Source organism: Gouania willdenowi, chromosome 7 (genome assembly GCF_900634775.1).
Source record: "Gouania willdenowi chromosome 7, fGouWil2.1, whole genome shotgun sequence".
NCBI lineage: Eukaryota > Metazoa > Chordata > Actinopteri > Blenniiformes > Gobiesocidae > Gouania > Gouania willdenowi.
Window position 1 is genome coordinate 28375133 of NC_041050.1, and position 144179 is coordinate 28519311.

Consider the following 144179-nt stretch of genomic DNA (forward strand, 5'->3'; position numbering starts at 1 on the left):
GATTTTTGATTTTATTTTTCTTCAAGCGATGTAAAGTAAACAGATTGACATCTTTAACCTTGAGTAGGCAGCTTAAAATAAGTAATAGACGATATTAAAAGATTAATGACATATTATTTATGGGGTAGATGTGAGGTGAACATTACTGTTTAGTTAAATGTCACACTTTTTGCACCATGCTTCTTTCAAACTTGATGTTTGCACTTTGGGTTTCTTAAGGCTTAAAACACAAATTGATTATATAAGTGCTATATATTACTTCATCACAGCCGATTAAATAATTACAGAAAAATAACGCACAAAAAAAGCATTTATTTGCTTTTTCTCTTCACTGCAAACAGCGCAGAACCTTTCTCACTGCACAAGTTCCTGGTATACCCATAATACTGATGCACAGACTACAAAACAAGAAATGAGAAGCAGCTTGAAATAAGTAAGAAACAATATTAAAGGCTTTTAAAACACAAATGGATTATATTAGTGCTCGGACTTTATCGCGTTAATTGCGATTAATTCATTACAAAAAAATTACGCACTAAAAAACTTACACAGTTAATTTATATACTCCAAACAGCGCGGAACCTATCTCATGGCGCGAGTTCCTGCTATACCCATAATACTGATGCACGGACCACAAAACAAAAAACGGGTGAACCCGAGGAGAAGTCGTTGGTGTTAATTTTAGTTTAAAATAATTACAAAACGCAAAACAAACGCCCAGTTGTGTGCAAAATGTGCACGAAATAGTTTGCCGATCACTAGAGCTCTTCTCACCTCTGCTACCACCTTAATGCTAAACACGAAGCAGCTAGCACGGACTCTCGGACAGTGCTAGCTGTATCATGCTCAGAGCAGTGTCGCAAACCCAAACCTGACAAGATGACAGGGTTCAGAGCCAAAATTAATAAGTCCATGACTGACAAATGAACCAACTCACTGGACAAATGATTGCAGTGGACAGTCGACCACTGTTGGTGGTAGAGGATGTGGTCGGAGCAAGAAGCGGTGCTACAGATAGCATCCAACTTATGAACAGCTATGTATAAAGACAATTTATTTCACACCATGGATATTCTGACTACTGTTTCCACTTCTCCGGAATGTTCTGTACTATGCGCTGATTTCTATTTCAATACACAAAAATAAATATTTTTTAGAAAGTATACAAAAAACAGAAAAGCAAAGTTTGTGCTTTGTGAAGAATCGCAATCATGATATTCTTTATTCATATTACATTATGTTAGCACTTAGTGATGGAAATAATCAGCAAAATGTGTTGTTTAAGCTCAATTACTGTTTTCATTGATTCAGTCATATATTCAAATCCATTGAAATTGAAAAACGTTGCTTCGCGTGTCAAATAGGGGAGCCCATAATTCCTCTAGCCCTCAGCTGTGAGGACGTTATGACATTTTTTAATGATAAAATTCATCAGATTAGAGATAAAATTAGCCACTCCCTGCCTTCACCTGGGCCTGCTGTGCCATTAAATGTAAATAGGCCTAACCTAAACTGTTTCACACATATAGGACTTCAGGAACTTAACTCTATTATTTCATCCTCCAAACCATTGACCTGCCTTTCAGATCCGATCCCAACTAAGCTGTTTAAAGAAGTTGTTCCCCTGGTCTGCCCATCTTTGTTGGAGACAATAAATATATCCCTATCAATAGGCTACGTGCCACAGTCCTTTAAAGTAGCTGTAATCAAACCCCTTCTCAAAAAACCTACTCTTGATTCCAGCACTTTAGCAAACTACAGGCCTATATCTAATCTTCCTTTTATTTCAAAGATTCTTCAGAAAGTTGTGGCGGCTCAGCTCTGTGACTTCCTTCAAAACAACAGCCTGTTCGAGGACTTCCAGTCAGGTTTTAGAGCTCAACACAGCACAGAGACTGCTTTAGTTAAAGTAACTAATGATCTACTCTGGGCTTCAGATGAAGGATGACTCTCAGTGCTGGTTTTATTAGATCTTAGTGCAGCTTTTGACATTATAGATCACTATATTCTACTAGAGAGATTAGAGGAATTACTTGGGATCACAGGGACTGCCCTAAACTGGTTTAAGTCCTACCTGTCTGATAGGTACCAGTTTGTACACATGAATAATAGGTCTTCTGTGTACACTAAAGTAAGCTACGGGGTTCCTCAGGGCTCTGTGCTAGGTCCAATCCTCTTCTGTATCTATATGATCCCCCTTGGTAATGTTATGAGAAAATACTCTGTTAACTTTCACTGCTATGCTGATGATACCCAACTGTATGTATCAATGAAGCCAGGTGAGACAAATCAGCTATCTAAACTTGAGGCCTGTCTAAAGGACATTAGGGCCTGGATGGACCAAAATTTTCTTCTTCTCAACTCAGACAAGACTGACGTCATTGTACTGGGCCCACGACACCTTAGAGAAACCTATGCTAGCCTAACTGCCCTAGATGGCATTACTCTGGCACAAAGCACAACTGTTAGAAACCTTGGGGTTCTATTTGATCAGGACTTATCCTTCAACTCTCACATAAAACAAACTTCAAGAACTGCCTTCTTTCATCTCCGTAACATTGCTAAAATCAGATCTATCCTGTCTCAGGGCGACGCCGAAAAGCTAGTCCATGCTTTTGTTACCTCTAGACTGGATTATCGTAATTCTCTTTTAGCAGGCTGCCCGAGCAAGTCGCTTAAGACACTTCAGCTGGTTCAAAATGCTGCAGCACGTGTACTGACTAAAACTAGGAGAAGAGATCACATTACTCCTGTATTAGCCTCTCTGCATTGGCTTCCCATAAAATATAGAATAGAATTCAAGATTCTTCTTCTCACTTATAAAGCCCTAAATGGACAGGCACCAGTCTATCTCAAGGAGCTTGTAGTGCCATACAATCCCCCCAGAACACTACGCTCTCAAAATGCTGGACTACTCGTTGTTCCATTTGTCTCTAAAAGTAGTATAGGAGGAAGAGCTTTCAGTTATCAGGCCCCTCTTCTCTGGAACCATCTACCAACCACGGTTCGGGGGGCAGACATCCTCTCTACCTTTAAGGTTAGGCTCAAAACATTCCTCTTTGGTAAAGCTTTTAGTTAGGAACCAGCTCATAGCTCATAATTAAGATGCAATAGGCATAGACTGCCGGTGGGGGGGTCTGGCATGCTCGGTTGGAGAGAGGTTGGAGAGGGCGTTAAGAGAGAGGTCATTTAGGTTAGAGAGGGACCGGAGAGGGTCCCATTCCTCTCTCAAACACTCCCTCTATGTCTGCTTCTTCCCTTGTGTGTTTGCTCCTGTACTCCTTCTGGCTTTTGTCTTGCAGGTCCGTGGGATCCTCAGCATAACATGGATGGCTGTTCATCATAGGAATGGGATCCACACAAGGTTCCTGCTGCTTAACAGAAGGTTTTCCTTGCCGCCATGATGAATTCATGTTGGGTGTGGGATACATATGTATGTGTATTTACGTATATATGCATATGTGTGTATCCATAAAATGAAGAGTCCATCCTTAAGACTGCTCTACTGTAAAGTGTCTTCAGATACCATTGGTTATGATTTGGCGCTATACAAATAAAAGATTGATTGATTGATTGAAATATTGTTTGAGTATTGCTTCCTTCTGTCCGCAAAGGAATGTTGGATATCTGACCACAATATAAACCCATTAAAATCTATTTACAGTGTTACTTGTTTTTTTGGTGTTTTTAGATTTTTTATAGACTTTCAAGTACACAAGCCACTTACACATGTACATTTGTCATTTGTTTCAATCAGGTCTGTAAATTTTAGGACTGTGAAACAATTTTCAGCGAGGAGCCTTTGTGCATAATTTAACTCCACTTTATTTATAGACCACTTTAAAACCAACCACAGCTGTAAACAAAGGGCTGCATAAACATTAAAGCAAACGACGGAAAAGAATAACAGACTAAAATGGTTCAAATGCACGCATATGAGACAAACCATAAAGCATTAAAAACAATAAAACAGTGACACAATTACAGCAACAATAAAAGAAAACATGTCTCATGCAGTGCCAAAACCCAACAAATATTAAAAAAAAGGGTTTTAAAACACACACACACACACACACACACACACACACACACACACACACACACACACACACACACACGCACACACACACACACACACACACACACACACACACTGTATTTGAAATCATACAACTAAGAAGTGCTGAAGTGCAATTGTTAAACTTCAATTTGAAATTAGATAGAGATTAAATTAACCCTAAAAGGACGTTCACATATTACATTAAATGCCTTCACTTTTGGTCACCTTTGCTGTGGTAGCGTCTTCTCTTCCTTATTTCACACCCATAGAGCAAATTAAAGCTCATGTAGGAAACTACGGATGCCACCACAGATTTACAAAAAGCCATAGAAATGTCAATAGATGAGCCTCTTCTATCTTATTGGTAAACTAATTATAAAAGTGTAGAAACTGTAGACTACCTCACCACTATATCCACTTGTAATAGTGATAAGGTACAGGTGGTACAGCTGCTAATGTTATTATGTTAAAATATGTTTCTGTATTTAGTCCCTCTTCTTTAAAATGAATGGAGGGTAGGGCCAAAAATTAAAAAAAAAAAACCTCAATTAAAAATCATAAACTTGGGACATTCATGATAGAGAGTTTAGTGCGAGACAGTTTTATTGGGCAATGGGTTGTGTTAACAAGGGTTATCTAATAAACTTTCCACCTATACTGCAGTTATTTTTCCAAAAGTGCTAAAAAAAAAACTGAGGCAAATGGATTTCTTTGTAGCTTTTAAACCCGTTTTAAACTTCGTAGTGTGTGTGTCTAATGACAATCAGTGATGAAGAAGATATATAAAAAGTGCATGTAGCGCATGTTGAGTCTCTAGCTGGGTTTCCATTACCCTTGGAAATACGCAAAATCTAAATAGCGCAATAAAAACTGGTGATGGAAACACCTGAATTTCGAGAAAAACTCTCAAATATCGCAAAAAGGTTTTGACTCTTTCATGAGGAGGATTTTCAGACGTTTCGATATTCAAATGTGTCGCAAAAGCGCCATGGAAGTCCTTTTTCGAAAATGCACGTCACAGAACGTGACGCACCTGGTCACATGACCACTTCTCTTTGAGAAAATATGACACGGTACGTGTAAACAGAAGGGGATACCGGGACATTTCTTAGCATTATACTTTAAAATTAGAAAGTGTCTACTTGTACGGTTGCCGTACAAACAACCCCCGGTTAACGAAGTACACGTACGTAGCGTTTAGGGTTCGGTTTAGTCAAAGTCAGGTGACCTAAACTGACCAATGACTGACTTATCACGTGACCTAAATTGGCCAAATAGGGGCGCTGCGTATGGATAGAATGTCGGTATATTGATACAGCAACCGTACGGATAGCCATTGCCTTTAAATTATTACTGCCACATTAGACATGAAACAACAAAGGAATGCAGAGTGTTAGAAGGAGGTTTGGAGCATCCATCTTTCTGCAGCGAAGTCTCACGAGATGGTATTTCATGGGAGTTACAAGGCTCCTGCCAAAAGCAATGTTCAATGGAAACACGTTCAAAGCGCAATTATACTTTGTCGACATTTAGAAATATTGCTTTTACTTTGCAAAAATTTGTAATGGAAACCGAGCTTCTGGCAAACTGGAAACATGTTAACAGCTAAAAAATGATAATGTGTATATCTTAAGGGATTGGTTTGAATTTGTGGTTCTAGGGTTAAAGGTTCAATTCTTCTCCATTGACTTTTTTAAATAAACAACAAAGACAGACCAGAGGGAGATAACAAACCCTTACACTGTGATGTAGCATTCCTACTCTCTGTCCCACTAAGTGACTGGAAATTAAACATCTCAGATTAATTTCTGCAAATGTTTCTCATACAATAATCAATAATTGCAGAATGCTGTTTTCACTGAGACTTCTGCACTCTTGAGATTCACAGAAATGACATTGATTTGATGTTGTGTGATAAAGTCGGTGGGTGTTGAATAGTGCTTGTGCGATCGATAACAATCAACATGTGACATTTAGCAGGAGACTTGTTGTGATTACATGTTCATTCATTAACCCGATTTCCTCAGAGAGAAGTGAGCGTGTGAGTGTGACTCCCTCGCCGTGCATCGCTCTGCTCGCCACCGCCCAGATCTCCAACTTACCTTTTTATTGTCACAGATCATCCTTAACTGGGAAGCATTTAAAACGTCATTGATCTTGATAATGACGTGCTGTAATATGACACTAACAGTCATATGAGATTCAGGAAGTCAAATTCCCAGGATGAATGAGTCGTAGCAGTTGAGTTATAATCCATCTAGCCGAGCGATGCTCCGGCACTGTTCCACACCAAGGAGCAGACAAATAAATAAAACCCATAAAGGTGACAAAGAAAATTGATACTTAACAATCATAGAGAGAAACAATCACCAGGAGACATTGGTGGGCAGCAGTTACCGGTGTGAAGGAAAAGGGATGAGAAGGTTAATAGGTCATTAAAAGAACACAGCCTTCTAAAGACGAGGTATAAAAGTTCAGAGTTTGACTTTAATCTGGACCAAAGCTTTGCATGTGGCTGAGATTAAACCTCCACGATCTTTATAATGTTGATCATTCAAAAGATGTCTGATTTTGTCATAATTGTGAATTTTATGTTTGTTCAAAATGCTCATGAGAGAGTAGATGTCAGACAATGATTAATTTTGCTGGTAAAAGTGACTTTTCTATACCCGCTTATCATAACCGTGACACCCTGGTCAGATGGTTCAAAAACACTAACAAAGACACTTACACCAGAGGACAACCTACATTTGTTTGTTTTCTTTGATTTGCGTCTTACTAACGTCTACTACGCATTTGCAGTTTTGCCAAAAGTGAAACAATATACAAATGAATTGTAAAATATTTCAATTGATTAAATTAATGAAAAAAAGCATTAAATTGTGACATTTTGAATTGGGCTAGTGCATGGTGGATTAGTGGTTAGCATGTCTGCTTCACAGAATGAACGTCCTGGGTTCAAGTCCTGCGGTGGACACTAGGGTCCTTTCTGTGTGGAGTTTGCATGTTTTCCCAAAGCTACATAGATTTTCTCCCTTTCCTCTTACAATCAAAAAACTAGGACTGTGAGATTTAGTCCCACACTTATTATTTCAGTAATATTGTATTCTTGTATATCTTAAGTTACGAATTATTAGTTAGTCAGTTTTTTTCAATTCTGTTTAGTACTTTTTGTGTATTTCTAGAAGTCCAAACAGAGAAAAGCAATAGTGAAAACTGTCTAATCAAGAAATGGGGGGTGGTATTTGCAGTCTTTCTTCTTCTCACTCCTTTTTGAGCAAACATATTATTGCAATTATAAGTGTACGTGTATCATATATATTATTTTAAACATTTCTGATTGTTTTTCTCCGTTGAATTTTCCTTGTACAAAAAAATTATTTTGTTGTTGTTCCTTTCGGGAACAACAAATAATTGAAAAATGAAAGTGATTGGAGTCTTAAAATTGAAAACTGTGAAATTCAGTCCCACGCTCTCATTATTTCAGTAATCGGCTTCTACTTCTGTAAAACTGTCCTTCAATTAAATCTTTCCGTGAAGCTACATTCCTGTTGAGATGACGTTTCCTTCTTCCATATATTAACTGCCGTCTGTCTGTTTTCATATCATCAGTTAAACTGAAGATATCAATGTTTGACTATTAATGTTGTTTAGTTAGTTAAGGTTGTTTGTCTGTGTGTTGCCCTACGATGGACTGGCGCTCTATACCCCTCCATTACGCGTTATATGAAAGCTGGAGATAGACACCAGCAGACCCCCCACGACCCTGAAATGGATGGATGGATAAATTGTGCTATTTTTGTTTTATCAGAATTGGATTTTAAAACACAAGTTGACACAGAACTTAAGAGATACTTGATTAAATATTGATTGAAGCAATTGTTTTAATATAATAATAAATAAAGACACAAATCTACCTCCATATTTTTTTTTCCAATAACACTTAATTAAAATTTGCTAAGAGCTAATGGATTCTTAGTGCATTTCAAATTCATTGGTCTGCATTTACTACAATGTGTGTAAAGCATTTTGAAATTTGAATCAGATAATTGTTGTTCACTCCTATATTTTTAATGAGAACGTGCGGATTCCGTGTCTGCCACTGGTATCTCACAGGTGAAGCCCATCTTCCTGATTACCCTCATTATTAAGGAGTTTTTAAATATCAGAATGTCTCATACTTCTGTGTTCATTGTTTGCTTTCAGTAAATCTGGTTCTTTTGAGTTCTTTTGAGTATCCCAGTCCTGTTGGCCTTTTCTTTCTTTCTTTCTTTCTTTCTTTCTTTCTTTCTTTCTTTACTTTGGATCTTACTCCTGCTTGCCTGCCTCCACACCTCATCCTTTACAAACCTGACATACAGTACATTTTGTAAAGGTATCTTAAGTTAAGTATAGTGTTTTTTTTTTTCTTTTTGTAAAACAATAATCTATTGAATATTACAGATGAAATCAGTCAATTTGCATCATTGTCATATCAAACCAACATGCTAACTATAGCAGAATAAATGTAGCTTCAGTGTATGTGTTACAGATTGCACTGTAAAAAAAAAAAAAAAAAAATTTTACCATTCTACTACCATCCACAGGTGCCAGCATTTTCCCATTAAAGCCACAAAAAGAATTTAGAGAGCAATTTTTATATGATTTGGATCTAAAAAGACATTTTGAGATGAAAAGAGATTATATTTCATGAATGAAAATAAAGACCCAAAGACCAATCACAGACAAAGTTAGATGCAGCGCTACAAAATGCGACTGGGATAATTTTAAGGAATTTAGGATGCACTCATTTCCTGTGATAGTGGATGCTAAAATAAGAAGTCAGAGTTGAATAAAAGGGGGGTTTGCTGCTTTTCTAGAAGAACAGCAGCATGACGTCTGTCTTCATCATTAAGCAGTTTTTTTTTTTTTTCACTCAACTTAAGCCACCTCTTGATGCATGAGACATTTTTCAAGTCTTGCACCAAAATCAGTTTGACAACAGCTGCAAAAGGGACGGTCAAACATCTGTCACTGTAAAGCACACAATGCTAAAATTCTAAAATTAATGATAGACCGTAACCAAAGCCTGTTTCATGGCAGATAGGCTGGTGTCATTTATCACATCAAAGATCTCCTAAATGCAATGTCTAGAATTTTAAATACCCGTGTAAGGATTTTCAGCTCTACCTTCCCTTCTGGAAACAGATGCCATCAGACAGGGCAAAGGAGTCAAGTGAGTAAACAGGAAATAATGACTTTAGCTGCTAACTAGCAGGAAGCCAGCTCGACAACAACCGGCTAACTCAATGTTGACTTGCAAGTAGACTTGTCCCTCTTGTGGAGGGGCCCATGGGGGAGGCTTTTCGTGACCCCTGGGGATCCCCCTTGACCCCATCAACAGAATTACTGCACTCCAGTGTGTGATTTCTCCTGCCTTTTAGTATCTGTGCTTGTGGAACCAGAGGTAAAGGTCCCATTGAGCCTTGGCACCATTACAACCATAAATCACAAGGGCATAAGCAAGAATCTGAGGAATTTAACACTGTGGGCTTCTTCGTCTTCTTCACAATCCCCCTTCTCTTTCTAGCTCTTTGTAAGTGAACACATTTTTTTCCCTCTTCTCTCTTCTTTTTGCCTTTTATTACTCCCCTCCTAAATAACCAAGCTGTCCTCGCCTCTTCTGCAGATGTGGTGTAAACTATATTTGATTCAAAATCTTCTCAGAGTTATAGCTGCTATACTGCTCCCCTGATGCTAAAAAAGACCAGTTGCAAATACTGTCAAATATTTACTGAACGACAGTTGATCCACAGACTGATTAAATGATGAATTAGGAGCGGGAAGTCATTCTATCCAGCATCACTGGGGGATCAGCTTCCTTTTTACATTCCCTGTTGCATATCCTGTCAGTAGTCGTCAGTGACAGCTCATTTACAGTAAGGTACCAGATATAAAACTGTCAGCATGCGCCAAATTTGTGGGCAGTTTTGTTTGGAATACGGATATGAATTCTAACATTATCAAGTGCAAGGGAAGACTTGCTCCTTCGTCTTGTCAAACTGTTGTTAATCTCAGATGGGCACAAGTGTCGAGACCCAGCAGAACATGTCAGAAAAGTGGGTCATCACTCTTTCATTGGTTGAGAATCCTGATTTGTGAAACCACATGTTTAAGGCAGTAAGAAACAGAATCCTTGAACATTGGCTCCAGAGGGGAAAGTCATGAATTACAAGTACTCACGTTACTGTAATTCAGTTGCTTTCATGGGTACTTGTACTTTTTTCAGTATATTTCTTAAGCAGTAATTTTATTGTACTTAAGTACGTTTTAAAAGACATGAAGTAATGTGTTGCATTTCTACACCCAAACGTTACTGAGTATATTCTTTCTTTAGTGATTTTTTTTTTCCGTTTCATGGCACATTGAACATAATCCATATGTTCTTAGTCGTGCCATTTCTGATCAACGCAGGCACTTTCCTCGGTTCAGGTTGGGGTTTATTACGCTGTTACCTACATTGCACTGTTTTAGAGTTCATAGCATGATCTTTTTTTTTTATTTTGAATTGAATTCATTGGTATTTTTTTTTATTTTTAATAAGAATTTGCTTCATTTGGTTTTAAATCATGTTTATTTTATGTTCATGTCCATGTGTTTACTATGTCCATGTCTGTATCTTTTATTGTAATTTTCTTAAATGTTTGAGGACTACGGACATAAAGTAGCTCATGGCTATTAGTATTGTATTGTACAGGCATTCATTAATGTCCACTGTCCTCTCCAAATAAACGAATAAAGTAAAGTAAAGTAATTGTACGTTTTGACAAACCTTTTATTTTATACAGATGCCTTTGAGGAAAACAAATAAAGTTCCAATTGTTCAAGATTGGTCTATTCCTTTTTAAGTTTATACATGAGATGTTTACTGTATACAAGGGAACCATGGCAAGATTTATTACCAAAAATAAATGTGCGGGGTGAAAGTAGTCATTTTTACTTTGAGTACAATTTGATTGAGCTACTTTTTACGTGTACTTAAGTATTTTATGTTTGACTTAATAGTAAAATTTCATTCAAGTTGAGTACTTCTACTTGAGTATAGGATGTATCAGTACTCTTTAAACCTCTGACTGGCTCTTAGGGTGATGTGAAATGAGGGTTGATGGTATGTTGGAAGGACTTCTGTGCCACACAAGAAATGTGAGAGGGAAGGCGAAGACAGGAGATCTTGTCATGGTGCCCATTGGGTTTAGACCTTGTGGTTGGAAAGCTGGAAAAGCTGTCTTGTCTCAGTGATTAATGGTGGGGAACTCAGAGGCAGAAGCCAGGGAGAGGCTTGTGTGCAACTTAAACGCACAACAGCTTTTAATGAATCTAAAGCAGCTCTTGATTGGATTACAAATTCTTTAGAGTTTTCCTATTTGTAATCCAATCCTGGAATCTTTAATCATAAAACAAGGCTTAAAAAAAGTACTTTTAATCAGTGACGGGGTAAACATTGCACAAGATCCACATTTTTTTTCCCAAATGTATTTATTGTGTTCGTACAGTATGTGATGCTTCACATAACCAACAGATAACAAAGACTTTTTATTGGATTTACCAAACTATAAGACCTTCAGATTCAACATTACAATGTCTTTTTCCCCAATTCAAATTTTCATCAACCAACTGTTTAACAAATATTAATTTTTGATTCATTATTAGTATTATTTTTTATTTTTTTGTGGCTTGATGTAATACTATTTTAATCAAGTATTTAGCCACAATCAGACAAACCAGGGGAAGTAAAAAGTCATACCCTTATGCATCAAACATGCAGCAATGTAAATGTTACACACATATACAAATTTACAGCTGAAAGCAACATGTAATTAAAAAGTGTTGTTGAGTCCATGCTTTGTATGTCCAATATGTTTAATTAAAACACTCCTATGAATGATGACAGGGGTTTCAGCCGTGCAATGCTAATCAGACATCCTCCAGTCATAAGTGACTCTAGATTTATCATTGAGTTTTTGATGAGCACAGAAGGGATGGCAAATATGGGACTCTAGGGCCAGTTTGAAATGCCAGCATGATGATGATTATCTACGCCCATGCAGGAGGGCGATGGACCGTTTTCAAGAGATGGAAGTATGCAATTTAGATGGGGCAGGTCTGCAGGGTGAACACTACTGTCACTAAAGGAGCCAAGTAAAGAGGACAGGGAGAAATCATTCATCATATACAAGTCTGAGGAGGACGCCGGGGAAAAACACGAGGCTGTTCTGGTAATACTGGGGTGCAAACTGGACTGGCTGCTGCAGGGAGGCAACTGGGACCACCGTACTCCCATCCCAAGCTTGTGTTCTTTCTTGTACCTCATTCGGCGGTTCTGAAACCAGATCTTGACCTGATTATCTGTGAGCTTCAGCCAGGCTGCCATCTCCATCCTGCGAGTACGACCCAGGTAAGGGTTAAAGTGAAACTCCTTCTCGAGCTCCAGCAGCTGGTTCTTGGTAAAAGCTGTCCTCTCCTTTCTTTGCCTTCCTCTGTCTGACGGAGCAGCGCTGACTGATGACAGAGGAGGGACATAAAGAAGAGAGAGCATTAAAAGAAGTACCACACTTCTAACTCTCCCGTCCTGTCCTGCAACCATCACAGAGAAACCTCCAAATGCCACTAAGGCCTGTGTCAGAGATCAGCCAATCAACCTGAGACCAAGCAGAACCCCTCAGCTCTTCCCTCCCATTCAGTCATGCTTGAGACGCTGAACAAGACTGGCTGTCTACTTGGTCATGTGTTTGGGGAAAGTTACCTCTGGAAAAAGCAGTTTGGGGCAAAACATCCGACGCCACTACTGCTGCCTGACAGGCCGCATTAATCAGAGCTACACACAGAAGCAGGCCTGTCAAGTCCCTGTCCCAGTCACTTAAAAGGTATCCTGGGACCACCGCTGGAAATAACTACCTACAGGGATTCACTCTGACACGTATATGAGCAATACTTAGACCCCCATGATAACAATGTGACACACATGGGTTAATGGGTATTTAATAAGACCTACAGTGACCTTTGAAAGCTATGCCTTTGAAAAGACTGAGACTTGCTGTGTTTGATGCAACTATACTGTGACTTTCAAAACAGGGTTGTGTTTACCTCTCTATGTATAATAAAAAATAATGAGAGTTTATGCACTCATGAAATCTGATATAGGGGAAAGCCAGTATGAAAGTAACACTTTCATGTCAAGCTGTCCCACCACCCCAACCAAGCTCCAGTATCCCTTATATTTTAAAACATGTGTACAAGAAATCTAAAATATCCACTTGTCAACCACTTACTGAACACAATTGAGTAATTAGAACCTGGTATGCTGACCTTTATTAATATTGAAATGCTGTGAATGTTCCTACTAGGGCTGGACCAAAACTCATATCTCAATATTTTTTCTCAAAATGCCAATACACGAGATAAATCTTGATAATTTTATTTCAAATGAAGTTTCTCGGTTAAATTTGCTGATGAAAAATGCCACGCAGAGACATTTATTAACAAACAGCTGCACAATATGTGCCACTTTTGGCTTTTTCACCTGTGTGAGTGAGTTCCATCTCTCTTCTTGGTTGTTTCCAGGTTTGGTCCCACTGTCGGCACTAATCTTGCGAGAACTGCCACCAAGGCCACTTCAGGTGGCATTTCTCACGAGGGTAGTGCCAGCTTTCAGTTTAGAGAGGCAGAGGAATGTTTTAATTTATTTCTCTTTTAATTATTACTACATTATAATACGGGATAAAACTAATAGGGGAGGACGGCGGGAAAGAGGGATAAAATACAGGAGTTTCCCGGCCAAAATGGAATTACTTTAGTGAACTACTTGATATTGGCAGTACATGCCATTACAGGGATACTTGACAATGCTTTACTTGAAGTTTTATACATAAGGCTGACATTACGCTGTCATTATCTGTTGTTTGCATGAAAAACGTGTCATAAAGGCTGTCATTAAGTGTTGTTCGCTAAATTATAACACCTTTGGAGCTATGTTGGCATTTTTGGGGTTTGCTGGTGCTCTAGTGGGGTTAGGGTTACTGTTAGGGTTAGGGTAACAAACAACACTTAATGACAGCCTTCATGACACCTTATTCATGCTAATGACGGGTGTCATGTCATGATAATGACAGCGTAATGTCAGCCTTTATGTATAAAACTTCAAGCGTTACCAGTTTTAGACAAGCATTATTTTAAAAGATAACATCACACATAATTACATGTGAAGTCCCAGTCAATACTAGGTGCTAATAAGCCAAATCTTATTTAAATTGTTCATTGCTTAAATTGTGAAAAAAGCAACAATAAAATAACATTGACTGTTTTCTTTTTTTTTTTTTTTTAATTATTTTTGTTTTATTTGTTTATGTATTTATTTATTAATTAATTTCAACATGCTTCTCAAAAGAAAATTATTTTCAACATTTCAAATAAATGAAAAATGCAGCCTCATTACTCATGACAATAACAAGAGGATTGTTTCCTTGTGAAAGACTATTTTCCACTGAATTTTATTCACCAGCAGCAAAAAAGTTTTTTTTTTTTCTTGCCGGGTCAGGAGAGCTTTGCATGTTTGAGTTTAGTTCAATGTTCCTCAATTATGTTCCCCTTGCATCTGCCCCACGATGCAACCCATAAATGTATTGTGTCTTTGTAATAAAAATATTAAAAATGAAGTGCTTGCGTGCTTTACGTGTTGATGTCATGAAAGACATAACAATTTGGTTGGGTCTGATATAATTTCCTAGGATACTTTTGTCCTGGGTTACTTTCATACCGGCTCGTCCTGTCAGATATAAAGTAAACATTAAGTTAATAATTAGTAAAAGAGAAATACTGTCTAAAAAATTTGAGTTTTAAACATGTGATGCATCCTTACACAGCAGCGTCCCTGCATTCACTGCTGCTTTGACTAAGTTGCTGTTGTGCTATACTGAAATTAAATATTAGTGATATTAATAGTGCAGTAACACATACTCTCATTCATACACTAAGAAGAAGGAGCTCTTACATCTGATTCATAATGCATTAGACATGTTATCTCAGGTGACTTTTTAGAGCTGTCTAATATATGAGCTATGCAAGAGTTTAATGAAATGAAGTATTTTCCTTCCTATGCAAAACATTGTTCTGGCCCTGGTTAATGATGTTTACAGTTTATGATATACCAATTTTTTTTAATGAATTATTGAAATATATAAGTGCTTGACATACAAATTGTTTAAAAAAAAAAAACACACAAAGTGAAAATTTTGAAGAAAAAAATTTGAAGCTTCCTATTCATGTTTGTTTAGAATACATTTTTGTCAGTCACAGGCCAATCTGACTGTTAGCATTGGCTGTACACAAAAATGCTTGGGAGCGAATACTTGGTTCAACACAAAATGCAAAAACCTTTCAGATGAAAAACAATAACAATAAAACAGTCTGTTTCTCATGTTAAAATTACAACTTTTTGGAATCTATGTTTTGGTTTTTATGTTCATGTATTTAACTTTTATTTTGACATTGTATAGTTTGACGATGTTCGATCAACTTTGGGATAATTTGACTGCATTAAAATACATTTCGAAGGATGAGGGTTTTTTCCATTCTCCAAAAAAATATGTTTGATTTAGTTTTTTTGGGTTTTTTTACATTTATAACTAGACATTATGGGCAAATAACTTTTGTCCCAGCACTAATCCTTGGGGTACCCCACACTCTCAATAAAATGAAGCTTTCTCCAAAATAACTCACCCTGGCAAAACAGTGCATCTCAACATTTTTTTTTTTTTTAGTTTTTCTTTGCTAATCTTTATGTTTAAATGCCTTATTTAAGGATTCATTAAAACACTAATATATTCCCTAGTATATGTTGCAGTTTAAATTATACATTATTTACCAATTACTGAGCAAATGTGCCTAATAATGAATGTAGCCCACAAATATATAGCACACGTGTTAAAGCTTTATAAATAGGCTACTTTAAAAATAACAAGGAGGAGATATAAAAGCCAGTTACCAGAGTGCTGTGAGACAGTTGTCCGGGATTTCATCCAGGGAAAGATGACTCCTGAGCGGCAGATGGTGAGGAGGCTGCAACTCCTGCTCTGGATGTCCAGCTCGTCCTTGGCATGGCAGTGAACCACAGGCCCAAGTGGGCACTCAACCTCTTCATCTGGGCTCAACCTGAAATTCACACCAGCAAAGAAGGTCATAGCTTCTTCTTGGCCCCCACCTTCTTTTCCCTCATTGTATAGGTCTGGCATTTGTCCAGCACTCTTTGCAAAACTGTTGCCATGCAGCTGCAAAGGCAGGGTGATGGTCGACTGTCGGGTGTCCATGGATTCAGCTCATCAAATAAAAACATGCACAAGTCCCTTTGCAGTGTAAAAAAAAGATTAGGGGGGGGGGGGGGGGGGGCGTTTATCTTTGATAATAAGCGTTCACAATTAATCTGGGAGGATATAGTGACGAAGGAAGTAACACTTGGAGTAACCATGTGGAAACATATGAATAATATTTACCATAGGGGTGTCGTAGTCACGTGGAACCGTCCTCCAATGAGCTCTGAGCTTCTTGTAAAGTATTCCGCCGGAAACTTGGTGCGCCTGAAGAAGCGTCTGCCATATTTCCTCAGACATTTCCATGAGCAGCCTGCCTTTCTTTACCTAGAGAAGAAGGGGAAAAAACACACACACAGCGGAATATGAATTATCGCCAGGAGCGGAGAGATCCACGTTAGAGAGAGAATAGTTGTGGGTTGTGCAGAGAAAGAGGGAAAAGGGAAAAGGTCCAGATGAACGTTTATGGCGAGGAGCGTCTCTTTTAAACATTGAGCGCAGGTTTGGGATCAAATTAAAACTGTATTTAAAGGACGCATTTATTTGGAGAAAAACGAGACTCTCTGTTGCAAATATCAATTTTTTGAAGGATTTGGGATTGTTTTGATGCGTGTTACAGTTTCGATGTTTATTTTTATTAGGCATGTAGAAGTAATTGTGTACATGCATTAAGGTGACACTTTTTGCTATTGTAAGATTCAATATTTCCTATGATTATTTATTTATTCTTAATATATCATATATTGCATTATTTTAAAAAAAATAATTGAACAAATATAGCATTTATTTTATCTAGCATATTAAAAGTTCGTCTTTTTTTTTTTTTTTTTTTACATATATACATTATATAATTCGGTTGTACAGTATAACGAAATCAAAAGGGAAATCGAAAAAATCCCAGCATCTGTTTCCTACTGTCCTCACCAGCAGGATTCACTGGGAGTGGTCAAACAAAGCATGACAGTCATTGCCACACAAAGACAAAGGAGGAACTCATTAGTCTTTCTTTCCTATACGGGATGATCCAAATCATTTGCATTAATCCGCCATCACCAACAGCATCCAGTGCTCAGATTGCAGAGAAAGATAATAATAAATAAAATATGAACCATGCAACTTATTTTAAGATTTTGTATCAAAAGTATAAATTTTCCCTTCTTAAAAATCAAGCAGCTGGGTTTTAAATGAGGAAAATATCAACAGCACATATTAGAATATTTTAAAAGAAAAAGAAGACCTAAATGTTCCCCCCATAACAACACAAATGTTTGCACGTTTTTGGATCGGAATCCATCTTGTTTGAGCCAGGCTTTAGGTTCTTCTCTGGTGTTTCGCGACAACAAAGCTGTCGAGAGAAACCTCTGTAGATGTCTCAGAGGTGATGGATTATGCACTCAGGGTTGCATAGCTCGGGAAAGAGAGAATCCCCCACCCCCCACTCCTCGATTCACTCCTCCTGCCTCTAGCCGAGGCTTTACCTGAACCCCCACAGTGGAGACAGTATCCTTAGATTTATTCATTTTATTGATACAAGAGGTATTTTATGACTGGGCGAGGACATAAGTCAACTACTTTAACCTGCCATTTAATAACCCATCGGCTTCACCTTTAAACATGAAATGACCTTAATTTGGCAGTGGTTTCACTTTCAAATAATACAGAGAAAAGAGCAAATTAATTATTTTTGAAAAAAATGGTTGCAGGTCTTTTTTTTAATTATTATTTATTCATTTGGGTAAAGCTTTACTTTAAAGCACCTACTTTTTCTGCATGTTAGCTAGAAATTATTATTATTATTATTATTATTATTATTATTATTATTATTATTATTATTATTATTATTATTATTATTATTGATGCTTTCAATTAACAAGCTATACAGTAATAATAAGTAATATTTGCTTTTTATTACTTAATATTTTTTTGAGGATTTGGTCCTTTCTGTATGGAGTTTGCATGTTCTCCCCATTATTATTATTATTATTATTATTATTATTATTATTATTATTATTATTATTATTATTATTATTATTATTATTATTATCATCATTAGTGCATCATTAATCAATTCCTATACTCAAGTTGTATTATTGTTAATTTTTTATTTATTTATTTATTTGTGGACACTTTTATCCTTTCTGTATGGAGTTTGCATGTTCTCCCCATACTTGCCTGGTTTTCTCTGTGTACTTTCTAGTCTCCTCCCACCATCAGAAACATCTAAGTGAATAGTGTATTTGTCTTTTGGTCTGTCCATGTTTGCTCTGTGATGGACTGGCGCCCTGTCCAGGGTGTACACCCGCCTATAGTGCTGCAGAGGACAAGGGACAGGATGCGCTCTCCATTACATTATATTCATTAATGACTGACTGAAATAATGAATAATATTAAAATTATAATTGCTATATTTTATTATTTGAATAGTGGATATTTGAGTGGGAGGCTGACACGGGCAGAAAGTAATTAAATTTCGTTTGTTTTCCCTAACTTACACCCTTGAACACACTCTGAATTGGAGATAGGATCTGTGATATACTGGCTCAGCAAGACCATAATTTAGCTCCTCCGTGAACTCTGTTTGAACCGCCTCTGCGGTAATAAATCATTTTTTCTCTCACACACAAAAGCGCGCCGGTCGCTCTGGGTGTCAACCCTTTTACAATTCCTCCTTACCTTCTGCGCTCTCTCGCCCGCTGACACAAACAACAAAGAAAATTGTCGATATGCTTGTATTTATTTCTTTTTTCCTATAGCAAAACAAACGCGCGGTTTTCATCACAGACACCGCTGCAGCTCTGCGCAAAGACGCTCCCGCCTCACAATTGCATGTTTTATCCACTTTTTAAAATGTGTGTGTATATATCCTATTAGATACATGTATTTTACATCTAATAGTGGGTGTTGGAGAGGCTAACGAAGAGTTTGGAGAATTCCATGTGTTTGCAGGGGACAGTGGCTCTGCAGATAAGAGGAGGCAGAGCTTTAATGGGCAGAGGATGCTGTCGGTTAAAACGGTGCATACAAATGGAGCTGTCTTGGCAGAGCAAGCACAAGATTTATGGGCCCGGTGCCCTATATCGCTGTAAACAACGTAGAGTGAAATGAAAGGACTAGAGTTTGCAGGCTGCGCTTCATAAGTGAGGAAAAGACACATATTGTCAATTTCCACATCATGTCCACGCTTTTGTTTTAGTGCGTGGATCAAGGCGGAATAAGAATTTCAGCCATGTGCTGTAAATCCTGAACTGGCTAAGAGAGGAGGAAAAATGAGCCAATGAAGTATTACCCATTGTTAAGGTCAAAATGCTTTTATTTTAAAAAGGACGCAATGATGTTTTTACTTTCAAAATGACCTCTTATTTCAACTATTTATTATTTACTACTGAAAGTTTGTTGTTTCGTTTCCTCATATGTTGAAGTCAGATGTTCACTTTTAGTTCTCCAAAATAACAACTAAAAACAGATAATTATTTCTATGAAAACCTAGCAACAAAAAATTTGCATTATGAAAATATTGGATGTTTGCAGAAGAAGGATTTTTAATAAAGCAAACTGATAAAGAACAAGAAAAAAAAACTTAGTGAAAACGACTTTAATAATGTATCATTGCTAAGGATATTATTACATGTGGCAACATCTTAAAACTGTCATAAAAATTTAAAAATTAATAAAGAAAAAAGAAAAAGTATCACATTCTTTTAGGATATTTTTTAATTTTTTTAATTTATTTTATTTTATTTTTAGTTTGTATTACTTTTGTTTAAATTAAGTTATTTTTCCAAATAGGAAAAATACTAACGATTGGCCAAAGCTGGGTAAATCTTGAACAGAGAGTTATAGTCTCAATAAATCGTTGTCTTGATTAAATGCATGCAGTCTAAATCTGTTTACTATGTTCATTTTGTTGTTGTTTCTGTTTTAGTTTATTCCCCCATTTGATTATTATTATTATTATTATTATTATTATTATTATTATTATTATTATTATTATTATTATTATTATTATTATTATTATTGTCTCTTGTGTCAAATTGGGCAGAGGGGTGCAGGTTCTGATCCCCCTGTTCATTGTTTCAAAAAAAATTCAAAAATGTTTCCATTTAATCCTGAGAAAGCATCTGGTCTTTAATGTGTGACTTCGGAACACATTGACTTTTGTTACAGACTCAAAACACTTAAAAAATAAATAAATAAATAAATAAATAAATAAATAAATAAATAAATAAATAAATACGTACACGTTCAACTGGTGAATGAGAATCATTCAGAGACCAAAACAAATGAAACAATGCATTTCACTTAACCTATATACATAACTGTATAGATCTATAGTCTGATGATCGCATAAGATCACGTGCACCAATGAAAAGTGAATAACATATAATCATAAGTCAATCCACTGATGTCTGGGCCCCTGGTGACACCTTGAAGAAGCAAATGACTGTCATTTCTAAGGTCCTCAACGATGCAGTAAATATGCTCATTAAATAATTCTCAGAAGGCGTTATCACGTTATTATGACATAAAGTGTACTTCTAAGTTTACCCTGACCATGATGTGGTGGAGTCTACAGTCTGATCCGAGCCGCTTTGTGCCACTACATCATTGGCACCTTTCTGATGGGAATTTAAAATCCACTGCATGTGCCTCTCCAATAACACACGCTCGCACACGCAGAGTCTGCTGCGTTTTCTCCCTTGGGTGAGCGGATGGGAGAGAGAGATTTACGGGTTTATGACACACCCACTGCTGGTCAATGTGAGACAGCCTCTGCGTCCCTGGAAAATAGCAGCGTGACCCCTGTTTCAACTCTCAGCCTTTACACACCAAGCAGCTGCCGTTTATGTGCCACAACAATACACACCGGCCTACAGAAGTGTAAAGAGTACTGATATATACTACTCAAGTAGAAGTACTGTTTCTCAATTCATTTTTTACAACAAGTAAGTCATACATAAAATACTCAAATAAAAGTAAAAAAGTAGCTCAATTAAATAGTACTCAAAGTAAAAGTTACTATACTTACCCCCAAGTTTATTTTTGGTAATATATTGAACCTATTTCCCCCCCACAAAGGCTGCATAAAATAAAGGTTTATCAAAACGTACAATTATTTTATTAAATCAAATAACACCAAAAAAAAAAAAAAAATCAACTCAAAATAAATACAAAAAATTCTCATGCTCGAAGTACAGCTAAATTTATGAAATCTAATATTGATAAAATTGCATTAGTCACAGGTATGTTAACTCACGAGTAAAGAATTAGGTTAAGTTAAGAATTATTTTTTTAAATAAAAATAAAAAAAGGTTAAACTGGCACGGTGCATGTTTACGTTTTGATTGTTGTCTGGTCATTTATTTTATTTTTTGTAGTTTCCCAATTGCTGTTGATCATTATAAAATGAAAAAAATGATAATTTACTCAGTAATGGTTTGGTGTAGAAATGTAACAAATTACTTTACTTCTTTTAAAATGCATACTTAAGTACAACTAAAATGACTGATTTACAAATATACCCAAAAAAGTACAAGTACCCATAAAAGCAAGTCAATTACAGTGAGTACTTGTAATCTATTACTTTCACCTCTGCTGGCTTATACTGCACCTTTCCCTGGGAACCAAAGTGCATGACTGAACACGCCTAAAAATCTTTTATAGGCTACTAAACATGCACGGTGACAACACTGCACCTCCAGCTTTACATTGAGGCTATACTCTATTACTCTACTCTACTCTACTCTACTCTACTCTACTCTACTCTACTCTACTCTACTCTACTCTACTCTACTCTACTCTACTCTACTCTGTGTAAAGTTTTCATAGCGCCTTCTCCTGAGGTGAAGTACATAAATCACAGCAACTCTCAGCGGTGCAATGTGAGCTGAAAATCATATATGAGGGCCTCATGTCAGACAAGGAACCGTCAACACTGAGGAATTCAAACCATGAGATTGAAAACGTGTTAAAATACATGCATATATAGGTGTTCCTGTAAGGAGCTGAGCATCACAAAAACCACTGCACTGAACTCAGAGCTGCCATGAACTGTACCTGCTGAGTGTAAATGTAATCTACTTTAAATATGGTACTATCAGCAGATGGATGTATAGGTCTATTATTTCAAATAAGGTTGATCTTCTGAAAGGTAAGACTCATACTTGAAAGGTTTATAATGATAAAGCTTTCAATGTTTTTTTTTTTTAAAGTCATATGTAACGAGTAGTGTCTGATTTAAAAAAAAATAAATTAAAAATTAAAAAAGGCTTTTTACAATGTTTTAAAATGTGCAGTTTTATGAAAAATACAAATGAATGTCACATATTGTTTTATTTTTTGATCCTCATAATAAATATAACTAAAATACCATTATACTTAAATCTTAAGTCAATCAATTATTTTCAAATCTTCCGCTACCACAACTTAAACAAGGGGAGCATCTTCCCCTCAGGAGTGTAACTTGATCCCTACCTGCAGCTTCTTTGCACTAAGATGATTTATAGAAGCACTGACACACACTGAGATTAGTTTGGCTTTGTGGTGCATATACTGTTTGTTTTAGAAGCCCTATCGTTACTTTCATCCACGCTAAATATGAAAGATATCACTGAGAAGTGCTGCAGTGCACGCTAAAGAATTTAAAACTTTAATTCATTTTAAGAAATTTGTGAATATCGGTATGTTCAGGATTGTTTAAACTGCTGTTATAGGGCTGGGCGATATAGACCAAAACTCATATCTCAATATTTTCTCAAAATAGCAAAAATACGATATAAATCTTGATAATTTTATTTCAAATGAAATCTGACCAGAAAGACAATTCTGTGTTGAATGTGATTATCCAAATGCCACACAGGCATATTTACTAACAAACAGCTGCACAATATGTGCCACACAGTCTTTTTCTCCTCTAAGGGACAGCACGTGTGAGTGAGTTTTGTAGTGTGGCTTGTTTAGGGGGGAAGTCTGGGTTAGGATAAACAGCACACTGAAATCCATCAAAGCGACTCCTATAACAAGTATTTTAAAACAAAACTTTAAAAATATCAATGTCAGCAAAATTCTAATTTTGAATGACACCAAAATAGAAAACTTGATATATCTTGAATCTCGATATATCACCCAGCTCTAACTGGAATACGTTTTACAGCTTTGGGAACTTTTAAAGTCACAATATAAAGGTTAGAAAATTGCCCATTTGTGTTAAATATGTTCAAAGATTTAAAAACTAAATAATAATGACAGTGTGAAATAATAAGTTTTAGAGAAGTGCACACCGTTTGTGCAAAGCCTGAATCACAATGACAAGGTGACCACAGGAAAGTCCAGTCAATGTGAGGAAATTTCAGAAAGACTGTTTGTGTTAGAGAAAAACTCAAGTTTCAACGTGTTTCTATCAGAGCACCATAAAGTTACAAGTGTTTCATTTGAAGCTGCAAGAAATATAAGTACAGTACAGTACAGTAGCTGAAAGCATATTTAAAATTAAATTAGCCACTTCACAATATTTAAACATAAGGGTGTTTTGTTTGCTCAAGGAAAATGTCTGATGCATTAGTGTTTCTGGGTATATCACAATATTTCTACCATCTAATTTGAATGTTGTCATACTTCTCACTCTGGTTTGGTGTAGTTTCCGCTGCCTGTTATTTTCTGCAGGTTAATGCTTATGCCTGAGGCTATAATGATCACATATAGTTTTGGTATTTAGAAGCTTCTTGACATGGACTCTTTTTTCTCAAATATCATTGATATTAGGACATTTTTTAGTATTTATTTCAACTTTATATTGGTTGTTGTATGGTTCAATAAAGGGATTTATGAAAAATGCGTTAATTGCAAGTTCTACATTTACTTCTTTATACATTGTTCAAAGGAAACATACATCTATATTCTTAGTAAAAATAAAAATATATGTAATGTATAGCTTATAATAATAATAATAATAATAATAATAATAATAATAATAATAATAATAATAATAATAATAATAATAATAATAATAATCAACAATGCAGTATTCATTCAGTAAATGCTCTCCAAGCAAAACAAGAAACATGGTATATTATAACATTGTGTACCATATTAAATAATATGAACTGAGTTCATATAAACCCAAAGCAAAAGTTTAATATTTGGCTTTAAATTGGTGTTTTACAGACGCAATTTACTTAGTATACAATCTTTATATTCTAACTTTTGATTTTAGAATATTTTTTCAAGTATCCCTAACCTTACGCATATGGTCTCCCAGGGGGCCCTGGACCCCAGTTTGAAAAAAGACCAAAGGACTGTCCACGAGTTCAACACTGCCCAGTGTGACTTTGTCCAAACAAAGAGATAAACACATTTAGAGATGCCCCGCCGCAGAAAAACCCACAAAGAAAGCCCAGGCCATGGGGGACCAGCGAGATACACGCACAGAGCCCGGGTCCGGGTCACAGGGTTGGAGAGGTCGGCCATCCAGACTGAAATAAGCCTAATGGGACAGAAAATGTGTCCTCGGTGTGAACTCGGCCTTCTCAAACCTCTCCTCCAAACTTCAATAAAGTACCTTTTCAGCTCCACGACATGGAGGCGACAGGGCCGGGGTTGGAGGGATGCTGCGACCATGGTGAGCACATTAATTTTTCTGATCTGTCCAACAACATAAAGGATCCAGGATTCATTTCTCAGCGCCGTCGCGGCTCCATTCTGTTGCCTCTCCAAAAGCAGCGTCCAGAAAAGCAGACCCTCACCTCTTTGTTTCGGCTCCAAACCCTCAGCTTTTAAAGCTCATTTTAAAACGTCAGTGAACTGAAGACTTGGAGGAACTTGGTTCATAATATTTGATGGCATCAAAACTTTGCTTGTTGCCAGAGTGGTTTTTCCAGAGCATACACACACAAAGCAGTGCAGTGGAAGATTGATGATGGAGAATACGTCTCCTCTTTGTGCTCTTTCGCCTCCCACAACGCAAGGTATTTCATAAGGCCTTTTCATGTCACAATTTTTATAATCTATCAAATCCTTTCGTGTCTAAAAAGGTCTACGTCTCTGAAAGAGATCTTTCTTCTAAGAATAAAAAAAAACATCATTGAGAAAACAAGGTTTGAGTTTAATTTATATCGTTTAAAAGGAAAAAAAAAAACGCTTGAAAAATTGATGGAAAAGTTGCAATTCTGCTTATTCTTTTTTTCTAGTTTGAGTCGAGTTGGTCCATAATGTTAATGGTTTTTTTGGCCTTCCTGCCAGACTAAAACCACACGATGACGTCGCACCGAGACGCACCAAGCGCTGTTTTTTGAAACGCGCTCCTCCTGCTACATGCTGCTGCTGCTACACGCCATGGATGCAAACTGGTCACCAGGGGTGAATGAGGGAATAAACAAGAGCCAGGAGTAAAAATGCAAAGTGCTTACAAAATCAAAAAAAGTCAACCAATGGTCAATAATGATAAATCCTAACGATGAGGCCATGCAGCCATAGCGCCATTAAGTCTGTAAAGGTCAAATCTCCCCATAATAATGAACCAACAGCAAACAAAGCATCGTAAATTATGTGCATATATAGCGGCTTTATTTTACGCGTTTGTTTCACATTGGAAGTATGTCGCTGGTGCGGTTCACTGAAAAAAAAAACCCATGGTATTTATTTCCTGTTATTAAAATAAATAAAACCACTATTAATAAATATTTGTTTACACGCAGATATGCTATAGGTTTTGTTTATAACAGATGCGTTTTGGGGTGGACTGAGGCCTAGGCTTTTCTGTAGATGGCTAATATGCTAGTAACACACGCACACACACACTCACACACACACACACACACACACACACACACACACACACACACACACACACACACACACACACACACACACACACACACACACACACACACACACACACAGTGCACATAGCAATTTCTAGCTACAGGATGGCTAAACCATCGATGCTTCCTCTGGTTTTTTTACGCACAAATCTACAACACATAACGATATCCTCCAATTTCCAAAAAAAATAAACCTGACCTTATACGAATAAATAAAAAATAAAAGTTGGACCAAGCGTATGTAAAACTAGTAGACACGCACTGTTTTTATTGACCAATATGAGAAGCACAAGAATACACTAAACTCCGTTTATTGCATTTCACAATAATCTGCTTGTAACGGTCTAAACACAACATCAACACCACAAAACTAAAAATACGGCTTAAAAATCCTGTATCTGAAATACACGAGGTAATTTCCACACGTTTTTATCCTTAAACACACAAGTTCAAGCTCATTGGTGTGTTCCAGTTTTTTTCTTCTTCTTCTTCTCCATAACAAAAATAACTATTATAGTGATTTATTTCCAGTGTGGTTTTGAAATAAATAGATTGTGCATTTCACCCTGGGCAACAAAGCAAATAACATTTTGATAAAATGTATATTTTTTTTCTACTTTTTTTTTTCCTTCATTCAAAACATTTCAATAAAAAAACATTTCAGTCGAAATTCAAATAAATTAAACCCTGTGTCACGTAGAAATAATTAACCGGTATTCGCAGTAATCCATGCTATATAACATGCATTTTATATAACTTTGGACTTAAAGGAAACCGCACAAGATAGCTACCAAAACCAAATATATAATTGTTCTATAAATAATCAGTCTTTTTTTCTACCCAATCCTGGTTGGTGGTGGTTTTATAACCTGGTAATATCCTCTCCGTGTTGTGCTCCGGTGAGTTCGTCTGCGGCCCCTGCAGTGTTAGTGGCCGAGGCAGCGGCTACAGCGCCGGCCGCAGAAACTGTGTTGGCCCCGGAGGACGAGGAAGAGGAGGATGACCTCACTTTGGTATTCGGGAGCCTGTGATCCTTTTTCCATTTCATTCTGCGGTTCTGAAACCAGATCTTAATCTGTCGCTCGGAGAGGACCAGGGTGTGCGCGATCTCGATGCGCCTCCGCCGAGTTAAATAGCGGTTATAGTGGAACTCCTTCTCCAATTCTAAGACCTGCTGCCGGGTGTAAGCTGTCCGAGACCGCTTGGGCTCCGTCCCGTTGTAAGCAGAGTTCACTGGAAAAGAGGCACAAGTGTGGGGAAAGGATGACAGAGAAAGGGAGGAAAAAAGGAGGGGTAAACAAGAATGGCCTCAGCTGAGATATGGCTGCAGAGATTTATTGCATATGAATGTTTGGCTGTTTAAGAAATTGAAATGGGAAGTTAAGAACTTCCCTGCATAACGAGAGGACACCCACATCTAACTATGGACTTAAATTATTAATGCAAGATTACAAAGCTCACTTTTCCCCCCTTTTTCACTTCTCCCCCTCTCTCTATGGCGCAATACATAACAGCAGAAGCCACATGGTGATACGGCTGCCCTGAGTATACCTCGGCTATAAAATTTATGGTGGGTGTAATTACCAATGCCGAGTCGTAAATCCGCCTCAATTGTGCCATTTCAAAGGCTTCCCTGCTATCGGAGCAGGGGCTGGCAACGAGATGGGAGTCAGAGGGACTGATAAAAAGGGGGAGAGCAGGGGAACATAAACACACAAGTTGCCTACCAGTGCTGACGTGAATTTTCTTCATCCACGGGTACACCACGGGCTGTTTGGAGGAGGCTGTGCTGTTGGGATGCTCCGGGGTGGCTTGGTTGCAGGCAGACGTGGCGGTCGGTGGGGTCGCGGGGGACATGGACAACTGTGGGGTTTCACAGGAGGCAGGCTGTCCCTTCCCTGGCAGTAGGTGCGCAGAGTGGGCTATTCCATGTCCCCGTGCAGGCGTGTCAGGATCAGGGATGCTTGCACAGTTATACTGGGCGCGCTCTTGGTAGGTCGCCCGCGGTGGAGGATATAACTCCTGGTGGTGATGCTGGTAGCCAGTGTCCCTTGCGCGGCTGTAATATTCTGGACTATGTTCAGGGATGTAGCTATTTTGCGAATATTCCTCGCATGGAGGAAATTTCGGATCAATGTAGTTAGACTCCATCAAATACGAGCTCATGATCATTAATTTCTGGAGTGGAAAATAATTTTTCTAGCTTTGTCGTTTTTCTGCTCCATAAAGCCCTCCTACTTGCGAGCAGCCCTGTAAAGTTACTTTTACCACGTGACCCAGTGGCCCAATAGCAGGGTGAGAGGAAGTTCCCGGATAAGGAACCAGAGGTATTTAGCATACCTACAGTCGCCATTGTGGGCACAACATCTCCCTTTCTCTGCTTTCTTTCTCATTCTCTCTCTACCTCCCTCTCTTTCTCTCTCCCACTCTCTCTCCCTCTCTCTCATCCTCCCCCTCTCTCTGGTCCTGTTACCAAGGTAATTGATCTTGGGGACAAAACTAGTAGCTATAGTTGCTGACCAAGGAAAAAATAAAACAGGCAAAAACACACAGTCTCAATTATTCAAAAAGGACAATGGGCTGGTTCGCTGACGATAAGATGCAACAACAGCAAACAATCATTTTGTTCGTTTGCACGCCTTATGTAAAGGTTATCAGCTAATTAATGATGGCACATTCTTTACCGAGAGCCTCTCAGCTGTGAAACACATTACAGCCACTTAAGAATCAGTGCTGCATCTCCTATTTAAAAAAAAAAAAAAAAAGAGGGATACACTTACAGCAGTTTTATATCAGAGTTAATCTCATCCTGCTTTCACCTCACATTGCAAAACCCATCATCTCAAGTTTAACAATGTGATTTAAAAGAAATGCGTTTGACATATTTACTCCATATCAGAATCAGTTTTATTGTCAAGTAGAGTTTTTAGACAATACAAGTCATTTTACTTGGTGGATGGTGGAAAAATAATAGTAATAAGAATAAGAATATTGATGAAGGATGAATATAAATATGAAGATATATACAAGTATAGTGCATATTCCACATGTTTTGTTTTTGTATTGTATTATATCAAAATATCACATTTGAGAATGGTATCATATAGCACATCATAAATGTAGTATTTAGACAATACAAGGAACAAAAATAAACAAAAATAAACCAGAAACAATATAATAATAATAATAATAATAATAATAATAATAATAATAATAATAATAATAATAATAATAATAATAATAATAATAATAATGAAGGAGGAATACAAATATGAAGGATTCATATAAATATAAACATATATACAAGTAGTGCATATTCCTGCATGTTTTGTTTAGCTGTTTGATTGAATTATATCAAACTGTCAAATTTGACTTAATGGTATGATATAGCACATCACAAATGTTGCTATTTTCAATATTTAGTCTTTTTTTTATTGTACATCTTTCCATGTTACACTTGTTTCTCATGCCAATAAAGCAGTTTTGAATTGAATGTAGGTATATGTATATGTAAAGTCAAAGTATACACTTTATGAATGAATGAGATATGATTTGCATCAAACTGTGGGAATCACTGCTGGTGGAGGAGGAGTGGCTGCAGGGTTTGAACACAAGCCTGATCATTTATAATGTGAGTGAAAAGTGGACAGAGACACTGGATGTCTGGACAAAAGCCTTCACAGAAGGCTGGTCTAGTTAATGATTTTATGTCCTGTGTCATTTATTGTAAACATCAATAGAAGTATCATTTTAATTAGAAAAAAAGAATAGAAAAAAAAGTAGATTTTGGGGATTAAAAATATGTAAATACAAAGCTGTTAAGGTTGTAGCATGATTTTGGAAATATGAATACAACAACTAAATAAAATATTGTATTAATGTTGTCGTACATAAACAAAAAAAAAATGTTATATCCTTTTCTTAAGGACATAATAACCTACTTTCTATAGGTTTGAGCTGAAAAACAGATCCTGCAGGATATCAACAAGGAGCAGCGTGGTGTGAAAGACCTGACAGCCCTTTGGAGCAGCACAAAACCACAGGAATATGATGCCACAGGCTAAAAGGAGTACAAGCCCTGATGGTCTGCTGACTCAACTACAGAAGTTTTTACAATATATGTTAGGCAATGTATCAAGCTCAAAGGCTTGTGCTAGGGGGGAAAAAGACCATAACAGCATGTCATCAACATCTGAAAAGAACTGACTCCTCCACACAAAATGGACTGAATTAGAATGCATTATGAATGGAAACAGAGTAGTAATCAAATTCTTCAAAAATTGCCCATTATTGCCAGAAATGCTGCCCTAGCTGTAAAAAGTCTCTCTGTTTTGTGTCTTTGGTGCATGTGTCAGCTCTGAAAATCTCCCATCAATGTCTTTCTGAACCTGCTGTTGTTGTGACCAAAATAAAAGCACTCGGATGATGACAAGACGTTTTCTGTCAGGTGACAGACAGTCTAGAAAGGCTGAGTAAGAACATAAGGTTTTAAAGAGATCCGATGTGAATCAATGCAGCTGATTTGTATGCCAGCAATAACTCAAATATCTTATATATCTGTGTGTGAATTCACAGTGGGACTTATAACTTATAACTATGAATGTTGTAGAGCTGCCTCTGTGTGTCACATCAAGGCTGAAGAAGAGATCAAGTGCCTTATTACTTGGTGGTCTGTGTTGTAGCGTAAACTGACACTGCTTTGCTGTGTAAACTTGTCATGTCCTTTGGGATCTCCTTACTTTTCATCAGTTAGCAGACAGTTGCTCTCCAACTACATACATTTGATTTTTATTCAACTTTTGCTGCAATGAAATGAGTAAGATAATAATAATAATAATAATAATAATAATAATAATAATAATAATAATAATGAAAATGAAAATTGCATGGTTGCATGATTATTGCATGATTATTGCATTCACTTTAGAAGTATAGCATCTATACAGTTACTGTATACCTTGTTCAAAGGAGTCTTGGGAAAATATATGAATATTCTTAGTAAAACCCATTAAAACAATGTTAAGGGATAGCTTAAGGAATAATAAAACTAATAATAATAATGACAATTTCATTAATTGCATGATTATTGCATTCACTTTAGAAGTTTAGCATCTACAGTTACTGTATACACTGTTCAAATGAGTCTTGGGAAAATATATATCTGAATATTCTTAGTAAACACAACAATATTTAAGGGATAACTTAACGGATATAGCAAAACCGTATATCATATGATAATAACAATAATAATATTATTAATAATAATAATAGACAGGTCAACAACACTGAGTTTAGATATTCTTTTCGATTAAAATATTACATTACATGGTTGAAAATGGTGTGAAATTGAATATTAATATTTGTGGCTGTACTGTTTGTAAAGAACGCTGCACGACATTTCTATTACTCCTCGCGAGGATGTTAGAGGCGTTTTATAGAGCAATAAAAGCTGTAAATCAGTCACTTTTAAACGACCCCTGTTTCCAAACGTGTTTTACAGGGTCTGACACAGGAGTGGCTGCATGCATGCGCACTGGCTGCACGCATGCATGCATGCGCACTGGCTGCACATGCGTGCATGTATGCTCTCACTCTCTGTGGCCGACACCGACACAATCTGTGTCTGTCTGGACTATGAACACACTCAGTGACAGTGTTGTTTGTGGCTGCATGTGTGTGTGTGTGTGTGTGTGTGTGTGTGTGTGTGTGTGTGTGTGTGTGTGTGTGTGTGTGTGTGTGTGTGTGTGTGTGTGTGTGTGTGTGTGTGTGTGTGTGTACCATCATGGAGACAGAGCCAAAAAAAGGGGAGATATAGAACAATCCAAGGCTTCTGACGTTTTTCAGTTGCCCATGTATTCCTGTAGAGACGTATTTGCGATTTTTTTTTTACTTCACACAAATTCGGTTCTACAGGGTACATATAGACAACTAATGCTATAAAAACTGGATCTTCCCTGCTGGTGGTGGTGTCTGGATTGGTCATGGCCGAAGAGCAAACAGAAGAAGAGTCTGTAAAATATCTGCTTTTCTTTTTCTTTTCTTTTTTTTTTTTTTTCTTATTTGTTTCTTATCAAAATGTGGTCTAATCCCATTTCCAGCCCCTGGTACATCTGGAAACAAGGACAACCTTGCTTTCACATATTTTCCTTGCACATGAAGGACACAGAGAGGCTCTGTGCAGCTCCACACTGAGCTTCTTGCCTTTGAGGTACCTCTCATATGAATATTCAGTCACAAACACAGCGCATATACAAAGGGACGGCGTGACAGCACACATGAAAAATAAGTTTCTTTTGTTCCCAAGCATTTCTTTTTGCCTGCCATTACCATACTGACCGCTCGGTAACCTTTCGTCCTGCCACTATGGGGAAGCTAATGAGAAAAGCCTCGGATGAAAAATGCAATATATCAGAATCAGACATGTGACCCGTTTCAGGGGGTTATTAAAAACAGCAAACATGCTCAGATTGTGAATCAATGGAATTGATTACAGTGAAGATGCATCGGGGACCTCAAGCACTGTAAAAAAAAAATAAAATAAAACAAATAATAATAATAAATAAAAAAATTCAGCTCTATCTGCATACGTCTCCATTCGCATTGTTTGCATCAATAGTATTAGATTTTTATGGAATGATGGAGCACACAGAAGGGGAAACTTCACCCTTTTGAAAATAGACCCCAAAGAAAACTCATATTTGCTTTGGTATTTTTATTTTTTTTAACATGCTCATCTAAATACAAGGTTGTACCCATAGTGCAGAGCCCATATCCCCCCCTCGACCCCATACATGCGCTCTGGCGCACGTATTTTAATATTAGTTAGACAGCCTGACCCGCGTTTCACCCCTCGCGTTTGACTGGCTCCAATAGTTCACTGCCAAGGATTATTGATAGAGAGACAGCAATGAATTCTTTCTCCCTACAAATGGCTTTCAGATCGTGCACCTCAGTTCAATAACTAGTTATAATGTAGAAGCACAAAAAATGAGAGCCTCGGGCGGACTAATTTGATGTTTCATTTGTTCATTTGAGAAATTGATATGCTATTCATTTCTCCGCCACCCTGTAAAATAACATCTGTACACGCGTGATCAAACATGTAAACAAAGTCCGGTGCAAAACTGTGTGGGACTTGTCCTGCACGCGCGTGTTTTTAATGCGGGGGCCAAACTGCTGGACCTCGGTGCAGCACTATATTTCTGCTCCCTGATGAAAACGGTTACGATACGCTTTTAATCAAACCCTTAACCTAATAGCCTTCATGTGTTTACTCTCCCCAAGTGTAATAACGTTAAGCTGAAACGTCCAGTTAAAATAAAAAGTTTTTAATGAAGTGCGGACAGACTAGAGACCAGTTGGATGTGAATACTCTTAAAAAAAACTGCAGCCAGGGGAGCACGAACTGAAATCCTCATACAACCCATGTGGTGGGTGCAGATCTGTGGTCCATTATACGCAGTTACTGTAATATTTAATCAAACAAACATTCTCAACAATGCTGCTGCCGTTTGCAAGTAAAATACATCTATAACTTAGAACAGAGTGACGTCAGAATGTTTGCTTTTGGGGATTAAAAACACAAAGACGTACTTGAAGTCCTGAATAAAGGAGTGATGCATGGGCACTTACTAATAATTCCACGATCCCAGTCATTGTGACCCGAGGAAGTGTCTGCAAAATAGAGAAAAGAACGAAAAGCAGATTAGAGGTCGTTTTAAAAAATATCTATGTGGATGAATTACAATTTCCGACTAGCAAACGAATATTAGGGAACAATGATAGCCAATAGATGCACAGACATGTGACGCATTGCGAATAATTGCTATAAAATAAAATGTATCTTTTTACAATCATTTTTATTTAAAAATCACACAGTCAACATTAAAAAAGCAATTTATGAAAGTAAAATATAAAAAGCCATTTAATAATTAGCTTTTTCCTTTTTAATCTTTATTTTATAACTTTGAAACGAGTTAATGCTTCTTCAATGAATGATTTCGTTTTCATGCAGTGATCATTAATTCATTTTGTATTTGATTTGAACTCCATTACTCGTTAACACATCAATTATTACACTACATAGGCCTTTATATAATACAACAGAATTACAAAAAATATCTTTATCAAATTCACCTAAAAAAACGCAATTTTGAACAAAAAAAAAGGTGTAGATGTTTTCTACACTGGTACTCTATATTTTTGTTTATTGTGCTGACCTTATAGCCTACAATAAAACCTTAATATTGTAATTCAATATCTTGTCAAGAATCCACTTGTCTGATAAATTCTCAAATATATTTCTCGCTAATAATCTCTGTTATCTGTTGAAGGGAAAGCTCATGTCACGTTATTTTTTTCCAAGCGTTTAAATTTAGGAAAGGTCTTTCTCAGACTGTAAAAGAAAATTTACCAGCGAGCAAATGGTCTATGAATAGATCTCCCACGGTTTTAGCTCGACTCAAATATGATGGAGTGATTTTTTTTATTTTATTTTTTTAAAAATCACGACTTCTGTTCTGAGATTGTAATTATCCAACATTTTTTTGACTTTATGTTTTTATATATATATATATGTGTGTGTGTGTGTACATTTGGGCTCATGCAGACAAAGGGAAGCCTGTGCTCACCCGGAAATGACCTCTGTGGATTGAGTGATGGCGGTGTCAGCTCCACAGGTCAGAGAAAGGAATACAAGAGCACAGAATATGCGGATGTTTACCCTGTCTCACTTTTACTGTAGTGATCGTGCACGGGCCTAAATCACACCCACTTAACTTGAGATCATTTACAGACTATCTTTCAAACCTATAATATCTGATGGAAAAATATTTAAAGCTATTTTTTTTCATATTCGGCCTACAGAAACACAAACTTCAGTTAATGAGACATATTAGGCCACTTAAGTGACAGGAATTGTTTTAAATACATATATTTACGTCCACAAAAATGAAAGGGAATCTATGAAAAGACATCATGCCCTGAAATGGTTACCTAGCCTTTTATCTTGAACCAGTTAGTTGCACAGTGCCCCCTATTGAAAGTGCGCACAATCGACCACCTTTGCTTATATCTAAATGAAAATATACAACCTCGTTTGCTCTTTAACAGGACAGTTTTTATTAAAAACTCCATCCAAAAGCTAACTGTTCTGTAAAAATGTGACTCATCCCCCAGCTGCAGAAGCAAAAATAAGCCCCTGATCTCATGTCAGAATCACATTTTACAGACAAACACATCCAATTAAGAACGATGTCATCAAATGATGCACCTCAAACATTAAATAACCGAGCCTTTTAAAAACATGTTTTCATCATTCAACACCAAAATCAATCAAAAAAGAAAATACATTAGCTCTTTAAAAAAAAATTAAAATAAAAAGAAGAAATAAGTAGTGAAGAATTTGTGTCAAGCTATAGCGCACGATCCAGCAGTAAAACATCCCCAGGAGTGTTTAGTAAATGGGTTTGACTTTGGATCGTGCAATAATCCGCACTTTGAATCTAACGTGTCCCTTGGCCCAGACATGACCCTGAAACAGCAGCGTCTGCCTCGTGAGCAGCAACCTTGTGTCAAGGTGAAACAGTGATGGAGAGTTTTAATTAAATGTTGCCACATCATACACACACACACACACACACACACAAACAAACAAACAAAGAAACAAACAAAGCTTATTTAATATAAAAATCACACAAAACCACTGCACATTTGGCGCACATTGAAGCTTGGTAACGACATTTTAAAGATTTTGTGCAGCTTAACTATCTTTAAGTGCAAATGGCAGTGTACGTATTCAACAGTGAACCATAAATACAAATATAATATCTGGCCAAATGTATAGATTAGCAAAAATAAACTTATTGCCTGAAATCAGCATTTGAACGAAAAGATAACTATTAAAAACCAACATCATCATTTGTGTGTGTGTGTGTGTGTGTGTGTGTGTGTGTGTGTGTGTGTGTGTGTGTGTGTGTGTGTGTGTGTGTGTGCGCGTGCGCGTGCGCATGTGGAATAATCGTAACAAATACATTTGTACCTCTACTTTTATTCACTGTGGGGGGCAAAATAAATTAAATGACTTAAGGTCTGAGTTCAAACTATTTTCTGTAGAGATGATGAGGATAACTACGAGAAGCATTTATCTATACACAGCTGCCGCAAACGGAAATTTGTAGTATAGCCTTGTGTCCAAATACACGCGTTAAATGGGTTTTAGACATTTCCAAAACGCATTATCTCTGAATGATCTCAGTTAACAGCGTTTATATTTTTTCTTTAATTTTTAATTATATAATTCTAACGCCCGTGTGCATTTTAAGACACACAAACGTGACATTTCTCCCAGCATAACCCGCAGCATATAGGCCTGGAGGAGTCAAAGTTGAAATCAACTTACTGCAGCAGCAGCAGCATCAGCAGCAGCAGCTCCACAGTCGTCCACAGTCCAGAGGAAGGTGGTGCATCCTCACTGCCACAAAGCCCTTTCTCCCCTCCGATAAGGGGAAGCCGGCAGCTGCGATCTCGGACAGTTAAGATTATATATGATGTGTATATATCGAAGGTTTGTCAGCTCTTCCAGGCCATAAAACCCACTTAAATGACACCACGTGCTCCCTGTGCACCATTCACAGACCCTGCTTGTGGCAATTGGCATAAGTAACCTTGTAAACTTTAAAACACCCGAAAAGAAAGACATAGGAAAAGGGGGATTGAATATATTGTGAATGTATTGGTTAGGCCCAACAGAGCGCACAGATAGTGGACCGTGCGCTGACCGGTTCCCAAAGGGAGGTTCAATAGGGAGCTGTTAGTTTGGGAGGTGAGTTGATTTTTATTTTCTTTATATAGTGCAAGATTTAAAAAATAAAAAAAATACATTAAAATAACTATCCTAACCTTGAAGCTATAATCTGCGTCATAATCAAACGTCTTACACAGTTACTAAATGACGTGGTTTTTACGTCCAGTAGCTACAGACAGTGTGATTTTAACTACTGTGGTAATGATGCCAGGATTAAAGAACAGTGCGTTATCCCATTAAGTGGTCCATATGGCTTCTGTCAGTGATGACGTGCCAGACCACGACAAAAGCAAAGCTTAGCATATACCGTGTTTAGTAGGCGAGTGTTATCACAAGCTTGTGTGCCCCTGCCTTCATGACTAAACAGGAAACGGAGTGTGCCTGCCTGCATGCGCTGAAGGGCTGCAGAAAAGGGGGCCATAAAGTTTTACGAGGGCCTTAAACTTCAGAGCGCGTTTGTCATTCAGGGGGAATTCTGTGGATTCAAGCTAAACAAACGAGGAAAGACGGAGGATGGAGGAAAAATATACTCCAATATTCAGAAAACTGTTGGATCTCATTGTTTATCATTAACGCACAATCCGCAAACTGTAAAACATATATACTGAAGCTCGGACACGTCTTTATTTATTTATTTTTTTAGTGAGACTTTATTGGTTACAGTCAAACAAAACCGGCAATCAAGGCCTTGGGTGAGCCTGCAGGCACCTTTGTTTACAACGTATATAACAGACATGGTTTCATTGCACGTTACAATACTGTCACACACTGCCACTGAAGTGTAATGCTTTAGGGTTCACAAAAATATGACAAACAAAAATGGAAATCCCAATGTCTTCTATTTTTTTTTTTTTTTTTACTCAACATATCACACTTTAAACCATAACAGCAACAAGTGAGAGAGGGAAATTATTACATTAATAGAAAGATGAAGAAATGTGACATTAAATTGCATGATGGACATGTTAATTGTTTATAGGTTGAGCAAATAAATTGGAATGGAATGACATATTGCGCTAATCCCAATACAGAATGTGCATTTTAGGAGTTGTGCATGCTTGTGTCGGAGCACTGCAGCTCCCTCTAAGCCCGCGATGCCCTGTACGTGCACCAAAGTGAAGCTTATCATCGCATGGGCAGCAAATTAATTTAGAAATGTAAACCGATTGATCAAACTGAGTGATATTCAATACATTAGTTCCCAAACTGCAGCAAGTGACACATAATTGGTGATGAAGCACAGAGTATAGCAGTGTCGTGATGTCATTGCTCCACGCAGTTCATCTGAAGGTCACTCCGGGCAATGTGCACCGTGCATGGGGTTGGAAAACAACACATCATGGCCGGTTTTTACTCCTTCACTTTGATCTTTGAGTCTTTCTTCCACTTCATTCGTCTGTTCTGGAACCAGATTTTGATCTGCCTCTCGTTTAGGCACAGAGTGTGGGCGATCTCTATGCGCCTGCGGCGGCTCAGGTACCGGTTGAAGTGAAACTCTTTCTCCAGCTCCAGAGTCTGGTAGCGGGTGTAGCTCGTCCTGGAGCGCTTTCCCTCCGATTCTGGAGTGGTATTAGAATAAGTTAGCGTTCTACAGAGCCGCAAAAATTATTTAAATACAAAAATGCAATTAGCATAGTGTGATAAAGTTGCATTAAATACAAATACAAATAAAAAGCCACTATTACAAATAGCTTCACCTGAAGTGTGTACTCCTGTCACAATAAATATAAATAAATATTTTTTTTTCTTCTTTTTTTATATATACGACATTAAAAGCTCAACATATAAGATCACCCCACTGACATTGGCCTCCTTTACAGGCGAAACGGGGCTGTAAAATCATAGTTTAATAAAAAAAAATAATAATAAAATAATAATAATAATCCAAGAAGTGTTGTTTTTTATCTCTCTTCTCTCAGATTTCCAAAGTAAAGCAACAGGCCTGCGTTGTTCAGCTAATTTCCACGTACCCGCAGGGTGCTGGTGCAGGCTATTTACATACTTTGCAGGGGTTATCTGCCTTCTGCACCAAAATGTATCTTTCAGCCTCAAAAGTCCAGCAGTGGTTTGAAGGCTTGGAGGAAAAAAAAAAAAAAAAAAACAAGAGGACATGCCTTTTCAAATCTTTTAAAGGTGAAAAGTTCACGATTGGGTCAGGGCATTGGTGTTTCCCAGAGTTCAATTTAGGGCTAAAGCTCTTCTGACAGACAGTCCGATGATGTAAAACATAGCCTGAGTGAGGCTACAGCATTCACAAGGGGGGAAACTAATACTTGGAGACGCATTTGTAATATTATTTCATAGTTTTATCACAGTTTGGTTCTCTTATCCAATTATACCTCCATAAATCACCCCACAGATCACCTCTTCACCATAACAGAGCAGGTTTACGAGCAATGGATGCCTTTGTCATAAAATTTATGACTGCCAGTTTTTATTATTTCCTGCGTTTGGCCTATAAAACTCAAGAGGGACACTGCAAGGAGCGAAAAAGAAGAAGTGAAGCGGCGTTAAAGAGTGAATCAGGGAAAGCATCTCAGTCGCAATTGAAAAAGAAATAGGCAAACTTTACCGTGGCTCATGTGTAGTTTTGTCATCCATGGATATATCTGTGGTGTCTGCTCGTTTTCCTGCCGTTGGCTCGCATTTGTGTTTCTTTTCACCGGTGCTTGCGTGTTTTCCGCGTTTCTGTCGCTCTCTTGGTTCTTGTTGACGCAGGATTTGGCGCTCCCCTCCGGGTCTCTGTCCGCCCTGCGTCCCAGCAGCGGGCTGCTGCCGTAGTTGAAGCCACTGGTGTCCACGGAGGAGCTACTGGAAACCATTGTGAGCTGTGCTCCAGGCGATAGAGGAGTATCCGTGTTGCCACGCAGGCTTCTTTGCATCTCCTCTCGTTGAACAGAGGTCGTGGGGACGGGAGCACAGAAAAGCCCGTTCACAGTAACACCCTCATACCGGATGGATCTGCGTCCGGATAGATCGAAACTAAACATAGTGTTGGGACAAGTTGCCTTGCTTGTTTGCCTGTCAACATAAGAGCTCATTTTCCCCACTTCCTGCGATGCTTTTTAGAATTTTTTTTTTTTTTAAACTAAACTGGTTGGCAGGTGACAACTTACGACTGTTTCCTCGTTTTTGCTGAACATAGCTTTTCTTTCTTGTAAAAAACAAAAAAAATCGGAGTTGTCTTGCCCCTACAAAAAAAAAATAATCCAGGATTTATAGGTGGAGTAGGCTTTGGTATCTTTTTTTAATTCTTGATCCGACGTGCTCATGCCCAAATATGGGGTATTTGTGTGAGATCACGTGCGCATGTTGGCCAGTCATAAATTGGCGTTGATACTCAATGGGGATATTGATGAATGGCTGAAACGTGTCCGGTAAACTTTGAGCTGCTGCTTGTGTTGAGGACCAAGCAGGGGCTGTTAGGCGTGAAAAGGGCAGGACAGTAAGGCAAGAGCGTCATCTGGTGTCTGGTATGGGGCAGGACGGTCAAAAGGCTCTCACAGCTCCATGCCCCCGAAGGGCAACGTGTGCCTCAGTCTGTCATAATAATAATAATAATAATAATAATAATAATAATAATAATAATAATAATAATAATAATAATAATAATAATAATAATAATAATAATAATAATGACTTTGTCCCTGTGTGCTTTTACGCATATAGCGCACTTATATTAAAAATTCCCTATGATAATTTGCATTAGTAAAACAACCACAGAGGTCTTATAGTGTTGAACAGGACAATGAGTTTGTGCTTCCAAAGCACAAACTTGAAATCATACAAAATGTGATTATAGCCTCACCCAGTCCTTTTTTGGATTCAACGTGATTCAAATAGCAAATATCGAGATGAAATTCAAAGGTGTTGAATTATCTATCCAACTTGGATTTACCTATTAAATGATGTCACAAAAACACAAGACAAAAAGTGGAATTTTTTACACATTTTATTTCATGATACACAATATGACAAAAACATGAGTTTTTAACTCTTAAAAAAAAAGTTGATACTTATTGGTGTACAAATATATCTCACAAGAAAAGCCTATTGTGTGTGAAATTATGAAAAGTTAGGCTATAAAGCGCAGTTTATGAAGCGTCTATCAAAGCGGTTGAATGCACACGTTTTTTTTTTCACGCGGTTACATGATATACTTCTACTTTCATTTTTTAAGTTTTATTTTTCAAAGGACAATTCATTTGAGTTTGTGTTGGAAGGGATGGATATCCGTGCAACTTTCAACACAACGCAGGTCACTTCATTTTTTTTTTGTTTTTTTTTTTTTTGTTTTCAGCACACACCATTCAAGTACTTTGATTATACTGCTTTTAAAAGTCCACTCCGTCGTTTTTCCTTCCGTGGAATGTACATGTACAATAATGAGTTAAGACCGACACTGTATTTAGTGGGGTGATCAAAGAGTTCACAGTGATGAATGGGGTGTTTGGAGGTGAGTACGTACATATAGATGCCCTGGCATACGATACAAGGTAGAACTTATAATACATCGTTTTTATTTTCACAAGACAAGTGGAACATTGCAATATAAAAAATAATAATAATAACAAAAATAATAATAATGCGTAAAATATCACAGAGCCATTTGCTGTGAATGAAATATTTTGGATTTTTGAGGCTCAACACTCCTGTGGTCAAAATAAAATACAATAAAATAAAATAGTGGTGGTGGGGAGCAGCGGGGAAGCCATCATGCAGTGAAGCCGCTCTCAAGTCCGTATAGATTTTTAGGTAGTTATGTTGGGTTTTAATGGTCTTCACGTGGCTTTTTTTTTTTTTTTTTTTAACTATTCTTTCTTCTTGTCCTCGTCCTTCCCTTCTTCCACTGCGCCATTGCGCTCTCCCCCCTCACTGGTTCCAGTCTGTTCAGTCCCAGTCACAGTAGAGGTCAGGTTGCTCTCTTTCTTCCACTTCATGCGTCGGTTCTGAAACCAGATTTTGATCTGTCGCTCTGTCAAACAAAGCGCGTTGGCGATCTCGATGCGTCTGCGCCTCGTCAGGTAGCGGTTGAAATGAAACTCCTTTTCCAGCTCCAATGTTTGGTAACGAGAGTATATCTGACGTCCTCTGCGCCTGTCTGTCCCGTAGCCCACTCCTGCTGAAATATCAAAGTATGTCACTTATTTCATTCTTTTACAAAGCGACATAAACCCTAAACATGCACTCTGCAATAAAGTCTGACAACACATTTAAAGAATTGGGGCATTTATACTGTCTCGATGTTTGAGTTATTACTGGAATATAAATCTGAAAAAGAAAATTGAACACATTCGAGTTGTAAAGCAGATCTGATCTCAAAGGGCATCTTATCTTTATTATCTAAAATTATAAAAGTATTTAAAATATATCTACCCGTCCTCTCGTTAGATATTATGGCCATAATATATCATTCTTAAAATGAAAGCTGTTTGTTTGCACATGTAAAGGCCCATCTACAAGTGGAGGGGATACAGTAATGTTTTATGGGGCCATAAAAAGTAACTTGCTCTCTTGGTAAGACAAATCGTAAAAGTGGCCCGTTTCCTTAATTTATTTGTCGTAGTAAAACTCACCGCTGTGTGAGTTCATGCGCTGCATCCACGGGTAGATCGGGATGTTAGTTTTCTGGTCCTGGGCTCCTGCTCTTCCTTGATCCAGACTGTACTCTTGAGCAATGTGGCTTTGTGTGTTGAGTCCCATATTTGTTTGTCTGCAGCTGGGCAGCACGTCCTTGTCTTGGAGAAACATGTTTGATCCATACTCGTACTGTGCTCTGCCAGACCCAAACACCACGTTATCTTGAGGAGAGTAGAAAGGTGCATATATCCGATTCTGGGTCACAGCGGCACCGTAAGACGAAAAATGTCTGACAGTGTCATAGGTGGTGGAGTTCAGGGGTACGTTGGGCAAAACGTCTTGACCACCGGATAAATGGCAGGAGAGCGACGGGTTTGCGAAGTAAGAATTCATACCTTGCTTGTAACCCTCTCTCCAACTCTCCCCACTTCTCTATCGGTCTCCTTTCAATCTCCTTCCCGTCTGTGTCAACCAACCACACCTTTCTCCAAGCTTCCTCTTTTTTTCCGTGACTTTCTGCCTTTCTAACTGGACGTCAGCTACTTTCAGGATTCAATATTATTAATTTCCAATCTCCGGTTAAGACGCACAAACCCGAGTGTTATAGCCGAGGCTTGGCTCGGTGAGAGACAATATGACAATGTCAGCTGACCATTCTCCACCAATTGAGAGGCAGGAGTTAAGGAGAAACTGTAGCTTTTAGCTCCGAGCTTGAACATTAGTGCTAAATGCCGATAAACACAACGTGGACTTGGAGTGGCACATTGTGCATGATCCTGTGCTGGTTGAGAAGTTTTTTTTTTTTTTGTTGTTGTTTTTTTGGCGTGAAGTTTAAAGAGCTGGTGGTGTTTAAGTACAAAGCACGAAGGCTAATGCATCTGATGTCACTCAGCGCAATGATCAGAGTCATGGGAGGAAATAGAGTGGGATACAAATAAGTGAAATTGTGGCCAAATGCGTCTCAAAGGACGCTGTTAAGGAAAAAGTGACCAAATAGGTCTATTTACTGAGCAATTATACAGCCCCCCCCCCCCCCCCCCCCCCCCCCCAACTGTGTATTTATTGTGAGGTGATTGTCTGCCTGTGTGTGTGTGGTGTGTGTGTGTGTGTGTGTGTGTGTGTGTGTGTGTGTGTGTGTGTGTGTGTGTGTGTGTGTGTGTGTGTGTGTGTTAGGGACAGTTTGGATCCACAAAACCACTGCAGACACACGCGCGCGCTTTAAAAAAAAAAAAAGCCACCACACATATATACACATCCCATTCGTACAGGAAGACTTTTGTATTTATTTACTGTTTATCGACAAATTTTCCCCTGCATACACACATAATGTTTCCTTTGGGTATTTCATTTTAAGGCATGTGAACAATTTCCCAGCTTTTGCAGTGAACTGGGGGATGGTGAAGGTGGTTAGAATGCGTTTATGGTCTCTTTTCTATGGGGGCAATAAAACAAGTGACGTTCTCCAGCACACAAACTACTATCTCTGCAGCAAAAGCAGCCTTTGCACACACCAAAAAAAAAAAAAAAACAGCATACAGCCGTATCCTGCAGGTTCAGGAAAAAGAAAGGCAGTGCAGAGAATTATTATAGGAGGAAGACTCCAAATAATGCAGCTCAGGTAAAATCGTCTGGGCAGATATTATAGCAACACTAAAAAAACATATAATTAATTATGTGGGACTATGTCCAGTAAACTTTCAAACAAAATGATCCACAGGCCAACAGTGACCGGTGTTGCACAGAAATCTCAGGTCAAGCATTTCCCCACATGAAAAATCACGCATACTTCACATCATATTTACAAAGAAAAACACAACGGGTTCAAATGTTTATGCAGATGTTTCAGTTTTTTTTTTTTTTTTTTTTTTTTCCTTTTTTCTCTTGTCCTTAATCCTATAGTCGAAATTCCTCTGACACACACACACACACACACACACACACACACACACACACACACACACACACACACACACACACACACACACGCACGTACGTACGCGCACAGAGAGAGGAAGCAGGAACCGATAATTATCTCAGCAGCAAATGATGGGTTTGGATATTACTTTGGAGGTGTTTTTACTCAAATCTCAAAGAACGTCCCGTCTGAACAAAAAAATATGGTGCCACAAAATGGATAGATTGATAGAAGTTGCATTCACCACACACTCTAAAATGTTGTTTGTACCATAATTGTATTACAGAAGATTGGCTGCATGTGCCGCGTTTTGTCTTAACATAATTTTATTCAGAAATCAGATGCTTTTAAACCCCCTTCCCCCCCCAAAAAAAAAAAAAAACACAAAAAAAAACATTGCTTAGATGCATTTGAGAGTATAATTCCCATTATCTCAACGTTTAGCAACAAGCCATAATAGATACCAATACAGTGATCAATAAAGCTATTGAAAACGTCTCTTCAGTCGCTTTAGCAACATCAGTTCCATTGGTTCACCGCATTGATTTTTACAATAAAGAGAATGCGTGCAGCCTAAATGTGCAACACTGTTTGGTCTGTTGTTTGGGGTCCTGAATAGCCCATAAAAGAGACAAGAACAAAGAGGAGGAAGTAGCTGGTGCAATAAAAGTTTCCCTGTTTCCCTTCACCTATATCCGCGCCATATGTGCCATCCGCGTGGAATCCGTAACGTTGTAATATTATGTAATTTTTTGGGTTTTATTTATTTATTTATTTATTTACATTTATAGTAGGCTACGTTTCTTTATTTTGGGTTAATCAGATTTTTTGGAGGAAACAGAAACTTATCTTCAAACCTCAGCAGCTGTCAATTTATTTTATTTTATTTTTAAATGTTTTATATCCCCTTAGTATACAATACAATAAATCATTGGATGTGTTGAGAATATTAGAGATTTACTTGAAACGTGCGTTTGTAATCTGAGTCCAAACTTAAGCAGCTGTCAATTTATTTTCATTTTATTTTATTTTCAAATGTTTTATATCCCCTTAGTTTAAATTACAATGAATCATTTGGAAGATTTACTTGAAACGTGCATTTGTAAACTGAACCCAAACAATGTAAACAGAGGAGAAATTATTGTGAATTGCTACCCGGTAAATTTTAGTCTGTAATTTTTTTTTTTTTTTTTTTTTTTTCATTTTCCACAACAAAGAAGTCACACTGTTAGCTTTATTTGTCAGATAAAAAATAAATCAATTTGTTTTATTTTGACAAACCCTTAAATATTTCACCTATTATTGCACAGTGGTTTACATTAACCACATTTAGTTATTTATGTTTAGTTGTTGGTCAAATGTATTTTAATCTTATTAAAATAAGACTCTCTCTCACACAAACACAGATAGAGAGAGAGAAACACACACATACACACACGCAGACACGCACGGTTCTTAAAGTACAGGTTGTAAATAAGAGGCTGAACAGTAAAACCAATGTGTGGACTGGGAAGCCTGCAGGAATGCAGCAGCGGCTGTGTCGGTGTGCAGATTTAGAAAGGTCACTCTTTCCCCTCGTGTTTTACTGCTTTATTGCGGCCCGTGAGGCAAATCACATGCACGGCTTTTGATGCACAAAGGGGAGTAAAAGCCGTTTGGTCCACATTTGCACCAATTTTAGGAGACACAGTGACCCAAGATAAACTGAACTAAAGTCTGACACGGAGGGAAAAAAACAAAACAAAAAAGTGAATTATACGAAAAAGAGTTTTAAAATATTAAAAAGTGGGTTTGTTATTATTTCCTTAAGGCGGAGTGAAATATAATATATTGTTTCCATTTTAATCTATTTATTTTATGTGTTTATTTATTCAAGTGTTTATTTATTTATTTATTGTATTTTTGCATCAAACTTATTACGAAAAAAGTTTGGCATTCCTGGTACACAGTTAAGTCCTTTTTTCAATATTCTTTAAATGCCATGGAGTTGATGCCTAGACAATATTCTGTCTCTAAAATATACTTTTCGGACCTATTGAAAGATTTAATGGAAACATAATACTTCAGAGTCCTATATTTATTGCGCACAATTTACCACGCATTAATATGGGTTAAGGACCTGCATTATCATCATTACTATTTTAGAGAAGTTTGAACTCGCAGATTTGATTTATGGAAGCAAAATGTATATCATGGAGCTGTTCACAAGTTAGATAATGCACCAAGATGAATAGCTTCGCAAAAAGACGTTGCAGTGAAATTAAAGGTTCCATCACGTGTATTATTATTATTATTATTATTATTATTATTATTATTATTATTATTATTATTATTATTATACGGCAATAGCCCACTGCTGCAGTGCACAACAAGGCCCATCCACGGTCTCGAACCTTATTTTTAGCATGTCTGCCTTACTGTTTAAGTATCAAACACCGCCACAACATTACTCAGTTGTGTGGGACCTTTAAAATTCCTACATCATCAGCCATGATTAAAAACACAGCGAGGCAGACCAAGCCATGGTCGCCCTCTGATGCTTTTTCCTCTCCCCTCGTTTCTAACCTTACTAATAAGGAGTAATTCACATACTAACAATGTAAAGCCCTCTATAAGCACTTTACCATCGCTGGCTAGCCCAATTAATGTCCGGAAGTGTTCGGCTTTATGCTCGTTAAGCACTCAGGAAGCTGTTGCCCAATGAGCGCATGTTGATCCACACATCATAAATTATGACCATTAGAGGGCATTTTTTTTTTTTTTCTTTCTTTTTTTTTTCCTGTCGGGATTAGTAAGTGAAGTTTTAAATGCGGTGATGCAGACAGATTCATGACTTCTTGGAGCTAAATGCGAGTCTATCCTTAGTTTTGAGCAATCTGCGAGGCAAAACAATGAACTCTGGTTTTCACCCCTTCTTGTGTTGAATCAAGATTTAGAAAACAGCCCAAATGGAAGGCCTATATAACCAATAGAACCATACATAATTTATCTCTCCCTTTTCTTTATCTGTGCAGGTCCAGCTTCAAACGACGTGAGCGTGCAGCAATCCACAGCAACGGCATTGTTTCACAAAAGAAAAATCCAACAACGTGCAGCAGTGTAACAGTAGGTTTGTAGACTTTAGAGGATCCACCCACGACTTTCTCTCTGATTCAGTTGTGCACGAGACACATGAGACACCCAATACTACACAATACTACACAATGGAACAATATTAGCATGCACACAATTACAAAAATCAAAGGGACACACACACACACACACACACACACACACACACACACACACACACACACACACACACATTGCGTCGTAATGCGACAGCAGTGTCTAGAGAACGTGTCAAGCAAGTTGTGCAACATGATATAATCAATTAAAACACATTATTGGGTTATATTGGGACCTGCAGTTTATATATATATATGGTTTACATACGTGCATATATAAGTTTACGTGAACAATGTAATGTATTAGTATTGTTGTTTAATTCGAATTCATTTTGTAACTGTATCTATTCATCTTGATTCATTTCCTGTGTCCCTTTGGTTCCATAATGTTAATAAAATGACATGATTACTTCCCACACTGTGGTCTGTGGTTATGTTACAGAGGATGTACATGTAAAATTACCCATTTCCATCGTTATATGAAACAAACAGGGGGGGGGGGGGGAAATGCTTAGGATGAAAAGAGTTCTCGTTCCCGGAAAAGAAAACAATAAATAAGGCACTCAGAAATGCTCCTCAATGTCAGCTCGTGCAGCTACTCGTTGGTGTATCAGCCTGATCAGCTGACATCCGCAGTGAAACCAGCAGCCATAAACAAGCCTTAGCACCCGCCCACTTCCACATGCGACACTTTCCAGTCGCTAGGGGGCACTGCCCCCAGCTACCAGTGAGGAGTCCAATGTGGAAACTGTATGCGATAGAAAAAAAGAGACACACACACACACACACTGGTGTGTGAAATTGCTTATAAATGTGACTAAAGCTCTTGGCACAAAGTGCATTTAACAAGTGACAACAAGTATGGAAAGACACCATTAAAGCCCATCAGCCAGTTCTGAATGCAATTTGTCACCGCCTGGATCAGAGGGGCCTATATGAGCGATGAGAAAGTTTACTATCACAGGGCAATTTATTACGACAGATTAGCAGAGCATCTCTAAAAACGCACGTCCAATGAATGCCAACGCGTCTGAGTACACACACACACACACACACACACACACACACACACACACACACACACACACACACAGGTGCAGCAGCTACATCAGTGAGTCAGGAGTAATGACAAAGCGCTCCGGGCATCAGCAGCCTCCTAGGCTACAGGTCAGGTCACAGCACAGAACACACAACCCTCAACTTCTTATGATCTCACGCTCACGCGCTTCATTCATCATCTCAGCTCATGGAGACGCCTGCACTGATCCACATGCACAACATAGAGAAAGAAACCACAGAGAGTGATAGGGAAGGTGCGGATCTTACCCCGGTAGGTTCTCCACACTGTGGTCCAGCAGCAGCAGCAGGGTCACCATGGGCGATATCAACAGTGTGCACATCTCACGCGCACTCACTGGCTGCTCACATGTGGAGCTTTTTGTTGACTGGGTGGTTGTTCGCAGAGTAAAAGCCTTTTCTAGCTGCATTGCATGGCTCCTTTTGCTCCTTCCACTGGCGGGTTTATTGCCTCCGGTGGGGGATGAACGCAGGCAGCGGCTGGCAGAGGCAGAGGCGGCGACTGTCCCGAAGATCCCCTCTGTCAGGAAGTCGCAAATCCACCAACTCACACACTAGCAGCACAACGCACCGAGCTGCCTTTTAAATACAGACTAAAAAACAAAAAAAGAGCTTTCTACGCCCAAGCTTTAGTCTGCTGCTGATACAAAGGAAGGACCAGAGAATAGACAACAGCATAAAGTTCATGTTCATAGAGCGTGTGCCACGTGGCTTGCCGCGGCCAATCACAGACGGGATTCAGTCGTAAACTTTTATTACTCAGCTGTAAATTTCTCCCTTTAACAACCAGGAATGTTTGCACCCATCTTTTTTATATGGCTTTTTCGATATCACTTCAGCTAAAAACAGGCAGGCTGTAGAGACTACTGTCTGAAATCCTGATACTATACATCACACATCATGCACGTGTCTAAATAATGACAGTGTTGTCTACATGGTGGACAAGCATGCCAAGATGTGTCCATAAGTGTGTGAAAAGGAAATAAATACAAGTGGGGGAGAGAGCAAGTATAACGCATTGAGGCTCGTGTAGAAATAGAGATGTCAAATTAGACTTCAATGAGGCAAAACTACTACTATAAGAAGCCTATGTCCCATATAATGATAAGCAGATGTCATTTTTATTTTCATCAAAACCCTCATCAAAATTAATTACGCAATATTCACCTGATTGGCAACTCATATTCCTCCTAAAACTGGCAAACCTCACAGATTTGAACTTTCAGATCAATAACATGTAGGTTGCGGTTTTCCAACATATTTTCAATGAATTACAAAAAAATAAAATCTGAAAAACTATTATTAAAAAGCTAATAAATGTTTATTTTATTTTTTTATTATTAAAAGCAGATAAATACATAATATAGATGTATAATTTATTAAATTACAAAATTTGTCATATAAAGACCTCCATCTCTCTTGAAATCAATATAGGATCATTCCTCGCCTCCAACAACAATGCCTCAAATCTTAAAAACGAAAAATACAAATTAAATTCTATTCTATTTTCTTAATGGACAGGTGACCAAACTGTGCACACACACACACACACGTACAAGCGGAGCATCCTGCTTGTATAGGCCGTGAACCAAGTCGCGCTGCTGCAGACACAAAGGACGCAGGCCCTCTGAGCTACAGTCTTTACACCGCCAATAAACTTTACTGCAGGTACACTAAACTTTATTGGTAATGTCAACCCTCTGGTGAAAATACACACACACACACACACACACACACACACACACACACACATAATACGGTGAACAAGAGAGTTGTGACCTGGGGGTATATCCGGAGTTTTCTACACACTATGCGGAAAAAATACAGTGAAATAGACGGCGTCAAAAAGACAGACATGCGTCTTAACACAAAATAAGGCTTCTAATAAAATAATACACAAGATAGGGTTAAAGTGAGGTAAATATTAATGGCCTAGTCAAACAGTTTTGGACTGTTTTAGTTGTGGAAGGGATTGAAATTTCAATATTGTGGTTTTTTTTGTTTGTTTGTTTTAGTTTTTTTTGTTTTTTGTCTTTTTTTTTTTTAAACACATTTTATCTGGAATTTAGAATTGTTTAGCTTTTAGACCTCAAATATTATATATTTAAATATTTGAATTTTCGTTTTGATATCATTTTTAATGTTTCAGTTATTTAAATGATCAGTTTCAATTTTATGTTATGTGTGCTTGAAAAGCACGTGGAAGTCGTACAACAAAAAATATGTAGTATAGTGTAAAATTAACCTGAATAAAAATTAGCTTGGGTTATCTAGTGATTCCAGAAAAATAAAATATATGTTTAAAAAGTTTGTCTGAAAAGTTTAAAACTGAGCTATAAATGTATTGTTATTTTTTTTAATTCACAGAGGGAATAACGGTTTTCCCAATAGAAAATCCCATAGCTTCCACACAACGTCTGGATAGCGTATTCAGTTTATAACTGAGCGGATGAAATGTAGACAGGTTGGGTGCCCCACGACGCAATGAATAATTTAGACTAAAATTACACACTAATGCAGACTCGTGTTACTCTTAAATATTTTGGTAGTAGTAATATAATTCCTGTTTATGTTTTTTATGAATACAGAGATGCTGCTTGTGTATAAGCTTTGAAGAAAATTATATGTAGCTATCTTCTAATTGGAAATATGTTATATTTGTACCCAAAGCCTTAAGGTGACCTTCTCTGCGACAAAAGTGGAATGTTTACACAGTTGTTCTTCTAATTTCAGGCCGTCTGTTGAAAGCCAAGCTAAGTTCAGACCTTGCACAGTGAAAAGCAGGGCTTTGGTGTTTCCTATACTTGGCCTCCCGACACGGCCTGCGTGATGCTGTAGGTCCGCCATGCACTGCGTCTCATATCACATCGTTTGGACAGATAAAGTATCCCTCATGCTTTGCCATTACTACTCTGATTATTAACATAAAGTGTCAGATGTTTATTTGTCTCATCTCAAACATAGCCATTATTCTTCCCAAGATTCATTAAGGAAAAGCCTCGCGTCCTCCCCGAAGAGAGGAAGTTTCTTATTAAGAGGATGAATCAAATACGACTGTGGCTTTAGAGAGTATGCATGCTGTGAATGGGCACTCACGGCTTCTCCTTAAAAGGTAAAAGTTATACATCTGCAAATGCATATCTTGCGTTTTGCTATTTTATGATTATGTTTTAATCGAACAAGTTGCACAGTTTAAATTAGGCAAACTTTAGTGAAGAGGCTATCCAATGCTTGCAAAACAGCAACCCTCCCTCCCGTTTGGTGTTTGGTACGCATGAGGGTTGAAAATAAAGGCATCATCAAATTATCAACAATGCCACGTGACATTTAGTTATTATTTTATATAACTTTTTTTTTTTTTTTTTTTAATGGTAGAATATATGCAAAATTGCAGTGGAAGTAAAATAGTTTTTCCTTGAAGAATAATAAACGCATGTGTTGTAAAAATGAGAATACAGATTTTTATTTGTCAATACAGTGTCAATAAAAGAACAGGAAAACAAATCATTGTGAGCCATCTCTTTTATTTGTGTTTTTACATCAACAACGGAGGGGAGGACACACAATTCTGTCTTTCACAGGAGAAACACCATAGGAGACGAGCATATTGTTAACATCAATATATAACAAGACGTACATAAAGATTATATTCAGTGCAAAACAACTACGCTATAATCACCAGCACATTAAAATAAAAATTCCTGTAGTTGAAAATTGTTGTAATTGTAGCAGGTATTATCATACAAGGTAAAATGTGCGTTAAAGGCAGTTTTAGTTGTTGGGGAAAATAGCTTGCAATCAAATCAGAGCGATGCCACAAGTGTGTGGAATATAGATCCTGCAAAGGCAAAGCTCTGAGTTTAGGTAGTGCCGTGGTACAATCTCAAACTTGTTTGCTTGGCTTTGAGCTAATCGTCTTCCCAAGACTCACAAATTGTCTTCAACAAGTATGTGTATTGTAATATCGGGTAAATGCATACATACATAACTTAATAATATAAGGTTGCTATAACACTTTTCAAAATTAAAACCATATGAAATCTCTATATTCAGAAATCTCTATTGCAATTTCCCCAGGTTTTAGGTAGCATCAAAGGATTTCAAACGATTGCATTTCCCTGGTCATCCTAGAAAAAAAAAGATGTCTGAGGAGCTAATGGTATCTTTGTTTCGGCCATTCACATGAAAACGAGTAAAACAGTAACAATTAGAATAATGAAACATGGGCTGCTTGCTGCAACGATGTCCAAACACTCAATACTAAAAGTCATAGGCCTACACTTGGTGTACAGTTGAGGAAAGGGCTACTTTGAAATGATTTTAAATGTAGGCTATAATCTATTTACAACACGTCGGCGTTGGTCATGTTTTGATCTTATTGGGCTACATGTTCAAAGCAAATTTGTAAAGAAATAATAATAATAATTAAAATTAAAAATTATAAAAGAAAGCTAAGTCATTTTCTATCTAACATGCTTTTTAATTCCCCCTTCTTCTTCTTTTTTTTTTTTTTTTTTTTTTTTTTTTTTTGTTTGTTATTGTTGCAAAGGAGAGTGTTTCATTGAAAAATGCTGCAGGCGTGTGTAGCCCCTAATCCAAATGAAATAGGTTATCTTGTGGAGGGAAATGGTAGAATTTTGTCTATTAATGATAGCAATATTGGTGGGAATCCGTTTCGTTCTTGACAAAATGGAAGGGTGGCCATAAAGTTGACTCTTTCTGCCTCCTTGTGACTCTTCTTCTGTTTATGGGGTCTCTTCTCTCTTTTTTTTTTCTTTCCTTTTTCAACCATACAACCATAAAAAGACCATAAAATCACTCCTTGGTCTCCTCTTTCTCTTCCGCTTCTTTCTCCTCTGCTTCCTCCCCTTCACCGTCCTCGTTGGCCTCTTCCTCGGCCTCGGCTTCAGCTTCCCCTCTCTGACCCGGAAACTTGTCTTTGTTGTTCTCCTTTTTCCACTTCATCCTCCTGTTCTGAAACCATATTTTCACCTGGCGCTCGGTGAGGCTCAGTGCGTGGGACACCTCGATCCTTCGCTTGCGAGTCAGGTAAGGATTGAAGAGGAACTCCTTCTCCAGTTCCAGAGTCTGGTAGCGACTGTAGGTCTGCCTTCCATTTCGTCTTCCTGGGGCTTTGGAATGAAATAATGAAATAAAGCCAAAAGGTTAGCTGGACTGACCACGAATTAAAAAAATATTGACAGGAGTGGTAATTTATTTTTTTTTGGCGTTCACTTTCCCCCTCATTGCAGCCCTTCAGCATCTAAGTCAACCTCCACACACACACACACACACACACACACACACACGCACACACACACACGCCACATCACGTTTATCAATAAAGAGCGGAGGAATCCACACTGTTAAAGGCGTAAACTGCAAAACAGATATCCATGGGCAGCAGTAAACATCAATCAGGACTCATATATGTCCTTAATCCACGTTTCACCAAAACTGTAAATAATTGTCCATTAACTAATAATAACTGACAGTTATATGCACCATGCACAATAGTGCAAAAGTTTAGTGGTGCACCTATATATTCTACATGGCTATATTGTATTTTTAAAACATTTCCAAAGGCACCACTCACTTTACATAAATAAATCAAGTTTTTTTATATAGTAAATAAAGACAGAGCATGATGTAAACAATAGAGTTTTGGGGGTAAAGAAATCAGATATTCCTCTCTAGCATCGTGGGTTCTATACTCAAATTGACTAATAGTTCGATTTATGAACATATAAATACGTATAAAAGAGTAAAATGCATGCAGGGGACGAACCAATGACCTCTGCAAGGGGGAAAAACACGAAGCCTATACTGCGCGTATGTGTGCACTTTAATGCAGCCTGATGTATAGGGTTATTATAGCCTCAAATATATATATATATATATATATAAGATTAATGTTGCTGTATGTAAGCCTGTATTATACCTCCAGGTCTGGGCATTCGGGCATAAGTTGCTGTCACTGTGCATGTTGGTGCTGCTGATGATGGTGTGTGTGGAACCAGCATTCTAAACTACTGATGTACTCATACGTGCCTTTAGAGTTTGTGAAATATCTTATGTGAACGATAATTGACTTGAAGGAGCGGGTGTCATGAGCTATGATAAGCCATTCAGGGTGTTTAAAGGCACTTCTGAAAGCAGCCATTCAGCCATGTATGAACATGTGCTGCAATGTTAACAGCAGCCCTGCAGTTCAGGTTCTATGTGCCCCATCATGTCCCCCTGTCTTTATTCATATATTCACAATTCTGAAATTGTCTAGTGTAATAAACACTCATGTACAAAAGGAATACACACAGATACACACACACGTTGACGCACACACATGCGCGCCACAGACAAAAAAAATAATAGGAAATAATAGTATGATTCTGACCGTGGGGTCTCATCCAAGGAAACATAAGACTGGGAGAGGAGTTTTGATTTAAGTGGCCTTGTCCGTCTCCGGGGTTAGAGCTGCTCGACGATTTACAGTCTGGATATTGCGCTAGGCTTGCGTCTTGCTGGGCACCATAAAGCGTTTGCCTCGGAAGGGCTTCATATCCATAAAATTTCGTTGCGTCTCCGTGGCATGCCAAAGCGCAGGGATTTTGCTGGTATCCGGGGTTGGAGATCCCAGTGGTGCCGTGGAAAAAGTCCTGCACATGATGGGACGGGTGCTGAAAGCCCGGCGCGGCTGCTCCAGGTCCGTAAACCAGCGTGTGGCTGCGGGCAACGCTTTGTGGAAACCTGCAATCGTAGTAAGTTGGCTCCAGTGACTCGCTGCCTTTGTATTTAGAAAAAAGAGGGTTAACAAAATATGAGCTCATGTTTAGTCAGCATGAAGCAGATGGACTCTCTCGCAGCAGAATATCTCCTTTAGGATGATGGCAGCCTTTTGTTTGGGGTCCCAACTCTCGCGCAGCGCGCACAGGCAGACAAACCGGAACTAAGAGAAACGCTGCCCCTTTGGACAATCTACGGCAGCTCACTCTCTCTGAGCCGTTCCTCTCACCGAATTTCTCTCGCAGCCGCGGGTGGTTTTTTTTTTTTTTTTTTTTTTTTTTCCTCTTCTCTCTTCTCCCCTAGAGTTTTTTAGTCTCAATCCAGTCTCATGCCATGTGCTTTGTATGTGCACATACGTCTTAAAGCAGGCTTGCTAGACCGGCACAGTCACAGACGCTGCTCTTTCTTTCTTTTTCCTTTTTTTTTTTTTTTTTTTTTTTAAGCTTCCCACCCAACCGCCCCACCGCAAGCGCCACCACCCTCCTACCCCCCCCCCCCCCCCCCCCCCCCCCCCCCCACCCCCACCCCCCACCCCTTCATCTTTCCATGACCGGTCAGACGTGGGCCCTGCATGCGTATATATAATATCCACCTTGAGAGAGGATTCACTAATCATAACCAACAATCTAACAGACTGTAAATATGATCGATGTCGTGTTTATCTTAAAAACATCTGATCAACTGAGCTGTGGGATAATAATATAAAACATTATTACTGGAGTTTGGATTTAGGAGTGAATAAAATGTTATGAGTATGAATGGTTCTCTTTTATCCACCAGTAAGTGTTCTTTTCCACGTTGATCACGATTTTGGACTACACTGTACACAGTTGATCTTTCATGAGAAAATGATGTCACCAGTCAGCGAGACACATGGAAAACTGTTAAAAAGCATTACACAGTGAAGGTATGTGGAAATGCAAGTATAAAATACTCAGTGTAATCAAACGCACGGAGGCCACGTATAGACTCCGCTGCTGTAAAACACCGACACTGGCAAATGTATACCCACGACCCTACGAAACACCGCGTGCCACTTTACTGACCCCCGTAAAAAGCGACTATAGGATAAGCAGTAAATCTCAACACGGAGAAGTTCATAAAATTTTACATTGGATGTTTAGCTGCAATCAACGCGCGTCCAATCTTCAGCTCAATGCTTCTAATGGCTTCCCCCCTTTTCTCTCTCTCCAAATATGCCACTGTGGTTTTTGTGGGGGTTACTGGCGTTTTATACACATCATCGTAAAATATGAAAGGCGCACTGGGCGAATTTATAGACCTTTCACACTCTATAAATATGCAGATTGCCAATCACTGTTGCACACGTGTTAGAGACTTTGAACTGCTGCTACAAACACTAAAATCGAGCAATAAAACTATTAATATGAATGAGCTGGCAGCACTGTTCTGAACTCTATTGTAATAATAGAATTATTATTATTATTATTATTATTATTATTATTATTATTATTATTATTATTTATTTGTTTATTTATTCTATTAATATTATTGTTGTCATTATCATCATTATAATAACTATTAATATCATTATTGTTGTTGTTGTTATTCTGTTATAAATACTTGGGTATATATGAGTTTTATTGTGTGTTGTTATTATAATAGCTATTAATATCATTATTGTTGTTAATATTCTATTATAATTACTTGGGTGTATAAGTGTTTTATTGTGTGTTGTTCACTTTTCTTGCAGAGCAGTAGATAAAATAAGTGATGATGATGATGATGATGATGATGATGATGATGATGATGATGATGATGATGAAATAGCCATGTTTGAAATTAGTTATTGTTTCAAAAGTACATTGTCTTTGATGTAGTCCCTTTTTTCTATCTTTTTTAAAAAAAAAATAAAAAAAAAAACCAAAAAAAACAAATACTCACCGTTTGTTGTTGTATTTTTATCTTTTTAAAAAAGCGGTTTATCCTATTTAGTGAGGACACCTATTGGGAAAAACACTGTTCTAAATTACTGAAAATATTTTTTTGCATAAAAAGTTTAAAAATAATCTATACATTTACATCATGTCATGTGTGTATTTTGTATAAGGACAGGTCATTTTTGTTCTTTGGGGGGGAAAATTAAGTAGACATGGATAAGGTTGTTTTTTTACAACATGAAGTATTGAAATCACACCCAGTTACTGATTTTTTTAAATGGTAAAAATGAATAACAAGATAAATAAAAGCATTCGCACATGTGTGCCTGTGGCCTGTTACATAAAATGTGGTGCGGTGACCATATTATCTGTCATTTTGTCATCGATAGGCTGCTCTCCATTCTGCAGCCAAGCCACAGAGCTGTAAAACAAAAAAAAAAAAAGCTTTAAAGGAGGACACCCAGCTCTACTCATGGACCAACAGCGTCATCTAGCGTCGAGGAATATTCCTAACCATGGAGGGATCCACCAATCAGAAACCGCTGCAGTGTGGCCAGTCAAACCGTGTCCATTTGTCCTTGTGGGACTGTGTGTCCTGTGTCATATTATTGTCTTTGAATAAAACCATTTTTGCATCTGTAAACTACTCTCACATCTGGCCTCTATTTGCACCCCTGGTCCCTTATTGTGGCTGTATCTCATTCGCTGCATTGCTTCATGTTCTAATAACGGGACCTATTCACAATAATATGAGAGACAACCGAGCACCAAGGCACTCATTTTTATGCACAATAACTATTGACTTTTTTCCCATCTAATTGTAGGCTAATAGCCCCACTCTTGTGATGAAGTGCAGGGGGGTTGCGTTGCGGCTGGTCCATCAGGCAGAAAGTTCCCCCTGAACAGTGCGCATGTCTCTCCTTTGAACGAGTCCATGCACCAACACCATTAAATCCATAAAGTAATTTAGCCCAGACGTCTAGCCAGTAAGTCGAGTTAGCTTTGTTCGTCTGCATTTCAGACAAACAGCCAAGCTCCAACAGGGGCTGTAAAACAGGCATTTTTGTCCGAGCTGAGCGGAAATGCGCTGGATTGTGCTTTGAAATCGCAGCATCCTGTCCGTATTGTTTGCTGCCACAAAAAGGCAATTTAGGCCTTGCTCAGGAAACAAATGTGAGACCAGGGAAATCTGGCTGCTTTAAAACTCTGACCCTCAATTCTGCCTTTAGGCTCAATTTTATAAAAGTGTTTTTTTTTTTTGTTTTTTTTTTAATACCACAAATTTACCTAATTAAAGGCTCAAAGTTATAAATTGTTAAAATTTAAGTCAAATGTAAAAGTGTGAGAAAAAAAACAGTAAGTATTAATTTGTATTTAATTTGCTCTTCGGGAAAAAAAAACAGTTACTTAGTTCTAATGTGTTTTTTTAAATTTAAAAAATAGTTATTGAGGTGGCTGTCCTTTTAGTACTTATTTGTTTAATTAAAATGAACATGTCCATGTTTAAAATGTTTCAGTTCAGAGAAGTGAGGTGTTGTAGTTCGTTTCATTTCAATTGAAAAGCAAAAGAAATGTTATTGGTGGAGCCCTGGGAGTGCAGCAAACCCCAAAGCTTTCCAAACGCGGTCTAGGCCTGAGTTGTACTCAGAAGAATGCATGGTTTGCCAGAGCACACTAAGGAAATCAAGCATTGCTTATTGACAATATGAAAAACATCCATCTGTTTGCAACATGCAGCTCCTCCAATAACGAGGCAATCATTCATTTTTCCTGGATTTTTTTTTTTCTTTTTTCTTTTCTTTTCCTTTTCCTTTTAAAATTGAAGACTAGTGTATGGGCTGGATGTGTGCAACCTGCACGCAAAGCGCACGGACATGCATATCAACAATTCCAAAATGACCACAGAACACCAGCACGTGTGATTAAGGTTATATTTGCTGAGGTTCAACACTCTACATTTAAACTACAATGGGGGAAAAAGGGAAGATGCACAATTACAGGAAATACTATCACAAAAGGTACAGCAGACGTGTACTATCGCAAATGTGCTGTTGATTTCTGTACAAAAAAAAAAAAGCGACAACCTGCACAACAACTTTACAAAGGAAACAAACATGAAAGATTCGTGGAAATCAATCAAAACAATTCAAGTATACTCTTCTTCTTCTTCTTCTTCTTTTTCTTCGGACAGTATCCAAACTGCGCATCTTTAATATTTTCCTTACAAAACACACAAAAGTATATCGTAGTGAATTATAAAGATATAAACAGAGCAGAATGTAATTTTCTTTTTTTTATATAACACTGAACACATACTTGTGCTCTTAAAAAAATTTCAAATTCAGCATCAGTAAGTCTCAAACATAAAGTTAATCTTAACAAATCCAACAAAGGGAATAATACGAAGAAGGTGTGTTTGGTGCGTCTGTGCTGTCCGTGTGAATTAGTGGTTATTATTATGCTTGTTTTTTTCCCCCGTCTCTCAGGAGTCCACATTATTGTTCTTTATTCCCTTCGCTTTTTTCTTTGTTCATTTTCTTCATCTTCATTCGCCGGTTCTGAAACCAGATTTTGACCTGTCTCTCTGTCAGATTCAGCACTCTGGCGACCTCGTATCGGCGGTCTCTTGTGAGGTACATATTGAACAAAAACTCCTTTTCCAGTTCGAGAGTTTGGTACTTTGTGTAAGGACAGCGTTTCTTCCTCGTGGAGCGGGCATGTATCCAATTAGCCACAGGGTTATCTGCAAATAAATAAATAAAAATAAAAAACACAAGCATGATGACTGTTATTTAAAAATAAATACACACATAATAACAACAACATGGCAACATGTTGGCATTTTTAAACATTAATGACAAATCAACTTACATTACATCAAGAAAAATGAACTTATAAGTTTAGGGGGTGATAAATAATTAAATAAAACCACATGAAATAAATGTACCATAAAAATTAACCTGAGAGCAAAGCATAAGATTCTAGTTCTGCACATTTTAAGCCTCTGATTCACTTCTCTTGTGAGTAACACCATCGTAAAATACTCAATGCGCTTATTCACTTTATTGGACCATAAAATGGCCCTTGGTTTCAAGCCTTTACAGGTCCGTGGTGAAAGTCCTCCATGGCTCTGCATTCCTTAAACTGGCTTAGAAAGTCAAACGAATTTGTTTTGGACATAGAAATAAGAGCTGGGAGAGAAAAAAAAAAAGTCAAACTGTAAAATTCCCTCATGTGTTGATAATTCAAATATTTCACTAGTTTTCAAAAACAAAACCCAAAAAATGTGGCTGTTCCTCAAATGATGGGCCTTCATCACAGAAATAGGTCTTAAAGTGGGTTTACAGAGTTTGATGTGCCGATTTTTATGGCTCAGGGTCAGAATGTGGTCGTAAAGTGAGGCGTGAGGCATTTAAGCTACTCGTGAACGGGGATTCAAATGGGGTTTTGCACACATTAAAGAATACTGCACGTTTAAACATTGTGCATCCTACTTCCAAATTCAACGTCTACGGGTGGGTTTGAGTCCATGTTTACAACCCTGTCTGGTTTTATAGCCCCCCAATATCAGCCTGGTAGCATTTGTCTTTTATAGTGCCTAAAGCGTCCCCCCCTCCTAACACAGGCGATTCAGAGGCGAAATGAAAAGGAAGATGAACCAACCTTATAATTCATGCAGGATGGTAAAATGCCTTTCAGCAAAAAGCAGATTTGTATACTTCCAAAACAAAACTCCCACGCGGCTGTAAAAGACGGCGGGGAGCTTGAACTTACTGGGATCCAACTCTGGCTTCTCGTCTTTATGTTTCCCTGAAGCCAGAAGCTCCGTTTCAGGGGATGGAATAATCTGCTGCGTCTTGTCTCGTATATCAGTGGGTGAGCAGTACAGATAATCCGTGTAGGTCCGTCCGCTGGAGCCCAGGCACTCCCCGGCTCTGTGCTCCTGAAAGGCGTCGGGCTTCAGCCCGTAGTGCCTGCTGTTCCCCGGGTATCCATGGAAAGGCACTGCGCCTGATATCGGCTCCAGCCATGAGCGCATATACCTCGAGTCTGTGCCTAAGTGAGGTTGGTGACTGTATGGGTGATAAACCACCGAAGACTGGGAATGTACGGGGGCCCATGATGTGGAAAAGACGGGGGGCTTGGGTGCGAAGCTGCAGGAAGGATAGTCGCCACAATCCGGTACTAAAGACGTCGGACGAGGGGCGGCTGGGTGCGAACCGGGCGCTGCGAACCGAGTGGCAGCAGCAGCAGCAGCAGCAAGGACATCCTCATTCTCATGGCTGATCAAAGAGTCCACATAGTAATTACTAATGGGACCCGTGGTCGACATGTCGAAGCTTCCCCGACTCTTTTACATGCATCCGATTATTATATGGAGTGTAAGTGTACTTTTTTATCTTGCCATAGAACAATCAAGGCAGGTAATTATTTCTCAAAGCTACCCCGCCTGCTATTGGCTGCCTCGCTGACACGTGATTATATTTACCCCCCAAAAAAAATTGTACAGTGGATCAATGCGCCGCCTATAACCGGGGATAACCATGCACTTACATTGGATTAGAGCCTGTGCTCTTTAACTATTTCATCTTTAGGATGCTGAAATGTAACTTTAACAACTAAAACGTGTCTTTGTGAAGAAGAAAAAAAACAACCTTTTTTTTTTTTTTTTTTTTTTTTGCACAGCCAGTGGATCTTTCTCCAGACGCAGTGCAGACCTGCGCACACTAGAGCAAGGCACTATTTGATGGTGTAATCAATCTCTGTCTGGCAAAATCAACCGTGGCCCCATGCTATTGCAATGGATAGCATTACAGAACTATTTACCGAATCAACGCCTCGTTTGATCATGATTAACATTGGATAAAAATAATGTTTTAATACATCATGTGACATAGTATTTATATTTTTATCACAGATATGCAAGGACTAAGGAGGGGAGAAACAGGGGATCATCGTCATCATCCAGAAAGGGGGGATACATCATCATTAAAATTTGCAATGTGTTAACGAGGTTGGAGCAAATATTTCCTAAATGGTATTTAAGAGATAGCAACGGGGTGTGGGTGTGGGTGAGGGGGTGGAGTGGGTGGGGTGGGGTGGGTTTCAGATTCTTGACAAGCAGCCCATGCACTACAGCAGCTTATATAGTGAATGTTCATGTTTTTTATGCCCATCAATAAATTTTAACGAGGGCCATTTGATTGTTCATAAACGTGTCGTTAATAACACTGCGACCAACATATAAAAACACAACCACGCACCGGCAATAGTCCATAAGACACCATATAAGGCCGTGGACTACACACATGGAGGTAAAACGGTTCGTTAAAATGAGGCCAACCTGATGAAAGCTCCAATAACGAAGATAATGTTACGCCAACCGAAGTGAGTTTTGCAGTTTTGTCTTGCAGCAACACATGCGACGGGATTGTGTGTCAGCTTTAGTGGGCTGTGAGTGAAACAACCCTGAACTTTTATGTGGAGATGCAACAACAACTCAGCAGAAAACACAATATACGGTGTAACCAAAGAGGACACAGCACACAATTAGACTGCCGTGACACGGAGTCACATACCGAAAAGTGTATTTGTGGGATAACATTGCACATGGATCTCCTATTTAGATTCCCAAAAAAAAAAAAAAAAAAAATCAGTGTCTGCACGCAAGCACAACAGCATTGTATTTGTGCTAAATTATAATAATAAATAAATAAAGACAATATGATTCGATTTGAGATTGTCCAAATGATTTCACGCTAAATATCAAACTCCTATATAGTTAATCTAAGAAGTTTAAACTATTTCCAAAGAGCTAAATACGGAATCATTTGAAATTTAATCAAACCTTCACGCCTTTTTTCCCCCAACAGCCGTTCGTTGTGTTTTAATTCATTCTAATTAGTCTCAATCACAATTCCATCAGGTGTGAAACAATTAATTAAGACTTTATCCACAAGGCACAATAGTACTTCAAATTAAAAATAAAAAAACAAGTATTCAAAGAGTCACAATCCATGTGCCAACTTTAAATAAAAACCAACCAGCCTTATTATTCGGCCCTAAAACAATGTTGTGTGAAATAAAAGATTATTCCTGCACCTCATCTTCATATCAGAGTATATAAATATAGTCTGTTTGTTGTTTAATATGCATATATACTGTATTAGGAAGTGTCGTGTTTGTCCATGGCTGCTGAGTTCAGATTCAACCATGAAATTTAAAAGGCCAGACGCCAGACCTTCACCCGAATAACACCAAACGGTGTCCTGCAGTGTGTTGATGAATGTGCAGAAGTCTGAGCCGAGCTAAACACTTTAGCACATGTTTTACAGGAATAAAGCAGTTAACTGAATTTACCTGCTGGTTGATCTCTGCCTTTTTAAACACTGACTTTGTGATGGTTGGAAGTTCATTTTAGCACCAGTGCATGTCGTCTCACACGCGCATTACGACCTCCACAATACACTCAGTTTAGATCATTTACACTGTTTTCATTGGACTTTTGCAAACGTGGGAATCTTTAGTGTGTGTGTGTGTGTGTGTGTGTGTGTGTGTGTGTGTGTGTGTGTGTGTGTGCGTGTGTGTGTGTGTGTGTGTGTGTGTGTGTGTGTGTGTGCGTGCGTGCGTGTGCGCGCGTGTGTGTGTGTGCGTGTGTGTGTGTGCGTGTGTGTGTGTGTGTGTGCTGCCTCACGGAGTGGGGTGCACTTTAAATTTGTTTTAATCTATTTTACAGTTTAAATTAAATAACAATACATTTATCACGACACGACATCCCTCTTTTTATTGTTTTATACAAGAAAAGTTGAGGGGGGGGGAGCGCTTTATTGCGGGGAAAAGCACTTTATTGCACCGTAAAAAAAAAAAACGTTACCTTGCTTTTAAAGGTCCAGTATTATGCTATTTTTTATGCTATTGTAGATGTTAGGGCTTTTTTATTTTATTTTTTATTTTATTTTTTGCAGGTAAACTAATCTGTTAAAAACTGCAAACTTCACGAATACAGCTATACTACAATTGTGTATCACTTCTTTTCCAGATGCTTTTCAAATCCTCAGCAAAATCTACTTAATTTCTATGGCCCTAAAACCCTATCATATATTTGTCTGCAAAGGATTTACAGTCCGTGCCACATATCAAACCATTTACGCCCAAATTCTGTATACGTTCTGTCTCTTGCATTGTAGGTTATAATGTGCAGATTTCTCCTCGATCGTCTCAAATGACACATAATCATGATTTTTGCTTAATGGATCAGTGATGGTGACAACAATGCCAAAGAGACCAATGCTATCATTCTGCCATGGGTGACACTTCTCATTTATATACATTTTCGGGCTGCTAATAGTAAGGGGGGTGAGGAGGGGGGGGATGAAGAATGTGGACATCATATTCCGACACTTGTGCCACGGGACACAAAATTAGAACCACGTCGCTGTAGTTAAAGTTTCCTCTCAGGATGTAGAGGTGTTCTGCGTGTAGGCATAATTTAAATTACGTGTTTAAAATCAATTTAAATAAGAGTGAGATACGTTTTGTGTCTTCTGCACCTTTAGCAACAACTTATTATAACCTGAAAATAAGACTTTTGGCTCGTAATTGTGCGTATACGAGGCCTTGGCTCGGAGGCTTCTCTTTAACACAATTTAGGTTTTACTTTAATACCCAAAGGTGTTTTTTTTAATTTATTTATTTTTTAAAGAATTTAAAACAGAGAAAATAAATATGTAAAAAGCCTAACACATTGAGAGACAAAAATGAGGGTTTCTTTGTTTTTCTTAATAAATAAATGTGCAGAGATCTAAAACAACGACAGTTCTCACTTCATTGACTTCTATTTCCACTGTACAATCACTTTGCTTTATAGGGGATGAATGATGAACTGTCTATTGATGATTATAGATCTATGCAGCACTATACAGTCTTTATTCCCCGTCTGCGGTCACTGGCGACATCCTTTAACACACCCAGCTGTGTTTACATCAGTCAGGTTATAAGTAATTATGAGTTATAGAAATAGTCCCAAATATATTTTTTCCCCTTCAAAATATCAAACAAAAAACAGTTTTTGTCATACGCAAGCACATACAACGTTCTCCCGATATTTGGCTGAATTCAATGACAAAAATTGTCATCATTTATTCATATTTATATAATAGAAATTTGGAGAAACACATAAAAAGTACAGCATCAAACCAAAAAGGTAACTTAAAAGGTGGCTTTAAAAAAACAATATACCAAATAATTATAGAATTAAAATGTAAGAATTAGAGGTAAAATTTTAAATAATAATAATAATACAATCATAAAAATCTCTATTTTTGTCCCATAAATATTTTCATTATAAGCTTTTTCCAAGTGATAAAAATTTTCAATTATACTTATACTTACAAAGCAATTCAGTATCACTCGTATTAAACAAATATAGAAAACAAATTAAAATAACCCGAAAATACCCCGAACAGAGAAAAATATTTCTATTAATTGAAAAAAATACGTTCAGAAAATGTTTTATAAAAAAACAAAATATAATGAAATATTTTATATTTGAAAAAATGAATAAAAATCGCAAACCCTGTTAGAGCTGGGTCCCAAATCCAGTCAAAAGAAATCCAGTTGTCAACGAATTTACATTCTGCAGGATTAATACAAGCAGCTTACTACAAAAAAAAAAAAAAATGTTATGCATAGAATATTTTCTGCAAAAATAGTTTGTAATGTCCAAGTTACATCAAAGAGGGGAAAAGCAGAGAAGATAATCATTGCCCTCGATCTAAAAGCCCTCTGGCGGTAAATATGATTTTAAACGGATACAGAAATAGATTTGCACAAAAGAAACCATTTACAGTCACTAACATGAATATTAGATGCAGACGTTATTATTTGCAAGAAAAATCGACAAACTTCCATTTGAACTAAGCTTGTGTCCCTGTCTGCGTTCAAATATTTACATTTCACTTGCTTTAATTGTGTCAAACGGTGGAAGAAAAGTAAAACCGAGGCATGTTTGGATCAAGTCTGATCATGCATCCGCAGTAGCAATAACACATCCTGACCTTTCCTGAGGAAGTGGCAGACTAAAGGCTTCAGTTCCTGTGCATCGCACTACAAAGTGAAATAAATGACTTTATGTGTATATGGTTTTAGGGTGAATCTGTGCAGCTCTCGGGGCCGTTTCCACCGCTGTAAAGTCTTTGTGCGGGATGCATTCCTTTCACAGACTCTCATTCACTGAGTTGAATGAAAGTGACTTTGGATTCCAGACTGTCTCTTCCACCGGTGCTGCCGCCAAAAGGAGGGGGCTCCAGATGCATGGCAGATAGATAGTGACCCATGCTAAAACTGCACTGCCAGGCGGAAAAGACGCTGACTGCACAATAACAAAAAAATAAATAAAAATAAAAAATGATGTGCGTCTTACCTATGCAAATAAAATCTAAAATCTTATTAGCAAGGCTGTCTGCATTGTTTACTGCATGACAAACAACTCAAGTAGCTATAAGGCATAGGCATGTTTTACTGGTAACCTTTAAATTAAAATGTATTTTTATTTTCCGGGAACTAAAAAAAATAAAGAAAAAAAAAATCAAATGAATTTTCTAATAATAGACCAAAGTACATGATAATAGATGAAAGAAAATGTAATAAATTGGCAACTTCCACAAAAAAAATAGGACAATCAGTTTAAATACACAAAAGCGTGTGTCTACAAATCATGACAATGTCAATAAAAAAAACTGAAAATGAGATTCCTAATGGAACAAAAGTCTGTAAGCGTGATTATAACAGAGATTGATGTAGAGTCTCGTGGTAAAGGAAGCAATTTTCTACATTGTACTTTGACATGTATATAATTATCAGACTCCTCCATCAACAGCAATCAGTCAGCAAAACGCAGTGCATGTATAAATGGGGGGGAAAATGTAGTCAGTCCACATTTAAGGTGTGTTTGTGTTTGGAAAAAAATATATGAGTTTATTTTAAGGCATATTTGTTTTAAAATGTCATAAATTAGTTTGCTTTTCAATAAAACAACATGTGAAAATGACTCTTTTTTTTAATGCAGTCATGGATAAAACATTTACACAATAAGTCTTGCCTTAGAAAGCAACAGAACTGAGCACATCATAGGAATATCAATACAACTCAATTAGCTGTTATAGATTCTGATTTATTTGACAATAAAAATGCATAAATAACATCCAGAAATCAGTGCATGTTTCCATCTCTCCATCATAAAGCAGCAGAAAACAAGGAGAGCCGAATCGACAGCCAGTGATGACAGATGCCATACAACGTTTAAAACTTTACCCCATGTTGTTTACAACCCATTCTCCCTCAGAGAGCTTTAGAGGGGTTTTACAGCCCCTCCACAAAACAACAGCAAAGGAAGAAGAAGAAGAAAAAAACAGTTTCTGTCCAAAGGTATAGCAGCCCAGTTCATTTACAATGCCATTTGCAGAGACCTGCGTGACTATAGGGGGTAATTCAGCGGAAATTGTGCCCTTGATGAAGACGAACTGACGTAATCAAGGCAGTTTCTTGTTGCCGAGCCAGGAAGCCAACCCCAACAACATGAAACTACCTAAACCACGCTTCAGCTTCCCGCAAAATGGGTAACAAAAAAAAAAAAAAAAAGAAATCCACAGAAAAAAGGATAATGCATGCAAAAAAGGAATAACACTGCTCGGGACAAAGAGAGAGAGAGGGAGAGAGAGAAAAGGCAAGTACCACTGTTGGGGAGACACAATAGTCTGCGAGACTGCAGCAGAGCACTTTAGTATCATTGCCTGTCTGTGATAGTCCCGCATGTCTGTACTTGTTTACTCATAAAAAAAACCAGCCAGACAGTCAATTATTTTCATGCCACGGATGTCTTTGCAGGATCAAAGACTCACAAATGTAAAGCACTTTGGAAGACCTCGCAAAAAAAAATAAAAAAAATTGTCATAGTAAATTCCCACAAACGCGATGCAAACAATGAGCAGCAGCAACAACAAAGGGAAATGCATTCATTCAACAGAAATCATTGCAACAACAACAACAAAAAACAGCAGCAACGAGACGCAGCCGGGCGTGCAACACCGTGCGTGCACACATCAGCTGTCAGCTAAGTTTCCCCTGACAGATGTGGCACGCTCTCCAAAACAGGAAGCCAAAGTATTAGGTACACTCGTGTCCTACCTTCGCGTGCTCTCTGCAGACGCCTTCCAGGTGCGCTTTGTTATCCACGTGTTTGCGTGTTATTATTGTTCCTGCGTCGCCGTCCCTCCATATGTGCACTACTCCACCATCTTTCTTTCTTTCTTATCTCCCACTCCAGCCCAGCTCCATAGTCCCCGGCTGGAGGCGGCTCGTCCCTTCCAGCCCATGCAGCGCGTCGGCTCGATCCGGCACATTGCAGTGTGTGCTGTGTGGATTAGCCCTCCTCCACACACACCTTTAAACGCATCTTTTACTGCTGCAGCACATTATATTTGCAGATCATAAAATCCACCCCCAACGCTTTCCAGGGCGAACCTGACATTAGAATTTTATGACCTTGACTTACTGTGGTCACCTGGATAATATTTAAATCAACGTTATGGTCTCTCACTCCTATTAAAACTGTCATGATCCCTTTCTCTCATCCGCAGTGTCTCTCCCTCCCTCTCATTTTTTTTAACCACTATGCCAAGGGAAGGACAAAGTTGGGTAATACATTTCTCTCCTTGTTTTAGTGTTTTGTTTTTTGGGACTTTTTTTTTTTTTTGTAATTTCATTTCCTGCATGTACATTACAAGCCACAGCTATACACACCAAATAATTGCACATGTGGCAAAAAAAAAACAGCAATTATAATGTGAAAAGGCAGCCATACATGTTATGGGTTTATTTATAGACTGCTGCAGATCACATCCTCCTTCCCTTAATTTGGACCATGTTATTTTATGATTATTATATTTATCACTATGAGACAATAGCAATAGCAACTCCCTCTACTTCAAGTCTATATCTGTGCGTATACTGTACTCAATGTTCGAATGTAATGTGAAGGCACGTGTGTGTGTGTGTGTGTGTGTGTGTGTGTGTGTGTGTGTGTGTGTGTGTGTGTGTGTGTGTGTGTGTGTGTGTGTGTGTGTGTGTGTGTGTGTGTGTCTTTATGAATAGCTATAAACTCTCTCCCTATCCCGGGTTTCTCTGCTGATCTTTTTCAGCTTCATGCGTCTGTTCTGGAACCAGATCTTGACCTGTCTGTCGGTCAGGTTGATACTCCGGCTGATCTCCAGGCGGCGCTCCCGAGACAGATACATGTTGAACAAGAACTCCTTTTCCAGCTCCAGCGTCTGATGCTTTGTGTAAGGGCAACGCTTCTTCCTTCCACTTTTGGCTTTTAACCAGCTTCCCGTTTTCTTTTCCGCAGATAAATCTTCTGTAGAGGCCAGAAAAACAACAATAAGATCCCATAGGAAAAAAAAACAAAAAACAAAAAAACCCAGAATAGATGGCAACAGTATAGATCTATAATCCTGGTCCACGTGCACGCCCATATTTCCCGTTTAATCCGACATATATGGATTAAAATGGAGTCTTTTGGTGCACATCCATACCTGAGATGTGCACTCTTTCCTCTCACATGAACAAATGAAGAAACATCGCACCTTTTTTTTTTTTTTTTTTTTTTAGCTGCGACTCCCACTGCCTGTAAATTGCTTTTGTGATGCTCAGCTATAATTAGATCAAATCAAAGTGGGGTGTGTAAGCACTTCTTTTGTCTATGTTGGGCCTCAGACTCCCATAAAATTTTATTAGCTTTGCACACCAGAGCCAAATGAATTTTGGGAAGTTCGACGGGAAACAAAGGGTATATCTCTGCAGCATCGCACAGCGAGCGAAGCACTTTAAAGACAATAGATGAGAGAGAAACATCTCTGTCTGTGATGTGATGGTGGAGTGAGAGAGAGAAGAGACACTCAATGGTTTCATTTCTTGATTGGCTCACACCCGAGGGAATAGTGTCGCTGTCACACACACACACACACGCACACACACACACACACACACACACACACACACACACACACACACACACACACACACACACACACACACACACACACATGTTACTGTAATAATTCAATATGAACCGCAGTGAATCATTGAATTCACTAAAATTAGTATCCTAACACATACTCACTCACTCACACACTGAAGGAACAACCCACAATTTAATTTATAGAAAGTCAGATTATTTCAACCTTTGGGTGGGGACCCTATGTGGGGTCGCCTGGGGTTTGGGGTCGCCCGAAATGTAACTGATACTGATGAAAAAAAACAAAAAAAAACATTATTTACTGATTTTACAATTTATACTTTTTCAAATTAAAACAAATAATATTAAACAACCGTGTTCTATACTTTCACTGCAAGTAAAAATCTAATTCAAATAAAATGCAATTAAAAAAAATGTATCTGAGCTCAACTGTTTACTCTGTATTTGTAGTACAGTATAACAAACATCTATCTATCTATCTATCTATTTATCTATCTATCTATCTATCTATCTATCTATAAGTTAATTAACATAAAAAGTTAAAGCTCATTGGTACAAAATATATATAGGAACAAAATGTATGTAGAAAATAAAACAAATATCTACATTATATATATATATATATATATATATATATATATATATATATATATATATATATATAAATACACACACACATATACACATATGTGTATATATATATATATATATACTTGTTATACCTTCAAATTTTGAATATATGCTTTTGCATTTTCTTACAGTAACTATCAAGACTTTGGCACAAGCATTGTCCTTTTTTTACATTTAGTACTCATTTTAGTTTATTACACTATTACGCAGTTTTGTTCAGTTACTTAGTTATTATTTACAGACTGTTAAAAATACAAGAACATGAACTAGAAAACCAAAAGCAAAAATTGATAGCTTTCTGTGGTAATGGTAATTGCAGGATTTGCAATTTCTTTGACGCAGGCTTGTGAAGTGCTGTTTACAAAAAGGTTTCGAGAAATAGTAGCATGTTTGAAATAGAAATAGCCGTGAAGAATGTTCTTTTTTTTTTGACAATGCAAAATCTAAAATTGGCTCACAACTTAAGTCCAATATGTGTGTGTGTGTGAGTGTGTGTGTGTGTGTGTGTGTGTGTGTGTGTGTGTGTGTGTGTGTGTGTGTGTGTGTGTGTGTGTGTGTGTGTGTGTGTGTGTGTGTGTGTGTGTGTGTGTGTGTGTGTGTGTGTGTGTGTGTGTGTATATGTGTGTGTATTACTAGCACAATAGCCAACTACAGAAAAGCCTAGGCCTCAGTCCACTCTAAAACGCTTGTTCCATTGTGTGTTATTGGGTGTTTCATGTATTTTATATGCAACCTTTGTCTCGTGTAAAGCAGATTTGAAGAGAAGTCTTGGGTGGATCCATTAAAGTATGTGTGTGTTTATTTATTTATTTTTGTGTCTCACATTCTTACATATATACTGAAAGGCGATAAATGCCACGATCGCTGTGACCTTTGCAGCCCAATGTCCATATAAGGCCTCATGCTGTATATTACTGTAGTATACATTACATTACGTGGATGGACTTATTTCACAGAACATGCGCGCATGCATTTAAATTTTTTTTTAGCTGCATTTCTTCACAGTGTGCAAACACACGTGTCTGAGAAATAAAGTGAATTAAGGGGGGCTCAGTGCATGTTCTACCTTTGATTTCTCCGTCCGAGTTATCTGAACAGCTGTCACTCATGGCTGTGTCCTCCTTCCTGTCCTGACTCTGTGCATGTGTGCACGCTTTGCTGCTGTTTGCTGTTGGTGATTCTGCTGCTGGTGATTCAACAGATGCCGCCAAGTGTGTGAGAGCGAGGCCGATGGGAAGCTGCTGCTGCCCGGCTCTCTGCGCGCTGCACAACACCTGAAAGCAGCCTCTGGAGGAAGCGGCGCCTGGTTCAGGTCTGCAGCTATTGTCCCCCAGCCGGATGTAAGTCGGCTCTGTTGTCTCGTGCTTTTCCTTATTGCTGTCATCATCCTGATAGAGGCAACAAAACGCCTCCTCTTTGACGTCGCCCGCTGGAAACGAGGGCTGTAAACACTGGGCAACAGGTTGTTGTTGTTGTTGGTGGTGGTGTTGGTCCCTGCTGCTGGTTTTGGAGCCTGGGGTCCAGCTGGTGAGCTGGTGGGACAGATAGTATGAGGGCTCATCCTGGAAAGTGCTGAGCGGCAAAGCTGCAGAGGATCGTTCATCGTCTGTTTTGGAGAGTGGGACTGATCCAAGCTTCACTGCTGGATATCCTCCGTAGTCTGCAGCTGAAAACATGCACATCCCTGCAGGGTTGTTGGAGATAGAAGATGATCCTCCCATCAAAGTATCCATCAGGAAGCTTCCAGGCGCTATGTTACTCGGACATGACATTTTTTAAAAAATATTATTATTATATTATTTGTATTTTTTATTTATTTTTTAATTCTCACCGAATGCTCTATACGGCTCTGCTCTGGACTAAAGGATTTCTGTGAGAGAATACGGACAGTAGGATTCTGACATCTTTTTTTGGAGGGGAGGGGGGGGGGGGTTCAAACATATCAGCAACATAATTATGGATGCTTGCAGACATGTCATGTGAGTTTCAGACCAATCGCAGGGTGGAAGTGGCCTTGATTCTCCAGACTGGCGTGACGTCAGCGCGGTCAAGTTGGGGAATTTGTCAGTGTTTAGATGGAGCAAGACTGCCACCTAGTGGTTAAATGATAGAAAGTCAAGCTGCAAAACATTGGAAAGAACAAAGAAGGGCTGCAGACAAGGCAGGGATTTGCACTTTGTGTACACCATTGGTGGAATTTACATCAATTCAGAAGATTCAGAGTGTAAATATGAAAGTTAATTCATTCTTCATGTGAAATTAATATTTTCCAGACTGGAAGCTGTAAAAACAGGAGGTCAGTGTGTGTTATACTTCGTTTTCCACATATTTTTTTTGTGATAAAACGTAAATCAGTGCTTTAATAATTAGGATTAAAACGTCAAAACAATATATATTAGTATATAAATAGGTGAAAAGATTCTTTAACATTTCTTCTTCGATATCTTCATCTTGATGAATATTCAAATGCTTTGGTTACTGCTACTACATGTGATTTGTTTTTGACTCTGAGGTTGGCTTTCACCTGCACCGTTTTTGTGGAAAGAAATGGGCAACACACACACACACACACACACACACACACACACACACACACACACCGATTAGGCCAGTTAGTTAACTTTAACAAGACTGGAGTAATTTGTGAAGGAACATTTGGCTCTTTAATTGGTTGTCGGCTCAAATTGGGCAACAAAGTAAAAACCAGTTGTACGAATTTACATGGCCTACAAAGATGCTTGTTACTGTGTCCTAAAAGGCATTTAAATATAAATCTACACCAAGCTTCAATTATTCTCTTTTATTTATGGTGTCTATAAACATCTTCCAGGCTAATAAACATTTTTCAAATAACTGAGCTATTGTTCTTCGCAATGTTGTATTATGTCATGGTATGTCCAATGATGATCAGCGTGTTGTTGGAGTATTTGTAAAGTAGATTTTGCGCATTTAAAAAAAAGTGTTTGCATGTAGTAAAGGTGTGGAACGGTAGGAACGGGATTTTACGTACAGCCTATTGTAAAAGCAAACAAATTTAGTATCGAGTTTAGTATCGATATGCATAATCTAATATTAGCAGAAGAAACGCACAGAGCTAAAACTATTAGCCTAGTCTACCTAATGAACACAACTTTACGGATTTTATTTTTTGCATCAAAATAATTTCAATGTGTAGACTGTAAAAATCAGACGAAAAAAATAATAATAAAACGAATAACGCAGTGTTAATGTCTGTATGTATGTATTTATTTTATTAAGCCTAAATAGGCCAAGTCAAGCAACAAAATTAAGCAAAAAGCAGTTTAATTTTTAAAGAATAAATAAAGCTCGAATAAAATAAAAATATTCAGTATAGAAGAAGCCAATTTAAAAACGTTTTCATATATATATATATATATATATATTGCTAACTGTTTTCTGTTGTTTTTAAAATGAAGAACACCAAAACATATAGAACAAGGTTTTTATTTCTTAGACCAAATTGACCTTCATTTGCTTTTCATCAGTTACTTGTCTGTTTTTGGCTGTCAATAAAGTGTGTGTGTATTTTAGTGTTAATAAATTTCAGTTTAAAACGAACAGAAAAATGTTATTCGCTGTTTTATATTTGCCTTTTGGAATTATGGAAACGTTGGCAAATTCCATTCACAGCCGTGTGGGTTTGTGTTTGTTTTATGCAAAGCTGTCTGTCTGTCTGTCTGTCTGTCTGTCTGTCTGTCTGTGTTGTTCAGGACCTTTTTTTCTTTTTCTTTCTCCACTCATCATTTTATAATGTTGTTTGTATGTTATTATTATTATTATTATAGGTAACTGCCAACATTTGTTTTACCCTGTTAGAGATTTTAATTAAAAAGGAACTTTTATTTTAACCTTAAATTAAAGCAGGTTTTTGTAACTGAATCCCTATACAACACCTTCAAACTCAATTAAACTTGTTAAACACGAGTGTTTGTCGAACGACAAAGAAAACTCAGAAAGCCTATCCAAAACGTTTCTGGCAAACAAATCTAAATGTACACAGCAGTAAAAATCGCTGGTGTTTAATTCATGCTCAGAAATGTATCTTTTCAAAGTTGGCATTCTGTACAGGCTTTTGGCCGCAGACGGCTGTGACGTCACGCACCTGAGACGACCGTCAACTTGTAGCCATGTCACACTCCCCCTGGCACCACAACAAGAGGTGTGTGTGTGTGTGTGTGTGTGTGTGTGTGTGTGTGTGTGTGTGTGTGTGTGTGTGTGTGTGTGTGTGTGTGTGTGTGTGTGTGTGTGTGTGTGTGTGTGTGTGTGTGTGTGTGTGTGTGTGTGTTAGATGAGGCCGTGATGTGCAGCTGCAGAGCCGCCATGGATAAGAGAATAAAGAGCGTGTGTGGTTCGGTTCTCCCAGAACGGAGTTGGAATACCATTAAAACCAGTTGCAGACAGACGGATAATTGACTTTTTTTCATGGACCTAAAAAAAATCTTACATATGTATATATACTTTTATGTATTTGTATTCATTATTATTGTTTTGTTTTTTTTGTTTTTTTAAATATATTTTTGCACCTTGTCTTTCATTTGCGCATTTTCTTTGTCTTGATCTTTTTTTCTGCGTGTGTGTATAATTATTATTATTAGGATTATTTGTTTGTCATTCTGACTCTAATTCTATTTGTTTATCCAGATTTCCTCAGAAAGAATACCTTCGTTATATATTCTTATGCGTAATTTCCAATTTACGCATAAATATTATATACAGTGTGTGTGTGTGTGTGTGTGTGTGTGTGTGTGTTTGAGGGGAGGGGTCTTGGGGGGTCGAGTTGACCGTGTGTGCATTTTACCACAGCCTTTTCACTTGTCCAAACTACAGCCAACTAACCACTAAATTATCGTCCAATTGATTGCAAACTGTGAGGCTGTTATAATAAGGCTAACGGGTATGCGGGTGTTGAACGCTGCATGATCGCAGGGTTTCTTTATTGGTGCCAATCAGCAGCCACTGAGTCGACAGCACTCATTTACTACTTTGAAATATCTTTGCAGACTCGAGGAGGTTCTGCTTTTTGTCCCCTTCCAGGCTTCTGCTGCTGCTGCTGCTGCTGCTGTGCAATTGCAAATTTATGGTGATCATGTAAAAGCCTAAATGATAAGAGCATTTATCTAATACCTTTATAATATAGACATTGTGGTGAATAATTCACACTGAAAGGTGAAACTTTCGTTAAAACGGTTTTAAAGCAAATTTTTGTGGCTACAATAAATAGACAAATGCACTAATGCGATGGAGGCAGCGATATAGAAGGAATGGGTTTAAAGCTATATGAACTGTTTTATTGGCCAATAGAGCCGGTTAGGTGTGAGCAGAAGTGTGCATTATAAAACCTGCACCCTTCTTTACTTTCTCAATTTTCGTAGTTGCAATAAGAAATCCAAACGTTGTAAATAATTTTAAATGTGGCTCATGCTAAAAAAATTGAAAATAGAGATGGAGTCAAAAATGTACATGTTTTTTTTTTTTTTTTTTGTTGCTGTTTTCATAATTTTATCAAGACGCACAGCAATGTCTGCATCGAAGATGGATTGACAATGTGTCCATCACAAACACTATAACATAATTTTGTTTGTTTATTGTGTTTTTCTTGTAAAATGTTTTGATTTACAATTTATTATTTTATTCATAATTATACAATTTATTATTTTATTCATATTATACAATTTATTATTTTATTCATAATTATACAATTTATTATTTTATTCATAATTATACAATTTATTATTTTATTCATAATTATACAATTTATTATTTTATTCATAATTATACATTTTATTATATAATTTATGAATACATATTGAATTATTTTATTTACAAGTATACATGTTATTATTGTTTTTCTTTTTAGATTATTTGAAGTTATTTTTTAGCCCCTCCTGTTGACACGCACAGTTCACTTAAAGAAAATCCGTTCCTGCAACAATTTCTCCATTAGACGCAGTCTTAGACTTTTCGTGTGATTGTGCAAGACTGTGCATCAATACTCATGCATGAAAAGATATCCACGACATCCTCTCGCAGAGCACACCGCCATTTTCTTTCCACCATGAAGCGCAAACATAGAGCTATAGCCATAGAGCTAGACATGTTAGAAGCTGCACCAGTCAGTGTCACAGAGGAAGAAGTGTAGACCTCTAAGGCTTCCATCTCAGGAAACACATTCAACATCTAGATTATGGAACAAAAACAAACCCGTGTGGGCTGATGGATAACACTTACAGGCGTTTCTGCAGCAGCCTTTTCTGTTAGTGACGTTGTGTGTTGTACAAACTGCAAATTACCCACGTCATCATTCCAGTCCAGGGCCAAGGTTGGTGGGTGTGGCCAGGGAGAGAGGATGAAGAGGAGGAGGAGGAGGAGAAGGAGGAGGATCTCTGTATAGCCTTGATCTCTGAATTTCTTTGGTCACATCCATCGTCTGCACTTCTAGATTATTCACTGACATATGCAGATTATAGATCACCATCTTTGGATAATCCCTTTACTGCTATAATCATCTGAAATCCAAACATAAGCCCTAACCATGAGTTTAAATTAAATACACAAAGCTAAACTTATAGCTGAGGAGTCAAATAAAACAAGAACCAGACACATGCAGAGCTGTCATGTGAGCTTCTATAGAAGCCACCCATCACGTTGCTGCTGCAGATACACACACACACACACAAGTTTTCCTGTTTTGTGGAATACAAATCCAGACCTATACAGTCTAAACCGACGCGGCTTAAAGCGTCTCATGCGTGAAAACGTCCATATTTTACAGGCACAATAAAGCGCATTTAGAGGGTGTGCTAAAGCAGGCAAAGTTACCTGCTGTAGTTTAATGCGTGGGGTCAAAGGTACTCTGTACACATTCCTGTTTCTGTTCCCACTCCTCCTCATTGGTCCATTCAGACCCAGCGCACATTTCCGGCCTAAAGGGGCTCCTTGATTCCTCTTTATTGCAGCGGGTTAAAGGTGAAGGCCTTGACATTATTGAAGTTCAAAGACTACATTTAATTAGAAAGTGTACTTAGCGCACACGTGTAATCACCATGCGCTTATGACAGGGTGAACACAAACGGATTACACGTGCACGAGGGAGAAGCACACACACGCACGCACACACAGGACACACACGTGGCTATCACCACAAATGGTGAATTGTTTCCTCTCAGAAAGTTAAATCCATCAAAGAAATGACACAACTTGTCAACATGAATAAAATTGTTTGTTTTAACAGCTTTCGTCAAAAAATATTTCATAATTTGATGTGTTATATGGATATATTGTGGTTTAAGATATCTTTTTAAGGACATGGACCCGTGCGTTTGCAATATTGTATTTTATGTCATCTGACAAAACGCAGACCATGTTTCTTTTCTTTGAGTTTTTTTTTTTTGAATAAAATTAAAACAATTTTGTGCAAAATTTGCTTAACAATATATTATTGACGAGTTTTTATTCCTTTGTCATCCTGGAAAGGCTTCAAACATCTCGACGTGATGAGTTGTTAAGTCAAAGATTCTGCAGACATTGACTTGGAGGTCATGTCGAAATCTATTGGCAAGTTTAGTCTTTGGACATCCAGACTTGCTTGTTTGCTATTAACTGCGGAAGTGAACGCCATTCCCCACTGAACAGACGGTGCAATTAAGAGAAAAAAATAGCCATTTAGTGCCTCTGTCTTTATGGCGGTGTCTAGACTAAGAGTGGCGATTCCATTTAGTGGGCACTAAAAGAGGTTATCATTCCCCTTTCCTTCCTTGCATTTTTAAGATCTGGCCTCTATCTTCTCTCAACCACGATTCCTAACTGTGGCGTAACCTTATAACACCTCAAATCAAACAAGTGCAACGTGCACGCATTATTTCTTTGGTTTATAATCCTTACAAAATCTAAATAAACAAGCCTTCATACGTTTAGTACCAGTGTTGATACTTATTATTATTATTATTATTATTATTATTATTATTATTATTATTATTATTATTATTATTATTATTATTATTATTATTATTATTTAAATAATAATTCATTGAAATGAAAATATCAATAGTGGGTCTATTATGAATAAGTTCACCAGTAACAGCAATTCCGTTGGCACAAAAGCACAAAGTCGTTGATACGTTTGCCTATATGCTTCTGTTTATTTTATATGTATTATGTTCAAGATACACAGGCCTCCTCTGGAATCAAAAAAAGCACCAAAAGTGAAGCAAATAATTTAACCAATGTTGGTGTTAAAGCTGATAAAAGTTGCATATAAGCTGTGTGTTGGAAAAATAGCAGCAGGAGAGAGAGAAAAAAAAAAAAAAAATGAAAAGGAAACTGAGACTATTTACAATCACGGATGCACATTGCATAGGCTACCCTGAAATGGGGAGGTGGGGGTGTGTGGGGGTGGGGGGTGTCTTCTTTCAGAGATTGGACGTCACAGTTCTTATTAGTAAAAATGCACCCCAGAAATTAGTTTTTAGTTTTTTTTTTTTTTTTTTTTTTCATAACTTGTTCTTACTCTGGTCCAGAAATAATTACATATTGATATATACAAAGACCAATGGTCGGGATAAGAGCTAAAAGTTGTCTGCACAATAAAGATTTGTTACATACGTTTTCAAACAAATATATATATAAACAGTTGAATAAAGACAATGGAGAATTGTGATAAATAGACGAACATACTCAAGAACAGCATATAAAGGGTTTTTCTTAACATAGGCCTTTATGAAGACCAGGAAGGGATTTCTTTTTCTTTTTTTTTTTTTCTTTTTTTGCTGACTGGGGAGATTTAAGCCTTATTTAGGCCTATTGCCTCCACTGTCCACGTTAGCATTGCACTGTTGGTGATATGGGCTTCTTTTTTGGAAAAAAAAAACAAAAAAAAAAACATTAGAGTATGTCCACAATAACAATTTTATGAGACACAGACTGTACTCTCTACACCCATTCACAATAGGGGGTTTCCAGAGAAGTATTGGAGACGATCCCTGCTCAGCTTCTTCTCTTTCATCCTCCTATTCTGAAACCAGATTTTAACCTGGCGGTCAGTGAGGTTTAACATTCGGGATAACTGAAGCCTTTTCTCCTTGTTGATGTAAACGTTGAAGAAAAACTCCCGCTCCAACTCTCGGATTTGAAACTTGGAGTAAGGACACCTCTTCTTCCTTGTTCTAGGGGTACCTGGAGAATACAAGAAATCAATTGGAGAAAAATCCAATCATAGAGGAACAGGAGCAGAGTGAAATAAACTAAGATTTAAAGGAGGAGATGAAACGGAGGGGGGGAAAAAACTGCTCAGGAGAAATTCAGCCTTAGACGCACATATAACATTTCAATTACCATTCATCAAGCGAAGAAGCTAAGATAAACCAACCATTAGGCTACGAGTGTTACATATCTAAGAGTACACAATATCATCTTACGAGCCTCTAACTACGTGTTTATCTGTTTGGAATAGACAACATTTGCCTATGTCAGCCACATTCCTTTAAAGTTAAAGTAACAAACTATACACAATCTTCTGACAGGGGCTTGTAATGCACTATATGGCCTTTTCTGCTATGGCCTGTGAAGACCCCGTGCGTGCATGGTCCTAGTGTGAGATGAGTGCGCGTGCGTGCGGTCGTGTGAGTGCGTGCATCTGCATCCTGCCTGAGCTATGGCTTTACAACATTAATATATACAAGGAAGATCTGTATTAAAATGTGATAATAAAATAAAATACAATACAAACTTTGCTGTATAATGAACTATAGTGTGTAAATATAGCAATGAAAATAGATAGTACTGATAGCATGTCTGCCAAAAATAAGATAAAATAAAATAGCAATAATAAAAAATCTACAAGACGCCAGAAGCAATGTTCTGCCCAATTGGTTTTTACTTCCGACATCCCAACGAGAAAATCCCTTAAAATTCCCAACGCAAGTTCATGATCAAAGTTAACATTTGTCAAAATAGCTCTCTTTAAAAATTTCACAGACTCTCACCATAGGGGCGTCTGTGTATAACATCTCCCCTTTGTTCAAAGTGCTTTCCTATCGTAAAAATTCTTCTCGTAGCAAGAAAGAGCTTTGTAGGGTTATAATAAAATCCTTTGAATGCTTATAAAACTCCACATAAAATCTGACCGACAAAACACCGGGGCTAGTCCCCTTAACCTTCCCCCCCATTTTACAGCTTCGGTGTGTACCTACTCGTGTGGCTGCTCTTGTTGGCGGTGCCGTCCTTGGTTGTGGCGGAGGAAGACGTACAAGATCCTGAATTGGGGTGATCCTCTTCCTCTTCTGGGTCTTTATCCTGGTCTGGAGCTCTGGGTACAGAGGCTGGGGTCTGCTGCTGCTGTTGCTGCTGCTGCTGCTGCTGCTGCTGGGAGTCGCTTTCCACCTTCCCCCCCTCGCCCTTCTGTAAACAATTGTCTGACTGATTGTCCGTGTTGGTGCTGCAGTACGCGGTCTCAAAAAAGCGATCGAAACCTTGCGGGAGGACATTGTTTTTCCCCACGCCGGAGTAGAAACCAGTGGATGGGTGATTGGAGCCCGGATGGGTATGGTGGTGATGGTGGTGGTTGTAAACACTCTCGTTCTTCATAAGCATTTCTGTCATGGTGGATGGTGGAAGACAGTCCCTATGCACCAGATCCTCTCCCGAGTAGCACGATGCATAGTTGCCTCTGTGGTGCCATTTACTGGCGGGGTCCAAGCCGTAAGAAACTTCCCGAACCGGCTGCACTTGAGACAGGTTTGTGGAGTAAGGGTAGCTGATTTGCCGGGATGATGCCTGTGGAAGGAACGAAGAGACGGCGGAGAACTCGGGGACGTAGTATGTGCAGCTGGGGAGGTAGATGTTGGACGCGCAGCCCGTCCTGTCCCCAAACTCGGATGTCCGGTCTTTGCGCGTCTGAGAGCAGAAGTTGCCCAGATTCACCGAGTTAAACATCTTTCTCCCTCTCCCTGCGCTCCGCACTATAGATAGATGTTTTGGATACGAGCTGCAGCAGAAGGGGAAAAATTTGGAAAGGCTAGATGACGCGCAATCCGTCTAAGTCGCTCCGTAGACACGTGATCGAAAATAGATATTGTCATATATCAATTTGGAAGAGTTGAATGTGTAGGAGTGGTTGGCTTTAGGAAAGATTGAGGAGGTTCAAACGAGTAATTTTCAATCACGACAGGCTCACTAAGAAAACCAGCAACAGACGCTCGCTTTGCTGGCTAAGGACTATTAGAGATATGTGCAGTGTGTGTGTGTGTGTGTGTGTGTACGTGTATGTGTGTGCCTCTGTGTGTGTCTCTCTGTATGTGTGTGTGTGTGTGTGTGTGTGTGTGTGTGTGTGTGTGTGTGTGTGTGTGTGTGTGTGTGTGTGTGTGTATTTGAGGTGTCTGTTTATGTTTATGGGCTGCTGGTAAGCTAGCTAAATAGCTACAGCTCCATAAAAGGCATAGGATAAATATTCAGTATAGTGCTATGTATTTCAAATTATTATTATTATTATTATTATTATTATTATTATTATTATTATTATGCAGATCTATAGATTTGTATCTATAGGTGCACTCTTTTATCCTAAATACCTTATGATTTATGACTGGTAAACACACACTGTTGGCTACACTTTCTGTTTATTGTTACGCAGAGAGATGGATATAAAAAAAAAAAACCCAAAAGTTATTTAAATGAGCACTGTCAATGTTCCAATATTTGCAAAAAAAAAAAAAAAAGTTCATCATATCCCTGTGAGCCACTTGCGTCAATCCACAGAAATTGTTGTCCTGTTTATGTCCAAGTGAACACACATAACACCTATATTATTAGCATATATTAATAGATTACAACATCAGTAGTTTTCTGATGAGGAGAATAAGGACAGGTGTATATCAAGAATTATTCGTTAATGTCCGCTTGATACACGTGAACCCTTATATAATTTAAATAAAAACACTGTATATACATAAACAGCTGTATCAAACCCTATACGTGAATTTGTAGCAGAAATGCATTTCAACATATAAGGGCACACAACAAAACGTCAATGTTGTATATAATTAATTATCGTGTGTGTGTGTGTGTGTGTGTGTGTGTGTGTGTGTGTGTGTGTGTGTGTGTGTGTGTGTGTGTGTGTGTGTGTGTGTGTGTGTGTGTGTGTGTGTTCAAATTCCATCATTCATTATTCTAGCTCGTACACGTTATTGGGCAACACCGCCTACAGTAGCTTGTATATCAGCCTCATGCTCTGATAAATATGCAAGGCCATACTGTGTCCTTGAGCTCTTCTGTTCCTCACAATAAACGTTTTTGTTTTTTTTTGTCAGTGAGAGCAACAATTAGTTCACGAAGAAGTCAAATTCTAGTTTAAGGTTATCCTGCAGCCAGGGCCTGCATGTGCGTCCATGTGTTTGTGCACGTTATTCCCTGTAATAAATAAATAAATAAATAAATGCATATTTAATTTTCAATCAAAACATCAATGTTTGACTGTGGGTGAGAAACACACAAACCAAACCCGGGGAAAAAAACGCAATAAATGTAATGGTTTGTGGAAAAGATGCGCCTGTGTTATTTCCTGCGTCACTGTAAACTTTTAATTGTCCTGTTGAGGGCCATTTTCAGGTCTTTATAGACTATAACTGATAGCATCACAAGATAAAATTAGTGTGATGACCTATTGTTTATGACGATGCTGCAATTGATTCTGCAAGCATTTTTCTTCAAATAACATATATTTTACTATCCCTTTTGGGACACCTTCTGCATATTATGTATCGGATTTTTTTTTTTTTTTTTTTTTGAAATACTGAGAAGGATCGGATAGCATTTAAAATGGGAGTCCATTGCAGTGGTGTTGTAGTGAAAACGTGGCCATGGCATTAGCCTGTTTACTGCTTTTTACAGACAAAAGGTTGCCTCACATGACGAGTCTTGCTTCCAAGTACAAAGAAAGCAGACAGCTGTCCAGACACAGCACTTGAATTTGACCACTAAAATCCTCTCTTCGTCCACCATAAAACCTCGAATGGCTGTAGTAACCCTAAATTCCTTTGTTCTATAGAAAGTCATAAACAGGGCAGAATAAGGAAGATATTTAGTTATAGTGCAAAATTAAACAAGTGCGTTTTTTGTTTTTGTTTTTTTGTTTTTTTTTAAATTAAATCATTATTCTTGGTATACATTTCATAATGTTCTTTTGTTTGTATTGTATTGTGTATGTTATGGTATTATGAGGTGAATTAGGCACTTTAAATTATATTGCATAGCTAAAAGTGCTCTATAAATTTGAGGTTCGAAAAAATATTAAATTAGAAAAAGTTAAATGATTATTCAAAAGAAAAGGTGATGATTTGCGTCATATTCTTCTTTACATTTGCATAATGCCTTGAAACTTTAAATTTGTTGTTAAATGTTCATTGGAATAACAACACAAATTCCAATAGTGACCAGTTTTCCTACACATTTCCGTTACATTAAGCTCTAATGAAAATAAGGTATTTGACATTTATTAGATACACACACGTCCAAACTTGTATGTAATGCCACAAAATGTTCTTTCAGGATACAATAACAGAACCAGGGCGCACGGTCTGAAACAATGTGGTTCAATTCATTTCCACATCATAATATTTTCAATGATGCGTATTTGGCTGGCATAAATAAGTCAAGCGGGCTTATAAATAAGCAATGCGCTAATAAAGTAGAAAGTTTGGGGCTGTCGATCAAGGCAGCAGCAAAAAATATGAAATCACTTTAGCAAAAAGGACCTAGGGCGTTCTAAGAAATAGGAAATGGTTATCCTGCTTGCATTTAAAGACGCAGTGTGTGTCGTTATGTGCCAATATCTGACCAGTCACTGTCCATCACTGGACTAAATTCGATTGCGTTCGGTTTTAAAAGAGTGTATTCACAACTTGGCACCCTGAGACATCCGATAAATACCAAAAGAGGACACTGCAACGTGTTTATTTCTTTGTATGCGAGGATGGCATAAAACCCGCGAGCAGTAGGACCCAGGAAAGATGGGTCAGACAGGCATATGTAGAGCATGCCAGCAAAATATGATCATCTGCCTCTCCTTAATTCTAGGTTTTTTGGACTCGTAGAACGATCAGAACAACCACAGCAGTTCACTTTTCATGTCACACGGTGTTCTTTTGGCAGCTTTGACTTTTCTCATTTATTTAATCAGTCAAAGAACAAACTTTACGACTGCATCCGAGGAATTTTAGACAAACACATTACACTATATTAAAAAGGCGCAACTAGTACCCGTTTATATAAAGCTGTGGCAAAACTATGCTCCTAAATATTATTAAGTTTTGGTTTCAGGTCAATAAAACCACGTGGCGCGCACGCACAGAGACGCACACACACAAACACACAATGAGTGCAGTTTACCATTGTTAGTAAAGACTTGTCTGACAGTGGAAAGCGGCTGGAATCACATTACAGTCCCCTCATGGCCTAGATAAGTTTAATTGGATGTAAGTCCGCCTGTTAAACGTGACTGAGAACAGTTTTGAGCAACACTGAAGAAAGAACAGAAACACGTTTGTCTTTAACTGATATCTGTGAATACAGCCGTAAAGACATGTATTACATTCAGAGCAACATCAAGAGACTTTATCCCCAAATAAACCATCTAAGAATAAGTTTTTTTTGTGATTTTTACATAACAAGATTTAGCTGCTACTCTGTAGGAAGCTCCTTATGCACATCCTGGAAAAACATGGACAAAATGAGAGCTTGTCTTTTTCATGCTGCTTGGGGGACTCTTTACTTCACTTTTCATGTTGTTTTACCAAAATCTGAATAAATACTATTTCATTACTAAAGCACTCCAGGCCTGTCACGTGACAAGATGTCCAAATAAATGTGGTGTAATGCCTAAATAGATTTAGATACATATTTCTTTGTAAATCGTGATTTTTTTTTTTTTTTTTTTATGGAATCATTATGTATCACGAATTCCCCGATGGTTTGTCTCACCCTGTGTGTGCGTTATTGTTGTTGCACATGCGCAATATCAAACTGATTTTAAAACCGCTTAATTGCTAAAGTTAGTCTTAGTTGATGGATTTTATTTTGTAAAATGGCGTCCAAAAGGATGACCTATTTACAATTCTATTAATCTAAGTGTGCTTTGACAGCCTGTTTATTTGTCCAAATACAATACATCATTTGTGCGTGTGTACGCAGAGCTCACAGAGCATGTGAGCGCAAAAATTAGACGCTCCGATTTTCCACGCAAAAGGCCAACTTTTGCAACTTTTTACCACACAAGCAACTCAGTAATATGGTCACAAACCATCGTTTTTCTACCACATCGTGCTATATCATTTTTTTTAATATAGACCCTTATTGAAATCTGTTGATAGCTGAAACATCAAATTAGATTTGCGTTTTATTAAACGACATTAAATGGATTTTTACTTTTTAAAATCCCCTTAAAATAGGATTTTAAACCCAAACAAGTTGAACCTACTGTAAACGGGTTACATATGATATTTAAAATGTAAATATGTAGACAGGTAAGGATAGGTCTATGTAGAATACTTGGCCTTATGCGTGTTTACATGGAAAAAAAAATACATGTTATGAAGATAAAGATACATGTGCATGTTGTGTTTTAAAAGATACAAGTGTCAATTTTCTAAAGGACTTAAACAAATAACGACACGTTGCATCATGTTGTTTTTCAAATCAACGTCCATAAATCCTTTACGAATGTTGTTTTCCACCTGGATCAACTGATAGGAGAGGAATCCAAGTCATTTTAAGCATGCGATGAAATCTTCGTACGCGTATTAGGGGCTAACGTGCAGGGTGGCAAAATAAAATATTAATAATAAAAAAAAAAAATAGAAATAAACGAACTGGGAGGTCCAAACATATCGCAAGATTATGAAGATAACACCGAAATCTCATTTCAAATCATATAAAAATCGATATGCAGCCTTTCTGAAGTAGTAAGGTGGATCTGTCATGGGTTTAGTATCCCATCCACCGTTTATTCTATCATCTGAAACTCTCACTCGCACGCACAAGCCACCGCATCAACACACACACACACACACACACACACACACACACACACACACACACACACACACACACACACACACACACACACACACACACACACACACACACACACACACACACACACACACACCACACACACACCACTACGCTTTTAGCATGCAGGGCTACGCTGCTTTCTATTTCTCGGCCAGCTTTGCACCATAAACGGCGGAGGGGGACGTAGACCACATGCCACACAAGTTCTCTGCGAAGGGCACAGTGAAGCTCACTGACCTTTGGGACGCGGAGACAGGCTGCCATAAACAGATTTAGCCAGTCTCAAAGTCAAAAGTGCCCAGGAGCAGTGAAAGAGTCATTATAAAAACAAGGAAGGAAAACTTGAATGTCTCTAAGCTTTCTGCAAATACCCGACGGTTACCTCTGGACCGGTTTGTCTAATCCATGTGTAATCCTGCATAAGTAAAGCAGACTAAATCAGGCTAATGCAAAAATAAAGCCAAACTAATATTAGCTGCCAGGCCAGGGTCCTATAGGGTGACAGGAATGTATATATATATATATATATTTCAAACTTAGATTTTGAAAAACATTACCTATTCATTCAACTTAAAAAAAAAAAAAAGCTAAATACAAAGCAGAACTATAGTGACCTAACAGTGAATAATAAAAAAACGACGTGTGTTATGAAGGTCAAGTGAAAATGATTTGTTAATCGCTATTTAAACAGCAGACAGACCTGTTGTTTCTGTACAAATAATGTCACTGTTTCACACAAGTCACCAAATCACGCCGTAAAGACAAAACCCCCTGTTTGCACCATTTAATCACAGCAGCCTTCGTAATGCACGCGAGACTTAAAGTTTCCTTCTGAGACCTAAACGGATTTCCTCACTCATTTTGGAAGAACAAATTATGCAAATGCTCCCTGTAATGAAATAGAGACTGACTTTAGATGAATAAACGTCTTCAGCTGCTCAAAAAGAAAAAAAAGGGGGAAAATCATGGATAATATCTAGTAAAGAATCTCCTCACTGCCCTGTTCTTGCACCTTTTACAAGCTGAAAAACGTATAAAACCAACGTTTAAACACTTGTAAAATATCTGCAGTTGCTGCTGTTTATCCGCATATAATAAACTGGGCTTTAAAAAAATACTCAATATATTTATCCCTAACTTTAGAGATAATCTTGAAATAATAATTGAATACGGGTGCGTCGTGACGCATCCACATGTGGCTTTCAACAGAACTACAGAACAACAGAACACGGGACATTATTAATCCACTTTTATTTGCAACAATGCGTTTGATGGCTTAAAAAGAAGGAACGTGCTGTGGATGGTGTGCCTGCCATCGTCAAATTCTAGAAACAGATTAAAACGCTTTAGTTTCAGCTTAATACACTTAATTTTTATATAATTATACGTAAAAGGAAATGCGCATAGGATAAAAACAAGGTGAAGGTGTGTTTTTTATTTTCAGATTAGTTAATTTTACAACTCGTGCACCATCACACATTGCGCGTAAATAGCGGGAAGTATTTTTAAAGCAACATATCAAGACGAGCAAGATGTTAAAAAGTAACATTAATCATTAAAACCAGCGTGTGCCATTGAGTATTTTTAAATAGACACACATTGAAACGTGAAAATTACCTCGTAAATGAGAAAAATAGCTTCTTTTCTTCATCTTTACGCATTGTGTAAACTATAGTGGATGGCTGCACATGAAGCTGCAGTGAGTCAGTGGATTTGTGTATTCGCGAATGTTAATGTTTTAGTAATAGCGTGTAGCTATTTATCAAATACATACAAAACAAGGGAAGAGAAAAAGCACTACAAGTGTATGGGTGACGTGTGAGCGTGCAGGGGAGGGGGGTGCAGGCTCTGCAGGTAAACAGGCACAGAGTCGCATGATGAATCAGTGCACTGCAGCAAAGCAGATGTCAGCTGTGAACACCTAAAGGAAAATGTATTCTATAAAGGATGAACGAGGAGTGTGCGTGAACACAGATCTCAGAGCATGAGCCTTGTATAATATATATATAGTATGGGTTTACAGAACATATGATGTCAGCAATGAGACATCATGACACCATGATCTCAGTAAGAAGAGACTGAGGACAGATAGTCATTAGCATGTGAAGCATCTGTATACAAACTCCATCTGAAACCAGTATGTATAAGAAGATGCAAAGGGAAACCAGCCTGAGAGGCCTAGCTGCTTATATGGACCGCTGGGGTGTAACCCTATTACTGCTTTACAGAGCTGTTGCGTGCTTAGCAGCAGCGTTATAGGCTTGTAGCATACCAGTTACATTGATTAGGTCAAACTTCAAGGGAAACCACAAGAAAACATAAAGGGGGACTTTCACTTAAGGGTAATGTGATGGTCTTTTGACGTGTGTTGTGTCTAAGGCCTCTTTAATAGAGAGAATACAAAGAATGAATACACCTGGACGCCATTTTGCATTGTTAAAGCCATTGCATAGCTTTGTGCACCCCACCTTATATCCGTGGCACCACAAAGCAAAGAAAAAAAACACACACAAACCCGTGTGGGCTCCCATTGCAAACATTTCACAGCATGTGCAATTACGTGCCAACACCACCCACTCAAATGCTTCCAAAAGTCCCATTAATGTTCAGAGCTTTATTTCAGGAGGTGGACTGCAGGTTGCATTCATTTTCAAATGCGTTACAGGTCAATTCATATATATATATATATATATATATATATATATATATATATATATATATATGATCCGTCATGTCAAGAATTGATAGTAAGTCACAGCAGTCAGGGAACGTTTCAATATTCTGTTTTATTGAAGACCGTATCGCATTATACATTCATATTATTGTTACTTTACAAGACAATGCAGCAATCCTTACAAGCGCAACGGAAGGAATGCGATGGAGTTGATATAAATGAACGATAATAAACAATTAGTTACCACACAGGAACAGGACTTCCTTATATTTTATGAACAGTATATGTATATATATATATATATATATATATATATATATATATATATATATATATATATAAAGAAAAAGAAAGTAAACCCTTACATATACTGTTTGAAGTCTGGCAGTATATAGTTTTTGGCCTATACATTCTCAACCATACAAACCACAATTAGGCTATATATGGAATGCCATATTAGACGAGACAATCAATAACATAAAGCACCTTTACATAGCGATAAGAGCTCCTAAAATAGGATGCAATACTAACTCAATGACAGTCATTGGGGTTTACAAAGTTATACACGAGTACAAGGTATAGAGAAAAGGACAATATTGACCTAGCAGATAACATTAAAGGAGGAAAGTGAACCTATCCTTTAATAATAATAATAATAATAATAATAATAATAATAATAATAATAATAATAATAATGATTATTGTTAATAATAATAATAATAATAATATTTATTGTTAAAAATAACAATAATAATAATAATAATTTTGCTTTTGTCTAAAATTGGTTATTTATTCATGTAAAAATAATAAAGAAATAAAAAAGGCGGCCGACAGAACATGACTTACAGCTATTTCACATCAATAACATGCTGCAAACATTTGGCTTGCTCGTTATATTCAAAAAGTAATACATTGCTTTGGCCCCATGTGAACGAAGCACAGATGTATAGTTTTAAGTTTATACATGTGTTTTTATCATGAGCACCGAGTTTCTCTTCTGGTCGATACATTCCTCATTTGACATTTGGGCGGATTTCTTGCATGAATTGAGCCATAGGTCACAGCTATATGGTGAATCTATTCATCCATTACAAGTCTGTTTTAGTTTGGGAGGGAAAAAGGGTTAATTTTACAACAAAGTGTGAACGTTGACTTTCAGTATAGTGGTGATTTCACCTCACTGCAGAAAGACAAGTTGAGAAATCAGTGAAAGTTTAGAAACCGGTTTGCACAGACTTGTTTCTTTTTTTTAATTATTATTATTGTGCGGTCACGAGGGTTGCTATAGATTACATTGCGGTTTTGCTTGTCCCGCTCAGACAGACGCCCAGACTTCTGCAGTTCCTGCCCGTGACCATGAACGTGTCCAGCAGCGTGGCTCAAACTGGGGGGGAAACGAAACCAAATACGCACTGATCCCCGGTGGAAGTAAAGCACCAAAGGCGACAGGATGAGAGATTATTCTCCCATATTACATATTTGCTTCAGAGATATCAGTGAGGAGATGCGCTACAGTCACGCTGTCTGAGGTGATTTTAGGCTTTTATTGAGATCTTACAATATAGGCCCTGCTCTCTTATTGCATCTGTTTAAAGGAAACACAATATACTGTCAACAAGTGTCATTATTAAACAATACTGCTTTGAATGCCAACATTCAGTGTATCATTCATATTTCTTTACCCAAAACATATACTGTAATACATTCTCAAATCTTGTTGTGCGAAGTCAAACATAAAAGTGTTTTGACATGTAAAGAGCAGCTTTGGATACCAGTTTTGGAGCTTTTTAAGCCCGCAAGAAAAACATATGAAATGTAAATGTGTGTGCACTGTGTTAAAAAAAAAAATTTTAAAAAAATGAAAATATGAGGGACATGCAGTGAGAGGAGACCAAGAGAGGGCAGCGCAGGCTTGGGCTTTTAATGCCTATCGATTCACCTTCTGCCGCATCTCTAAAAGTAGGCTAAAGCCTGCTCCCTCAGCATGAGTCTCTTCTTCTTCATCCGGCGGTTCTGAAACCAGATCTTGACTTGTTGGTCGCTGAGGTTCAGACGGTCGGAGAGCTCCCTCCGCCTCTGTCTGGTGATGAACTCGTTCAGCATGAACTCGCCCTCCAGCTCAGCCAGCTGAAGCTTGGAGTACGGTTTGCGCTTCTTTCTGGTCCGGGTGTGCATCGGGTACCACGGTGCACCTGGGGGGAGAAGCGGGGGAGGAGGAAGAGGAAGGGGGCACATTAGCCACACCATGGATGCAAAATCACGGTCACCTCCAAGGTTATGGTAAACCAACAGGGACATCTGTTATTAGGGCAATGGCTCCCCTTGTCACCCCATTCATGCCCTTTAAGTGTTGTCACGAGTTTATAAATAGCCTATAAGAAGGTGTGAACGATGTGTTAGAAATGCATAATAATCCCTGTCAGTGGCATATACAACTAATATTCAACTATTTAAATGTGGGATTTTATTTCATATAATAATAAAAGTCTCCTTTCACACAATTTAAGCACAGACTGGGCGTATTTGTGCTCATATGATCCTAAATTCAATAAATTACAAGGATTGTATTATGTATATTTGCATAATCTCCGCAGTTCACGAGTTTTTGTGTCACCTGTAGTTTTATGGTTAAAATTAAAACAGCATTTACGTAAATATTAGGCCGTGTTATAGATTATATCTGGAAAGCAACTTTAAGAGCGAATGAAATGGCTCTTCTTGAGTCAACACTGGCAGATATTAATTCTGTTTATGAGTCATTAAAAGCTAAAGCCTTTCTATTCAAAGCAGCCAACCATGGCGACTCACCTCTTTAAATCAATGCATTCATTTGCTGCACAGAGGTAATAATATTACACACACACACACACAAATAAAACAAAAAATTACCAAGGCTTTCACTTTCAACAGACATGCAAATATAGAATTGCTTCTTATTCAGAGCGGAGGGCAACATGTATGGTTTTAATGTTGGTGAGGTCATCAGCCATATACATCTATGCACTTTATAGAGCATGGGGTAATTTAGGGCAACCCCTAGCGGCGTCTGCGCACCACGCAACTACCTGCAAGCTCCAGCAAGGGTGCTCATATGTGCACAGCAAAAATAATCATATATCACCAAATGCATGCAATCAATAATATGAAACAATACGAACGCATGTTTATATTTTGAATCTGTGTAAAAGCACCCACCTCCACCAGCAGTGATGTTGCTTGTATGGCTTCCCGGTGACACCAGGGTCTGTGCGTCGCTGGAGGAAGGTTTGCTGCCCTCGTTGAGCAGAGACGAGCTGGAGTCGGACTCCATGGACTGACAGGATGGCGGATCCTGCACTAGCTGCTGCTGCTGCTGCTGCTGCTGCTCGCTGCCGTAGTCATATTTAGAGAATGCTGCGGTGCTGCCGATGGCTCCGAGCATCCCGTGCTCAGATGTTAGAGATGAAGAAGTGTCCCTGGCTCTGTCCTCCCGTTTGAGGCTGAGGCTGCTGCTGCCACCTGAGCAGGTCTCCCGGATCCCTCCGCCTGCACCGCCGCTACTGCTATTATTATTACTATTATTATTGTTGTTGTAATAACACTTAGCATCATCTGGTCTGCTAATGTCACACGAGCGATTGAATGAAGGGTTAAGTGACACGGGGCTGCTAAAATAGGATTGAGAGTATCCATTGCACGGCTCCGATGGATTCCACGGGAGGGAGCAAACGTTGTCCCTCCTCGGGTACGAGAGAGACGGCAGCCCCGCCAGTTGTCCCCCTGAGGCTCTAAAATTTGGAAAGTAAAACGTGTCTCCAGTGTGGATGTTTACCAAAGGTCCCACAAACCCCGGATTAAGGAGATTATGCTCGCCCATTTCCGCGGGCCCGACCAACAGCTTCTAGTTTATTGCAATCTGACATTTAACGTAGTTAAACCTGTGAGGGCGCCTGATTGGTCAGAATCTGACCACGTGTCCAGGATAACTTCAGCTCCACATGGTACCACCCACTCGGTCCATCTCAGACAAAACAAAACATTAACTTCTGCATTGGGGTTTATATGCGTTTTTAAAATACTGTAAACCCTTTTATTTTGAAAATGTTTAATGTTTTTTTTTTTTTTTTAATATAATTATTATTCTGCTCTTTACACTACAATCTCTTTACACTTATTAATGCCCATGGACTAGTTTATTTAATTTTTTTACAAACTGGAAAAAGTTTCTTTTAATGCAATTTCTTATTAAAAAAAGCAGCTTTTTATAAAGGGATAATGTATATGACATCTTGTTTTCTTGCAAATTATGACTGAATTCCACGTCATATAAAAGCTGTGATGACCCAATTTTACAAGCTTGTTTTAAGAAAAGACTGATGCTGGTTGCCGAGCTCCACTCATATTTACAGTAACAGGGTCACCAGGTTGAAGCCACTGGCTCTGTAAAAGTGGACGATATTCTACAAGGTTACTTTAAGAGGGTATATTTCACATAATAATCCTGAGTACACCTCACATGAACAACTTTAACAGATACCTCCAATAAACGCCCTCAGCCAAACTCTGGTGGGATTGTTACACCTCTCACAATTCTTTTATATGAACTTTACAAGATATCAGAGGGCACTTAACAGGTTCAATCAGCTGAGAGTCTCCTTGTATTATATCGCACTAATTATTTGATTTAGATGCAGGTCAGCCTGATCTGACCAAAAAATAAATAAATAAATATATATATATATATACATTTTTAGAAAAGATAGAGTAATCCAAGTCAATATTTCTCAGTTTTACTCAGTTTTAAACATTTTACACATGTATGTTTGGCCACTCCCTGATCAAATATCAAACACTTAAAGACCCACCACACCCTGTGACCAGAATGGGTAAATCTCACCTTTTCCTATTTGTTGATTTTTACATCATGAAGATTTTTCAATTTATTTAAACCTTATTAAACCACCAAATTGAAGCTAGAGGGAAAAATGACTGTCCTACAGTATAAATACAAAGTGCATCTTATTATAGCTGCTCTTTGAGATGTCGGGGAATGTCAGCAAAATTGATAAATCTTTAAATTTGTCACACCGAGAGCTATAGAAAAAACATCAGCAGAGAAAAAAAGGCCAGATTTTTAACCTGCATGTCTCCCCCAGTCCACTCAAGTTCAGACACCACCTCTGGGGAATTGAACTTGATGTTGAACCCAAAAACTTAATCAAAACAACTTTAAATAAAGATAAACCAGTTAGCATCTGTGATAGTTGTTTAAGGGTAAGGGTTCATTTTAAACATATATTCAATAAGCATGATGAGCAAAATCATTGTCCAATAATTTGTTATCTAAAAAGAAAAAAAAAATATAAATCAAAATTAAAATAAAAGAGAGGATAAAAACGGATTATATATTTAATGTATTTGAATTGAAAAATGCATTTTTAGTGCATGAACTGCATGGTTATAGCTTTTTTTTTTCTTTTTCTATGCGTGCTGAACGCTGCAAGTTGCATGTTTAAAAGCCAGTAAAGTGTTACGTGAGAACATTAGCATTCATTTTAACACTGTTTTGGGAACGATTTGCAAGTCAGCCGATATTTGATCGCTGCATTCGTCACTGTATACATGTGCCAGCAGCGGATCTCGTCTCTCCCAAAGGCAGCGGTCATGCTCCGGCCTTAAATAGAAAGAAAAACTGGAGGATCTCCTCATGGGCATCTGTTAGGGCTTCACTATATTTCTATCACTGCACATTCCTCTATCTTGTTAGACAGTATTGCAATGCAATGCATTAACAACGTTGTAACAGCAATGCGCTCTGGTGTCGTGCAGAACTTTTGGTTACCGCATGTTAAGAAGAAGAAGATGATGATGATGATGATGATGAAGAAAAAGCCCTTTACCTCTGCACAGGAGGCCATATGCTTGGAAACTCATGCCAGACCTCTCTCCCTCTCTCCCCACGCCTCTGATCCGTTCCCACGGGTCCAGCTTTCATGTTCCAACGGTCCATCTTCAGCTCACGGTGATGTCATATTTCAACAAGAATGACCAGCCTGCACTTAGGCAAAATCTGCCATTAAAATAACTTTCCACCGATCAAACAGCTCAGTCAAGGTCAGTGTCTAGTACACTGTCTGCGAGATATTGAAAGTAGCCTCCCTCTGTTCCTTGGTCCTGTCCAGACAGGGCAATAGCCTCAACAAAGGGCTTTTCTTCCCCCTTCTTGCCCTTTGATTCTATGCAGGCAGGTTGCCAATTGTGGCCTAAAAGCTCTTTAAAGCTTTCTTCAAGGAAGACCCAGTCATCAAGTATATAGTGTGCAAGGCAAGCCCACAAAGGTGCATGGAATGTGGCATAGGCTGATACATGCATTCCTTTTTTTTTTTTTTTAATTATTATAATTTTTTTTCATATTAGCAATTTACTATGCTATTTCAGACAGTACACACTACTTTGTGCAACGCTACTCAAATACAAATATGACGCAATTTAAAATATTCAAACTCAGCCAAAAACAATCGCCAATAATAAACTAATTTAAGACCAAAATGACCATCTATAAATGCAGATTCAGAAGATTCATTTCTACGCATTACGCATCATCAACAGATAAAAAATACTGAAAATGGATCGTCACCTTATTTAGCGTGTGTGTGTGTGTGTGTGTGTGTGTGTGTGTGTGTGTGTGTGTGTGTTTGTGTTCCTGTTTAAAACTAGGTGGAACAAAAAGTGTATGTGCGTATAATATAAATATATATATATATATATATATATATATATATATATATATATATATATATATATATATATATATATATATTCATCAACCATGAAAATTGTATAAAAATTACACGACCCACTTCTTATAATGCACACAATTTATAAATGAATACAATTTCCATTCAAATCTATAGTATACAAGTATATACAATTATAAGTGAACTAAGTTGTGCAAACGTTTGGTAAACAGGAGTTTTTCCACTTCCTGATAATTTCCTTTGGTCACCACCAGAGGTTATCCGCCCCCTGTGTTGGGCTGCAGCGTCCACACACACACACACACATACACACACACACACACACACACACACACACACACACACACACACACACACACACACACACACACACACAGTAATAATAAACATGAGCTATTTTATCAAAAGATGGGACAGTTTTTGTTAACAGGTTTTGTTTGTCCAGACCGTCCAGGGCGTGGACCGTTTGATAGTATACAACTTACTACAATTTAGGACTCCACGAAGTACAATTTAAACTTTAATACAGTGATGTATTTTATATTTATACACCAACACCGAATTTTAATTTAGTTTCAAATATTTTCTAATTAAAAAAGGTAAATTATACATACATATCTTTTTTTTTTGCTCACGTTTTCTTACATATAAGAATAATACAATTTACTTACAATATATATATATATTAGGTACAACATAATAATTATTACTATTTACTATTACACAGATTTTTTTTTTTTTTTTTTGCCAGTTTTTAGTTTGGGAAACTCAGGAAAAGCAAATATTAGAATAAGAAAACAAACTATTATTTGTTCTGTCGGGCTTGTTTTGTCGTTAATTATTTTTTTCTTTTCTTTTTTTTTTTCTTACCATACAAAAAAACTTGATCTACAAATAGAAGAAAGTAGGCCCTACCTTTCAGGTGATCTAGCACGTAGTATTTTCTCTCGCTGTAGACGCATGGCTACTCGCTGCAGATCACTGGTGTGTTGGTGTGAGACGTCAAATATTCTAAAGCTTTGTGAAACCATTGGTGGGTTCACTCACTGGTATGCAGGTCTAAGGCTTTTAAATGACTGTTGCTAAAAAAAAAAATAAAAAAACTAAAAAAAAAACTAAAAAAAAAAATAGCTGAGGTAAAATTAAAGCAGATCTCTAGATGGTCCGAAATGCAGGTCAGAGGATATCGCTATATTTCCCTTTTTTTATGTATTTATGGCACGTCATTAAGTCCGGCTGTCTAGACAGGGAAATGCACCTTGTTTGCCTACAAACAAACCGCCAGCATTGGTGTCCAGCCCCCTATTTATTATTCACAATCTGCTGTGATGTCAAGGTCAAAGTGACTGCATAGTCATGGTCAAGGGTAAATTAGCAGACTAAGAACTTTCCTCCAGGATTGAAAATCCGAGGCGCAATAAACGAAATGTCTTGACAACGAGATGTAGAGAAATGACGAAACCGGAAACTGGAAACAAAACAAAGGGAAGGTATTAAAAGAAAAACTTAGTTTAAACTCATGGTATAGGGCCTTGGTTTCATAATAGATTCAATGAATAAGATTTAGAAAGCTTTTTTTTTTTTTAGAGTTTATTTTCTTGAGAAGCCTCTCAAAGTTTGAGTATATTAGTAAAGTATTACTCTGAGATTGTAATCATAACAATCTCGATTTAAACCACGGTCTGTGTTAGTTGTTAAGACGGTTTCATTATTTTTTTTTAATACCCATAGACTAAAGCATTTTATATGTATATATTGGCCTCTTGTTTTTTCTCAAATAGGTATATGTGTATAATTATACACATTATTCATATAGCACTAATTATTTAAAATTACAAAGTGTAAACATGGTAAAGAGGTATTTGTTTAATATACTATTTCAAATAAAATAAAATAAAATCAAGCTTTATTATCATTTTGCTGAACAGTAGTGCAGACAAGATGTGAGAACATACAGTATCTCGCAAACTGCATTTACACACACACATCCCTGAGACGTCATTGCAGTTAAAAATGTAAAAAGTTAAATAGTCTACAGCAGCAGCAAGCGTGTATTTATTTATCTATCTATTTATTCATTTATTTATTTGGTTCTTCACAAAAAAGTAGGCATTTATGCCAAATTGTATATGCGGCTCGAGCAAAAACACAAAACCCTAAAAAATAAAGGATGTGCAACATATTTACAGATACTGCAAATTTGGAGTTTAATTTAAACTCGTGCTGCAACGTATATGGTGATGGTGCGAGTGACCAAAAAAAAAAAAAAGTGCACAAACTAAAAACTGTATAGCTTTACTGTCAGTCTTTGATCAGAACTTTAAATTCATGTATATTTACGTTGCAACTTGGAATAGTCACACAAATAGGATAAGGTTGAATACATATCGTTGTTAATGTTTTAAAACGCTAAATATCACAACTATAAACGGTATTAATGTTTTGTGTGTGTGTGTGCGTGCGTGCGTGCGCGTTTGTGTGTGTTTATTTTTGCAAGAAAGGTGTCTAAAATGGTAATACAGAATTTAATCTGTGGCTAAACATCGTGTATTGTTATATTTTTAGAAATACATATAAATCTAATTTTCTTATGATTCATTGTGCATAAGCAGAGCAAATATGTGCTTATACTCATGCCTATCATAATATATTTAGTTTAAAAACACATCGTAGTTAACACGTGCTGAAAAGACACGCAGTAACCTACCGCTTTGAGGCGAATGAAATTGTCCAATATCATTTTTACGTTTTATTTGTTTTCCTTGGATGGAAAGTTTCAAAGTTTGCAAAAACATGCATCTCCGCTCACACCACATGCTGTCAATAATAACACGGAGATTTCCTATTTCCTCGTGACTTTCCACCATAGGACGTCCTTATCCGCTGCTGCTGCTGGTGCTGGTGGTGTAATGCAAATCTCGTAAGATTCTTTCTCAGTGATCATTTATTTATGAAACACATTACCAGTACGCAAATTAACACCACAATACAGGTCACATAGACATACTGCACCAAAAGTAGAAATAACAGGCTTCGCACGAGGCGTTGTGATCATCATCATCTGCACGATAAGCAAAACATAGTCCAAACAAATCAGACAGATTGGCCAAATGTCGCTATATGAGGCTGATTTTTTTAATGATTTACAATCATTCCAGTTTGCATCACAATCCTTCACTGATAAAGGAAACAAAGTATGATTTGGGATATTTCATTTTATCAGAGAAAAAGAATTAAATAATAAAAGCATTGCACTATACAGATTAACAATATTAGCCTTGTTTGTTAAGTGAAGGCTTTGGAGAACACATCCCACATATGAGAGCATAGCTTTCGAAACTCAGACGGTTTCTTTTTCTTCTTTTTTTATATATATTTATATCGTTTCCCCGTTCATGAAGTCTTTTCAGTAAACTTTTTTGAAACATGGCAAAAGTTTCAAGTTTAATAAGTCAATATACGCTACAACATGACACGGTGTCCTTTTGGCGTTTGTATACAAAATGGCATGAAACAAAGACGACTTCTCGTTTTTCCATATATCCGTTGTTTTAAAAACGTCACCAGTCTTTTCTGATTTGGCTTTGAAAAAGAAAAAAGAAAGAAAAAAAGGAAACACACAATACTTGTCTTTGAAACACATATATCGTCTTAAATAGTATATATTTATATATGTACATTCCTATATAACAAATGCGGAGTGATATCTTTTCTATTTTCACAGTTTTTAGAGAAATGTTTCTGAAATGAAGTAAAAGTGGGAGGTTTGACGGTTTTATTGGTGAAGATGATGGCACTTAAATTAAAAAAAAAAAAAAAAAAAAATTAAAAAAATGTAATACTATAAGCCAAAGATGATCTTCAGCAATGATTTTCGATGCAAGAGGTATAATACGCTATACACTGTTTTTGCAAATATGAGTTTCAGTTTTGGGGGAGGGGGTGGAGCTTTCCTTTCCATCAGGTGGCGTGCATGTGATTGTTCTTGGATTTACTGACGAATTTTTTCTCCTTGACTCGCCGGTTCTGAAACCAGATGGTGACCTGCCGCTCCGACAGGTTGGTGGACGCAGAAATGCGCCTCCTCTTGTCTTTGGTGATGAACTTGCTGGCTGCGTATTCCTTCTCCAGCTCCTTCAGCTGCAGCTTAGTGTAAGGTACGCGCTTTTTACGCCCGCGACGGTAACTGCTCACCTCGGGCTGTAACGGCACAACATCTGTATGAAGAAGGAGAAGGAGAGGGAAAATGTAAAAAAAAAAATAAAAAAGCTGCTGAATAAACATTATGACTTTTAACACAATATAGTGTGTGTGTGTGTGTGTGTGTGTGTGTGTGTGTGTGTGTGTGTGTGTGTGTGTGTGTGTGTGTGTGTGTGTGTGTGTGTGTGTGTGTGTGCACGCGCGCAAGCTAAGGTGTGCTGCACCTGACACACATTAGCAACTGGGATCCATCTCTCCAGTAAAGCGTTTTTCCTTCCTCCCCATAGTAATCAATCGCCATTCCCATTGATCGGAGTTCATTTTCCTTCTTCAGACTGAACAATGGCTTCCCATCTGTTTTTTTTTTTTTTTTTTTTTTTTACCATTATGCAAAGTGAGATAATGTACCATTATTAGAAATCTGCATGAAGTTTCTCATTAAAAGGGTAAAATAGAAAGAACACCACAAGATAGTTTAAGGTTTGTGTCAGAAGTATATGTTTTCCCTTAAAAAAAAAAAAAGTTAGAAATATTTATATATTTCTAAACCATTATTGTTATTCCAAAAACCGTTTTCGTAACTGTTGCTATATTTTTATCCATACATAAATCACATTGATGTGACATGTCAGAAAACACAAGTCAAGTTTGTGATCTTATCAGTGGACTGCAGCCAATTTGAAATATGAGCAAATAGCATTATCAATTTACCAATATGTGAGACGCAATAGTAGATTTTACGGTCAGATGTCGGTGTTCCTTTTATAAAAGCCTATATGTTGATATAAAGATTTATTTAGTCAGTGGTTATACAAACAAACAAATCACGGATCCCATTCTTTCTTCCTCATTCATGCTTTTTAAACAGCGGTAAAAACACTATGGCTGTTTCTGTTAAATATTGTCTATCTTTTCAGGAACATCTAAAAGATGGAGTATGACAGAGCATCAGCTTGTGTGTGTGTGTGTGTGTGTGTGTGTGTGTGTGTGTGTGTGTGTGTGTGTGTGTGTGTGTGTGTGTGTGTGTGCTGTAAATGACACAGGGAAAAATGGACGGCGCAGCTCGTGCACGCGTTGTTGACGAGTGCGCGCCTCGCTTCCATGCGTGCGTCGCTCACTTGAGATATAATAAAAGATGTGTTGTTGGAAAGGGAGTTCCTTGGAATTCAAAAAGCTCCGGGTTTCACAAAGAAATATAAACCATTGAGGGACAGGAAGCAGCTCAGTAAACACAGTGTCTATTTATCACATATATAGGATGTATAATATGCATGTTGTATGGCACTAAGTATAAGCGTGTGCTGGATGGAGAGGATATCTAACATGTTATAACGCACAGGTATAACTGTGCACATTCTAAACGTATCCCAAACATGTGCACAAAAACAGTGCATGCTGCTTAGATTTACATATGGCGTGCACTGTCATATGGCAAAGGTGTACAGTAGGTGCTTTTATGTATAGAGCTGGACTGTATTTATTACACAAGTGGCTAAATGAAATGAAAAAGGTGTTCATTTTATGTTGGAATTGTGTCAAATATTATGGCTGTGTTTATGCATGTCCTATACAGCATGTGTGTGTATGACAGTATAATAGCTAGAAAAGTTTCCTATACACATGATAAGTGTTAGTCAGGTTTGACATGTGTTTCCACAGAAAAATATAATTAAATAGCACAATATAATTAAACTAAACCAATAACACCTCATTAAAGTAAAAATATGATTATTATTAATAATAATAATAATCAGTGTGGACACATTTAAAGGATATTTTAATGTGAGGACATTAATGAGGTCATAAACTCCAATAAGTCAAAGGACTTTCACATAAAGTGCAGCTGTAGAGAGCTTTAAGATCCTAAAATATAGTTCCCTTACCTGGAAAAGGGGATTTCCACAGATGAGTGGACTGCGTTTGTTCCTTGGAGCAGTACACCTGCCCATCCCAGCCATTGGAGAGAGCCCAGTGCTGGTAACCCTCCATGGGGATCAGGGCGTCGTGTCGCGGTTCGGGATGGGCACTGATACTGGGCACGACCGACACGTCGAGGTACCCCGGCACAGCCTGGTACGAACTGGCGAAACTGGGGTAGAAGGCGAACTCTTTGGCCCTGGTGGACAGCTCCTCCGTGGGCAGCGCTGTGCTGGGCTCCGCGTATTTGTCCGCGGGGTGGTACGAGCATGGCTTCTGCTGCAAGTTCACGTTATGCGAATGAGACAATCTGCAGCCGTAATATGGGTTTCCAAATGGGTAGCCGTAGCTCAAGGAGGCGCTGGAGGATGTCTGTGGAGCCGGGCACTGTCGCCCGGTGTCGGCGGAGGAAATATCCGAGTAGACGGAGCCCTGGTGGGTCGCTATGCTGCCAGAGTGTCGCCCCAGCGCCGGGTGCGACATCAGGTCCCTGCAGTGGGTCGCAGCACAATTACCGCTTAGTCCCTCCATTGTTTGGCTTTTATTCTGGTTGTTTTCATTCGGGCTTTTTTCATACACGTACATCAAGGTGTCCGCCCAGCGTGGATGCAGAACTAGCGAAGTCGTCATATCACGGGCTGCCGATGCTTTTTAAAAGTCGACTACTCCAAGACGGACACCTCATTTCCAACTACATTTTACACCGAGCGCATGCGCACGAAGGAGACCCTGTGTGTCCACTTCATTAAGAGTCTGGCACGTGATACGCTAACAAGTCCAGGGAGATTCGGTTTGTGAGCGCGAGCACAGCACAGCCCTTTAAAGAGACACTGCCTCGCCTGTCACCGCTTCTCCAGCCGAACACCGAGTCCTGCTATTGGTCCAAAGCACACAGACACACACCCTTAAAGGGGAGTTGGAATGCTCTCAGTATTAGGGCAAACGAAAACTACCAGTGAGGTTTGGCCGACTCTGAGCACAATCAGGGAATATCAGCATAACTAACACATGCCATGACGGAAGACAAGAGAATTACTGCAATCACATGTTAATTTAATTAAAATAAATTCAAAACAATTGCTAATATTGTGGGGTACTAACTAATTCTAACTTGTCAGGTTGAGATATTTTGATAGTCATAGTTTAATTATAAGTTATATACCATAATTACCAGGCGTACTTAAAAAAAAAAAAAAAATCAAGGATATCTTTAGATGTAAAATTTAATAGGATGTAGTTTAGAGTCTATTAGAACGTGTAGATTAAGACATAAATCTTATCAAACCTCATTTTGCGTCCATTTAAGTCTGTATCCTTTTGGACCACAATGACCTGCTTAAACATCATTTTAAAACCATGATTTAGGTGTAAAAGAATAGTTTAATGTTATTATAAAACAAACTTTAGCAGCGATATTTAGCACAATGTTGAATTGGGCAGAAAATAAAAAAAAGCAGGTGTAATCAGTATAGGTATGCAAAATAATAGCCAATACATAATTTTCTAAGTTAATTATGGTAATCGCATTTGTATCCCCAAGAAAATCACATGCAGGGACAAACGGAAATATGCTGGTAAAACATAGATAATTATTACGTGTTCACATTAAATATATGAATAGTGACCTTCTTCTTCATTACATACGTGACATTTTCACACTAAAAGTAAGCGCAGCGTCATGAGTTTCACCTTAAATCCCGTTTTTTTCCTTTAAAGAAAAAAAACAACTACAGATAATATAAAATCAATGACAAAAACGGGTTGAAGTAATGTTTCCTTTTCACTTTTTCTTTTATTCATAACACGCATGCGGATTGACACAAACAAGAAGCTTCTTATCAGCCTTCCAGCTTCATTTCATACCACAAATAAAAACCTCTTCACACCCAAAACTTATTTATTTATTTTTTTTCTAAATTCTGTATCTTTTTACACAGAAATCATTCTTTACATTTTGCATGCACTAAAACAGGTAATATTTCTACTCATGTGCTTCTCCTAAACAACTCCTGATTTATGAACAACTTCTTTATCTTCTCTTCCAAAATGCCTAATTATAGGTTAGGATTTCAGGTAATACAAGATTAAATTATTAGTGGAGGGTTAGGCCCGCACTGTTCCCATAAACTACACTTTTTGAAGTGACAATCCCATGAGTCACCCATTTAAAGTAGCCACGGCGCAGGCTTGATCAACATTTCTGCTGCACTAAATGGCCTTGGGAATAATCAGGGAGCACATTGTGTATTTGCAAACAGCACTACGAGGAAACGGGAGCCTTTCCCTCGGACAGAGACTTCGGTTCTTTTGTCTAAAGGAAGTTACAACTGCTTAGGGCTCATCCAAATGGCAGCTGCACGGAAGTCCAAGGTCAAGGTAAAAAAACGCAGACAAACAGGGTCGTAATCAGAGTCTAGACAGACAAGAATGAACTTCACACTAGAGCATGCATGCAAACTAGCTGTTGTTTAGAGAGCCTTACTCTATATTTGTTGTGTGTGTGTGAGTGTGTGTGTGCGTGTGTGTGTGTGTGTGTGTGTGTGCAGGCGGGAAGAGAAGTTAAAATTATCCTTCATTTTAGGGAAAAACAGCTGTTTTGGCGCAGGTTGGCAGAAAATAGGAAACTAATATACGAACAACTGCGTCGAGGTGACTGTTTCATGTGAATGTTAGTGGTTTTTAAAGTGAATGGTAATTCATTTCTCTAAGCATAAAACCTCGTTGCTATTTCAAATACGTGGAGTTTTTCTGTTCTGTGCATTTTTTCCCTCTCTTTGTTTTTTTTTATTTTTTATTTTTTTTTTTTACAAATTATACAAGTCAAAAACACTGCAAAGCCTGTGCAACAGGAGTTACTGTCGTTACACACATACAAATAAGAATATATACAGACAATGTTGCACATTTTTCAACAGGAAGCAATAAAATAAAATTTTTAAAATTGGTTTCCACTGTAACTAACTGTAAATTTACAAGTAAAATTGACTAAAAGTTAATTTTCAGAAAATATGGATGACTCCCACATTTTAATAAAACCTTGAAATGCGCATATGCAACAACCTATTTCACTATGACTAAACCTATAGTTTTAGAAGAAAAATAATCCCTATATTAAATGTTTTTGTATAATCTGACAGAATCAAATGCGTGTCAACAAAGACGCAACAGGGAAAGAATACTCATGGAACCCCAAAATCGGGCCAAATGTTACACGTTGGATCCTAAATATGAACATATATAACATTAAGTATTGCTTTTACCAAATAGGTGAAGTTATATGTCAAATTTCCAAACATGAGCATATATTTCAAATATAACAACTTTGCTATATGACAATTAGATAGTTTATATTTTAAATCCTTATTATAAAAATTACATAATTTCCTTATTTTGTTCCTTATATGCAGAGCATGATGTGCTGTTTCTTACACATTGTTGAGTGCTGGAAAATAAATAAATAAATAAATAAAAATGTAAAAAAAAAAAAAAAAAGTAAATATCTAATTTTAAAAACTTTTATGATAAGTAAAATCATGATACTTTTGATTTAAATCTTAGGAGTAAAACAATCCACTTGCACTGACAAGGCAAATAACGCAGTACCAACTGAATGAATGCATGGGTGCTTCATTTTGAATTTTCTTGTTTCGCATGTTTTTTTTTTTGTTTGTTTGTTTTTTTTAATTTAATAGTTCTTAGAATCTTAACTTTATAATGCAAAATCAGCTCTGATTTACAGGCATTCAAAGATATGTGTCTTTGTAAAAGTCACTAATAAATATATATTTAAAAAAAAAAAAACAGCCAGAATGACTGAAACGAGTCGTTCAAACTGCACATTTACACACAGCAGGTAAAGCTAATAGAAACAACTGCGATCCTATCTTGACAAACAGCCATGATGTGTTGCTGTAAATATCCTGACAACCATGATGACGTGACGTCCGTGCAGAGACAGGCCCTGTCAGGCGGGGAGCCGCAGAGGTCTGTGCGTGGGGGGAAGGGAAGCGAACCCTCACCCAAATGCTATACCTGCAAAGAGGTGACTGCACATGACTGACTGAGACCTTTTGAGTTAGTGAAGCAGCAGCTGCAGTATATTATATATATATATAATATTGCACTTTATTAACGTTATTTATAATTAAAAACAATATTTTAGGCATTGTTTTAGGAATATGGAAGCTAAACCGCCATAAATGATGCATTTAATCATGTAAAATTGTATTCCAATAGTGAAATTACACTTTGTTCTACTAATATTGTCCTATACTTATGTATCAAGAGATATGCATCTGCCCAGCATGCTCCAAGCCAATGCGGCTCCTTTCTGCTGTAAAAGCCATAGTGAGCAGGCGCGGTAGGGATCCAAGAATGTGTGCAAAGCTCGGAGGTATAGAGCCATATGAGCCAATGTGCGCCATGCACACTGGAAGAAATCACGTCCACTTTATGAGTGCGCAGTAGGCTTTTGCATTGCTGGGATCGAACCATGTTTTAATCAAAGTAAATGAATAACAGCAAAGCCATTCCTGAGCAGTGGACATACATGCCATTTAAAAATATCCAAGATGAATTCCATTATGCAGCATGTGCAGAAAGTCACGGGGCGGCTGTATTTTAAAGAGTTAAATCAGTTGGCATGTGAAGTTTTTGACGTGAACCAATTTATTTAGCCATACGGACTTTGAGGGGGTCGTTGAGTATAAATGTGATTTGATGGTCGCTGGAAAGTTGCACGTGCGCGTTACAAAACATCTATCTGCATTGCATCTTGGGTAGCACGTGCGTGTATTAAAGTACTGTATTAGTTTTCAGCAGAATAATTATTGTTGTTTGTGTCTTATTTGTGAATTTGAGTTTCATGTTAAACGTTAAAGCGACAATGCGTATGTGTGCACGCGTGCACGTATGTGCAGATATAAGCATTCCTCCTTCCAAGACTATATACGCTTTTTCAGTCTGGATTCAGTTCATGCTTAAACGCGTCCTTATGAAAACATTTGATATGTCAGAGAAAATTCCAGAAAATGATATGTAACATAAAGCCTATAAATGCAGTGTGCTTGCGTCACACATTGCTTTCACAGTATAGTTGGAGATACACGTTATTTGCGCATGATCGTGCCGATTTCTTCTTTTCTTTGTCAGTTTTTGCGTGTGTACGGATTTAGTGAAAAGCAGTATTGTGCAATGAGCAGTACAATTGGCTGAGATCAGCAAACCATGGTGTTTAGTCATATATATGAAGTGTGTGTGTATGATTTGCCTGTACATATTCTGAGTGTGTACATGTAAACAATATGCGCCACTCATGTCATTTTCCTTCTAAATGGCATGGTTTTCTTTCCACTCAGGCTACTTTAAATGTATGCCTCTTAATATTGTCATAATTGTAAGTGTTTTCCCCAGACCATGCACAGTTGTACCTCACTTTGGATTTTATATATTTATTCTTAAAAATGTAGAGGACTGGCTAAAAGCAAAACACAACAAGTCAATGTGCAGCCCTGCATGTGTATAGGCCTAGCGGCGGGTCGAAATATAACACGTCTGTGCCAGACCTTTAAAAATGTTCCTTACGGTAAGGGTCAGTCATACCCTAAAATAAATACTTATAGCTAAGTTGACTGTAGTCTCATACAACTGTTTAATTACGTAGTTTTGTGTTCTTTTTTTTGGCTTTATTTATTTTTTCTTCATTTAATTTACTACCAACAAGGCATAAAACGCATGTTAGCATGCTGAAATCCACTTTTTAAACTTTTCTGTTTTATTTTATGAACACAAACAACAAAACCGGATGCGCACATATACGCCTTCAGTCACTCATAATCAGTTGTGTTTTCATGTTGTTGTGATGACGTTTTATGGGTGAAAACGTAAAGCGACTAAGTCTATGTGCTTTATAATGTAAGGTATTTGTTACTTAATTGTTTTATTTCTATATATAATGATGTCATCTTGTCCCTGCACTCTCTTGGAAAAGAGGATTTAAAAAAACAAACCAACAACAACTAAATAGGACCATAAAGTTGTAAAAAAAAAAAAAAAAAAGAAAGAAAGAAAAATTGTTACTAAATAAATAAAGAATAATGATGATAAAGAATATCTTCCCAAATGATTATATCATATTTAAACTATTAAAGCAAGAAGAATGAGACCCGAATTGGTTAAACCATGGAGGAGATCTATATGTATTTGGAGAATTCCGCACAGGCGAATAAAGGTTATTCTTTAATTGACCAAAAATATTCCGTATAAACCTGTAGCTACGCTGTATTTGTATGTTACAATGGACAAAATAGGGAAAAAATATAGATACTTAATAAACTAAGTGTTAACCTACTTTAAACTACTTTTTTTTTATTTATTTTTTTTTTTTTTTTAAAGGAATCAAGTCCTTGTTTTTAACTGTAGAGAATAAAAAATATAACATCAGTAATAATTGCGTATGTTAAGCCTTGCTTTTTATTTGTGTGTTGGAATTGTGATTCCCATAGTTTAACCCGTGTGTGCTATGATATTTGTATGTGTGTGTGTGTGTGTGTGTGTGTGTGTGTGCATAGGCTGAGAGGTGCAGGAAGCAGACGTCCCGTCGGAAGTCCAAGTTCAAGTTAGAGAGGCGGTCGTTTCATCCTCCCAGACAGCAAAACAAAAGACACACACGTTCATCATTAATCATCTGACGCCTTTTCTCAGTGCATAATGCTATTGAAAACCCTCATCGCTATCTTTTTCTCTGCAGATGACAACTTTGAAGTGCATTTTGATAAACTTCCATTAATGTTTACAGATCTCCGAGAGCATTTCTTCTTATTGCTTTAAACCTATCAGCTTGAAAATTGAAGCAGATAAAATTGCATTTTTGTTTTTCTTTTTCTTTTTTTTCTTCTTTTTCTTTACTAAATGTATCTCCTAAAAACAATTTTGAGGTGGAATCATGCAAATTTGAAGGCCAGTTTGTTCAACTGTTAAAAACAAGAGCAAAGTCTAAATAGTTATGATGGTATTTTCATAAAAGTTGTGACTTGCCTACTGGCTTCATCATCTAATTTCACGCAGCGTAAGACAGAATGTGTCACCCCGCATGAAGCATTAGGGGCTCGGATGTGTCAGAATGCTGCCACGGCTCTAAAGATATACAGGCTGTGAATGTCTCCGAGCTTAAGACGCCTCCAACTCTCCCATTCTCACACGATGTGTCACCAACTATTTACCAACCTGTGGATAAATCTCTCTAAAACAAAGAATGCAGTCAGTGATTGCACAAAGCCTTTAATTAATTTAAATTTCGTAACAATTGGATGAATAATATATATATATAGAGAGAGATTTTTTTTTTCCTCTTATCTTAAACTTGTTGATGAACTACTTGTACAGCTAGCATTTCCCATGAAATATTTATTGTTACACTTTCAAGTTGTTAGAATATCTCAGACATTGTTAATATTTTATTTAGCGGGATTTGTTGACATCAGTGTTTCTCAAACTTTTTTGGCTCAAGTAACCCCCTTTCTCTTATTTCAAGCACCCTCTTTGTCTAACTACAACATTTTGCTTCTGGAAAACTATTTAAAAACAACTACAGAGCATAACGATGGAATGAATGAGTGATAACATTTTTAAACAATCGTATTTTGTAAATAAGTGTATTTAGTGCAGTGGTTCCCAACCTGTTTGGATCATGACCCCATTTTAAAATCAAGCATTTTTTTTGCCACCCCAAGGATATTTTTTTTCTAGAATTTGTTTTTGGATCATGTCTGAGTTATATATATATATATATATATATATATATATATATATATATATATATATATATATATATATATATATATATATATATATATATATATATATATATAATTATTGTTATTATTATTTTACGAAGTGAAATTGGAAATACAGTTAACAACGTTAAAAAAATTAATATTAATAATTTAAACATTTCAAAAATGTATTATAATTTTTCATAAATTTCAGGCGACCCTATGTGGGTTCCCGACCCCAAGGTTGAAAAACACAAATTTAGTGCCTCCTGAATAGATATTTCTATAGTTTTTTTTAAAATAATTTCCGGTCATCTCGCATCTGGGTGGAACCAAGACTGACAACACTTTACTAGTTAATTTTCCATTCTCTCTCTCTATATATAATGTATGTGCGCCATTTGAGAAGCACTGGTTTACATGACTGGAACACTTGCTCTGCATCAAGTGAAAGTTGCATAATGGAGAAATTATTTCAAATCCGCAACTGTAACTGGTGTCCAGCCTCACAGATCGTGGGGTTGCCAGACCTGCAGATAAACCGCGAGCACCTGTGCTGCAGTGCAGAGGTGGACAGGAAGCCGTCATTTAAAGAGCATACACTCAGAGAAATGCTCCACCAGCAACCATTACGCATTGATGAACAAATGTGGCGGAAAAGTAGCATAATCTGAATACATTTAGTTTGAAATCATAATAAGATGTGTTTAAAGACTTTATGAACACGTCCACAGAAATGTTTGTCTCATTGTTTTTATATCTTCATAAAGACAACACACTATGGAAAACAATATTACGAGTATTATAGTCCAATTGCCTGAACTGTATAATAAATTATATAAAAACAAAACTTTAAAAACCTGAGTGCACCATGCACACATCTGTAGATAAAACATTGGACAAAAAGAAAATAATTTGTAAATATACGCTAAAACCACCCCAAAAGCAAAATAAAGTCAAATAATGTGCTTTTTTTCATTTATTTTTAAATAAAAAATAAATATATGCCTACTCCATACAAGAACCATGTTGGAGGCAGTGGCTATAATATGTGAAAGGTTAGACTTCCTCCAAACAATAAATGCTAAAAAAACGCTATAACCTCACAATATTAAAACAGCTATTTTTGATTAATTTAATTAAAAATTATATAATTAACATGTCTAAAATATTATATTTGAATTTTTAAAGCTTTGTATTTGCATTGAAGCACTGTATACATCACATAATGAAAATTGTTTGCTTTGAATTGCAGGCCAGTTTTGGCCCGCAGGCCTTATGTTTGACACCACAAACGTAATGTGTACTGTTTAATTCATAGCTATTTATTCCCAAATATGTATATATATTAGCCTACTTATGTATAGCGCAATACGTTGCTGTTTATACATATTTTTATCTCATGTTAAGTCAGTGCTTAGCATTTTTGTTACAAACCTACGTTGTTTTCACTTTGTTGCTTCATGTGTTTTTCAATTGTCATCATATCATGAGCCATCAATCACCTGGCACACCTATTTCTGAGTCAGCTTTTTGTGAAAACTGAGAATTAAATTGAATTAAGAATGACTCAAGAAAATGTAGGAAAAATGCACCGACAGGAACTATAATAAAACTTACCACAAGAAGTCCTTGTATGTTTTTTTATTTATTTTTTTTATTCTCCAGTTCTAATGTATGGTATACTGGTCGGTTTTATTGATCGCGCATGAAACAATGTTTTTGTCTGATCTTTGAAAGAATTTCAGTTAAATCTGTATCAAAAATATTTTTAAATAATCAAATCAAATCGTACACATCATCAACCTCTATAAGGATCTGTAAAGTGTGAAATCAATGAAAATGCGAATTCGTTTTTTTTTTCTTTTTTTTTTTTTTTTTTCTTAGCATTTCTTGTCACTGGCATGTTAAAGATCTTATCTAACCAGAGGGGTTCGAATCCATTGTTGGCCTTCGAGGACTCTTGAAAAAAGAGATTTTTAATCTCAATGAGACTTTCTAAAGATAATAATAATAATAATAATAATAATAATAATAATAATAATAATAATAATAATAATAATAATAATAATAATAATAAAACAGTAAAGTCAGTATTTCACACCAGATTTATTATTGCGCATCACAAAATACTCTTAAATATGTAAAAGATTTAAAGTTTTTGTAGATTTATCTAAAATTGTGTTTTTCGTCGTCAGCAGACATGTGTAGGTGGAAGGGTTTTGTTTAGAGCTTCATTTGGGTCATTTTTTTCAGAGCTTCATATAAATAAGAACCATGCACTGAGGCCTGTTTGCGGCCATGCAGCTGCACCGGTGGAGGACAAGCTTCCTCTGTCCGACCAATGAGCACAGCACAGGGAGAAATAACCGGCTCAGGAAGACCAATCCCTCCGCATGTACCGACCACCGACCACAATCCCTCCGCATGTACCGACCACCGAACAGAAGCCCTCCGCACACCGACCACCGAGCCTATACCAGCCGGATCACCTGCTCCGGTGCGTCGCCCAAGTCATGAAGGATAACACGGTGAAGTTCAAGTTCAAAGCCTGCCTCCATGCTCAGAGGTGTGTTTGTGCGTGTGCGTGTCTCCTATAAATCCACTTCTAATCTAATCTAAACGAAAACCTGAAGAATAAACGCTTTTATTGCACCTATAGCTCACCTTTATGTCTATTCATCATTTGACATTTGGATTCTGATTTAAATCAATTATGGAATGGTTTTACTTGTAGTTTTATTTATTTATTTTTTAAGTTGAACCCTTTTTAATGGCGTACATTTTCATGCGCGCATATTGCTTTTAAATTGCAGAAATGCTGCATCAACAACCCAAAGTTATATCTCAAACTTTAAACTAAATCTCTATATATGTTTTTTGGCAAACATATCTTGAACCCTTTTATTTTGGAAATATTAGCCAAACACATGCGGTAAAACACTGACAGTCCAGAGGTATAGTCGCTACTTTTTATTTAGTTTTTGAAAGAAAAAAAAAAAAACAACAACCAATAAATGGGGTTCCAAACATTGTACAAATCAGTCAATTTGTATAATATTCCAATTTTTTTTTTTTTTAATGTTAGATGTAAATTTATATTTATTCAATGAATATTTTCTGACTTGTGTTTATAAAGACTGAACCCTTGTCACTCTAACAATGGCGGTATAAACGTTTCAGAGCTTTAATTATTTGTCATTTTACATTCCTAATTAAAATGTGCAGAGGTTATAAAATAGTTTACATCGCGGATATGTTAAATGCGTGGTGGGGTTTTACATGCGTGTTTTTAAACCTTGATGGGGCGAGGGAGGGGGGGGGGGGGGGGGGGGGACGCATACTTGGAGATTCAACATTGAATTTCAAACCCCAGCAGACTGCTATAGTGAGTTATTTCTAAAAATGTTTAAAAATTTAGAGCTTACAGTAAATACTTTTGTTCATTTATTATACTCATGGACAAGCAAAGACATTTTCAAATATTTTGATTATGATTGCAGCAAGTTCCTAAAACTGTCTTGATTCGTATAGAAATAAAGTAATGTTTATGATATTTCAAATTTATTTGGACGTATTCTCACCAATGAAGAGTTTCACCAATGCCACAAAGTAAAAAAAAATAACACCAAAGGTTAGTTTAAAGCTAAAGTCAAAACATCAAATATATTAACTATCTAATCCATACCAACAACACTTAAAAAAGAAATTATCATTAAAAATAACAATGAAAGTGCAGTCAAATATATGCCAAAGTTACAACTGGATGTTTTTTTATTTAGGGAAATTGTTTCATTTGTACAGTTATAACCTTTTATCATAAAATTGCAAACAAATGTTTTAAATTACAACAGGTATTTTTTTATAGGAAACATGTTACTGTACAGCGAGCCTTGAGAGCAAAAAATTCCAAACATGAAATTGCATTCAGTGTGACATCTAACAACCTTTACAACATAGATTTTCTATTACAGAATTTAAGAGAAGTTCTAGGTGTTCAGTCTTTAAATGGGCCGTGAACATGATTACACACTGTAAATAGACAGAACCCAAGGCCATGCAGGATGTAGAAAAAATGTTCTAATAAATCATCTAATTTTTTACTGTGAATCCTGGTGATCCACTCAACGGCTCCCACGTGTAAAAGCGTTACTTTAAACTTGTGCTGCATGTTCTGCTGTGGAATCCTGGATACATCCCCTGCATGGTTCACGATCCTCTTATGTGAGAGAAAACCACAACAACAATCTGTCAACGTCTATTCCAAGACGCAGAGATGTAGACTATGTTACTGTTTATCCCTCCAGCATTCTCTTATACACAACATGTTGGTTCCTAAAACAGCAGAACGTGTGACTGTGAGGCCTTCAGCTGAGAAATTGATCGAGTGGTCACTTTTAAGTCAGAGCCAGATGTGACCGCATCCTGTTAAACCAGCAGCAAATGTTTTAGGCCCATTTTGAGATGTTTAGTCCTCTACTTTCACCTGAAACACTTAACAAACACGAAGGAAAATGTACTTTATCACTGCATGTAAACCTGAATAAGTTGCCAGAACTCAGAAGAATTGAGGGAATCGATTGCCTCAATTCTTTTGAGTTGAAAATTTTCCAGAACTTAATAGGTTGGATGACTGGTATACTTTTTGAAGTTTATTCTAAAATAATCCTTGTTTGAAACAACAGAACAACAGAAATAACATGAGTTTATCATTCTTAGCATGTAATTACCTTATATTAAGTTGTAAATTGTCTTTTGAAGTTATGCTTACTTATAAACAAATGTAGTTCCATTTTCCCAAATAATATTAAAGTAACCCAAAACCAACTTGACATGCCTAAGTTGGTAGAACTTTTTCTATAACTTTGAATTTAAACTAATCTATACTTTGAACGTTCAGGTTTACATATCGTCCTTGCTTTCAGCGATTCAGCAAAACTTACTACACATTTTTAACAATTTGTTTTCACATTTTCTTTAATAGCCAATATTTCAGTGGTTCTCAAACTTTCCTTTATTTCTGAATCCAAGTAATACCACCTTTGTCCTACTACAACATTTTGCTTATAGAATATATGAAAAAACAACTACAGAGCAAAATGATAGAATAAATAAATGAGTGTTAAAACGCTTTAAAGTATATATATTTTGTAAATACGTAGAATAAGTGTCTACTGAATAGATTTATTTCTAGACTGACCCTTGTGTTTTCAGTTCATTCTAATCAAGTTTTTAACTAAAAATAAACATTATAAAACTACATATTTCAAATGCTTTCATTGGTTATTTTCCTCTCTCTGTCTCAAGTACCCCCTGTAGTGCCAATGCGTACCCAGAGGTGTACACGTACCCGTACCCCCATTTGAGAAACACTGGCCTATTTCAAAATGGGGGTACGTAACAGCACTACAGGGTGCATGTACTTGAGAGAGTGTGTAGAAAATTATAAATTAAAAATTAAAAATATGGGGTTTTCTAATGTTTATTTTAGTTAAAATTTATAGTCATACTAAATATTACCATCAACTCATAAAATGACAATAAAAACACACAAAATACAAGAAGAATATACTGAATAATAAAAAGAACAGTGAAACAATAACAAAATACACAAAAAGACATCAAAAACACACGCAGTAAGAAAAATACTTTTGCCAGCAACCCATAAAAGACAACAAAGGCACACTAAATGACAAAAAAAATCCACAAGATCAGTACAAAACACAGAAAAATAACAGAGAAACACACAAAACGACATAAGAAAACAACTAAAAAAAACACCCAAAACGCACACACTGAGAGAATAATTTAAATAATACCAACAACACACCAAAAACAACAAAAAATCCTCACACAAAATAAAAGAAAAATATGAATAATAAAAAGAACAAACAACAAAATACACAAAGTGACACAAAAAACACACAAGATTTTGATAGAAAGGATCATGAATGGAATACTTTCATTCAAAAGTTAGAGAAAGTGGGTACTTGAGCTAAAAAAGAGGAGGAACACTGGCCTATTTGATAAAATTCTAGATCAATGCAAGGAGCTACACGTTGAATAGAACATTTACTATTTTAGTTCTCTTAGCTAGGTTAAAATAAGTAACGTCTTTCAGTGTTTTGGATGGATATCACACAATATTTTCCTCCTCATTTGGCTTTTACTGCAGAGGGAAGTGAACTGTTTCTGTGAGATTTAAAATAAACATGTTTCCTCAGTTGTAACATCTGTACTTTGGTCATGCAGTAAATCTACAAATGGTTGTATCTGCCTTCATCGGGGAAGGCAACAATAATTCTTTGCAGTTTTTCATGAAGATCTATCTCCTCTCATCAAAGAAGAAAAGCAACAAACACTGGATTTTTAGATATTTTTTTTTTTTACCACAGTATTAGTTTATTTGTTGTTGTCAGAATTGTTTTAAAAAGGAATGCGTTTATTGTTGAGAATACAAATCACACAATGACAGGTAAACACAAGACTTCCTTGTAATAATATTCCAATAAACAGTTGATGATACTGTATGTTGACATAAACAATAAGTTAATGTTACGAGTGAGATGCATATCTTAGATTTGTAGCGCAGTGATGAATCACTTTTCATGAAATGCACAAACGGAAAAAAGTCAGTTTTGAGTGATTACATACTGTACATCCGCTGCATGAAAGCTCCAACAGTTTCCACATTAATACATTTCTGAATCACTTCCTGGCTAAATAAACCAAAACATTTAATTAAACATAAATAAACAAATAAAAGTCATTCCTATTATTTTTTTCGAACATGCCAAACAGCTACAACAAACTGTATGTTAATGTCTGATAAAAATGAATAAACAGTGTTTGAGGACGGAAAGGTCCAGGTCTCACAATAAAGAGAAAAGAGAAAATGTAACATATAAATAGAGGTACTGGATTATTTAAACAATAATCCAACTGATTGTTTCATCTTTAATCCCCATTATATTCTTTTTTTTATTATTTAGATTTTTACTGCTTCAGACAATTCACTATTGTTTAACAAATATTTATGGTATTTGTAAATTACATAAATGTGTATCAGAATATAGTGGTTCAGCTTTTTTTTGTTTTCTTTCTGTTATTTCACTTTCTTCTGGCTGTGTTTAAGATCTGAGTCAGATTGCATGCAAGCTTTTCCAAGAGACCTCAGCAGTTTTGCATCCATTTATGGTTTGAAGATAAATGAATCCAGACTGGTTTTTTCTCCATTCTACTCCTTTGCAAATTCTTTCTCCCCCAGTATTCGGTCTGAAGTGAAGACAAGAAAAATAAGTTAGTCAATATTATGTATTTTCCGTTTTGAGATAATGTATAATCCATAAAAGTTTGACCTTATCACAATCAGAATCAGAATCAGAAAGGTTTTATTTTCCAAGTACAGTTTAAAACAGCACAAGGAATTTGACTTGGTAGTTGGTGCAAAAAACAAAAAAACTAACCATAAACAATAATAATAATAATAATAATAATAATAATGATAAATATTAAGAATAAGGGATAAATAAAGGATAGATAGAAGATAAGTACAGCAGGTTATAGTTATCAGGTTATAGTTATCGTTGGTTAGAGTTTAAATGTTTCACATAGAATAAAATGAAAACTACATTAGCCCTAAAACATTCATAGAATAGAATAGAATAGAATAGAATAGAATAGAATAAAATAAAGATAGATAAATAAGTACGAGAGGAGCCACTAGGACGTTAAATAAATAAATGAATAAACAGTGAGAACAACGAGGATAAATACATACCGCTAAGGATAGCATGGAACACAATCTGCTTTTTACATATCTGTGAACTGATGCAATTACAAGCAAAAAGTAAATAAAAATCAAGAAAATGATTTGTTTTCATTCTTTTTGGTTGGATTCTTGTCAGGGTTTGCATGTTCTCCCATAATTCAAAGAGAATCATTTGTTTTTGTTTATTTCAAGTACAAATAAAGATAAATATGCTTCTTTGTCAACAGAATAATAATAATAAATGCTGAGATAATGTTGATGCCACACACACAGACACACACAGACAGACACACACACACACACAGTGCACCCCTGTCTGATCGTTCCTCGTTGCTGTATAGCTGTGGTCACACCCCTCACTCTGTGAAGCTATTGTTGAAACATTTTTACTGTGAAGGGGCTAAATGTGAGTCTGGCCAAGTGTCGTCTTAGAAACCGACAGCTACTTCATTTGGTTTTTGTCACTCTGGCACATGCAGCAGATCAATGGATGACAATGTCAGTTTGTTGGCTCTCGACCAGTTTGCTCCAGACTAAAATGTCCCAGTAAGTGTTGGCTGTATAAATGAAACTGCACCGACATCCACTGTGTGATCACTTTTACATTGCTTCACAATGTTTTTGGGACACGCTTTTCTGATGATGTGGAACAAATAATCCAAAGCCTAACATTTGTGGTGACAAAAGAGACTTTGGATGCAGATACAAGTGTAGCAGGGCTAGTAAAACTGTTTTCAAACAGTGCAGATTTTAAGAACAAGTTCCTATTTCTAAAAGCGGCTTGACAAAGTATTTATTTATTTTATTTTTTTACCATGGTAGGCAATGATGACTGGTTCTTATTATACGGTTCCTTATAATTCGGTGAATGCATTTGTTTTTGTAAACAAATTCCTTAGATAAACCCTGGAATCAACAAAACCAGGGTATTGCAAGTAAATTAAAAACAAACGCACATGGATATTTTGGATGAGGAATGTCTGATTTAGTTTTTTTTGTTTTTTGTTGTCTATATATATATATATATATATAAATGAGTGTTTGTCCCCGTCATTTTAAACACAAGGCCTTATTTCGCTTGTTTTTTTTAAAATTTTTGCTACATTGTGGTCACACTCTCCTTTGTGCTCACGTTATCCAACACGTGTTTATGTTTGCAAAGCGCACTCATTCATAGCATTATCATTACTTAGCAATAACATTGCTGCTGTTACTAATGTTTACACCATCTGTGACAAAGTGGATGAAGGGATTCACACCATTGTCAGTTATTGTCATACAGTATATTATTTTGTATTTTTATTAATTTAGCTGTAACTTACTTTTGCTTTTCTAACATTTGCAAACACTTACTATCCCGGGTTTGTTTGTGTCAGCATTTAGTCATAGTTTACATCAAAGCATAGTAATTCAAAGCAACACACAGTTTATTTAAACATTAGTATTTAGTCTTTGTTTATTAACTATTCGTTTGTTTCTTCATGTATAACCAAATGTGTTTGTTTGTGTTTCGTGAGCAGGATCATCATTCCCTGCATGGTCAGAGTTGGTGATGTCACCAGAGACATCTCTGGGCCATACCAACTGAGGGGATTTTTCTTCTTTGATTGTTATTTTCTTTGGTAACTTGTAAGGATTATTTATCAAGTATATTGACATCATTTCTTTATTTAAGTCATTTAGTTGTGTAAATGATTTAATGTAAATTTCAGAGTTTGGTTCCTTTGTTTTGTAATTAAAGGAAGTGTCGGTTTGTCCCTTGAATTACAGGTGCAGCTACTCATCTAATGAGTCATGCTTTAAAAGCCAGGAGAGTTTGGATGAAGGGGGAAAAGAGAGGGGAGGCCATGCTGCTACAAACATGTGTCTGCCAAGTAAAGATGATTGTGCTTTGAACGTGTCATTTTGGAGAACACGTGTTGCTTTTAAAGAAACACTGTAAATAAAAGCACTAAAAAGGCAAAGAGGACTTCTGATGTTGTTTCCCTATCACCGTCCTTGACACTTTGGCCGGACTATTCTACACCATCAACGCTGAATAAGAAAAGTTTGGCCTTTGACCTATAAAACATAAAGGGCTATATCAATATATATTAGTTATTAGGAATGCAGCGACATTTCCTGGCTCAAAATTTTGCGAAATAAGATTACAGTGATATAAATTTCAATGGTTCGTGAAATAAAACCAAGTAAAAAAGTTTTGACATTTGACCCTCCTGCTTTCCGTAGAAGCTCAGATGCTGCAATGTTAACAAGATGGTGGACACAGCGGATGCTCTGTTGATTCATAGGTCTACAGAGCATCCTCCCACTCGACAAAATCAGCATCCCCCTGGCCACGGGAGCATGCGTTCAGTGTTCAGTGAAGGCAGAGTTATGTTTTTTGAGACTTTTAATGCCATTATCTACGTTGTTAAACTTTTAAATGCTTTTAATCCATATGTATCCTTTTTATGCTATCCTACCCGTTGTCTGACTTAGTGATTTACAACTGCCAGAACATGTATCCCTCCATGTTTAAGCGCATCTCCCAAATTAAAACACATGTATCGAGTGTTGTGATAGATCATGTTGAACATCATAAATAATAACACTGCTTAATTTCAGCAACTTCCCTTTCTCCTTCTTTAAGTTACAAAGGGTGCTGAACATTTTCATCTGAATTTCTGATTTATTTGGATAGGTGCAAAATGCAGCTTTCAAAACTTTTGTCACAGAAGTGACAAATAATTAAATTAGTTTGGTACATTTCTTTTCCTTCTTTATTTGTGATGCAAAACACTCCCACACATTCCAACTTTTGCAGTCAAATAGTTTTTTTTTTCGTCAACAAAGGTTTGTTACACATTTGTTAATCTTCATTTGGGAATTTTTAATATCGTATCGTGAGTATTTAAAGGTGGGATAATATATTGTGCAACAAGATATCACAATATTAAAACGTCACAAGCAGAGCCGTTTAGAGAGAGAGTTGCATCAACTCCGTTCACGCCAATGGAGCGTTTTTGTTTTTACAGCAATGGCGGTTCATGACTATTGCAGCGCAATGGAGCCGGAGCAGTGTCGACAGTTTGTGCTGCACTTTTAAATAATCACATTGATTATTGTTAATATTATTATAGTAAAAATCTAATGTCTGTTTTAATATATGTATACACATAACACACATGTGCATGCAAGCCAAAGATATATTTTTGCCTTTTGCTAAACAAATAGTAGACAGTGAAGTTGTTCTGAATTTGTAAATATTGTGTATTCATGTATAACAGACCCTTTCCAAAAAAATAGAGTATCATGGAAAAGATGTTTAATTTCCACAATTCCATTCAATAAGTTGAACTTTTATAGATTATAGATTCAGGGCCCACAATTTAAACGATTTCAAGTATTTAATTGTTTATTTTTATATAATTTGGGATTCCAGCTCATAAAACCCACGAAAACAGCAATTCGAATCCGAATTAAAAAACATCATCTAACCATGGCCTTATCTTGAAATGCAAAAAAATACCTAACTAGTCTTTTACTATGGTTTACTGCCAGTGGTCATTCATATAAATCAATGTATATAAGTCCCGCCTTCGACCTATAGATCCCTATACAGATGGACACGAGTGGCGTGATCGCCCAGCCAATAGGCTTCGACTTCTTGTAGAGGAGTCTGTCAATCAAAGTGAATGCAGAACTGTGCACGGAAAGAAGGTAACAAACAGGTAAATATGAGTTTGGCTCTTACCTGACCCATAGATCTATGTCAATGCGACCCAATGCGACTTTGCTATGTTCCACGATGTGTGTGCAGAAAAGAAGAGGCGTGGCTTCTGATAGATTGTCAGAGACAGTGGGAGGAAGTGACGCTGTTTAGGGCGGGACATCGAGACGTTTCTCAGAAACTACAGATATCAGCTTTAAAGCGAGGGTAGGCGATTTTCTCCAGATGCACTTTTTAAGTTTTTGGTTGAAATAGTCTTTATGTCCTGACAGAAACTAAGATCTTATGTGCTCTGAAAAAGGAACTAAGGAAATCTGTCAACTGTAGCAGCTGTAAATCTGTAATAACTTCGACCAATGGATAAAAACAAACCATTTTTTTTAACCAATCACGTCTCCTTGTCTCCCTGCTCGTTCTCGATCCCTCGCATGCACGAGCTCACACTGAAAGCGCGTCACCTCTGACAGAGTTTTTGGTCACGTTTTTTAACATATATAATGGTAAAGTTTATTGTTTACTTAGTGCTGAATGAGACATGAAACAATAAAGTTTCTACACAATACAAGAGATGAGCTGAGCTCCTCTTCTAAAGCAGCTTTGGAGGGGGGAGGGGTAAAGGTGGAGCCGTGGGGGAGGATACATTCAAAATCATGCAAGCTTTCAAAAATCACCTACCCTACCTTTAAGGAATATTCAAAGCAACACATCCTACATGAATCACAAGACGATCAAGCATTTCGAACTTGCGTTGTTGGCTCTAATCTCTTAGTTATAGTTACACATTTTCTTAAAAATGTTTTAGATACATTCCTATTTGAAATAAACAAGAAATAGTCAAGTTTTGAGTGTTTTGTAATTTAGCACATTTTTTTTTTGTATTTTGTTTCAAATGATAATGTCAATTTCTCTTAAATTTTCTCCAGAACTTACTCCTGTTAACTTATCTCCTCTATTGTAAGAAAAGTTAAAACGTTCAAACACTACATTTTCATTTTCTCTACAACCTACAGCCTTCCAGTCTTTTATTACTTTAAATACCAACAAAGCTAAGCTAGTGTGTGAATAAATGGGCTGAAAGTGAGCTATGAGTCACCCACACTAAAGAACATTTCACAGTGTTGCAACACAGCCAAGGCGTGCAGTCAGAAGAAATGGGTTTGAGTGGTTTTGTTGCTCCACACAACAAACAGTGTAAGCAAAAGGACTTCTGACTTTTTTTTAGCTGTATGAAGAAAATAAAATAGATGAAACAAGAGCACTCAGAGAGCATATATATAAATATAACATTATACCATGATCATTCACACTTTACAGGCTTGGAAGATATACGATATAGACGATTTAATTGGTCTAAAATGTATGGGTGCTACAATATTTTGGTAAAAATCACAATGAAATGCACAATTTGGATCAAATCCAAATGAAACTTGGTTAAAAAATTGAGGAACCAACCCAACATAACTGAGTCAAATTTCATTAAGATCGGTCAATTATGAAACGAGATATGGACATGAATTTTTTAAATTTCGTCAATGATGAGAGAGGGATTTTCCAATGTTTCAAACTGATCTATAATAAATACATTGATCCCGATCCAAAATTCAATGGAATCTTCCAAGGCCTAATGTCTATGTTTGGTTGGAATTTTCCCGTTTGGACTTTTGACTTCATCCTGCTACGACGGACAAACAAACAAATACACAGGTAATAATTGTAAATAAATGAATAATGTTACCATATCTTGTTGTTCAGATAACATTAGCAATATGTTGACAAAGTAAATAATGAGCTTTATTTTATTTTCATCAGTCCTCGATGTAACATAGTAGGCAGTGGCTATCTGTACGGTTGTCGTATCAATATACCGACATTCTATCAGTACGCAGCGCCCCTATTTGGTAAGTTTAGGTCACGTGACTAAGACTAAACCTTACCCTAAACCTAACCCTGACTCTAACCCAAAAAATGGTTGCGATATTGGGTTATAACAATGGATGTGAATCTTTGTGTGTCTCACAATTCGATTCAATTCCGATTCTTAGGGTCACGATTCGATTCAAAATCGATTCTCGTTTCAACCGACTCTCGATTCAAACGATTCTCGATTCAAAAATTGATACAATGCATAGTGTGTTAAGGCAAATTATGGCATCAAAACAATACAGTTTGTAGATAATTTTAAATAAACTGAATCCGATGATGTAATCACACAAAGGCAAATTTAAGGCAAAAGGTAGCATTTATTCATGCTAAACAAATAAAAATCTACTTACTGTACAATAAATAACTTGCATAAATACAATTACCTCAATAAAAGCTTAGGCCAGATGTTCCTTTTTTCCAGAGGTAAATCTCAACTCTCAGTGACTACAAGAATAAGTTTAAAGTATACAAAAAAAAAAAAATTTCTGTTCATAAATAAAATTGCCTAAATAAAAGCTTAGGCTAGCTGCCTTTTTCTCCATGAAGTTACACAAATAAACTGCACATATATTGGTGTTTTGTGTGATTTTTCAAAATAGAAATGTTTTTTTAGTAAATCAATTCTCAGTGACTACAAGAATAAGTTATGGCATACAAAAAATAAAGTTTCTGTTAATAAATAAAATTGCCCAAATAACAGCTGCCTTTTTCTCTCTCATAAGGTTCACATTTCAAAACACACAATAATAAAACACATTTCAAAAACAAAATTGTTCAAATAACACAGCAAACTTTAACTGATATTTTATGTGATTTCTCAACAAATCACAATACAAGGGTGGACGCATCTTGGGCTTGGTGTGTAGGATTACATGGATTACTGTCCGTCAGGAACATCTAGGTTGTTTTGCAGAAAAAGAAGCTGATCTACATGTTCTGGACTGAGATTGCTTTGCTGTGCTGTCACATTATCTCCAGAGGTGGAGAATACTCTTTCCACTGCAATACTAGTACCAGGGATGCATAGTGTTTATCTAATTTGGCTAGTAGGGGGAAAGCTTATTCATGGTTCCTCCATCTATCAAGGGGGTCTTCTGAGAGAGACAGCGGATCAGCCTCCGGGTACTTATTCAGCTCATCCTAGCTTTGGTGCACACACACTCTTCCTTTTGTTATATATATATAGACCCTTTCCAAAAAAAATTGAATATCATCTAAAAGTTCTTTCATTTCAATAATTCCATTCAAAAAGTTAAACTTTCAGGATAATAGATTCAGGGCCCACAATTTAAACGATTTCAAGAATTTACGTATTTGTTTATTTTTACATAATTGGGGCTTCCAGCTCTTAAAACCCACAAAAACAGAATTTCAAAAAATTGAAGTACTGTGAAGAAATCACCATTTACTTCTCAGTTTTTGCAGGAAAAAAAGAGTAGAAGAAGAACTGGACTGTTGGCCAGTGGTCCAAGGTCCTCTTTTCCGATGAAAATAAATTGTGTCTTTCATTTAGGAATAAATGTCCAAGGGTTTGGAGGAAGACGGGTGAGGAACAGAACCCAAGCTGCTTGAGGTCCAGTTTGAAATATCCACAGTCAGTCATGATTTGGGGTGCAATGTTCTCTGTTCTATTTATATATATGATGATGTTATCTGAACAACAAGATATGGTAACATTATCCATTTATTTACAATTATTAGCAGTATATCTGCTTTCGTCCTGTACTTTGTCTGTTTTTATAATTAAAAAAATAATAATAAATTTCCCCCACCCCTAGTTATAACCTAACACTAACCCTAAACCTAACCCTAACTCTAAGAAGCTACGTACTTGTACTTCGGTAACCGTACTAATAACAACGGGAGTTGTCCGTACAGCAACTGTACAAATAGACATTTTCAACATAGTAACGCGTATGTTAAGGGATGTCATTTTGTATTTCACATTAATTTAAGGTGTCGACTAACCTTCATTGTAGGCCTGGTAATCCATGTCTGGCTGTGTTTAGTGTATCACAATCTATCCCACAAGGTGACAAGGTGGAAATCTAAATGTCAACACATCCTTATGCAGCCTCAACAAAGAGCCATTTTCACAGCTTTGTCATCTCAAATGATCAAAGCAAACAGCTCTTTGTATCTAATTCAAGCCCCACTGCAGAAGTAATACTTTGTAATGGCACTAGGAGAGCAATAAAAGAGTCAGAGTCCTGTAAACAGGCCATAAGAGAATGAGGCACGGTTGGCTGCTTTCACAGACATCAATCACTGAGTAATGAATGTGATTTCTAAAAACAGCATTTGATGTAATGGAATCAGTCAACATTGTTTGCTGTTACCACTGGGTTTACTTTTTATTTGTTTGTGCCATTTGAAAGACATCACAAAGAGATTCAGACTGAAAAGGAGAAATACAGCCTAAATATTAACATTTAGGAGAAAAACACCACCATTGTTTTTGAATCCTATTTTTGTTTCATCTTCTAATAAGACTTTCATCATCCATCCTGTCATACATCACGTTAAACTCACACCGGACAAGCTTTTAAACACTCTAAACAAACAAAGTTGTACATTTACAACTCTTTGTCCTCAAACTATAGTTAACACTTGAGGGATATTTATTCTGCAGAATTAAAGGAAGCATGTATATGGCACAGTGCAGGTTTAATGGTTTGATTTTAACAATGTAGGATTTTTTTTAAGCCAACAAGACAAAAACCTCATCTCAAATGACAATAAAACAAATGTAGTCCCAGTAAAAAATGATTTAAATGAATATATTATTTTACTAAAGCTGGAGACAGGCACCAGCAGACCCTCGCAACCCTGAAAAAAGTGGATAGATGGAAATTATTTTACATATTGCTAGGAATCAAATATAGAAAGAAAGTTTGGATACTAGCATGATGAATAGTTTATTGAATCCAATAATATTTAATCCATCTTTTAATATTTTTCATACACTAATTGTGTGTTAATAATGTGCTTATTGTATATGTAATAGAAATGTTGTTTTTAGTGATGCAAATGTCCATCTGAATAGCTGACTGTGTGTCTTGGAAACTCTTAATAATACATCCTGCATAGACTGACACAGGATCAAATCTCATTAATAGCGTCAAACAGCCAGACTCACAAAGAATACATAAAAATTTGATGACTCATCTCATCACATCGCATTATCACAGGAAGAAAGAAAGACGCCATGTGACATTTTATATAATACAACACTTTATACAGCACTTTCTTATAATACCAGATAAAGAACGAGACACAAAATGCCAACAAAATTTCACAAAAAGACAGAAAAATACAAAAAATGACAACAATAACACAAAAAATTTAACAAAAACACACATGATGACTTGATAAACACACAAAAAGGAAACACAAATTCACCATATTGACAAGAAAATACACAAAATGAATTCCAAAATAAACAAAATGTCTAAAAAGACAAAAAAAAAAAAAAAACACCAAAAAAAAACCACACAAAAGGACTACAAAGACAAAACCCTTCGTTCTTTCCTGTATTAACGCTCATATTGGTTTTATTTCTAAATGCTCACATGAATGTTGATAATGTGGCCCTTGGATCAGATTTTATAATCACATTTTTGTGGCCCCTTTTCTGATAGAAGTTGCCCATCTCTGGTCTAGATCCTACGATACTGTGTTTCAGAATTTCCCCAATTTTGTTTCAGAGTTGACCTATTTCAGCGTTATTTCCATTTCATCAGTTTTCTCTAATCAGATGTCATTACAGGCTATTAAACATCCTGAAATCAGGCCATACATACGTAATACAGTAAATAAAGTTAACTATTGTCATTCATTTCATATTTATACACAGCAGAAATGCAGATCTCAGCACGAGCGGAGGTCACGTGACATTTTTGCGAGATTTAACATCGAGCTACACTTTGCTAGACATTAATTATCTGCTTTAAGGCAAAACATATGGTGGAGATGCTTGATATTTCCCCAAAACATGTCGGTGAGAGTTTAGAAGGGTTGGGCACCGAGAACCGGTTCCAAAAAGGAACCAGTTCCTAATTTTCGGTTCCAGAACCGTTACGAAGATGTTTGCATTTCGATTCTTTTTTCGATTCCTAAATGCCCGCACTAGTTTATTTCCGCGGCTTGCTCTGTTTGTTTACTTGGGGTTTGTATAAGATGCGTTCAGAACGCTACTGCAGTGTGTGTGTGTGTGTGTGTGTGTGTGTGTGTCTGGCTACAGTTGCAGTTTGGACCGCGGAGCGGAAGGACGATATGAACCAATCACTGGTAAAAAGCCCAGTAAAACTCCGGAAAACAATCACCAGGAATAAATAGTAGCTCCAACAACTGGTAAAATGATAAACTTGGTGATATTACAGCCTGTGAATGCAGTACGGGGACGCATTTACTCCGCCTCTGGGTCCTAGTGCCTGCCGCCCGGCAAAACCTGTTCCGTTTACTGAGGTCCGTGTGTGTTTATGCTGTGTCTGTGTCTGTGTGAAGGTCCGCATGTTTATGCCTCTGTCCATCCACTCTTTTCATTACATCCGTGTCTTTTAAGGCTCTTATTAAATAGTGTCGGCTGTGGTGACGACATAATCCATCTTAGATTATGTCATCACAAGCGCGTCATCGCCGCAAGACGCGCAAACGCAGAATGACCCAAATAACTGTAAAGAGGTCTTATATTAGCCTATTTTCTTTTTAAAGTGGTGTTTTTTTGTGGCTTTAGACTCCAATTACATTTATGTATATAATATCTTCTCAATATAAACAGGCTCACAATATAACTATTTTTTAAAGTTTCTGTTTCCACTGTATCCAGAATAATAATAATCTTTCTCAACAAGAACTGTTGATTGATTTGTCACATGACTTTTCCAGGGTTTGAGTTTGTTTTATTTAGTTTCACATCTACCTGTCGCTCTTTGTTTTTTAGACTACTGCCAACTTGTTTGTAGTTTTATTTCAGCAAGTTTCACTTTTGCAGTTACAGTTGGGGACCTTTGTAATTGAATACCCTAGTTACAGTACAGCAACCAAATTAAACTGTATCAACTAAGTGAATTTAAAAAAATGACCTGTGTAAAGGCTTTTTCAAATAAAAAAAATTCTCCTGTGAGATCTGTGACCTGTTGACCTGCACAACTCAAAGAATCAGAATCGAGAATTGTTCAGAACAGGAATCAAAATTGAGAATCGGAATTGGAATCAGAATCGTTAAAATCCAAACGATGCCCAACCCTAGAGTTTAGTCCACGTCAACTATTTCCATTGCAGAGGAGGATGTTCATCATATTGCACAAATGCTACATTTGACCTTTCCCTCTCTTTTCCCACCTGTTAAACAACAAATTGCATATAGATGAAATATATTATCCCAAAACATGCATGTGACGGTATATTTCTTGTCATATTGCAATTATTGCCTGATTTTGTTATTATTTAGTAATCAAAATGATGAATAACAATATTTCCTTTTAGTTTTGGGAATAGAATTCCATATTTTCCCTCCATTTTCCGTGACCACAGACAAAAAAATACAAAATGTACTTCCTGAAAAACAAAAATGGCAATATTGGTAATATTATTAATATTGATCACGAAAAACAAAAGCCCTATATGTAATTAATCCATGAACATATGATCCTTTTTTTTTGGATAAAAGAGATGTTAATCACATATTTGTGTATCATGTCTTTCTGAGACTTTATAATTAAAGGAAAATAATCACCTTTAAAAAAAATGAATATTGTATAAAAGTTTTTTTTCGCAAAAATACCAAAAATAATCAATAATCTAAATTGTCATTTGCTACAGCTCCTCTTCTATCACAGAGGAAGTGGTTCCCATAATCAAATCCACAAGGTGTATCTGCTAAAAAGATTCATTAAAATGTGACAAATAAGAAATTCAAGGAAGATACCAGACTTTACTGTCATCGATCATTAATATGTCCACCTTCCGTCACACACATATCAATTAAAATGTTTCACTTAGTTGCTTTGTATGCAGCAAACATTGTAATCTGACATCAGACTCCTGTAGTTTGAGCGACAGTAGCTCGTCCGCTAACATGACCATGCACACACTCTAATAGAGGCTCTCTATTAATGGACTATGAAATTGAATGTCTGTATTCCAGTCTCCGGATCAATGATATCCTCCTCTGTCTCTCTTTAATTGTCACGCCCTCTGTCAGTGCAGTCTCTGTTCCCTCTAGGTGGGTGGCAGCTTGGCAGGTGGATTGTCTTCCAATCAGCTGATGAAGTGCACCTGGGTCTGATCTTCTCCACTGAATAATACTTCACTCTGGACTTCAGTTCCTCGTTGGACTGTAAAGCTGAATCGTCAGTGTCTGACCTCCAAAATCAGTCTGTTTGTATATTTGTTGCCAATACTTACCGTTATCTTTATTTCTTCAGTTGGAACTCTGCACCAGGACTTCCGCAGCTTCACCACTCACCCTCCATCACCCCATCAGCAATCCACCTGCCACTGCCATCCGCCGGACTTCCTTTCCCTCACACTCTGCTGCATCCCAGTTAAGCTTTTTATTCAGTTGTTACTTTTCGCTCATTGAAGTTGTTTTTTGTTAGGATATTTTAGTGTAGTATAGCATTTGTTTTGTTTCCGTTTGCTTTTGTATTTTGCTGGTTGTTTATTAAAACTTATTTGATGCAATTTTGAGTCGTGTCTTGTTGACCTGCACCTGAGTCTCACCATTCGTAACAGTACAGTCCGACCAGGATGAACTCAGCAGGCAACGAGACCGGCACTGAAGCAGCATAATCGGAGAGTCCTTTACAGAAGGCTATAATTGATCAGGGAACCCTTTTAGGTCAGCACGAGAGGCTGCTTCGCACCTTAGTGGACAGCAATAATGCTTTGTTGAATCAGGTTTCACTGCTCACTTCAAAAGTAACACAGCTAGCCAGTGGTTCTCAGTCAGTGGGTGCCGTAGCTAATCCTGCACCTGTTGCTAGTCCTGCTGTCACTCCACCTGCCCCTGAACCTTTTGTTCCGGTTCCCGAACGGTTTAGCGGGGATGTTAACTCTTGCCAGGCTTTTTTAACTCAAGTATCTTTAGTTTTTGATCTCCAGCCTTCATCTTATTCTACAGAAAGGTCTAGAGTAGCCTTTTTGATCAGTTTGCTTTCTGGGTCAGCTAGAGACTGGGGAACAGCAGTTTGGAATAGACAAGATGCAATCTGCAATTCATATCAGTCCTTTGTAAATGAAATGAAGAAAGTGTTTGACCACCCTGTTGAAGGAAAGGATGCGGGACATCGGCTACTGTCAATCCGACAGGGAAATCGCAGTGTGGCTGAGCTCTCTGTGGAATTCCGCACCCTGGCGGCCAGCAGTGGATGGAACGACTAGTCTCTTCAGGGAGCCTTCTATGCAGCCCTCCATGATTCCATTAAGGATGAACTTGCCACCCGAGATGAAACTGCCGATCTGGACCAGTTAATCGCCTTGGCCACTCGGATGGACAGCCGCATGAGGGAGCGACGCAGAGAAAGAAATCAGCGCTCAAAAGCGTCCCGGTCCTCTTTTGCTTTCAAGTCACCGGTCTTCCCCTCCTCTCCTCATCCTGACCCTGATGCAGAGCCTATGCAGTTGGGCCGCACACAACTCTCTGCCCAGGAGAAGCAGCATCCACGAGATACGAATGCCTGTATGTATTGTGGCAGGGCCGGTCACTTCATTGCTGCATGTCCCCAGCGGAAGGAAAAAGATCAGGCTCATCGGTAGTCGGGGAGATACGGGTGAGCCAAACAACCATGAACTCCCTACCTCGTCTTCTAATTTCCGCATCTCTTTGTTGGCAGTCCCAGTCCCTTCCGGTCCAAGCCCTGATTGACTCTGGAGCAGAAGAGAGTTTTTTGGATCGACATCTTGCTAAGCAGATGGGCATTCCTCTGGTCACCCTTAGAACCCCTTTAGAAGTTCGAGCCCTTAATGGTCTGCATCTCGCCCAGGTACAGCAGCAGACCGTTCCTGTTACGCTAGTTTTAGCCGGTAATCATCGAGAAGTTATCACATTCAATCTGATAGATCATCCCCAACCTCCTATGGTATTAGGTTTTTCATGGCTCCAGTCACATAACCCCCAATTCAACTGGAAAAGAAAAGAAATCACCACATGGGATCCTCGCTGCCACGAAACCTGCCTCCAGTCTGCCTTGACCCCCATTGATATCTCCCCACTGACTCCGGAATATCCAGTTCAGTTGGATTTGGTTCCCAGTGAGTACCATGACTTAGCACCAGTTTTTAGCAAGGAAAGGGCTCTGTCTTTACCACCACATCGCCCTTATGATTGTGCTATTAACTTGATACAGGGGGGGACATTACCTACCAGCAGACTGTACAACCTGTCAAAGCCCGAACAAGCCGCCATGGAGACATACATCCACGATTCTCTGGCAGCCGGAATTATCAGACCGTCGTCGTCGCCGGTGGGGGCTGGTTTTTTCTTTGTGGCTAAGAAAGATAAGACCTTCCGACCCTGTACCGATTTCCGGGGACTTAACGACATCACTGTTAAAAATACATATCCGCTACCTCTGATTAACTCTGCCTTTACCCCCTTGCACGGTGCTACAATCTTTACCAAGCTTGATCTGCGTAATGCTTACCATCTCATCTGTATCCGACAAGGAGACGAATGGAAGACTGCCTTCAACACTCCACTTGGCCACTTTGAATATTTGGTCATGCCTTTTGGACTCACCAATGCCCCTGCCGTCATCCAGAATCTGATCAACGACGTCCTCAGAGACATGTTGAACCGGTTTGTCTTCGTAAATCTGGATGACATCCTCATCTTCTCACGCAAACCCGAAGAACATATTCAACATGTTCACCTGGTTCTAGAGCGGCTGCTCAAGAACCTCTTGTTTGTCAAAGCAGAAAAATGTGAGTTCCACAAGTCCTCTGTTTAATTTCTTGTTTACATCATTTCTGCAGGAGAGGTCAAGATGAACCCCCAGAAGGTGACCGCTGTCAAGGACTGGCCCACTCCGGAAAACCGTAAGCAATTGCAACGCTTTCTTGGTTTTGCTAACTTCTATAGACGTTTTATCAGGAACTATAGCCAGATAGCTGCACCCTTGACTTCGCTCACCTCCATCAAGAGGATTTTCGTTTGGACACCCGAGGCAGATCAAGCCTTCCAAGATCTGAAAGATCGGTTTGTATCCGCTCCCATCCTCACGCAGGTCGATTCCCAACTTCAGTTCATTGTGGAGGTTGATGCTTCTGACACAGGGGTGGGGGCGGTTCTCTCTCAACGTTCTCCCTCAGATCAAAAGTTGCATCCATGTGCTTTCTTCTCTCGGCGTTTGTCACCCGCAGAGAGGAATTATGACGTCGGCAATCGGGAGTTACTGGCGGTGAAGATGGCATTGGAGGAATGGCGCCATTGGCTGGAGGGAGCAGAATAACCCTTCATAGTCTGGACAGATCACAGGAATCTGGAGTACATTCGTTCTGCCAAACGTCTAAATGCCCGCCAGGCCCGCTGGACACTCTTTTTTGGACGTTTTCAGTTCTCCCTCACCTATCGACCCGGATCCAGGAATGTCAAGCCTGATGCTCTGTCCCGCCAGTTTGCAGTCCCGGACTCGCCAGGTGAGCCAGAACACATTCTTCCCAAATCATGTATAGTTGGATCCTTGGTCTGGGAGATTGAATCCCAAGTTCGGAGAGCTCAGGAGCAACATCCGGACCCTGGCGGGGGTCCTCCTAATCGCCTGTTTGTCCCTGTTCCTGTTCGTCCCCAGGTGCTTTTATGGGCTCATTCCTCCCGTCTGACCTGCCACCCCGGAGTCACTCGGACGTTGGAAGTGTTAAGGCAAAGATTCTGTTGGCCATCCATGGAAAAGGATACTCGTGAGTTTGTGGCTGCATGTACCGTCTGTTCCACTAATAAGTCCCCAAAGCAGCCCAGTTCCGGTTATCTCCAACCCCTGCCTATTCCACATCGCCCTTAGTCGCATATAGCAGTTGACTTTGTTACCGGACTCCCTCCATCTCACGGTAACACTGCTATTCTCACGATTATTGATCGTTTTTCTAAGACTGCTCACTTCATTGCTCTTCCAAAGTTGCCCTCTGCAAGAGAGACCGCTGACCTCCTCATCCTCCATGTTTTTCGGCTCCATGGCATCCCAGCTGACATAGTCTCGGACCGTGGACCCCAGTTCACCTCGGAGGTATGGAAAAGTTAGTCTTACTTCGGGTTTCCATCCTCAATCTAATGGACAGACAGAACGTGCAAATCAATCCCTCGAGACATTTCTCAGATGCATGACCTCGGATAACCCCTCTGCCTGGAGCAGTCTCTTACCATGGATTGAATATGCCCATAACTCTTTGTCCAATGCCTCCTCAGGTCTCTCTCCGTTTCAGTGCTCTGGAAAAGACCTGGAAAAGAGCTAGAATTTCGCTGCTGAAAGCTTCACGGAGGATGGAGGAGCAAGCCAACCATTGTCGATCTCCCGCTCCTGTCTACTCCCCTGGACAAAAGGTTTGGCTTAGGGCTAAGGATCTTCCGCGTAAGGTGGAATCCAAAAAACTGGCTCCCAAGTTTGTGGGTCCCTTTATTATTGAGCGTGTCATTAATCCCAGTGCGGTGCGCCTTACACTACCTGCCTCTATGAGGATCCATCCTACATTCCACGTCTCCCAGGTTAGACTGGTTAAGGAGAGCCCGCTGCCCCCCCCTGTCCATCCCCCTCCTCCACTCAGGATGGTGGACGGTGGTCCCGTCTATTCGGTGCGTCGCCTGTTGGATGTCTGGCAACGTGGTCGTGGGTTGCAGTATTTGGTGGACTGGGCGGGGTATGGTCCGGAGGAGCGGAGCTGGGTACCCCGGCGTTTTATTGTGGATCCTGCCCTTGTCCGGGATTTTCGCCGGCGGCATCCTGACCGGTTGCTTCGTGCACCTGCAGGTGTACGTAGGAGGGGGGGTACTGTCACGCCCTCTGGCTCGGAAGCCAGGTAGTGCAGTCTCTGTTCCCTCTAGGTGGGTGGCAGCTTGGCAGGTGGATTGTCTTCCAATCAGCTGATGAAGTGCACCTGGGTCTGATCTTCTCCACTGAATAAAGCTTCACTCTGGACTTCAGTTCCTCGTCGGACTGTAAAGCTGAATCGTCAGTGTCTGACCTCCAAAATCAGTCTGTTTGTATATTTGTTGGGAATACTTACCGTTATCTTTATTTCTTCAGTTGGAACTCTGCACACCCTGGCCTCCAAACCCTCCTCTACCCTCTGTGGACAAGAACAGGACAAACGCCGGATTTCATTCCCCTCTGCCCCCCTGCAAACTCCCTGGATCCCTACACCAGGACTTCCACAGCTTCACCACTCACCCTCCATCACCCCATCAGCAATCCACCTGCCACTGCCATCCGCCAGACTTCCTTTCCCTCACACTCTGCTGCACCCCAGTTAAGCTTTTTATTCAGTTGTTACTTTTCACTCATTGAAGTTGTTTTTTGTTAAGATATTTTAGTGTAGTATAGCATTTGTTTTGTTTCCGTTTGCTTTTGTATTTTGCTGGTTGTTTATTAAAACTTATTTTATGCAATTTTGAGTCGTGTCTTGTTGACCTGCACATGCGTCTCACCATTTGTAACATTAATAGATACTGACCACTGCAGACTCGTCATTATCTTAGTCAACCATTGACACACTTGTGTGCAACTAAAGATCACCAGGAAGTGTGTCAAATTGTGTACTTTCCAAATATGTGTTATCAATTAGAATACTGCAGTGGATGCAAAAAAAATAAGAAAAAATAAATAAATCAGGGGGATTCTGACGCACTCTACCTTTTGAGGTTTGTGTGGTACCACAGAACAGATGTCAATTTGTGTTTAAAGTGGTTTAATCTGTGTGCGGAAAGCAGCAAAGTGTTAGTGTAGCACACAGGTGTTAAACTCAAGGCCCGCGGGCCACATTCGGCCTACCAGAGCATCTATCCAGGCCCCCAGGAAGGTTGTGTGTAAAATGAAAATGACAACAAAAATATTAGTCTTTGTAAATCAACATTAAGGTGTAGACATCTCACTACCTCCAAATTCTCAATTCAACAAAACTCTTGCAGTACAATATTATTTGCTGTATGATTGATTTACAATTTTGTTCTAAACCTAAGAATATTTGCGCAAATTATCCCCGCAAAATCTTGTCAATTTGCATTGTAAATTTTAAGAAAATGAGTTGCAAACTCAAGAAATTTTGACGGATTGCTTAACATTCAGGATATTGTCAGTGACTTACATACAGTATTTCGTGTGAAACTGCAAACTGGGGAACCACATTCTTGAATAGCAGATGCTTTTTGTAATAGGAAACATTCAGATAACAGCTGTACACAGAATAGATGATAACCATATTCAGAAAACGTGTCCAAAGTGGGTCAGTGACGTGACTTCTAAATATTTTGTCCAACTGCATTTTTTTTCAAGTTAAAAACAGGTTTAAATGCAAAAAAAACAAAATGTTAACTTGGTGTGTATGCGCTCACTTAGATATTTTATTTTTTTAATGTTACCAAATTACTTTACTGTCAAAATGTCATGTAGTGCAACAATCTTAAAGAAAATCTTTAAAATGACCCTAAATCTATTCAAATGTATTTTCTGCCCTATTCCAGTTATATTATAGTCCTGTATAAGATTTCAAAGTATTTATGTTTTTATTTCAATGCTAGTATTCATGCAAACCTTGCTGGATGATACCCATTTTATGAAATATCATGCAGTGAAAATCCTTATACATCATTGACCTAAATACCAATAAACAAATATTTCTGTAAAAAAAAAAAAAAAAAAAATATATGTATATATATATAATAAAAAAAAAAAACATTAAATCGTCATTGTTTTACTCTTCTTTGTCCAACTATGTTGGAAGAAATTAATGTTTTTCTATAGTTTGAACAAAATTAGTCCCATTCTAACTTTCCTATCAGTTAAATCAGAGTTGTCTGGTTCTAGAAAGCCCCTGTCCTGCATGTTCTAGATATTGTTACCCTGGTTCACCACAGCTGACATAAAGAGTCCGTCTTTAGTTTTCTGTAGAGCTGCATGATGACATCATCATTAGGCTTTGTGTTGGAGCAGGGACATATCTAAAACATGCAGGATTGGAGCTCTCTTCAGAATCCCTCAGTTGAATAAAATGTTTTAAAATATGTTACATGTAATTTCCCTTTCCTTACTGATGTTAGCCAGCTAAATCAACGTAAGAGCTGGATGAAAATAAACAACAAGGACACAAATAAAACAGTTAGCTTAGCTCTTAGAAAAAAAGCCAAAGTAGCTCATCACATCTACATACATTCCCAAAATGAACTAAAAGCATTTACATTTATCCTTTACATGGATTCATATATAATAAACATACCTTGTTCCCACTTTCGACCGTAGCTTAAGCGTTTTACTGCTCTCCCAGTTATTATTTATGTACACTTCTTGCTTTACTTCCGTGTTTTCATATGTATCAAAGCCTTCAAAATAAACTTCCGGTTTAACAGGAAGCGCTAAATTATTAGCAACAAAACACATCATTTATTGTTCTTTTTACTTTGGAGTCACTTACATTACATTTGAGGAAAAATAATCATACCCATAAAGAAAATAAGCCCGTTTTTGTTCAGATTTCTCCCCTTCCTGACCAAAGACGGAAAATGCCAGATTATTTTATGTTTTATAACATTATCCTATGAGATTTTCCTGAGATCTGAATTATGTTAAGAGCTAATTCATAACAGGCTACGAAACGGGTCAGGCCGACAACCGTTAAAAATAACATTTATGAAGAAAACTGCTCATCCTTTATAGAAGTAAGCCATGTCAGTAACTTGTAAAGTAAAAATTCCCCCGCAAATGACCTACTATATTTTGCTGTGATAATAGAAAATAGGTCTCTCTGTGATTTGAACAGAAATGGGCGGGATCTGATGCGTGATTACGCATTGTTTTGTTTTTTTTATTTATTTTTTATTAATTTTAAGGTTCCTTCTCGCGTCCAGTGCCTACTTTTCTTCTTAGCGCGCGCCATGTTGAAAACTACGTGAGCGAATGTTACGCAATACGCAGCGCGTTGACATCATATCCGGGAGATCTCTGGCTTAGGTTTTCCCGTGCGAATGCACCACATAAAAAGCAGACGTTGGGGGGTCATTTATTTATTACATGGGGTCCCCAGAGAATACTTATCCTGTGCGAATGGGGCTTTAGAAACACGTAATGCTGTGATTCAGGGAACTCGGAACTCAGCATTTCCCAGTTGAAAATTCCGATCTCCGAGTTCAGCACCAGCAGCAGCAGCACATCAAAATATCGCAAACATGGTTGAATGATGTACATTTTGGAGATATTTTTAACCTAACCTGATCTACATTTTCTAAACTGAAGTAGAAGCTTCAAAACAATATCAACAATATTTGTAAAAAGTCTAAATACTGACACAAATTATTTCAGTTTTTCTAAAGATTCCTTTATGTTGTTACAACTGAAACACTCGATCATAACTATTTATGCTTCAGTTTAATGTTCAGAAAACACACAATTCACCTCACAAAAGGTGGAGGTTTTGTTTTACTTTATAACACATATATTTGCAGAAGTGCTTCATTTATATTGCTGATAGCAGGGTTGGGGTCAATTATAATTGGAATTTCGTAATTGGTAATTAATTACAATTATGACATAATTCTAATTCTAATTCTAATTGAAAAAAATCTCTATTCGTAATTGAATTGTAATTTAGTTCAGATGTTAAAATATACAAAAATATTAATACCAATATTTCCATGGATGAGGAAGCCGAACAAGGTAACGAAGAAATTAGAAACTAATTAGAAAATAGATAATATTTTACAGCGGATTTAAGACATGGGTGAAAACAGACCCATTATCATAAGAGATGCTAACAGAAAGCTAACACAAGAGGAAGGTCATGTTTTTATGTGGTTATTTATTTCAGGCTCAATAATTGTGATTCATTTAATATGAACTTCAGTAATTGAGAACATAAATATAATTTACTTACAGGGATAAAAAAACAATTGTAATTTTAACTGATATTGGAAAAAATGTTGGTCACCATAATCATAATTGAAATGTAATTGAACATGAATAATTGAAGATGTAATTATAATTGAAAAATGTAATCCCAACCTGAGCTGATAGTTTGTAAGTGTATAACCTCTTCATGTAAATACGTTTATTTTAAAGGCTTACAATAGAGCAGGGGTTCTCAACTGGTCTCACCCTGGGATCCACATTTTTCCACAGTCATTAAATCGCGACCCACTTGTTTTTTTTTTTTTGGAATTCAACCAACCAAATTTAGTTTTTCAAAAATAGCTGTTGAAAACACATATATAATCTTTTTTTTCTTCTTTTTTTTTTTTTGCAACATGCATTTCACAGCATGCCTGTCAAAATAAAAGACAAGTCCAACATGCGAGACATTAAGTAATTTTTTTATTTTTGACCAGCTGTTCGTGACCCACCCAGTACAGGTTCAAGACCCACTTTTTGGAGGGAAGTTGAGAATTGCTGCACTAGAGCCTGCAGTCACATGGTCAAACCTTCACAAACACAAACTGAGCTTCGTATCTGCAATACTTCCAAAAGAGCCAAATTCACGCTGAAACGACTCAAAATGTGCCAAGTTTTCCGAACAAAGGTGAAACACAGAAACCACAAAGCAGCAAACTGACACTCACCTAAAACAAGAGGGTTGTAAAAGTGCACAAGAGAGTTAAACTGCGGTGCTGTGACGAGCGTAAGTAAACAAGACTGACCAGGATCTTTTTAATGCTTGGCAGTTGTGAAGTCCATACAGACAGAGGTGTAAAGAATAGTGATATATCATACTCAAGTAGAAGTACTGTTACTTGATTGAAATTGTACTAAAGTACAAGTAAGTTATACGTAAAATAATCAAGTATAAGTAAAAAGTAGCTTAAATAAATACTACTCAAAAAAAAGTTACTAGTTCCTTTCACACCCCACGTTTATTTCTGGTAATAAATCTTGCCATGGTTCCCTTGCATACAGTAAACATCTCATGTATAAACTTAAAAAGGAAGGAACCAAATGTTGCACAATTGGAACTTCATTTATTTTCCACAAACAAAAGCATCTGTATAAAATAAAAGGTTTGTCAAAATGTACAATTATTTTTTAAATACAATAACACCAATGAAATTAAATTTAATAATAATAATTAAAAGCAAATGATCATGCTCTAAGTATAGATAAATGCATAAACTCTAAAACTGTGTAAATAACCTCCATTCAATGCGGTTTTGGCACCATGCATTACGTTTATTTCTGATTGGTCGACAATGACAATGTCCGTTATCATTTTAAAACAAGAAATAATTTACTCAGTAACAGTTGAGTGTAGAAATGTAACAAATTACTTTACTCCTGTAAAAATGTACTTCAGTACAAGTAAAATTACTGGTTTATAAATATACTTCAAAAAGTACAAGTACCCATTAAAGTTACTCAATTACAGTAACGTGAGTACTTGTAATCCGTTACTTTCACCTATGCATACAGATAACAACGTACTGAGACACACAAATGACCAAACTTAACAATTTAACTCAAACTGAGTCATCCTTCAAATTAACATTTGGAGAAAAAGATTATATACACCACAATAATTACTTTTGGTGCCGTTCAAAATGTAAACGTCGGTACTTTCTGTTTGGTTTTAAAATATAACATTTTCTATGTGAACCGCATTAGGTACAACACAAACAGATATTATGAGTATGTTGTGGTGGTTAGTTAAAGAATCCAGGCAATGGCCTGTGTGTGTGTGTGTGTGTGTGTGTGTGTGTGTGTGTGTGTGTGTGTGTGTGTGTGTGTGTGTGTGTGTGTGTGTGTGTGTGTGTGTGTGTGTGTGTGTGTGTGTGTGTGTGTGTGTGTGTGTTTTAAAGCATGTTTTAGTGTTCCTGTTTAAAATTAGGTGGAACAAAAAGTGTTCCATATTGTTTAGGGTTGGCTTTTGGCTACATTATGAGTATTTATAAATATTTCATGAGCCAAAATCTTTTCACAGCTTTTTCATCACATCGTAACTCAAAAATAAAAGTCTTCTTTACTGGACCTTTTACAGTCAATAAAGTGCTTTTTAAAAATCTGCTAGGACTTACTTACAGTATTTTTCTATGAAGGCCTGAAACAATAAATTTCTGAATTGAATGTGCCACGACTCTTTGTTTAAACCGATCGTTGGAGGACTGTGTTTATTTAGGGATATATGATATATCCATAGATTGTTAAAAAGTACAAAAGCGGCTCTGCAGTCAATCACTGACAGCGGTTTGATGGTATCTTTACTTCTGACTCATCTAAGTAGTTTTCTCTCAGCTTCCGTGGGTTTTTCCTCATCGGCTGGAGCACACACCCAAGTCTGCAGGCCTAATGTGTCTCTGTGAATAATTTACACGTGTATTGACATACACCGATGTCGTAAAATGTTTCTAGAGGGGTGCAGTTTTTTTTTTTTTTTTTTAAAGGATGGCAAACATTTCAAAATAAGAGATTGGGAGGTATTTCATAATAAGGGCGGGGGTTAAAACTAAAGCACATAGGTACTTTTCTGAGCTTTTTCCTCCTTTCAAGTCATAACCTGTATTTTTTTTCCCCACCATCCAACAATTTGAGATATCCTGCCTTTATTAATATGTGTGAAAGTGTTTAACTCCAAAAACAGGCTCTGGACATGAAATACCTCGTGTTATATAGAAATATAATTATATATACATAAATATATGCTGATTTAACTCTTTCTCACATGCTGCCTTTCCACTTCATACCCTCACCACGGCTAAAAACCACTACAGAGCAACATGGAAGCTATTAGCCTGCCTCTAATTGAATTGCCAGAGCTGTATCACTATTTATTTTCTGGCATGCAGCAGATTGAGTGGGTTGCATGTCGGTGTGTAAATAATTGCAAAGCGAGGGGATGCTTTCAAGTTTTTACAAAAACTATGAGTACATTTGAATATAGTGATTACCTTCTGTTGGAAGAGAAAAGCCGCCCAAACATATATACATAATTTATAAATACACCTAGAAAATGTATCAGCCGTTCTGTCACTTTTGATGGATTTAATCGATCTGCAACCTCAGGCAAAAAAAAAAAATCTCTCTAGGTGGTGTTCTGTGCTTATTGGAGATGCCTCGCATCCTAATTATTTTTCCTCATGTCAGGCTTTGCTTAGGTACTGACATCTGGGCATTTATAGAGCTGGCAAGTAATGGCTGCTGGCTGACGTTAAGCATATTTCAAGCCTTGGAGCTCTAACCATTGTTTATTCAAATGGAGAAACATTGTAGCTCTAGTTTGAATGAAAACATACAAAAACAATCTAATTTTACACAGAGCTACAAGCACACAAGACTACAGAGTGAATTCATTTAAGATTAACCTTTGTTTTAGATTAATAAATAACAACAACAAGAACAATAATCAGCAAGTTACATTTCAAATTATGAAGCAACGTAAAATTAAAGCAGCCCACTTCACTTGTTCTAAAATGAGCAACAAAAGCAATAGTTTATCTTCTCTATCCTATAACTATTCAGTAAATTCTTCATTAAATTATTATATATTGATGGATTACAATCACACGCCTTAAAATAAAAGCTAATATTGCCTGACCTTTCAGCCAATAATGTACAAAAGTATAAGGTACAACAATAAAAGAAAAATAGACTGTGAAAGAGCTGTTAATCTTTTTCCCCGTATTCAATGAAAGCCATTTGTGCGTAATGCTTTTTAAATCAATTAATGCTTGAATACGTTATATTTTACCACCCAGTTATTCCCACGGCTTCACAAAATCACTTCACATCACCTTCTGTCCAGTTAGTGAACTATAATGTTATAGCATCGTTTACTTCAACTATCTTACAATAATATATGTTAGAATAAAGCTGTGCTTTGTATTAGCATAATGGCGAATACCTTATTGTTCTCCTTTTTTTATCATCAGAGTGATCACTGGACCATTTCATCATGTGGATTCAGGAAATAAATATATTCTTGGCATCTTTGAATGTTTCTATGTCTCGGCCAGCTCACAAATGAATTGAAATGCAAGTTGAGATCAATGTGCATCTAATTATGTAATCTTTTACAAGAAAGTGAGGGATGCTGAAGCAGAATGTGAAGGAGTTTGACATGAAGACAGGAGTTGATATTGACAATGATCCATCTACATGGAGAACGCTTCGTTTGGTTCTGTTTGCACCACAGAAGGACTGACACAGTTCTGAGTGAAGCTAAAAGTCTACAGAGAATGACAAAGAAAGTAATATAAGTGTGGACGACGAACTTGATTTTAAATTTACTTATATGAGTTTGATGTCTAACAATTAAGCAGTCAAACGTCAGTGAGAGTGCCAGTTCAATGCTGAGACTTTGGTCGCTTATTAAGTTGTCCTTGGTCTTAAGAAACAAAAGCCTTAAGGGTGTGTAATAAATCAATGCAGACCTTGTTTCCCCCAGCTATTCAACCACTTGGGGTGTAAAACGCTCAAAGGCAAACGAGCACTTGAAAGTCGGGAGCTGTGGACAGATTCTGCCCAGCAATTATCCTGTCTGCGTGCCTCCTAAACACTGCATACCAGATATATTTGGGCGTCTTCAGCCACAGTCCCAATTATGGAGACACAGATGCTAATGACACCATATTTGCTGTGCTGCAGAGACAGAGGGGCCTCTGGCCATCACTTCTTAAACACATGCCACACAGCCTGCACCACCCACACCACACAGACCTGTTATTGATGACCAGTGACGGTTCTCCTCTTCGCTCGACTCAGGGTGGCTGCCACAGGCAACAAAGCAGTAAATTCAACTTGTCAAGGTAACATAACTTACTCATAACTACTTATCAGTTACCCACACTTGCCTGTCGAAGAGGATATATATCCTATAGAGATGGGTTTTAACATTTGACACGCTTTCTCCTCCCCTGGTGAACTTGACCACTGCTAAACGGAGTTTCTTTTTTTGGGCTGCGGCCCGGTGAGAGGAAGACTGACAAGCACCTGTCACGTGGATTGATGTGCCCAGCTGGTAAGCAAGAGGTGGGTTAAAAGACACCATATAGCAGGAGCATGACTTACGGTTCAGGGTTGAAGATTTGGGAGTGGTTGATGATGCCTGAGCAAAAAATTTGAAAGTGACAGAAGGATGAGGGAATTTTAGGGGATTTAGG

The 144179-nt window shown here is 37.6% G+C and overlaps 10 protein-coding genes and 1 long non-coding RNA gene across 14 annotated transcripts; all 11 read right to left on the minus strand.

Moving 5' to 3' along the window:
* Window positions 1-11761: 11761 nt before the first annotated feature.
* LOC114466907 (homeobox protein Hox-B7-like) lies at window positions 11762-16401 on the minus strand. Its single transcript, XM_028452778.1, has 2 exons — window positions 16080-16401; window positions 11762-12598 (listed from the first exon to the last, which is right to left on the minus strand). Exons 1-2 carry the CDS (start codon window positions 16399-16401, stop codon window positions 12096-12098), a joined length of 825 nt encoding a protein of 274 aa, XP_028308579.1. The 3' UTR covers window positions 11762-12095.
* A 188-nt stretch (window positions 16402-16589) lies between these two features.
* LOC114466913 (uncharacterized) lies at window positions 16590-49443 on the minus strand. Of its 2 annotated transcripts, none has more exons than XR_003674481.1 (3): window positions 49009-49443; window positions 33849-33890; window positions 16590-16728 (listed from the first exon to the last, which is right to left on the minus strand). It is a non-coding gene; the product is annotated as an uncharacterized LOC114466913 (long non-coding RNA). The 2 variants fall into 2 exon arrangements; XR_003674480.1 differs by lacking the exon at window positions 49009-49443 and adding an exon at window positions 34847-35902.
* Window positions 26479-29165, minus strand: LOC114466908 (homeobox protein Hox-C4a). Its single transcript, XM_028452779.1, has 2 exons — window positions 27944-29165; window positions 26479-27449 (listed from the first exon to the last, which is right to left on the minus strand). Exons 1-2 carry the CDS (start codon window positions 28386-28388, stop codon window positions 27079-27081), a joined length of 816 nt encoding a protein of 271 aa, XP_028308580.1. The 5' UTR covers window positions 28389-29165; the 3' UTR covers window positions 26479-27078.
* On the minus strand, window positions 37940-40115 carry hoxc5a (homeobox C5a). Its single transcript, XM_028452786.1, has 2 exons — window positions 39593-40115; window positions 37940-38579 (listed from the first exon to the last, which is right to left on the minus strand). Exons 1-2 carry the CDS (start codon window positions 40059-40061, stop codon window positions 38371-38373), a joined length of 678 nt encoding a protein of 225 aa, XP_028308587.1. The 5' UTR covers window positions 40062-40115; the 3' UTR covers window positions 37940-38370.
* hoxc6a (homeobox C6a) lies at window positions 41775-43279 on the minus strand. 2 transcript variants are annotated; one of them, XM_028452784.1, is made up of 2 exons: window positions 42597-43279; window positions 41775-42142 (listed from the first exon to the last, which is right to left on the minus strand). In XM_028452784.1, exons 1-2 carry the CDS (start codon window positions 42991-42993, stop codon window positions 41832-41834), a joined length of 708 nt encoding a protein of 235 aa, XP_028308585.1. In that variant the 5' UTR covers window positions 42994-43279; the 3' UTR covers window positions 41775-41831. The 2 variants fall into 2 exon arrangements, with proteins under 2 accessions (XP_028308585.1, XP_028308586.1); XM_028452785.1 differs by having other exon boundaries at window positions 41775-42139; window positions 42597-43269.
* Window positions 49444-53249: 3806 nt separating the features above from the next.
* Window positions 53250-55925, minus strand: hoxc8a (homeobox C8a). The gene is made up of 2 exons (XM_028452783.1): window positions 55154-55925; window positions 53250-53891 (listed from the first exon to the last, which is right to left on the minus strand). The coding sequence occupies exons 1-2, from the start codon at window positions 55584-55586 to the stop codon at window positions 53575-53577; spliced, it is 750 nt and encodes a 249-aa protein (XP_028308584.1). The 5' UTR covers window positions 55587-55925; the 3' UTR covers window positions 53250-53574.
* A 3434-nt stretch (window positions 55926-59359) lies between these two features.
* Window positions 59360-61843, minus strand: hoxc9a (homeobox C9a). Of its 2 annotated transcripts, none has more exons than XM_028452780.1 (2): window positions 61218-61843; window positions 59360-60186 (listed from the first exon to the last, which is right to left on the minus strand). In XM_028452780.1, the coding sequence occupies exons 1-2, from the start codon at window positions 61774-61776 to the stop codon at window positions 59939-59941; spliced, it is 807 nt and encodes a 268-aa protein (XP_028308581.1). In that variant the 5' UTR covers window positions 61777-61843; the 3' UTR covers window positions 59360-59938. The 2 variants fall into 2 exon arrangements, with proteins under 2 accessions (XP_028308581.1, XP_028308582.1); XM_028452781.1 differs by having other exon boundaries at window positions 60065-60186; window positions 61107-61843.
* Window positions 61844-69364: 7521 nt separating this feature from the next.
* On the minus strand, window positions 69365-73085 carry hoxc10a (homeobox C10a). Its single transcript, XM_028452777.1, is given in 4 exon segments — window positions 69365-69855; window positions 72173-72883; window positions 72921-73023; window positions 73026-73085. Coding segments are annotated over 4 exon segments (1146 nt in total). The 3' UTR covers window positions 69365-69583.
* Window positions 73086-79980: 6895 nt separating this feature from the next.
* On the minus strand, window positions 79981-82089 carry hoxc11a (homeobox C11a). The gene is made up of 2 exons (XM_028453364.1): window positions 81315-82089; window positions 79981-80298 (listed from the first exon to the last, which is right to left on the minus strand). The coding sequence occupies exons 1-2, from the start codon at window positions 82054-82056 to the stop codon at window positions 80066-80068; spliced, it is 975 nt and encodes a 324-aa protein (XP_028309165.1). The 5' UTR covers window positions 82057-82089; the 3' UTR covers window positions 79981-80065.
* Window positions 82090-91816: 9727 nt separating this feature from the next.
* On the minus strand, window positions 91817-93741 carry hoxc12a (homeobox C12a). Its single transcript, XM_028453482.1, has 2 exons — window positions 93059-93741; window positions 91817-92055 (listed from the first exon to the last, which is right to left on the minus strand). Exons 1-2 carry the CDS (start codon window positions 93717-93719, stop codon window positions 91817-91819), a joined length of 900 nt encoding a protein of 299 aa, XP_028309283.1. The 5' UTR covers window positions 93720-93741.
* A 6624-nt stretch (window positions 93742-100365) lies between these two features.
* Window positions 100366-103373, minus strand: hoxc13a (homeobox C13a). The gene is made up of 2 exons (XM_028453415.1): window positions 102684-103373; window positions 100366-100817 (listed from the first exon to the last, which is right to left on the minus strand). The coding sequence occupies exons 1-2, from the start codon at window positions 103345-103347 to the stop codon at window positions 100561-100563; spliced, it is 921 nt and encodes a 306-aa protein (XP_028309216.1). The 5' UTR covers window positions 103348-103373; the 3' UTR covers window positions 100366-100560.
* Window positions 103374-144179: the final 40806 nt, after the last annotated feature.

Bases quoted from the DNA above. Each gene is read 5' to 3' on its own strand.
- hoxc5a (XM_028452786.1), bottom strand. From the start codon at position 40,061: ATGAGCTCTTATGTTGACAGGCAAACAAGCAAGGCAACTTGTCCCAAC. The intron at 38,580-39,592 runs GTAAAGTTTGCC...ATACCACTCCAG, and splicing joins AAAACTACACATGAGCCACG to AATCGGAGGGAAAGCGCTCC.
- hoxc12a (XM_028453482.1), bottom strand. From the start codon at position 93,719: ATGGGCGAGCATAATCTCCTTAATCCGGGGTTTGTGGGACCTTTGGTA. The intron at 92,056-93,058 runs GTGGGTGCTTTT...TTCTCCCCCCAG, and splicing joins CAACATCACTGCTGGTGGAG to GTGCACCGTGGTACCCGATG.
- hoxc8a (XM_028452783.1), bottom strand. From the start codon at position 55,586: ATGAGCTCATATTTTGTTAACCCTCTTTTTTCTAAATACAAAGGCAGC. The intron at 53,892-55,153 runs GTCAGAATCATA...TTCATTCCAAAG, and splicing joins TCCTTGGATGAGACCCCACG to CCCCAGGAAGACGAAATGGA.
- hoxc6a (XM_028452784.1), bottom strand. From the start codon at position 42,993: ATGAATTCTTACTTCGCAAACCCGTCGCTCTCCTGCCATTTATCCGGT. The intron at 42,143-42,596 runs GTGAGTTTTACT...TTGATATTTCAG, and splicing joins GCGCATGAACTCACACAGCG to CAGGAGTGGGCTACGGGACA.
- hoxc13a (XM_028453415.1), bottom strand. From the start codon at position 103,347: ATGACGACTTCGCTAGTTCTGCATCCACGCTGGGCGGACACCTTGATG. The intron at 100,818-102,683 runs GTAAGGGAACTA...TTCTTCATACAG, and splicing joins GTGGAAATCCCCTTTTCCAG to ATGTTGTGCCGTTACAGCCC.
- hoxc9a (XM_028452780.1), bottom strand. From the start codon at position 61,776: ATGTCGACCACGGGTCCCATTAGTAATTACTATGTGGACTCTTTGATC. The intron at 60,187-61,217 runs GTAAGTTCAAGC...ATTTATTTGCAG, and splicing joins GAAGCCAGAGTTGGATCCCA to ATAACCCTGTGGCTAATTGG.
- LOC114466908 (XM_028452779.1), bottom strand. From the start codon at position 28,388: ATGATCATGAGCTCGTATTTGATGGAGTCTAACTACATTGATCCGAAA. The intron at 27,450-27,943 runs GTAGGCAACTTG...CCTCTTTTCCAG, and splicing joins GAAAATTCACGTCAGCACTG to TGAACTCTGCTTACAACGGG.
- hoxc11a (XM_028453364.1), bottom strand. From the start codon at position 82,056: ATGTTTAACTCGGTGAATCTGGGCAACTTCTGCTCTCAGACGCGCAAA. The intron at 80,299-81,314 runs GTAGGTACACAC...TGTATTCTCCAG, and splicing joins CAACAAGAGCAGCCACACGA to GTACCCCTAGAACAAGGAAG.
- LOC114466907 (XM_028452778.1), bottom strand. From the start codon at position 16,401: ATGGACACCCGACAGTCGACCATCACCCTGCCTTTGCAGCTGCATGGC. The intron at 12,599-16,079 runs GTAACTGGCTTT...CTCTGTCATCAG, and splicing joins AACTGTCTCACAGCACTCTG to TCAGCGCTGCTCCGTCAGAC.